Source organism: Ovis canadensis, chromosome 1, assembly GCF_042477335.2.
Source record: "Ovis canadensis isolate MfBH-ARS-UI-01 breed Bighorn chromosome 1, ARS-UI_OviCan_v2, whole genome shotgun sequence".
In the NCBI taxonomy this organism is placed as follows: Eukaryota; Metazoa; Chordata; class Mammalia; order Artiodactyla; family Bovidae; genus Ovis; species Ovis canadensis.
Window position 1 is genome coordinate 15,148,445 of NC_091245.1, and position 144,179 is coordinate 15,292,623.

A 144,179-nucleotide genomic window follows, 5' to 3' on the forward strand; every position below is an offset into this window, starting at 1 on the left:
GTCCCCTTCCCACTGACTGGAACCAGAGATGACCCAACTTTAACCAGGCAGTGCTGACGATGCTCCCCAGACGATGGACAGGCAACATGATACAGATGGAATCAGTGTCCCTGAATGACCGCTTGCAGCGGAGCTGCCCCACTGACCTGGACCGCTCACTTCGGAAATGTTAACTCCCCTCAGAGTTGTTACGTGAGAAGGAAACAAACTTCTTTGTTCTTTAAGCCACTGTATTGTTGAGTCTCTTTGTCACAGCAGCTTAGCCTTTTACCCTAACTAATACAACCATGCAGAGGCCTTTGTATGTATTCAAAACAGCTTTACAAATGACCTGTTAGCCAGCTTTTCAGAAAACAGCCCTAACCACCCAAGTAGGTGATAATCAAATAATGAAATTCCTTTCTGTGGCTACTATCCCAAGATTTCATCCCACTTAAAGGCTATTTAACAATTAAAAAACAGATTAGTTATGTAGAAACCCACTAACTTCGAGGCTTTCACACAATTAATTCAACAAATACTGAACTTTCTAGATGCTGGGGATATACAGACAGGTTGTTGAATTTGTAAAAGCCTTCTTCCTAGTTTTTTCTTTTTTAAATGTCGTGCTAAGTGTTTTAAGCAGAAAAATCTTTGTAGAATGTGGAACTGAGGCTAAGACTATAAATAATTACTGAGAATTGTCAATACAAAGGTTCAAACCACAAACGTAGGCTATAGATGAAATGTTCTCTTGCTAAACTCAAAATATTTTCAAGACTAAAAATCCACCTCTTTCCACAGTCAAAATATTTCCTGTCTACTTAAAACAGCATTGTCTGAACTACAAGAAGTGTCTAAAGTCTCATCAAGATTTCTACTTTATCTGTCAATTCTCTCTCGAAACTGAGAGGCTGATTCAGGTTGATGTATGGCAAAGGCCACCACAATATTGTGAATTATCCTCCCAAAATTAAAAAGAATAAACTGAGAGGAAAGGTTTTTACTAACAGAGGTAGATGGCCCTAAATGGCTTGCTGAGAGTTGGAGTTGCCAAAGCCATTTAGACAGCACTGCCATGGGCTAGACTCTAGGTACCTGCACTGAAAGGCTCTGCTGGTCTAGGGATTAACCGGGGCACTTCTCATCCTCTCTCTAGGCTCTCAACTGAGATCTGGTACGAGGCTGGGCAGTGAGTGAGAGGAGACCTGAGCTTTGTGCTAGCTCTTGTCACAACTTGCTGTGTAACTGTGAGACATCCATGTTTGGGGCCTCAGTTCCCCTACCTGTACAAGAAGGTGCTAAAGACCCTCTCACCTCTACATTTACAACAATCACTAGGCAGAACTGCTTCCTTCCCTGCTGCTGCTGCTGCTGAGTCGCTTCAGTCGTCTCCGACTGTGCGACCACAGAGACGGCAGCCCACCAGGCTCCCCCGTCCCTGGGACTCTCCAGGCAAGAACACTGGAGTGGGTTGCCATTTCCTTCTCCAATTCCTTCCCTACACACAAGAGCAAAGTCATTCACGGGGCAGCAGGCCGAAAGGGGCAGTCGACCTCAAGGCAGTGCCTCAGACCAGGACACCAAGTAGACTCCTAGTGAGGAGAGATTGGCTAGTGAGGATTCTGCCTTCCCCAAGGCCCTCTGCTGCGGGTACAGGAAATTTTATCTTGCTGAATTGACAGTTTCTAAGAACCCGGCAAAGAATCTGCCTGCTAACCCAAGAGACGCAGGTTCAATCCCTGGGTTGGGAAGATCCCTTGGAGAAGGAAATGGCAACCCACTCCAGTATTCTTGCCTGGAGAATGCCATGGATAGAGGAGTCTAGTGGGCTACAGACGATGGGGTCACATAGAGTCGGAGACAACTGAAACAACTTAACAAGAACAGGGATAGTGGGCACAACCACAGTGCTTTAGACTGAAGTGTTTCACAAATACTGGGTGCTTGGATTTTTCTCTTTCAAGAAATCCCTGATTGCCAGCTGCCACAGAGATAGGGATGGTTAGTTCAATGAGAAATTGTAGTTCCAGGTATTTCAGATGAATGGATTAAAGGCTTTTTAAGGAAGGATTATTAAAACTAGTTTTTCCTGCTTCTCCATTTAAATTTTTTTAAGGTTTAAAACATACTTAGCAACTAGAGTGAAGAGCATTTCAGAGACTAAGGTTCCTCTTTAAATTCTGCCAGCTTAACACAGGGCTCAGCAGCTTGAACCCTGAATTCTGTGGCCTTGCTTCAATTCCAGCTTTGCCATGTACTGGCTTAGGTACCTTTGCTGAGCCCATCTCCCCACTGGGGAACATATAAAAAAACAGTCTCTCTCTCCCAGGGTTGTATGAGAAGCTAATGTATATACACTGCGTGGTGCTGCTTGGCTCACAGTAAGGATTCATCTCCACTTCCAGAGGGAAGATGCCACCTCCCACCTCATCAGCTCCTGAAGTAGTTAATACACTGATTGGGAAAACTACACCACATCTAATATAGGGAATAAGATGATGTGGATTCAATGACAACTTCTCCTTTGAACAAAAAATACATTTATTCTTGAGATTTAAATCAGGTAACGTGGGTAAGGATCAATAAAACTCAAGGGATCCAGGACCCCCCACAGACTAGGGGTGAGGGGTGGGGGAAGGCAGTGAAGTTGTGAAATCCGGCTTTCAGGTCACGTGCTACTGTGTGCAGCCTTTGCTCCAGACGTGTGCTGTGCCACACCATGCACCTCAATACACACCTACGCATGCATGCGTGCACACACACAGACACACACACCAAGGAGGGGCAGGGCTGTGGATTACCTGTACTCACAGCTAGGGCCCTTTCTTTACAGCCCTTATCACAGCTGTAATTCTGTAACTATTTGACCAATGTGGGCTTTTTTAATCACTGAACTTCCAGAGTCTAGCACAGCACCTGGCTCAGAGTAAGTTCTAAAATATGTGCTGGTTGAATGAAAAAGCTGGCCACACCCTGAGAATTCCTCAGAGGCTAGTTTTGGCCTAACCCTGGCATCTCAATGAAGTTCAGCAAACATGAGTGAACCCTGCTTAAGGCCTGGTGTCAACTGGGTGACCTTCAGGAGGGTAGTAAAGAAAAGAAACAGGAGACCTGCCTGAGGAGGCAGGAAAAACCCACGCACACTAGGTATTGCCAACAAGTAAGAAAGCAAAGTAGTGTGCACTACTTGTTATCTGTTGGGTAAGGGGAAGAAACAAGAATACACATTTGCATTTGTTCTTATTTACTTAAAAAAACTCATGAGATATACATAAAAAAGTGAGTGATTATCTATAAGAGGAGAAGAGGATGGCAGTAGAAGCCAGATTTCTCAATGAATATCTCTTTTTGTCTATATTAAAAACATCTAAAAAATAAAACTTTTGCATAGCTCATAATACATTCACCAAGAACGGTTTTTAAGGTCTGGTAGAAATGCTCCTTCTTCCATGATCCCTCTTCTTTCTTCCCTCCAAGGGAAATTCTACACAGCCTTTATGGTTTTTGATATTCTCTTACCTAAATTTGTTTGCGTATAGGTAACAATATTTCAAGCTCTATGAAAGCAAGAATCACATTTCATTTTGTCTCTGTATCCCTCTAGCCTACTCAGGGCCTCTCATATATTGTGTATGTGTGCGTGCTAAGTCACTCCGTCATGTCTGACTCTTTGCCACCCCATGGACTGTAGCCTGACAGGCTCCTCTGTCCATGCGGATTCTCCAGCATGAATACTGGCGTGGGTTGCCATGCCCTCCTCCATGGGATCTTCCCAACCCAGGGATCGATTCCAGGTCTCCCGAATTGCAAGTGGATTCTAGATTCTAAACAAATAAAATACTGCTTAAGTGGGTAGTTACTGCTTAATAGGTACAGAGTTTGTTTGGGATGATGAAAAAGTTCTGGTTGCACAACATAAATGCTGCTGAACTGTGAACTTAAAAATGCTTAGTTTTATGTTACATTCATATATGGCTGGTGGGTCAGATCACTCCAGTAAGAGAGCTTTAACTGGAAATAACAAATCGCCAATTAAAAAAGAGTCCTCCTGGGACTTCCCTGGCCGTCCAGTGGTTAAGACTCAACACTTTCACTGCAGCGGGCATGGGACAGATCCCTGTTTGGGGAACTAGGATCCCGCATGCCAAACAAACAAACAAACAAAAAGACCCTTTCCAGATGTTTTCCAGGAATACAATTAAGTGATCAACGAACATCTGCTAAATAAATAGACATATTAAGAATGCTGACTTTGAGAAAAAGTTCTCATGTTGAAAACAAAGCACATGATATAAGTTAGATATCACATATACACCTGTTTAAGCACTAGAGAGGCTCCTGAAAACTTTTCCTTTATTTAACTTTTAATAAAAATAGATTCCTAATTCAATAGGAATATACTAGTGCTTATCACACAGGAGGAGCTCAACAAGTGTCAAAGTCTTCAGATTTTAAGTCCCAACCACCTCAGTCTTGATTCTCTGCTTCTTCACGGAATTCCTGAAACTGGTTTGGTTCACTTGGTTATCTCACTGGGGCTGATCCCTTTCCTGCCATTCACTCCCATCCAGAACTCCGGAACTGTGGCTCACAATAACTCAGTCAGCTATAAAAGTGTCTGGAAATTAGGTATTTACAGCCAGAGTCAAGGACATAAAACATTTTTTAAAGGGATACAGTGAATTCCAGTAGTTATCACCAAGAAGATCAAATGTTAAAAAGTGCAATCTGTGCCTCTTTTAAAAATAGAACCTCTAAAGATTTAAAGAAAAAAAAAAAAAACAAAAACCTCCTTTCCCGAACTCATCATTACCAGACCAGACACATCAGCCACACAAGGAGCTAACAAGACCTACTGTTTCCAGGGCAGAGAACATGAGACTTTAAAGCCACAGCACTGAATGAAAGAACTGGACTCTTGCCACCTTCGCAAAGGTCACTGGACAAGTCCCTTAAATGCTGGCTTTCAGCTCTTTATCATTCTGCCCAAGAGATTCCTTTTCTTTAAGCTCTTTGTCATGGTCTGGGGAAACACTCTGACTTTCTACGGTGGTGATGGCATCTGAGTCCAGCCTTCTTCTTTTCTTCAATTGGTGCAAGTGGGACTTGGATTTCATATGTGCTAAGACAAAACAAACAAACAAATTAGGATTTTCTACAATTAATTAAGTCTGGTAGCATACAAAATTAACCATACAATTCTCGTCTCTAACAGTAACAGAATCAACACATGTATTGGTATAGCTGTTTGGCATTTTTAAAAGAAGAATAAGTCATATGCCCAGCTAGCTAGCAAACTAGAGTGAGCCATAAACCACAAACCACATCTATCTGCTGGGTGCTTTCTATCACTAACCTGCACAACAATCTTGCGGGACAGTATTATTCAGCTCATTTTATACAGGAGACCAAAGTTCATGGAGGTCTTATATCTTGTCCAAGGTCACACAGCAGGTAAGCTCTTTGGCTTAGCTATAGCTCAAAAAGAGATTCAATTTTCCAGAATAGGGCTCTAGACTCGATTTTCCCATATGAGGCTGCCTGTTACGAATACATTTCAACCCATGTGGCTCAAAAGTTAGAAATCCAAATTCTTGTCTGTATTGTACCCTGAGCTGTCTTCTCACTTCTTACCAGCTCGCTCAGGCTGCCCCTCCTGGGGTGACAACCCTCTGCCTGCGTCAGACAAGCCATTTGAATGGCTAACCCAGACACTCATTCTCCAGCACACAATGCACAGAGATCACAGCGAGTATTCTTCCAATGGTCCCTTTCAAGGGGTCACAGAAGCAGTAAAAAGCTACTCTCGGCTGATATCAATATCTGACCTCTCACCCCAAAGGCAGTTCTCAGCTTGTACCTCAAAGAAGTTCCTTTTTACTAGCCTGCTCTTTTTCACGGAAATCTTATTTGGAAATACCTAAAAGGACAGAAAACGAGATTAAACTCTCTTTCACACTTCCTCAAAACATCATTTTTAGGGATTCAGAAGCAAAGTAGGAAAGGAAGAGGTTAGAAGTCAAGGAAAATTTACTTGAGGGAAAAAGTCAGCTTTTGTCTCCAGCTAGAGCCTAAGGCAAAAAATGATCTCTGGACTGACTCCCCACGGCAGCAGGAGATGGGAGCAAGGACTTGACAGATGGCACTATAGAAGGCTCACACAAGCTCCACTCACAAAGGCTCACAAATGTTGCTTCTCTATGGCAATCCCTGAAGGACATTCGACAAATCGAACCACTAAGTTTCCTTTAGAAAAAACAACCAGGCACTCTCTTTCTCTTCCCCTTTCATCATTATGAACCAACGATAATCGAGGCTTCTTGTGCTGCCTGGGCAATCACAGCCATCCCCAGACTCTGACAATGCAGTTCATTTTGCCAGCGTTAACAGTTAACAGAACTCACAGTTCTACTGGTTAGTATGGGGAGAAAAATCTACTTCTGTGAGAATCCCAACCATGCAAAGCAGTCCTCTGAACAGGAGGATTCCAGTCACTGGGTAAAATACAAGTCCTACTTGTGAGTAAAAGGAGTGAGCTTTAAACAAGTTTCTGAATACCACGTAAATCCAAGGCTTGGCAGCCAAGGCGCTTTTGGCCTTTGCTGGGTGACTGTAGAAATCCGAAAGAGAACCGCAATGCAGCTGACTCTGTGGCAAAGACAGACCTAGATTCTGAAACAAGGAACTAGAACCTTGGGGCAGGCCAATCCTGGGTTGTTTGGAAGCACCTTATGAAGAAGAGCACCCTTTCACCACTGTCTTTCTGAGTATCTGACAGTCTTGCTTCCACACAGTTCCCCTTAACACTTTTCATCACAGTTTATGTGACCAACAGCTTTTCAACACATTACCTTAAAAATTACTGGAGATACCACTTTTGAAGAATGTACTCAGGAGGAGTAACTGTACTTCCTGTCCCCCTCCCCCTAGCTGTTTCTACCCCTTTGGTCTCTTGGGTGAGTTGCCTGGCTTCCCTTCAAATCCTACTTCACCCTCACTGAGGTCTAAACATGAGAGGCCATGAAACTCCTCTAAGGGAGGATTACAAAAGTCATAGGAGCTCTAGAAAGTTAACCGCCAACCTCTCAGTATAAAATATCTACTCTAGGCAAAGCTACAGGGCATACGATCTTCCTTTGAAATTCAGAATACAGAGACAACTCTCCCATTTGAGAAGGCCTCCATGAAATCTGAACACAGGCTATTAGAGGAATCTGGCCATCTTTTTTACAAACAAGCAGACTCCAGCATTCAAGCTACCAAAGCCCTTAAATTTCATGAAGTCAGTGTGACCGGCCCTTGCAGATTTTTCTGTGTTCGACCCCACACTCTTACCTGCCCATTCACGGTCCCCAATGATGATTCGATCACAGAGCTCACACATGTGATAACTTCTCTTGTTCTCAGTTTCACTGCTTGGCATCTTTACTGGAGTGGCTGCAGGTTTGTGGCCCTGAAAGAACAAGACAGGGATGGGGAAGAAGCATTTGTTCAAAGAGATCTGGATATCATTCTCTGATATTAAGAGGAGTGAGATTTTCCCAAGATTCCTTTTTTTCATCCCAGAGAGCAGGTGGGCTGTGAACAGATTTTAACAACAACCTTTCTGAATGTGAAAGTAGAAACACAGCCTCCAGGGATCTAAAAGCAGCCAGCCCTTCTGCTCTATTCCATGGAAAAGAATGCTTCATTCCCCAGCATAGCAACAAAGGTGTCAGCTACACAAAGCTCTCTGAAAATCAGACAATAGATGGGACCATGATTAATAATTACCTGGATGAAACTTCTAACAATTTCAAGCGCAGGTTCAAGAACAGACTCCTCCCACTTCGAGACATCAGATACTTCTAAGCCATATACTGGGGGGACACTGGTACCAGGTCCTAATGATGACAAAGAAAAGTCGTGAGAGGTCAGCTTCCAAGACCCAATCTACTCTGCCCCCAGGACTCCAAAATCCTCAAGGGAAAGATATGGGGCCAAAGGAATAAACATTCTGACCATGCCACTTCTTTTAATCACTAACACAAACCAAACAACTACACACAGTCCAAGAAAGACTGAGAAGGTTGATGGGTTTGGAGCCAACATGTCTAGCTGTATAATCTAGAGTCTCAGGTGTGGGATCTTCCAGATCACTCAGGAAAACAGCACACAGTAACACCCCAGTGGCCACTGTATGGGCTGCAATAGAAAAGGCAGCATGTTATACGGGGAAATTAGCAGCTTGAAGTGAACACCTGTTCTAAGGTCCATATCATCTGATGGTGATGTCACTCTGTGGCAAGAGAGTTCACAGCTTTCTTTAGAAACAGACACTAATCTCAGGTTTGTGTATTTCCCTTCAGCAGTCTGGCACTCACAAAACTCATTAATACCATACTGATAATCACGGGCTGGCAACAGCAGAGTATCAGCCAGGGAGCTGCTGAATCTGAAAATCAGAAAAAAGCCTTGGAACTGAAGTAGTTGCGCCCTGTTTCTAAGAAACAGATCCAGAGCAGTATTCAAGAAATACCCTATGGTGAATTACTTCTGAATGGAGGTAGGACCGGAGGTAGCCAAATGTACAGCTACAGGCATTTCATCCAACTGAGCCAACCATGTTTAGTGTCTGCTGCTGGCTTCCTCAGTCTGTGGACACACTAAATTGTCTTCCACATCTAGGTTAAGTCAGTTGCCTAAAGGCAAAGAGCATCACCCCATGGACAAAAACATCAAAGTCCTCGGAATGCCAACGGCTGGCAGGTGCTGGCCTTTTGACTGTGCCAACCACAAATAAGATTCTTCATAAACTGGACTGGGCTGCACCTGCCACCACACGGAAAGGTGAGACTGGGAGGGCGCAGGCAGCATCCCCAGCACACCTGGCTGTGGCTAAGCTCTGCACCTGTTTCCAGGCCACTCTATATTTTCCTTTCCCTTCTGAGTCCTTTGTTGGGCTTCTGTGCCCTGTCTCAGCACCTTTCAACAAGTTCTCGGCTCCCAGCTGCTATTTCTGGCTCAGGTCCAAGGCCAAGCTGGGGTGGGGAAGTCCCTCTGGCTTTCTGCCAGAACCATATCCCAGCAGACCAGCCCCTGGCCAATCACACGCAGTTCCTGATTTACAGGGCAGCTGTGCCTTTCACTCCAGCACCAACGCTGTGTGGGCACACACACGAATGAGGAACGAGCATACGATGCACTGTGCCATCAACCCAGAGTGACTCAGAGATGGGGGGTTATTGTGGCTTTACCAAAGGAAGAAGTTCCAAATCATTACCCCTCAAAACCCCATCTTTTGTTACAGACTAATTGTTAGGTCTGGTAAGAAAAGAGGCTGTGTTAGAAATCTGTAGTAGTGAACTTCAGTTTCGGCTGACAAAAAGACTTCTATCTAGAAGGAGGTGCAGAGAAAGCAAGGTTAAGTAGAACTGCATGGAGAATGCTGACAGAGAATGAGAACTGATACAACGATCCGTCAAACACCACAGACGAAGATGTTTCTGTTTAGAGGCACTGGGGAAGAGGGGAGGCCTCGGCTGTACTTACCTGTAACTAACTGAAAGCAGAAATTCAATGGCAAAGGTGAATAGGAGTTGATTCAAAAGCATGTTAAAAGTGCCCAAAAGATAAAAACAAGGTTTCATTCATGCTTAACCTCCCTTAAATTAATATTTTAGCTCGTGACCACACCATTGCTGACCCAAGGCCCAATACTCATTCTATCCAGCTAAAGGTATAGCTGAAGGAAACAAGTACAGTGGGTGTACAGCTGAGTGTGGACTTTGGAGTCAGGCCTGCAGCCAGTACTCTACTGCTTATTAGCAAGGGGATTTTGAGCATGTTATTTAACTTCTCTAAGCCTCTCTTTACTTATCCTCAGAAAGAAAAGGAAAATGCCCACCTTGAAGTCCCAGTAATAAATATATTGCACCCAATTTAGTGCTAAGGATATAGTACAGGGTCCAGTGAATGAGAATTTCCTTCCCTTTTCCTTAAAAGCACCATTCAACTGAAGAGGTGCAGCAGCTTGAAACACCACGTATCTGAACACAAAAGTAATGCTAGGAGAATTGGTAAAGGCTTTGTCTTTTTATACTACTTATCTGGCCCCAAAACCATTTTAATCAGGAAAGTGTTCCTACAGACATCTAATTGTTCTTCAGCTATAAAATTTGAAGCTAAGATCAACCTCAAACACCAACTCTACTAAGAAAATATTGCTACCTTGCTCTTACTAGCTTACAGACGGTACTCAGGTGTTCAAGGCATAAGGTAGATTCTTCCTCAGGAAGAAGTGTTTTCTGAGGTATCAAAAGAAAATACCCCTGGATAATCACTTATGCAACACCCCCCAGGTCAGATCCAGAAACTAAAGTTTACTTTCTGGGTGAGCTGAGAATGCTGACGTTCCACTGAAAGCAGACCCAGAGTGTAAGGAAAACAAGGAGACTTACTGCTCAAAAAACGGTTTTTAACCCATCGGTTTTGCTTCCGAGCATATCTCTTAGTCACTTGTTTCAGAGCCTCAATGCCTGAAAGACAAAGCAGGTATAAGAACCTCTAAGCACTTCTCACTCTGCCGCAAGGAAGGTCCAGCCAGCCTGGCATTGGAGAAAACTAGCTGCATCAGCACACTGGTGGATCCTTGCTCCGTGAAAATCTCCATTCTGAGCTGAAGGCCATTTGGGACTCTTTCAGCCTCAGTTCTTTCTCAGACCATACCAGCTGGACACTCTATCACCCAAGGATGTCCAAGGCTAGGTTAGATGGAGAATTCACACCTTTCTTTAGGAGCTGGTTTCTAATCTCTGGTGCGCATTTTCCTTCAGTGATCAGGTACTCGTGAAATTCCTTGAAGCCAATTGATTGGAAGATACCATGTTGATAGTCCTGGCTGGGAACAAGAGAGCATCAGCAGATAAGCCATTGCATCTGAGCGCTAGAGGGCCCGGGAAATGAGCTGAACCATTTCATCTCACAGATGGAGAAACTGAGATCCTGAGCAGTCAGCACCTCTCTGAAATCCTTCCTCTAACCCCCCAATCAGCTCCCACGTTATTTCCATTGAAAATTAACTCCTGGGAATGTTGGTGAGATTAGAAAACTGCAACTGTAACAAGTACACCAACCCTGCTTCCCACAAGCGCAGCCAATGCCAAGGACAAAGGCTAATAAACAAGTAGGTCCAAAGCCAGTATTGTGTTTATGGTCTTTCGACCACAAGCAAGGAATGAAGAGTAGGTAAAAGTAACAGCCAAATTCTCACCTATTTTCTGCAACTTTCTTCTCATTATAGCGTTTGTGAAAATCTCTTAGTTCATCCAAGAGACCAGCAGCAAGCATGTTATCCACCCTCTTATCCAAGCGCTCATCTAGAACTTGAATCAAATTAACTCATCAACCAGCAAGCCTGCCGAAGGTGCGTACTATACATGATGAATGCATAAGCTGCCACAAAGAAGAGAATTTGTTCAAATGGAAGAAGAAGTTCAGAGTCCAAAGATTATCTAATAATTCATCATTATATTCAGTCACAAACTCTGCAATTCAATAAAAACAGCAAGAATGAGGCACATCATCTTATCATATAAGGAGAAAGCACTAGCCAGTTCAAAGAGTCAGACCTCCTTCCACAGGAGCCTTCTCTTTCTCCTTTGGATCTTCTCTGGATAGCAGCCCCTTTCCCATCCCATCTTATTTCATCCTTGGTATCATACACTAATGCCAGGAATACCTTTACCTGCTTTCCAGACTGGTACCCAGGGAAATGACACTGTGCCTTTGGTAATAATAATAAAATTAATAGTGAACACTTGCTTAGCACTTATTATGAGCCATTCATATGCCACTAAGAACATGTTTTTTTCAAAACAACATTTTATTGAGGTATAGCTGACTTACTCTAAACATTTATATACAGCAATGTATTACTAAAAGTTTTATCTCAGATGGACTCTGGGATACTAAAGGACTTTTACCTGTCTGTTCCGCATGAAGCCAGAGGATGCACGGGTTAGGGAACTTCAGAGGGCCTCCAAGGGGACCACCGCCTTCCTCCGCACGTTGACGATGAAGAAATTCACTATGAGAGATTCCCGTTTCCTCAAACACTTGCAGGCTCCTAAGTCATTTGAAAGAGTAGCGTAGGCACATCCATAAAAACCATTAGGAAATATTAATTCTCAAGTAAAACAGGAGAGAGGCTATTTATTATAGAATGCCTCATTGTCATTTTCACCGTTTAAGCCCCTGAACACATGAAGGTCTGGTGTTATATGGCAATCCTATAGCTATTCAGAAAAGAGTTATAAAGAAAACTTGAAATAAAACTACCCTTCTAAACATACATAAAATTCTCTGAAATCTTTAGGTTCAGAAACAACGGGTTTCTTCTACACAAACAGAATAGGACATATTCACTTTTAAGAAAGCAGTAAAAGCTTGCTGGGACACCTTGTTATAAGCCAACAAGTCTAGTCTCGCTGGAATGCCTTTCCCACAGTGTAAAAGTATGCTGTATAACCAGCTCATCGATTTTCTTTTTAAATATGTCTAAAATTAATGAAGAATGCTTCAGACGAATTCAGTACTCTACTACACACACAAAGATCACTGAAGAAAGAATTCACATACTTAAGCCACCATCCACTCTGTTAGTATCTACTATGTTATGCAGCACTAAGTAATTTAACTCTCAAATCTATACTCTACCACTCTGGGTGATTGCAACTTACCAGCTTGAAAGTGATCTATCCCTTCCTGATCTAATTCTACTTCCTGAAACCTTAACACAAGAGTAGAAACCCCTCATCTTTCCCCATCACCAGTCTCTCAAAACAGGACTTACGAGGGAAAAAAAGTAGTAATAGATATCCTACTTATCTGGAGGTTAGAATATACAGCCTCAAACAAAAAGAAAGATGAAAAAGGTCCTTGGATCTTCTTTTAGAGACTCTAGAACTCCTGCTCCAAACCTATTGTTCTTACTAAAATATATTCTCAACTCATTACTATTTTAGAAGTAGCAAAACAAAGAGAAATGATAAGAATTGATTAATAAAAGGAACAGATAATCATACCATAAAACAATACAAAAACTCGAATCCCTGAGTTTTCCAAAAAAATTTTGGAAGAATTCTATTAAAATGTTTACAATAAAATGTTTGGATACTTGAAAATACTTCATTTATCTAGAATATGCACTATTAACAGGGTGATACTTACCTCAAGGGGCAAAAAACACTTAGACATCATGATCATGAGCAGCCTTCCAAAGGGTAACCATAACCAAAATCTTCAAGGAGGGGAGGGAGGGAGTTACAACAAGAGAAAAAGTGTTCTAAAAAAGCTTCAAGGGCAGAATAGACAATGGAGAAGGCTTAAGAAACACTGATCCAGAACACTTATTTGAGTGGAATATTTCACAACCCCTATCAATACCAAATGTTGCTACAACATTTAAACTGTATAAACATCCATATAGTAGATCCTCATTAGAGCCTCTGCTCTGCCAGATATGGTGTCACCTCCAGCACTGCATAAAAATACACCTGAGAGGTGATCATACTATATATAATGTATAGAAAAATCAGATCACTATGATATGCACTAGGAATCAACACAGTGTTCCAGATCAATAAAACTTCAAAACAAGAGAAAAAGAAATCAGATGTGTGGTCACCAGAGGCTGGGGTGGGAGAAGGGGGAACTGAATGAAGTTAGCCAAAAGATACCAGCTTCCAGCTACAGATAAATAAGCAGACGGCACACAATGCACCACATGGTAAATAAAACTAACACTGCTGTAAGCTATAAATGAAAGTTGAGAGGCTGGCCTAAGAGTTCTCATAACAAGAAAATTATTCTTCTCTTTTATTTTCTATCTATATAAGTACACTAAACTTATCGTGGTAATAATGTAATGATGTATGTAAAAATAATCATTACACTGTACACTTTAAACTTATACAGTGCTGTATGTCAATTATATATCAAGAAAACTGGAAGGAAAAAAGTAGGTATAATAACTGATAAAATGAAGATGTGGTCAGAAGTGAACAGAATATGGAGCCAATGAAGATGCATATTTATGGAGGAAAAAATAAACCATCTAATACTAGGGAGGGAGGGAGAAAAACACACCCAACACATGAGGTTTCAATTTCAAAATAACCTGAGAAAACATGGTTAATGAACTAAGATCATCTCTCTCTTCCCTTCAAGAAAGCCTCCACGTGTTAAGGTGAGCTGATCAATAAGACAATTTATAAAACTTACCTCCAAAATAAATAAATAAATAAAGTTATGGAAAAAAATAAAATTAAAACCTGCCTCCCAATGGGCAGTGTGCTGGGGCAGAACTCAGCCACTGCTGCGTGCCAGAAAAAATTTATATGAAAACTGTTATACAAGCAAAGGAAGAAAACAAAGCAAGAGTACACAGGCCTTAGGGAACAACTACCTTGTATTACGAATTTTAAATGTAACAACAAAGTAGGGTGCAACTATTCGTTGAGGGAATTGGACTAAGGCAATAATTAGGGCCTCCTAAAAAAGCAAGAGAGTTCCAGAAAAACATCTATTTCTGCTTTATTGACTATGCCAAAGCCTTTGACTGTGTGGATCACAATCAACTGTGGAAAATTCTTCAAGAGATGGGAAACCAGACCACCTGACCTGCCTCTGGAGAAATCTGTATGCAGGTCAGGAAGCAACAGTTAGAACTGGACATGGAACAACAGACTGGTTCCAAATAGGAAAAGGAGTATGTCAAGGCTGTATATATTGTCACCCTGCTTATTTAACTTCTATTCAGAGTACATCATGAGAAACACCGGGCTGGAAGAAACACAAGCTGGAATCAAGATTGCCGGGAGAAATATCAATAACCTCAGATATGCAGATGGCACCACCCTTATGGCAGAAAGTGAAGAAGAACTAAAAAGCCTCTCGATGAAGGTGAAAGAGGAGAGTGAAAAAGTTGGCTTAAAGCTCAACATTCAGAGAACTAAGATCATGGCATCTGGTCCCATCACTTCATGGCAAATAGATGGGGAAGCAGTGGAAACAGTGTCAGACTTTATTTTTGTGGGCTCCAAAATCACTGCAGATGGTGACTGCAGCCATGAAATTAAAAGACGCTTACTCCTTGGAAGAAAAGTTATGACCAACCAAAATAGCATATTTAAAAGCAGAGACATTACTTTGCTGACTAAGGTCCGTCTAGTCCAGGCTATGGTTTTTCCTGTGGTCATGGATGGATGTGAGAGTTGGACTGTGAAGAAGGCTGAGCGCTGAAGAATTGATGCTTTTGAACTGTGGTGCTGGAGAAGACTTGAGAGTCCCTTGGACTGCAAGCAGATCCAACCAGTCCATTCTGAAGGAGATCAACCCTGGGAGTTCTTTCGAAGGAATGATGCTAAAGCTGAAACTCCAGTACTTTGGCCACCTCATGCGAAGAGCTGACTCATTGGAAAAGACTCTGATGCTGGGAGGGATTGGGGGCAGGAGGAGAAGGGGACGACAGAGGATGAGATGGCTGTATGGCATCACGGACTCGATGGACGCGAGTCTGAGTGAACTCCGGGAGTTGGGGATGGACAGGGAGGCCTGGCGTGCTGCGATTCATGGGGTCACAAAGAGTCGGACATGACTGAGCAACTGAACTGAACTGAACTGAACCTGCTGTGCTAGAACACATCAATCTCCTCTAAATGCTATTACCAAACCTGTCTTGCCACCCAGGCACCCTGAAGAATTGACTGCCCTCTATCTCTCAAAGGGCTTTGGGTCAGTGGCTCCAGCTTTCTTACCTGGCCACTTTGCGCTTGTCATGTGGGTGCAGCTTGGCAGCCATTTCCGGGTCAACCTGGCTTAGGCGTTTGTGGAGAACATGGCCATCCTCCTTTTCAAGCTCGCCTTTTCGGTCGATCACTTTTTCAGTGCCCATCTCCTGTGGCTATCAAATGAAGGTTTAGAGGTAAATTTAATTAAACAATTCAACAAACACTGATACACTGTATGTGCCAGGCACTTTGGTTAAGTGTTAGGAACACAACTGAGATCAATCAGAAGGTCTTGCCATATAGTGAGAGATCATAAACAGAAAATTCCAACACACCACGGTAGTGCTATGAGGCCACAGCAAATAAAGAGAAAGAGGATCTACTGTCTAGGGAAGTACTCAGGTACAACGCTTCCTTGTCAGAAGTATGAGCTACCCTGACTAATACATCTATATAAACACATCTAGGAGTCTAGCTTCTCAGTAAGTGTGATCCAACAATGGACCAGAATTTCCAGCACATTATACTGAATAGTTTGCAAATCCCACCCTATGCAATAGCACCTCTGTAAAAAACGCTGATGTCAGGTATCTCCCTGACATACAGATTGTTACAGCCGGGAAATGCTGAATCAGACTAACGTACTGTTAACTTACATGGCGATGCTAATTAATCCACAGAGAAGAATCTTTCCCACATACAGCCCCTGCCCTTAGGCCAGCCTAGAGGAGCACACTTCACATACGGAAATGGCACTTGCTTCAGAATATTAGGTAGGAAAATTAGTACAGTTGCTGAGTATAAAAAATAGGCAAGAGTCAACTTTCCTCCCACTAAAATCAGCTGGCAAGAAAGAAGAACCCATTTCCTCATTGAACTACAAGGGAACTAAACATACCTTAGCATTGACGAGAACTTTCCAGAGCAGAGATTCGATGTAATAATTGGTTCCTCCCACGATAATAGGAATTTTATCTCGGGCAAATATATCTTCAATGTGAACGTTAAGAAAGACATCAAAATATTTAATATCAAGAAGAAAATGCTGACTCACATGGAAGTAGGGGATTAGTAAGAAACCACATTCATTTGTCATATTTTTGATACTAGTCTTCAATGTTTCTCATGAGTTCTCAGAATCATTTCCTATCAGTTCTGGAGGGACTTGCATAAACCAGAGAGAGATGCATGATGGTAATTCCTTAGAAAGTTCTAGAACTTTCTAAGCCTTGCTGCTCAAATTCAAAGCTTGCTTAGTATTCCACATCAGCTTAGCAAGCACAAGCCTAAAGAACTCTCACAGCACCAAGTGCCAGCTGCTCAGGAAGCCATGAAAATGGCATCCATTATTTGGCTTTGCCTTCTAAGGCAAATTATGAGCTGGTTTCTCTGAGCTGTGGTTCTTAGACTCGGTCAGTCTTCACCATTCTGGGGCAGTAGTATATATTTCACGCTTGAAACTCTACCAGATGACCTGGGAAGCACAGATGTAAAGACAAGCAGATTTCAATTACCAGCTCCAACACTCGGCAAGTCATTCAAGCTGTCTAAGCTTCAGCTTTCTCACGTATAAAATTCTCCTGAGTTCTTATGAGCATTACATGTGGCAATGCAAATAAAACCCCTAAGACAATGCCTGAAATACTTTTTTCTACTGAGTAAGCACTCAATTTACTTTAGTCATTATTGTTCTCATACCCCTGCTACTTGGAATTCTTCTCTTTACAATCTCTGTTAAACAGATAATATCTACTTTAAGAGGAACTGTGCTTCTGAGGGTAACTGATAAAGAGACTTTCAACCCAGATAAAGACTCATTTATACACTTCTTCCCCTTGCCAGCCCCTCTGTAGGCACAGAGATAGATGACCTCTTTTCTATCAGAAACCCTCTACAAGAGGTTGGGGTAGGGTGGGCAGAAAGATGTTACCAGTCAAAGATGATAAGAAATATGTCCTTTTTTAAAAAAGAGAAACAAATTGTATGCCCCCCTTTAATTAAGCGTAAGATTCTTCCTCCATAATGCATGGAACTACAACTTCATCACTTTCACTGCTGATATAGTACTTAAAGGAACAAGGCACATTTGATATATTCTTCTCTAAGTAGGAACTTGGGTATTTATATGTTTTTGCTGTTAAGAGCAATAATGTTGTTAAAATGAGATCTATCACTTATCTCCTGGTACACTTGTAGCAAGGTTTCTTTAGGATAGAAACCTAGGAACTGAAGTAGTTGAAATACACTCTTACCAGTGGCTGCTGCTGCTAAGTCGCTTCAGTTGTGTCCGACTCTGTGCGACCCCATAGAGGGCAGCCCACCAGGCTCCCCTGTCCCTGGGACTCTCCAGGCAAGAACACTGGAGTGGGTTGCCATTTCCTTCTCCAATGCGTGAAAGTGAAAAGTGAAAGGGAAGTCGCTCAGTCGTGTCCGACTCTTCGCAACCCCGTGGACTGCAGCCTACCAGGCTCCTCCTTCCATGGGATTTTCCAGGCAAGAGTACTGGAGTGGGGTGCCATCGCCTTCTCCAATGGCTAGTGTAAGTCACCCAGTCACATCCGACTCTTTGTGACCCATGTACTATAGCCCTCCAGGTTCCTCTCTTCATGGAATTCTCTAGGCAAGAATACTGGAGTGGGTTGCCATTTCCTTCTCCAGGGGGATCTTCCCAACCCAGGGATTGATCCTGGGTCTCCTGCATTGCAAGTAGATTCTTTACTGTCTGAGCTACCAGGGAGGCCAGTATTCTTACCAATACAAATTCTTGTATTGGTAATACAAGAATATATCCAAATCTAGCTATTTTCCTTAAAAAAAAAAAAAAAGACTATTATTGGCATAGATGGTAGTGACAGCTGCTCAGTGTGAATATACTTAAGACCACTGAACTGTACACTTATAAATGGTAAATTTTACGTACATTTTAACACAATACAAAAGAAAAAATTGAATTAAAAAAAATTTTTTTTAAAGACTGTATCTACAAAGTCCTTCCCTACTCTAATCTCACATAACTACTCAATTACATGTTATCTCATTTGTTTTAAAGTTTCATTGAAAAAATAAAGGACATTTATTTAACTCTGAAATCCATCTGGAACTTATGTCACATATAATAAGGACCTGATTTCACTTAAAAAAAAAATTAACTGCCCCAGGAAAAATTATTAACTACTGCATTATTTCTTCATTGTTTTGAAACGCCACCTTGATCATAAAATACATACATACATACATACATACATACATACAACTTCAAGTTGTATTTGGCTTTACTTATCTGTGCTATAAATTTGTCTAGTACTATATAATTTTCATGCTATGACAATTATTATGACTTTTCAATATGTTTTAATATATAGTAGTCCATAGAGTAAAGGCAGTTTGGACATTAAAATATAAGGGCAGTCCTCTCATGTTATTCTTTTTTCCAAAATTTCTTTGGTGTTACCCAGAATTATTTTTTCCTACTATAATCCCATTATATTTCTAAATTAATTTCTTATCCCTATTTAAAGGATGGGAAACAAGCTCAGTGGGTAAATGCTTTACCCAATGAAATGACATGTATATAGCCAAAAAGAAGCAATTCTAAAACTAGGACACAGATTTTCTGGTTCCTAAGTCAGTGTTCTCTCCACTAAAACAGCACTTTCCAAATTTTAATACGCCTATGAATCACTTAGGACTCTAGTTAAATGCAGATTCTGATTCAGTAGGTCTAGAATGAGGCCCAAATCCAGCACTTCTATAAGGTCCTAAGTGATGCTGACCCCGCAGTCTGAGGACAAGATTCAGCAGCAAGGACACTGTATCTTTCAATCCAAAGAGTTCTGATGGGGATGCTACTGCTGTCTTGGGTATCTCTGCTCAGGAGAAACTGTTAGCACAAAGAAAAGTTCTTTCTTGGCTTGGGCTGCCATGCAGCCACCAAGCCTAGCTGCTGTCTCCCCGTAGGATATCAGAGCAGTTGCTTTGTTCCTGAAGTCCACCACTGTGTAATTTGTCACGAGAGGATCCACAAAGCTGATCATGTGGTGCTGGCACAGCCTCTGCTCTTGGGCAGAAACCTTATTTGTGATGATGTCGAGACCTTCATAAACCTAGGGGAAAGAAACTTAGCGTGAAAGTCATGTATTCCGTAAGATGCACACCTCATGGGCAGAAATAATGATCTACTGCTCACTGCAGCCAAACATTTGACTGACCCAAATCACCAGAGGAAATGTGTTCTAACCAGAGCACAGCCAGACCCACATAATCCAAGACAAAAGACGCAGAAGAAATCAGAACACCTTTTTAAAAAAAATAAAATAGTGGTTACTAACTCAGACTTAAAGATAAAAAGTACATGTAAATCGGTGCCCAAATAAGAACTAACTCTGCAAGATTTACTGGAGGTTCTTTGGCCTGAACTTCAAGCCTTTAAAAGAGGGCAGGTTGCTTCATTTACTCTGTTTATCACAAGTCTCCAGAAAGGTAACATGTTGTGTGGCACATAGTTCTACTTCAAATGCTTAGATATTTTTTGGATTTAAATGGCTCTGAAAGATTTTCAGAATTTGTGTAAGACTGGCTCCATTTGTGGAGAAGTGGTCTATCTACAAAGATATATATAAAACACACATATACACACTTTGAAGTCAAAACCCCTAATACTGCTGAACTCTTAGCAGAAACGCTGTGCCAAATTACTGCTTCAGGAGGTCAGCAAATACAGTCTAAATACTCAGAGGCAATATCCTGTCTGTAAGCTCTTGATCTGCCAATTCAACTAAAAAGTTCAAGTGTACTTTTTCTAAATGCAAGGTCTCAGATGGAGAACAGATCTGAAAATACTAGTTTGAAAATAGGGATGAATGCTTTAGATTAAATGTTCTCTCTGTAATCACTGATTCTACAGGGAGCACTGAATGAACAAATAATAAGTTCCACAGAGCCCACAAAGATGTTAAGAACGTTTTTTATCTCACATTTCCCTTTACTTAAATGGGTGTCAAGTAAGTACAACAATAAAGTATAATGGTAAGGAGGGAGGACCCTGGCGCCAGGCTGCCTCAGATCAATTCCTAACTCTGCCACTTACTAGTTATTTGTACTTGGAGTAGTCAGTTTACAAATCTCTGTGCCCTAATGCTTCAGCAGTAAAATGAGGATAATAATATCTATCTTATACGGTTGTTGTATAAATTAAATGAGTTAATACCTACTTAGTTTTCGTCTGTGCTTAGTTGCTCAGTCGTGTCTGACGCTTTGCAACGCTATGGACTGTAGCCCGCCAGGCTCCTCTGTCCATGGGGATTCTTGAGGCAAAAATACTGGAGTGGGTGCCATGCCCTCTTCCAGGGGATCATCCCAACCCAGGGATCAAACCCAGGTCTCCCGCATTGCAGGTGGATTCTTTACCATCTGAGCCACCAGGGAAGCCGCAGAATCCTGGAGTGGGTAGCCTATCCCTTCTCCAAGGGAACTTCCTGATCCAGGAATCAAAGTGGGGTCTCCTGCATTGCAGGTGGATTCTTTACCAGCTGAAAATTCCATATAAGGGTCATTATATTACTACCATCTATATACTACTGCAACAACAGGAGAATTGGACAGTACATCAGTGTCACTATCACTCTGAAGCCTCTGTGCTCTTAGCTACTGAGGTTACTTAACAAACAAGGATATAAACTATCTTCAAACAAAAAGAAAACAGTTAATCAGTAAAACAGCACAAGAAAACATATAAACAGAGCCATAGAGAAAGTACTGCTGCTAAGTCGCTTCAGTCATGTCCGACTCTGTGCGACCCCATAGACGGCAGCCCACCAGGGTCCCCCGTCCCTGGGATTCTCCAGGCAAGAGCACTGGAGTGGGTCACCACTGCCTTCTCCAAGAGAAAGTACTAGCTCTGCCTTTAACCCATTTATCTGGGCCTGACAACAGAACTACATTCTGACACCTGAACACTGATGGATCTTAAATTGTAGGGAGCTCTTTTCTTTGTATCTTGAACAAGACTTCCTTCAAAAGTTATAAAGTGCAGTAGCATATACTGGGATCTGCTGTACAAGGTAAGAAAACTATAGGAGGGAAAAAGAATGAATAATTGTGTGTTCCTCTCCTTTTCCCACAGCCTTTAGTTGGCTCTGCTGTAGTTTAGATTTCAGATGGCCCAGTGTTAAAGAATTTATACAACTTGATTTTGCCAGTAGAGGACTTCTGACCTATAAGCAGATTCTCACTTTTAACACTGAGATTAACATTAAGGAAATGCACAGCTGCTAATTATCAGTCCTTACCTCCAAAAAAGCCAAAATGTAAACACAGTCTCTACCAGCACATTCTATCAGATATGTAGATAAATTTGTTGATAGATACATTTTCACCCTATATTCACTTTTAGGTATATTTTCTGGGGCCCCTTCAAATGGCCAATTTTAACAAACACATAAATATAAATCAATCCCAGAATTAAACTCACCTTATTTGCTGAAGGCAGTGGCCACCTATTGTACTATTTATGGTATATACACAAAAGCCAACAAATATCAGGAAGAATGGTTTTAAATAACCAGAGTTAACAAACTAAAAACTGTAACTGAATCTTGGTTAGCAATGTAAATTGTCATCTTTGAGCAACTTGTTAGTAATCCTTTGTCTCCTGTACCAGCAGATTAAAAGAAACTGAGCATAAAGATATGGGTGATACAAACAAGGTATCTGAAAAAAGAATTATTGTTAACTTTTAGGTATAATATGCTTTTATAGTATAAAATATAGAATTTTTATTATATTTTTTTGCTGAATAATACGGTATTTCTACATAGTAGTATGTAATATACTGAGGTATACAGTATATTAGAGTACTGCAAATGAAGGCATATGTCTTAAAAAAAAAAGAGAGAGAAATTGAAGCTGCGTAGATAAAGGATTAGTGGTTGCCAGAGGCAGGGGTATGGGGTGGGCAAAATGGGTGAAGACAGTCAAAACATACAAACTCCCAGTTATAAAATAAGTAAGTCATGAGGATGTAATGTATAACATAGTTAATAATAACTACTACTGCATATTAACAACTTGCTAAGAGTAAATTTTGGCTTCCCTGGTGGCTCAGATGGTAAAGAATCTGCCTGCCAATGCAGGAGACCCAGGGTAGATCCCTGGGTCAGAAAGATCCTCTGGACAAGGAAATGGAAACTCACTCCAATATTCTTGCCTGGAGAATTCCATGGACAGAGGAGCCTGGAGGCTACAGTCCATGGGGTCACAAAGAGTTGGACATGACTGAGTGACTCACACACACACACACAACAGTAAATTTTAAAGGTTCATCCCAAGAAAATTAATCTAACTATGAATGGTGACAGATGTTAACTACATTTGTCATGATGATCATTTCACAATATACACAAACATCAAATCATTATATTATTTATCTGGAACTAATATATATGTTGTATGAGAATATACCAGTTCAGTCGCTCAGTCGTGTCCGACTCTGCAACCCCATGAACTGCAGCATGGCAGGCCTCCCTGTCCATCACCAACTCCCGGAGATTACTCAGACTCATGTCCATTGACTCAGTGATGCCATCCAACCATCTCATCCTCTGTCATCCCCTTTTCCTCCCACCTTTAATCTTTCCCAGCATCAGGGTCTTTTCAAATGAGTCAGTTCTTTGCATCAGGTGGCCAAAGTATTGGAGTTTCAGCTTCAGCATCAGTCCTTCCAATGAATATTCAGGACTGACTTCCTTTAGGATGGACTGGTTGTATCTCTTTGTATGAGAATATATATGCTTCAATAGAAGAATATTAGAAGTGATTCAAGGTAATGTTTAGGGCTTCCCTGGTGGCTCAGCAGTAAAGAATTTGCCTGAAATACAGGAGATGTGGATTTGATCCCTGAGTCGGGAAGATCCCCTGGAGAAAGAAATGGCAACCCATAACAGTATTCCTGCCTGGGAAATCCCATGGACAGAGGAGCATAGCGTGTTACAGTCCATGGGGTTGCAAAAGATTCAGACACAACTCAGCACTAAACAACAGCAAAGTTATGTCTATAATGATGTTGCTTCACTCTTTTCCATTCTAATATGACTTTTGGCAGTTTCTGATATGCTGTTAAAGTTGTGTAACAAATGACTATGCAGCTTGTGATCATAGTAACTGTGTACTGAAAAATTTTACTCATGAATAAAACTGTTAACAAGCAAGAAGTAGATGAAAAGCATAGGTAAAATATATCTATTTCTGCACTGTACAAGAGCAAGAATGATGCTGAGAACATATTTGTTAATAAGACACAAGAGATGGATCACTGAGTCAAATACATGGCTATGACCCAAGTAAAATTCACAAACATTATTTATATTAATAATATTGTTTTATGCTTTGTCTTTCACAGAGAAAAAGAAAGTTTGTATATTATAAATCAACTATACTACTTCAATTTTTAAATTAATTAATTAAAGTTTATGATGACTGGTGTCTGAGTTCCAATAATAGCGGATAAAGAGATTATCACTGGAACAAGACTGGCCAAGTTTTCACAGTTATTGAGCACAGGTGACAGATACATGGGAGTTCAGCTACTACTTGCTCTCCTTTTTTATATCAGGAAATTTCCATAACAAAAAGACTTTAAAAAAACCTGGATGCACTTTATTAGGATGGTTATTATTTTTTAAAAAAAAGGTGGTGAAGATGTAAAGAAATTAGAATCCCTGTACAATGCTGGCGGGACTATAAACTGACGCAGCTATAGAAAACAGTAAGGCAGCTCCTCAAACAGTGAAAAGTAGAAAAATCATAAAAAAGTGAAAGCGACAGCCACTCAGTCATGTCCTACTCTTTGCTACCCCACGGGTGGCAGCCCACCAGGCTCTTCTTCCAGGAACTCTCCAGGCAAGAATATTGGAGTAGGTAGCCATTCCTTTCTCCAGGGGATCTTCCCCACCCAGGGATCGAACTTGGGTCTCCTGCACTGCAAGGGGATTCTTTACTGTCTGAGCCACCAGGGAAATACCTGACTCAGCAATTTCACTTTTAGGTATGTACACAACAGAACTGAAAGCAGGGAGTTGAACAGATATAATGTTTACAGCAGCATTTTTCACAACAGCCAAAAGGTGAAAGCAACCCAAGTGTCCATCACAGATAAATGGATAAACAAGATATGTCCTATATTTACACGAGAAGACTGCTGCTGCTGCTAAGTAGCTTCAGTCGTGTCTGACTCCATGCAACCCCACCAGGCTCCCCCATCCCTGGGACTCTCCAGGCAAGAACACTGGAGTGGGTTGCCATTTCCTTCTCCAATGCGTGAAAGTGAAAAGTGAAAGTGATGTCGCTCAGGACTGCAGCCTACCAGGCTCCTCCATCCATGGGATTTTCCAGGCAAGAGTAGTGAAGTGGGGTGCCCCTGCCTTCTCCGACAAGGGAAGATTAATCAGCCTTAAAAAAAAGGAAACTCTGACACTTGTTATGTGTGCCAAGTCACTTCAGTCATATCTGACTCTTCATAACCTTATGAACTGTAGCCTGCCAGGCTCCTCTGTCCATGGGATTCTCCAGGCAAGAACACTAAAGTGGGTTGCCATGCCCTCCTCCAGGAGATCTTCCCGACCCAGAGACCAAAGTTGCATCTCTTATGTCTCCTGCTGTGGCAAGCAAGTTTTTTTCCACTAGCACCAACATGAGTGAACCCCAAAGACATTATGTCAAGTGAAATAGGCCAGTACAAAAGGACAACTACTATATGATTCCATTTACTATACGACATATATCATATTACTATATGACATATATCATCAAATTCTGAGACAGAAAGTAGAATGGTGGTTGCCAGAATGGTCCCTGTCATTCTGCCAGGGGCCGGGGCAGAGAGAAATGGCAAGTCAACGTATAATAGGTACAAAATTTTAATCTGGGAAGAGGAAAAAAGTCCTGGAGATGATGAATGATGATGGCTGCAGAACAATCCAAATGTGCAGAGGGCCACTGAAATGGTAAAATGGTAACTTCTTTGTTGTGCCTATTTTACCAATAACTTTAAAAAGTCTCGACAGAATTTAGACACAATGAGAAACTAATGAAAATTGGCAATAAGATAAAGTTTTCAAAGATTTGTTAAATTTTTCAATTCTTTTGAATATATAACCCAGAAGTAGAATTGCTGAATCATACAGCATTTTTCAATACTGAGAGGGCTGGTACTGTTCTCATTTCTTGAACTGAGTTCTGGTTACACGGGTATTTTCACTTGTTGATAATTTATTGAACTATGCAGTTATGAATTATGTGTTCTATGGTGTATATTATTTGTCAATTAAAACCATACTGCTAGGCCAAAAAAGTAAAACAGAGCAACAATTTCTATATTTGCATTAAGGATAAACATGTAAACAAACCTGGAAACCAATCAGTTTTTATAAATGTCACGTTTGGTTCACATTATTGTAAATGCCATAACTGGGCTTATAATTTTATTACCTGCCTAGAAAGCATCATTCCACCAGAATAGGTTCGGTTTGCAGCTGATTGCCTCACATTCTGCCTATTTCCCAGCTTTACCTCTAGTTTCAGTGAAACTCTGAAACTACCTACAGCACAGTCAGCTCCAGGTGCCAGAAGAGCTAAAGGCGTCTGTATTCTCTTTTAAAGCCAGCACGTCACTCTGCCCATTTCCCATCCTCCCAGAGGACACCTGTGATCTGTCCTCACAGAAATGACTGAATATAATTCTTTTTTAATTTTTAAATAAAAACAAAAGAAATGATGGGATAAAACGCTTCTCCACACAAATCAGATTTTGACAAGAAACTCTAACCTACCTAACCAATTATCAGCAAAACTGGCTTATCTCAGTAGACATTTACTGAGAGTGTACTATGCGCCAGATCATTTGCAAGATGTTAGGTGTGCAAAGACTTAGAAAAGGTCGTTGTCCTCAATCTCTCCTTGCTATTCTTTGGAATTCTACATTCAAATGGGTATAACTTTCCTTTTCTCCTTTGCTTTTCATTTTCACAGTGGTTTGGAAGGCATCCCCAGACAGCCATTTTGCTCTTTCGCATTTCTTTTTCTTGGGGATGGTCTTGATCCCTGTCTCCAGTACAATGTCTTGAACCTCCGACCACAGTTCATTAGGCACTCTGTCTATCAGATCTAGTCCCTTAAATCTATTTCTCACTTTCACTGTATAATTGTAAGGGATTTGATTTAGGTCACACCTGAATGGTCTAGTGGTTTTCCCCACTTTCTTCAATTTAAGTCTGAATTTGGCAATAACAAGTTCATGATCTGAGCCACAGTCAGCTCCCGGTCTTGTTTTTGCTGACTGTATAGAGCTTCTCCATCTTTGGCTGCAAAGAATATAATCAATCTGATTTCTGTGTTGGCCATCTGATGATGTCCATGTGTAGAGTTTTCTCTTGTGTTGTTGGAAGAGGGTGTTTGCTATGACCAGTGCGTTTTCTTGGCAAAACTCTATTAGCCTTTGCCCTGCTTCATTCTGTACTCCAAGGCCAAATGTGCCTGTTACTCCAGGTGTTTCTTGACTTCCTATTTTTGCATTCCAGTCCCCTATGATGAAAAAGACATCTTTTTTGGATGTTAGTTCTAGAAGGTCTTGTAGGTCTTCATAGAACTGTTCAACTGGGGATGTCTGGCATTGTCTAAAAACATTTTTAGTTGTCACAAATTGGTGTTGGGGGTGCCATCTAGTGGGTAGAGGCCAGGGATGCTGTCAAACACACCCTTCGATACACAAGACAGCCCCTGCCTCCACAACAAAGAGCTACCCAGCCCCCCAAAATGTCAAGAGTCTCAAAGTTGAGAAACCGGATTCAGAGAAATTTCACCTTGGAGATACTCCTCCCAAAATCTGTACAGCCTAAGGTCCTCCTCCTTTAAGCTCCAATCTTTTGGGGCTGTCATGCTGTTGGGTGGTCCCAAGGAGTGTGCTAATCAGAAGAGGCACTGGGCAGATCCTGGACCTCTGTCCGAGGGCCAGTTGGCTATGATGCACCAACACAGTTGTCTACAAGCAAAGGGAAACACTGTCCCCCACCAGTTCGGTTCCATCCTCCAAGTTATCTTCTCCCTTTTGACTTCATTTACTTCTTAAACCAAATTATATCCTGAAATCCTTTCCTCACTTTCTCTGAAGTCACTTTCTTACCTCTAGGGATTATACCTGCCTTGAAAACCACAATCTTGGATTACGGGTCAATCTATAATAACTATCCATCCATCTTCTCTGCTGGCTGATCCCCACTGCTCTGTGTCTATCTCACTCACTCAGATCACTAAGAAACCCTGACTGCCAAATATAACATTTTTTATACTAAGCTCTCAAAACAAATAATGGAAAATACAAAAATCTGATACACCCAAGCTCTCCTTCATAAATCATCTCCTTTGGGACTACAGATGGCACTGTCTCTTCCAGGTTTCCTTCCTATTCACAGGGCCTCCCACCGAGCTATTAGCAATGTCTGTCATGGGAAAAGGGAGCTCCCCCAGTGGCTCAAGGGTAAAGAATCCACCTGCAATACAGGAAATGCAGGTGACTTGGGTTCGATCCCTGGGTTGGGAAGACCCCTTGGAGGAAGAAATGGCAACCCTGCAGTATTCTTGCCAGGAAAATCCCACAGATGAGCCTCGAAGGCTATAGTCCATAGGGTCACAACTGAGCCACTAAGCATGTCATGGGAACAATACTGAGAAATGGCAGTCTTTACAGCATCCATCTGCCATTTCTATACTACACACTTTCTCTGCGTGACCCCCAAGGCCTCTGTAACCATTTGTTGTGTGTGTTTTTAACTCCCAAAATCCTATCTACAATCTAGTTCTCTCTCATGATGTACATTTAACTCCCTCGTAGACATTTCTATCATCAGTGAGAGCTATAAAATACAGTATTGAACTGGTTAACAGTAAGGACTCTAGAGTCTGATTGTCAGGATTTAAATCGTGGCTTCACAGCTTACTAGCTATGTAACCTTGGGCAAGGTATTTAACCTCTCTGTGCCTCACATTCCTTATTTATAAAGTAAGTGAAAGTCACTCAATCGTGTCCAACTCTTTGCAACCCGATGGGCTATACAACCCATGGAATTCTCCAGGTCAGAATACTGGAGTGGGTAGTCATTCCCTTCTCCAGGAGATCTCCCCAACCCTGGGATCAAACCGGGGCCTCCTGCATTGCAGGCAGATTCTTCACCATCTGAGCCACCAGAGTAGCCCAAGAATACTGGAGTGGGTAGCCTATCCCTTCTCCAGCAGATCTTCCTGACCCAGGGATCGAACCAGGGTCTCCTGCATTGCAGGCAGATTCTTTACTAGCTGAGCTATCAGGGAAGCCCCATTTATAAAGTAAGGATAACCTTAAATCTAACCTCAAAGAATTATTGTAAAAATTAAATAAATGATACAGTAAAGCACATGGAACAGGCCTGCCCTATAGGAAGCAGCAATACAAAGCTATCATCATCTTTATCACCACCCCAAGCAGGCGCCTGAAACCTGCTATGTCCAAAACTGACCTCCTTACCTTTCTACCCATACCTGAATGAACCACCCAATCAAAGTAAAAGCTAAATGATCCTAGTATCTCTCTCTCTCACACAATTCTATTCTCCCTCAACTTCTATCCACATGAGTTCCTAAAATTATCTCAAAGCTTACCACCATTACACTGCCCACTGCCATTATCAATTGAAGGCTTCATGATTTCTCAACTGAACTGTTCCATCCACTTCCTCATTGATCTTCCTTCCTTTACGGTATAACCCCTCCAATTTAGTACACACTGTAGTCAGTGATTTTTCTAAAATGAAAATCTGGTCTCATGAATCCCCAAACTCTTTAGCATCACCTCTGATGAAAGCCTGCTTTGAGATCTCTCCCCAATTCTCCCCAATCTGTGCCTGTCCTCCACGCTCCCACATTACCTCTATCACAGAACTTCTTGTACATGAGAAGTATCTCGATCGCCTCCACTGAACTACAAATTCTGAGGGAAGACTATTTTATCTCTAGTTCCAACATCTAGCACAATGTCTAATACATGGAATATATTCAATGGATTCTCTGGGCTGGAGGTATAGAGTGCTAGATTTTATGCTGAGTTTCATTCTCTATCAAGTTATGTTGCCTCATTTCACCAGTGAGGAAATAGAAATGTAGACACATAAGGCAATCTGCCCAAAGTCACCCAACTATTTAGTGGCAGAGACAAACTGTGAATCCATGTCTTCTTACTTCACAGTCAGTGTTCTTTTCCTACTACGTTGCTAATCTCTGCTCCACACAAATCAGCTTTGTGAATTTGCAAAGTCAGTTTTTATTCCTGGAAACTCAAGTTCCTCACATCTAGCAATGCTTCTAGTTATAATAGCCCAAGTTTCAAGAAGTTTTGGCACAGGAGGGTGAAAGGAAAACGGAAGTTTTTTAAGATGTTGACACTCAATAGAAAGCTGATTTTCTTTTTTAATTAAAGTAATTTGAATTTGGTTATTCAGTTGAAGAGATGTTGAAGAGTAGACAAAAGGTCAGTCTCTTGGCTAACTTTTCTTTCTTAATAAAATTATAACTTTAAAAATAATTCACACTTTACTAGATTAGAAACAATGAATTAGCTGCAGGAACATCACGACAGGTAACTACTTCTTTTAGCTTTATTTAGCAGAGATCCAACTGCGAACATGCTGAATAAATCAGACAGATTAAGATGCCTAGAAAGCAGGAGAACCAGCACCTTGGCATGTTTAGTCAGTCTGGTAATAGAAGTGGTTTGGAATTTATAGTGCCAGTGATGGCTTTTCCTTTCCTATAGAGATCTTCTCTCTTCAAAGGAGAAGGGACTAGAATCACATAAGGCTATGATTATCAAATTAAAAGTGCACACATAATATGTATGTGATGTATTCTTTCAGCGAATCTATCTTTGTTGTTGTTATTCAGTCACTAAGACGGGTCTGACTCTTTAAGACCCCATGGACTGCAGCAGGCCAGGCTTCCCTGTCCTTCACTATCTCCCAGAGCTTGCTCAAACTCATGTCCATTGAGTCAGTGATGTCACCCAGCCATCTCATCCTCTGCTGTCCCCTTCTCCTTTTGCCCTTAATCTTTCCCAGCATCAGGTTCTTTTCTAATGAGCCGGCTCTTTGCATCACATGGCCAAAGTATTGAAGCTTCAGCTTCAGCATCAGTCCTTCCAATGATTATTCAGGCTTGATTTCCTTCAGGATTGACTGGTTTGATCTCCTTGCAGTCCAAGGGACTCTCAAGAGTCTTCTCCAACACCACAGTTCAAAAGGACCAATTCTTTGGTGCTCAGCCTTCTTTATGGTCTAATTCTCACATCTATACATGACTACTAGAAACACCATAGCTCTGACTATATAGACCTTTGTCAGCAAAGTGCTATCTCTGCTTTTTCATACAATGTCTAATCAATCTTACTTGGTGGCAACAAGCAGCTGAAACATTTTGACATCTAATAAATACAGAGAGATCAGATCAGAGAATGCAAAATTAGCACATACTTTTAAGTGAAAATGTGAGAAATTTTGCAATGCAGAGCCTTTGCAGTGGGTGCTTGGAAGTCCACCTGCAAACACTGATGATGAAGCATGGATATAAGGAAATTCAGAGATAACATAACCAGTCTAATCACCTGAACTTTTGTATTGAGAATAATGAGGCTCAAAGAGCAACCCTGGCCATATAACTGATGGCAGGGGAGGTAGGACTAAAGCAGGGTGCTTTGCCTATAATCCAAGCAGTTTCTGCTGCCTGTTGGCGGCGGCGGGGGCGGGGGCGGGGGAGGGGCGAGGGGTGCCGGCGGCAGGGATGACACATGGCATGCGCGATCTTAGTTCCTCAACCAGAGATCAAACTGCAGCGGAAGCACAGTCTTAAGCACCAGACTGCCAGGGAAGTCCCCTCTGCTGTCTCTTATCAGTAGAATTTTTATCCTCATTTGACCCTAGTCTGTTTGCTTGCCTGAAGTAATGAATTTCTACTGAGGTGAAACTAAATTTGAGACGCTGAGGAGAAAACAGTTGCCATACACTGAACCCCTTCAAAGTGTTCAAGAGGAAACATGGCAGGGCCTCCCTGGGAGTCCAGCGGTTGCAGTCCACCGAGCAATGCAGGGAACACCCGTTCGATCCCTGATCCGGGAAGATGATCCACAGGCTGTGGAGCAGCTAAGCCTGTGCGCCACGACTACCGAGCCCGAGTTCTAGAGCCTGTGTGCCCCAACCACTGAAGACTGCACGCCTTGAGCCCGTGCTCCGCAACAAGAGAAGCCACCCCAAAGAGAAGCCTGCGCACCGCAACCAGAGAGAGCAGCCCTGCTCACCGCAACTGGAGGAAGCAACAAAGACCCAGCGCAGCCCAAAGTAAAGAAAGAAAGAGTCAGTGCGACAGAAAGCTAGAAATAGACACACGGACAATGCCATATGAACATAATGCTAAGACAGAAACAAAAGGGCTGGTTTAAGAGAAGAAAACAGAGTTAATGATAAAGCTTCTATTCTGTGGTCATCTTTACAGCCTCAAGATTGGCCCACTCCTTTTGGCTTCACTGATACTTTTTCTTAGGATGGAGAATAACAGCTGAGGTGCTCCATTATTTGGAGGTGTGTATCTAAGGCAGGGAGAGGAGCATAGCACACTGGATCCAGAAAATCCAGGTTCAAACCTGGCTCTACTACCCAGTGGTAGCCTTCATTTGGCAGGTTTAGTCTCTAATTTCTCTTTGCCTCAAGTTTGCCTCTGTAAAATGGGGATAAAAACAGCACCTACACTCCTTGCTGGGTTATTCTGAGAAATAGAGTTAATACATGCAAAGTGTTTAGAACTGTGCCAGACAGATGGTAAGCAGTACACAAAACACTTGCTATCTATATTTTCCTTGGCTTTTTGTGGTGAGGTCCCTGACTAGGGTTTGAAAGAAAAGAACTGCAAAACACCAGAGCTGAAAGGGGTTTCAGACACTGTGACAAATAGATACTGTATGGCCCACAAAGCGTAAAATATTTACTATCTGGACTTACACAGTTTGCAGATCCCTGATCTGATCCAATCAGTTTCCCCTCCCTAACACAGCCAAGAGGAAATTAAAGCCTAGAGAGCAGCAGGAACTTTCCAAGGTTATATATACAGTGGTTAGTGACAAAGCTGGGACTAAAACCCAGTTTTCCCAGTAAATAAAATTGCCTACCAGGCTAAATGGGCTTCCCTGATGACTCAGTGGTAAAGAATCTGCCTGCCAACAATGCAGGAGACTGGGGTTCAATCTCTGGTCTGGGAGGATCCCCTGCAGAAGGAAATGGCAACCCACTTCAGTATACTTGCCTGGGAAATCCCAAGGAAACCTGGCAGGCTACATTCCATGGGGTCGCAAAGAGTCACACACGACTTAGCAACTGAACAACAACAACCAGGGTAAAATAAATGAGCTAAATGAAGACCTGAGAGTAAAAACGAGGACTGTAAGTTAGGAGAGAATATTGGCACCTGAAAAGTTAGGCAAATCATGTAATCGGAATCAACAGGTATTTACTGACTACTATAAGCCCATGCATCGGTATTTTTTTAATGCTCTCTGGGTGATTTCAAAGGACAGCTGAAGGTGAGAACCACTGTTGCAAGTACTGCGCTAGGCAGCAAGATGTGGAAAAAAGAGAGAGAGAAAGGAAAGTAGCTAACCAAAGCAAAGGTATGCAGACCTAAGTAAACCTGGACAATGCAGGATCCCACGTTTAATCTTCATCTACATGAGACTCCAAGAGGAGAGTAACATGCAGAGTGAAGGCAAGGAACCCCTGGATGTATCTTCATTTACACTAGAGAATCAGCATATTTTATTCACATCTGCAAATTCCAACAGCTCAATGGATTATCAACTTCAGTCATGAACTCTTTCTAAAAGAATGTTAAAGCTAACTTGTACTCCTAAAAAGTGTACAAGAATATACAAATTAAAAGCCTTTATATGCAAAAAAAAAATCATAAGTGTCAAAAGACAAATGACCAACTGAAACAATATTTCCAATTATAAACACAAAAATGAAAACTGCTATACAGAAGTAAGCACAAGAGATATTGAACAGGAAATTCAAAAAAGAAAAATACAAATGCCCAAGGCACCCTTGAAAAGACAATTTATCTCAAAATGTAATTTAAATAAAATCCATTTGTTGTCCACCAGACTGACAACAATGATAACACACAGAACTGCAAGGCTAAGGGGAAATAGACATACCACAGGTAAACTTTATTGAAAGCAGTCCGGCAATGTGTGTATACTCACAGCTGACTCACACTGTATACGGCAAAAATGTTAAAAGGCAACACAATATTGTAAAGCAATTATCCTCCAATTAAAAACCTTTTTAATTGATAAGCAACAAGAGAAAAAATGTAATGTGTGCAACTGAAACAAAAAACAACAGACCCAATTTAAAAATGAGCAAAGGATCTGAACAGACATTTCTCCAAAGACAATACATGAACAGCCAATGAACACACGAAAAGCTGTCCAACAGTCACTAGGGAAGTGTAAACCCAAACCACAATGAGATACTACTTTCAGATCCACTAGGGTGGCTACAATTTTTTTTAAGGTACGAAAGTGCTGGAGAAGATGTGGAGAAATTGCTGTCTTCATACATTGATAGTGGGAATGCAAAATGATATAGCCACATATAAGCAGTTTGGCAATTCCTCAAAAAGCTACAGAATTACCATATAACCCAGCAATTCTACTCCAATGCTAGGTATATTCCCAAAATAATTTAAAACAGATACTCAAATAACATGTAAACCTATGTTCACAGCAGCACTATTCACAATAGCCTAAAGGTGCTAATGTCCGTCAATAGATGGATAAACTGTGATCTATCCATACACTGGAATATCTATTCAACCATAAACGGAAATGAAGCACCAACACATGCTACAATCAATGTAAGTGAAAGAAGTCAGACATAAAAGGTCATGTGTTATATGATCCCATTTATATGAAATATCCAAAACAGATAAAATCTATCTGTTCCTAAAAGCAGACTGGTGGCTCCCAGGTGCTGGGGGGAAAGGGAAACTCAAAAGTAATGGCTTAATGGTTATGGGGTTTTCTTTCAGGGTGATGGAAATGCTTCAGAACTAGACAGAGGTAAACTGTGAATGTATTAAGTGCCAATAAATTGTTCTTTTTTTTTTTTGGCTGTACCTCAAGGCATGCAGGATCTTAGTTCCCCAACCTGGGATCAAACCAGTGTCCTCTGCAGTGAAAGCGTGGTGTCTTAACCAGTGGACCACCAGGAAAGTCCCTGAATTTTTCATTTTAAAATGGTTAATATTACATTAGTTTAACCTCAATAAGGAAAATTTAAGTACCTCCTCTAATAAAGCTCTTAGAAAACTGGAAGAAAGTAACATGTGCACCCTCTCATCTGGCAATCCCATTCCAGAAATTTGTTGAGAGAGAATTACACAAATAGGAAGAGATGTGTGTGCAAAGATGTTCATCTCAGCATCATTTATTAAGTAAAAGAAAAAAACCCCCAAAATTAAACTTACTAAATGTCCTTCAGAAGAAACATGGTTAAGTAAATTATGATACATCTATGAAATGGAATACTACACAGAAATCAAAAACAATAATGTAGAAAGTTGTACAGCTTACACTATCTAATCTCACAACCTATTATAAAGGTACAGTAACTAAAGACAAAGTGATACTGGCAAAAGAATAGACGAACAGATCAGTGGAACAGAATAGAGGCCCCAGAAGTAGACTCACAAAGATAGTCAACTGGTCTTTGACAAACGCAATTCAACGGAGAAAGAACAGTATCAGATCTGGTTCAACTGGACATCCATATGTATCTCACAACCTTATATAAAAATTCACTCAAAGTAGATCACAGGTCTAAATGTAAAATGAAAAGCTATAAAACTCACGTGTGTTTGTGTGTATATATATATGTGTGTGTGTTGTATATATAAACTTCTTTTTTAAAGAACAGGAGAAAAATCAGCATGTCTATGGACTTGGCAATGAGTTAGTGTCTTGTTTTTTTGTTCTCGCTTTTTTTCTTTTTGGTAGGGTCCCCTGCTTATGTGATCTTAGTTCACAGACCAGGGACTGAACCTGGAGCCATGGCACTGAAAGCACTGAGCCCTAACCACTGGGTTGCCAAGAACTCCCTGCAGTGAGTTTTTAAGATAAGACACCAAAGACACAACCCACAGAAGAAAAAATAGATACATTGGACTTAATGAAGATGTAAAACTTTGTTCTGTGAAAGACACTGAAGAGAATGAAAAAGTAAGATACAGACTAGAATAAAATATTTGCAAATAACATTCTATATAAAGGATTTGTACCCAAAATACAGTTTTTAAAAACCCCCTAAATTTCAACAATAAGACAGCCCCTTCCGAAAAGAGATCAGACAGATATTTCACCAAAGATATACAGAGAGAGCAAATAAACATATGAAAAGATGTTCAACATCATTAACCTTTAGGGGAATTTGAATTAACCACAATGAGAGTCCAGCACACACCTCTTGGAATAGTTAAAATTAAAAGCAACAACAACAATATTAAATGCCAAAAGAAAGAAACAAAAATTTTCATTCACTGCTGGTAGGAATACAAAATGGTACAGTCATTTTGGAAAACAATTTAGTAGTTTCCTAAACTATTTTCAGAAACTATTTTCTTAGTTAACCAGTCCTATAAAGTTAAATCATTACCTATGTTTATAATAGCTTTCTTTAAACTGGAAATTCAGATGGCGTTTCATAGATGAAAGGACACATAATGTACAATGGAATAATACTCAACAATAAAGAGAAACAGACTTATTTAACTACATGGAGGAATTTTAAACGTATTTTGCTAAGTGAAAAAAGTCAGACCGTGGACTTCCCTGGTGGTCCAGTGGTTAAGACTGCACACTTCCACTGCAGAGGGCCTGGGTTTGACCCCTAGTTGGGAAACTGAGATCCCACATGCTACCACATGGCCAGAAAAAAAAAGGTCAGACCCCAAAGGTTGAGTACTGTATGACTCCACATACATGACCTTCTAGAAAAGGCAAAACACAGGGATGGGAAACAGATCAGAGGTTGCCAAAAATTGGTGTAGGTAGAGAAGATGACCACAAAGAGGACCCAGGCAATTTTTAGTGATGAAAGCGGCTCAGTATATCTGATGGCAGACACCCAACTCTCTCTATTTGCAAAACCCAAAGAACTGTACACAAAAATGAATGTTCTCTACCATATGCAAACTTAATACTAACCAGAATGACTGAGGAATCAGGACAGAATGCAGTCTGCAATAAATGAATCTAATTATATTACAGATGTATGACATAATCTCACTGAAGGGGGAGAAGGGGAGTTGACCTAAATAACTTTGAAAAACAATGTTATGGCTAGATACTATATGGCTAAGATGGCAAAATGAATTATATACACACATTATACTCTAGTTGGTAAATTTGTTTCTCACAGGATTAACTAGTTAAACTATTTTACAGGTTGTACAAAAAGAGAAATATTGTAGATAAGGAGAGCCAGGTTTATTACTCTGAGGAAGAAGTCACAAATAGCAAGAAGGAAAGATCAGAATAAAACCTGTGGTGGAATAGAGTCAGAGATATCAGTATAAACTCAAGTTTATTTTAACATCTACATAGATACAGAAATAAACATAGACATTTGGGTATGCATGAATAAGTGTATGTACATATGTTGCCTAGCTCTTCCCATTGAAGGGATTAGAAGCAATGATATCCTAGTAGCAACAAGCACAATTAGCACCCAGTATTTTGTATCTGACTGCCATTCACCAGTAAAAGGAACCAAGGCTCCTTGGAAAAACGGCCGATTCTAGAACTGAAACAGGACAAACTAAGATGAAAGCATCTTGCACTGCCAGAGAGTAAGGAAGTGCTAAACAAACAAATATGGGACATCCCAAAGGATGCAAGTATCAGCATGAAAGAGCACCCAATAATCAAAGCTGAAACAGTCTGATCAATAAAATAAATAACTCAGTATGGGATTATGGCAGAAAGCAAAGAGGAACTAAAGAGCCTGTTGACGAAGGTGAAAGAAGAGAGTTAAAAAGCTGGCTTAAAACCCGACATTCAAAAAACGAAGATCATGACTTCCAGTCCCATCACTTCATGGCAAACAGATGGCAAAACAGCAGAAAGTGACAGACTTTATTTTAGGGGGCTCCAAAATCACTGCAGATGATGGTGACTGCAGCCATGAAATTAAAAGGTGCTTGCTCCTTGGCAGAAAAGCTATGACCAACCTAGACAGCATATTAAAAAGCAGAGACATCACTTTACCAACAAAGGTCCATAGAGTCAAAGGTATGGTTTTTCCAATAGTTACATATGGATGTGAGAGTCGGACCATAAAGAAGGCTGAGCACTGAAGAATTGATGCTTTTGAACTGTGGTGTTAAAGAAGACTCTTGGGAGTCCTTTGGACTGCAAGGAGATTCAACCTGTCAATCCTAAAGGAAATCAAGCCTGAACATTCACTGGAAGGACTAATGCTGAAGCTGAAGCTGAAGCTCCAGTACTTTGGCCATGTGATGCGAAGAGCCAACTCATTAGAAAAGACCCTGATGCTGGGAAAGACTGAAGGCAGGAGGAGAGGGGGATGACGGAGGAGGAGAAGGTTGGATGGCATCACTGGCTCAATGGACATGACTTTGAGCAAGCTCTGGGAGATGGTGAAGGACAGGGAAGCTTGGCGTGCTCCAGTCCATGGGATCTCAAAGAGTTGGACATGGACTATCTTTGACATCCCTGTGTAAATCTATAATTACTTCAAAATTTAAAAGCTAACAACCATGTAGAACAGGGTTTCTCAACCTCAGTACACTATATTGACATTTGGGGCCAGGTAAACCCTTGCTGGGAGGGGCTGTTTTATGTATGGTAGGATATTGCCAGGAACCCACCTTTCCATTTTTTACAACTGAAAATGTCTCCAAGAGATTGTCAAGTGTCCCCTAGGGTGGGGGTGGGAGGGTAAATTACCCCAGATTGAGACCACTGATACCAAGTTATATACATTAACACATAAAGAAAACTGTAACACATTGTTAAGGGGGGCGACAGCATGCTACAGAGCAGCATGAAATGTATGAGTCAACTTATGTTAAAAAGAATCACATGAATGAACCTGAGGACGTTAGGCTAAGTGAAATAAGCAAGTCACAAAACAAATATCATATGATTCCGCTTATATAAGTTATGTAAGAGTAGTCAAAATCAGACACAGAATACAGGATGGTGGTTGCCAAGGCTGGGAGAAAGGAGGACTAGGGAGTTATTACTTAATGAGTACACAGTTTTAGATTTCTTTTTAACTTGAAAAATATCTAATTTTCTTTATTTTTTAATCATTGTTTTTTATTGAAGTATAGTTGATTTACAATTTGCGTTAATTTAAGGGAGAAGGCAATGGCACCCCACTCCAGTACTCTTGCCTGGAAAATCCCATGGATGGTGGAGCCTGCAAGGCTGCAGGCCATGGGGTCGCTGAGGGTCGGACACGACTGAGCGACTTCACTTTCACTTTTCACTTTCCACTTTCATGCACTGGAGAAGGAAACGGCAACCCACTCCAGTGTTCTTGCCTGGAGAATCCCAGGGATGGGGGAGCCTGGTGGGCTGCTGTCTATGAGGTCGCACAGAGTTGGACACAACTGAAGTGACTTAGTAGCAGCAGTAGCAGCAGCAAAGGGATTCAGTTATACATATACACACATTCTTTTTTTACATCTTTTCCATTATGGTTCATAATCGGATACTGAATATAGTTCTCTGTGTTATACAGCAGGGCCTTGTTTACAGAGTTTCAGTTTTGCAAGATGAAAAGAGTTATGGAAATGGAGAGCGGTTATACAACATCATGAATGCATTTAACACCACAGAATTATACAGTTAAAAATGGGTAAGGTGATAAATTTTGTTACATGTATTTTATAATTTTTGTAAATTGGAAAAAACACATATGCATACATGTACGAACACACAAAAAAAAGGTCTAGAAGGATGTGCACCAAAATGTCAAAATGGTGATCTCTGGACGCTAAGATTATGGTGGTATTTCCTTGGAACTTTTGTATATTATTTGGATTTTTTTAAACAAGCATGTTTTCTTTTTTCCAAACACAAAAAGGCTTTGTTCTCCATCTTTTTCCCTTACAATGCTTCCACTTCAGTAACCAAAATCCTATTGATTCTGTCTCCAAAACATCAAAATGATTACCCCTTTTCCCAGCCACAACTCAACTCCAGCCCCTCTTATCCAGGCTAATGTAACAGAATCCTAAACTGTTTATCCCTCTCTAACCCATTCTCCACCCAGGCCTCAGAGTTACCTTCTGAAATATTTACTATCATTCCCACATTTAAAACCCCAAACCTCACGGCATGCCTCTCAAGGGCCTCAGGGTCTGTATTTTTAGTTTCACCTCTGACTGCTTCTAGTGTCTATGCCAATGACAGTTGCTGGTCATATCTTGAAAACATACCATGCATTTTCACCTTTCCTTTACTTTGCTCATGCTGTTCCTTCATCAGGAATATTCTTTTTCCTTCTCTGCCTGATAAAATGTATACAGTGGTATATCGGAAAAGAATGGGATGGCAGATGAATGGATAAACAAATAGGAAGAGACGGAGAAAAAAAACACAGAATAGCAGAGATGAGGGTTCAAGAAGTAATTTTTAGGGGTGAGATAACAATAGTGTCTACCACCTAAGGCTGCGGTGAGCATATTAAATGATATACGACAGACTTTTAAAACACTGCCTGACATATATTTTTGTATTGTTTTCATTTTCGGTATAATTATTATTCACAGCACAGGGGTAAGAGCTTGAACTCTGGCTGCTATGAGGAAGGAGCAGTGGTGAAGTTCCGGCTCAGAAGCTCTGGGTAAACTGAAAAACGGAACCTGGTCTGATTCAAATTATCTAAAGAATCCAACAAACTACACAAGAAACCACAACCAATTCGGTTAAGCCATACTAGAGTACATACAGAGCACACAGGTAAATTCTTGTGTACCCCAAATAACTTACACCCCTCATATAAATACTCCCGTTTCAGCACCCGGCCCCCAGCACTGAAATATCAGAGCAGCACCGCATCCTCACAAATCTGAAACTGCAACCCACATGTGCTCTCTCATGTCTTCCCATTTAGCCAGTAGCCACTTCTCTTTCCTTACAGAACATGGCAGATTTAACTCTAAAGTTCTTCCCACAGCTGCAAAAAAACCTAAATACATGTGTTCAACCCACCCATGCTTCATACAGTAGCCAAAGGAAAATCAAATTCACTCACAATGGAGGTGAACCCAGAGACCTAGAAATGAATATATATATATATATTTTTTTTTTTTTTTAGATATATTTTTTAAATACCCCAAATTTGGGGTATCTCCTCTGGTTCACGCTCATGCTTAGTCCTTTAAAAGACTGCCTCTGTCTGTTGTGGCAAGGAGACTCTGGATAGTCCTCATTCCTCTCAGTTAACAAGTTTTTATAGCTTTCATTTTCCTGTCCTAGTAAGCCACTGTAACCCACTATCCCATCTCTTCTTTCATATCCCTCCCCCATGCAAGCCAGATCTCCCTTGAGCACTATCAGACAAGCAGTCCTTTGGTTTTTTAAAAAAAAAACACTGCTCCTAAATTATGTCCCAAAGCAGACAAAGAACGTAGAACTCCACATTTATTAGATGACACATAGCCTGCTTACTAGTCAGACTGCCAAAAATAACTTGCTTCTCCTCTTGGAGGTTTAGGCAAACACAAGGGAACTGTGCTCCTATGTATGACTACTGCTTCTCCACAGAACTTGAAGAACTAATAAGGCATTAGAGATACTTCCTCTCTATAAACCCAAACAGAACACTCTGTTTATTTTCTCTTGGCATATAGTTGGCAGTCTGTATTTCCAGGCAGCCACTGTACATCTTTTGGCAAGTGCCTTCAAATTTCTCAGTACAATGTTTCATCAGTCACTAAAGGCGAAGCATTGTACCTTAAATTTACACGCCAAGAAAAGACTGAAAAGAAGGCCTTCAGCATCGCCTTCCTGCAATATATCAGACGCTACACGGGTCAGAAGAGCCAGATCCAATCCCCAGGTGTGCGAGTGCCTGGTAGTGTGATCTCTAGTCTGCTCTTTTATCTTTCTGCAACTCAGTGTTTCCATCCTGGAAAACGGGGATTGTATTACCTGTCCTTTGAATTCAGATTTTTACTGCTAGCTGAGAATATGTATGCTTCGACAACTTGTGAAACTGAAGTTTGGAAAACTCAGAAAATTAAGCACAAAGGTTGTTTTTCACTTTTGTCAGACCTACCATGAAAAGTCCACAGTTGAGCCCAGAAGTCCCTAACCAAGTAATTCCTCAGAGAGTTAGTTCTGACTTCCTACTCAACAAACCACTGATGCAAGAATAAGAGGCGAGAGGCAAGGCAGGGCCTCAGGTGTTAACTGGCTATAAAAGCGAGCCATTATCTGCCACAATATTATCACCCTAGACCCACGACCCTCAACACCCCGCGGTTTTATCTCAAAGAAGCTACCTCAGTACTTACAGCACTTACTTCTTCAATGTTTACAAAAACAAGTACTTTCCTTGGATGAAAACTGCCCTGCTGGGATTGCCTTGGGGATGACCCAACAATTAAGGACAAAAGGATGATAGAAGAAGTATGAGGCGCAAGACAATTTAAGATTTAAGACAGTGTTTTACAATCCTTTCTGAGTTACTGGTATACTTCTGAGATTATTAAAATTCAAATGCTGGTTTAGAAAGGTCAATCTGGAAACTTGCAAAAACTTTCTAATTGTCGCACTTTCCACTTGGTCACCCTTCCATCTCTGTGGCTGTTATAACAAGCAAGTTTACTGCTCGTTCTAGGCTCTCTACAAGCCCTTCATTTCTCCTCTGTTCCAGTAAACATTCTTTGCCTTTGGTACTATCAAATTATTCACAGTAAATTATGTCTCAGCTGCAGTAAGTTTTAGCCCCCTAAGCAATGCATCACGTGGCCACCACTTAGTTCAACACTCAACTTGAGATATCATGATGATTTCACACTACAATCCACAATATGAATCCTAAAATACATTTTATATCCTGACCAAAATGTAACATACTCCTGTGAAGGATGCTGCTGCTGCTGCTAAGTCACTTCAGTCACGTCCGACTCTTCGCGACCCCATGGACTGCAGCCCACGAGGCTCCCCTATCCATGGGATTTTCCAGGCAGGAGTACTGGAGTGGGGTGCCATCGCCTTCTCTGTGTGAAGGATGAGTGTCATACAAGTTAAGAAGTACTCTCTAATGACTGACTCCCACAGCTCCTGCCTCATCCAAAAGGGATGACAGTTTCAGATAAGGAACTGAGCGTGGAAAGTAGAGACCTATGTCCAACTCTAGGTCTGCCACGCACTGTAAGACCTGTGAAACGATAATTGTATCTACCTTACAAGGTTATTGTGAGGACAAAAAAGCATATATAGAAGCATTTTATAAAAAGTGCTACACAAATTTAAGTTATGATTCTGCTTGTGGATTTAACTGAAACTGTTCTTTCAAGAAGCTGGTTAATAAAAAATAAAATTAGAAGAGAAGCTGGTTAACTCCAACACTAAGACTATCATTCATTGGGACTTTCCTGGTGGCACAGTGGATGAGAATCTGCCTGCCAATGCAGGGGACACGGGTCCAATCCCTGGTCCAGGAAGATTCCACATGCCCCAGAGCAACTAAGCCTGAGAGCCGCAGCTACCAAGCCCTCGTGCCACAACTAGACTGTGTGCTCTGGGGACCGCGAGCCACAACTACTGAAACTGCATGCTGCAACTACTGTAGCCCAAGTGCCTACCTCTGCTCTGCAACAGGAGAAACCACGGCCATGGGAAGCCAGTGCACCATTACAGAGTAGCCCCTTCTTGCCGCACCTAGAGAAAGGCCTCGGGAGGCAATGAAGACCTAGTACAACTAAAAATAAGTTAACTTTTAAAAAAACAGTATCACTTGTTTACAAGTTTGCCAAAACTTTTTTGAGTCAACCTCAAATCACTGAAAAGCCTTATCTCTTTCTATTGCTTAAAAAGCAAGCAGAGAAAAAAAAAAAAGCAAGCATAGAAGCACTACCCTATCAGGGGCATGGTAAGCAATGGTAGAAATGAAGAACTATGTACACCCACAGAGAAAGGGGCAGAGATACTTCATTTCATTAACTGAACTGAAAAGTAAAAATCAAAGGTCAAAGTTTTCCGACAGGTATGAGAGGAAATGTTATGAATATCCAAGGTATAATCAAAATTAAATACAATCTTCCTTGGTGGCTCATAGTCTGAATGCAGGAGACCTGGGTTCAATCCCTGGGTCAGGAAGATCCCCTGGAGAAGGGGATGGCTACCCTCTCCAGCATTCTTGCCCGGATAATTCCTGGACAGAGCCTGGCGGGCTACAGTTCACGGTGTCACAAAGAATCTTGACTGAGCGACTAACTCTTTCATAGCCAGTTCAGATAGCTCAGTTATCTTCAAAGTGTTTTTCATGCATTAATTAATCCTCACGGCATCCCAAGGATGAAAAGAAATTTAATTCTCATATTCTAGTTACTTACAACCACAGGAAGAATCTAAATGGATCAAGATGTGTAATTTTGATAAGACAGGCCAACAAATATTTCATCAAATGTTAAAGATCTACCATGTCATCAGCACTGTACAAGACACAAAGTATCTAACTGACATGGCCTATTTCACCTTGAGCAAGACCTCTAGCAAGCTCAACCTTGTGGCACACAGATATGAGTAAAGAAACATTTCTGAATAATGGATAACGGCTATTACAGAGCAATCACCAACCCTTATTGCCAGGACCTGCCAACTTACATAAAAACAGATGTAAAATTAAGATGTTCCATTGAGAACACTTTCCTGCCAAGTGTGGTATATGAGGAAGAGGGGGAAACAGGGAGTAACAGTGTGTTGTTTTAAGTAAGATGGTCGGAGAAGGCTTCAATAAGGTGACATCTAAGTAAAGACCTAAATAAAGAGAGTAAAAGACGCACACTTATGGAGGGGAAACAGTTCCACCAAGACGAGGAATCCTGAGCGTAAGATTCCTAATGTGCATCACACCTGCTGCATTCTCCACACACGTGCTAGACTTTCCCCATGGATGTAAGATCTAAAATTTGTAGTCTCTCTCCTCTCCACCTCCCACTCCCGTAACTTGCAAAGCATCATGAAAATCTCAGTTCAAACATGTATTAATTTGCTTTGGTTCATGTTTAGCTGGACTAAAACTCCTTGAGGACAAGGAATGCAGTTTTGTCTCTCCAAAAGGGCCTTGCAGAAAATAGCACCTACTGTATTTTTAGGGATTCCTTGGAAGCTCAGACGGTAAAGCGTCTGCCTACAATTCGGGAAACCCAGGTTCAATCCCTGGGTTGGGAAGATTCCCCTGGAGAAGGAAATGGCAACCCACTCCGGTATTCCTGCCTGGAAAATCCCATGGACTGAGGATCCTGGTAGGCTAGAGTCCATGGGGTCCTAAAGAGTCAGACAGGACTGAGCGACTTCACTTTCACCATATTTTTAGCACTTACTACCTGCCTCCTATTAAGTGTTTTACATATTTAATCTGTTTAACCATTGCAATAATATTGTTACTAATTTTATTCTTCCTATTTTACAAAAGAAACAAAGACATGGAGAGGTCAAGCTAAGGTTGCATATCTTAGAAAAGGCAAGGCTGGGATTTGAGCTAAAGTCTGTCTCTCAAAGTCAGCACAAAGTAGAGGTTGCAAACAAATATTTGTTGAATTATCCCAATCACCTGATATGTGCTGATGGTCATGTCACCCCAAATGAACTAATGAGGGTGGAGACCATGCCGGAGGGATTTATGGGGTACAGTGGGGAGAAGGACTGCCCCTCCTTGCTGAGGTTCAGCAGCAGGCATTTCACACCAAGCATCTCATTTACTCTGTAAAAACTCTTAACTTGTAATTCCTCCATCAGAGATTTGCCCCAAATGTCACCCACCCTCAATTGAAGCACAAATCACGACCTAATTATTTAGGTCACCTTATTTAGGCCGATGGCAGATTAGGGAGGAGAATCCAGGTCTCAAGACTATCCACGGTGATCCACTCCCTCAGCAGACAATCACAGATGGTAAATGATTTATCCTGGTTTCGCTGGAAATTCTCAACAGCAAAAGCTCTGGGATAATTTTCAATCAAAAGCTATGTATTGGACACCTATATGTCAACCTTGTAGGTTCAAATACCATCGCCTCCACATACTCGCTTTGTGACAAGGCGGTGGTCGTTTCGCTTCCCGAGGTGAACTCCCTCATCCGTAAAAGGAAAATAATAGAACCCACACACCAGACAGTGAAGTCGTCAGCAGTAAATGAGATGTTGGCACGGTGTCTGGCGTACGGTGGGCGCCTACTAATTATGGGTGCCCTTCCTCTGCCCCCTCCACCCCACAAGCTTCGGAGTTCACCCACTTCCACCAAGCGACAAGATACCTACTCGGCCAAAGGCCCGCACGCAGCCTCCGGTTCCCCAGGCCGGGGACAGCCGCACTGTCATACCTGCATAGAGTCAGCGCTGACGATCTCTCCACCGAGCCGCTGGCCGAGCTGTAACGCCAGGGTGGATTTGCCGGTGCCCGTGGCCCCGAGAATCACTACGAGAGGTAGTGGCCGCTGCAGGCCCCGGAGCCCAGGGCCCACAGACACAGCTCTCGCAGCCGCCGCCGCCGCCGCCATCTTGGAGACGTCTGCGCTTGCGCCGGATCAGCTGTCCCCATGGCAACCGTCAGTGCGCCTGCGCGGACCTCGGGCTCTAGAGGGAAAGGGCGGAGGGAAGGAGGAGGCAAGGGACTAAGGTCCCCAAGCTCAGAAGCTCCTCTGTGACGGCCATCAACTAGCTAGTGTGAAAACCTCAACTAACTCCTCTCTTAAATGGGAACGTATCAGCCGTATCTAAAATAGATTTATACCTATTATTGTTTTTTAAACTAGCACCCACTTCTTTTTCTTCATAGCCCTAATTATAGTATGAAATTATGTTTTGACCTCTATTGTCTGACTTTGTCTCCACACTGTTAGTTCTGTAAAGGCAAGGAACAGATTCTGCCTGGGACATTACTGTATCTCCAGTACAGTGAGTGCCTGTGTGCGTGCTAAGTCGATTCAGAAGTGTCCGACTCTTTGCAGCCCTAAGAACTGCAGCCCGCCAACCTCCTCTGTCCATGCGATTCTCTAGGCAAGAGTACTGGAGCGGGTTGTCATGCCATCCTCCAAGGGATCATCCTGACCCACCCAGGGATCCAGTATAGTACCCGATACCGAAAAGATACCCAGTGATTTGTTAATGGAGAGAATGGCTTGGCTACCTAGTGCTACAGCCAGTGAGCTCAGAGGTGTGACCTTCTCTAGGATCAGATCTTCCTGGTTCTCAGGAAAAGAGGGCTGCTGTTATGTTTTCGTCCAACAACTCAAACTCAGACACAATCAGAAGACAAAACAAAATTTGTCATCTCTTTGGTGAAAGGATGCAAGAGATGGGGTGAGAACAGAGAGAAAAATAAGCAAGTAAACAACCAACAACATACAAAGAGGAAAAATAAGGAAGGTAGAAGGGATATAGTAACAACCCTCAGATTAAAGTAGGGAAGGGGAAAAATCAGGTCCAGAGAGGACCAAACTTCTGGAGACTCCACAACCTTTAAGAAAGGGCTTTGAGGGGATTCCCTGGTGGTTCAGGCATTAAGATTCCACACTTCCACCCCAGGAGGCAGGGATTGGATCCCTGGTCCAGGCATCTGGATCCTGGGCACCTGGTCAGATGAGCATGGATTTGAATTCCAACTCTGCCGCTTATCAGCTGAGTGACTTCACACAATTAGCTTAGCCTTAGTTTTCTCATCATTAAATACCTCTCAGGGTTGCCATAAGGAGAAAATGAAGTAATGTCTGAAAAGTGTCTGCTACAATGCCCTGGCACATAATAACCACCATTTGTTGAACACTTTGTGTTATTATAATAGTAACACCCCATCTGCCTCACTAAAGAGGTAAGAGCAGCCGCCTAAGGGTAGAGAAATTTCCAGTAATGTGTGAAAGTGCCTAAATACCTATTCTACTCCCCCTTTGTTAGCAAGTTCAAGAGTTCTAATTGCTTTCTCCCTGAGATTACTCCTTGGCTCTGCCTAGCTCTCAGGTCATGTCACCCTTGGGCCAGAGGAATCACCCCTGGATGGTTACAGCATGTGATAGACATTGGCAATGTATTGCCAATAAATACATTTCTCAATCACTTGGATCACGACTGGCATAATGGCTATTCTTGCAAACCCAGCCTCAACCTTGTAGTCACGTGTCCCAGGGTCCCCTGAACCTCCTTTTCTCAATCCAGCCTGCTTTGATCAAAAGCCTTGTTCTCACCAATTTGTGGTACCCGCCTGGGGCTGGTTTTAAAATCGAGATGTGTGGCCACATATTGGCAGACACTCTCACATGATGGTTGTTAACTGTAGAGCCTTTGCCTGGAGATTTTCCGAGGGTACAGTTACCTTGACAACCACCAGAAAGAAGGAAGGCCAGAGAAATGATGCAAATAAAGCAAAAGGGAGGCTAATATCATGATGACAATCTGACCATGACAGAGAGGCCCACTTACAGATGGGAAAGCGCTGTCTGAGTCATGACCAGGTGACTGTTGTGAGAGAGAGAGAGGGAGGAAGGAGGGGGAAGTGGAATTTACTACTGAGAGACCAGAAGAGGGAGAGGCTGGTTACCGAGGCAACAGGGGAGCAAGGAATGAAAAAATGGGGCTTCACCACAGCAGTAGAAAATTGCTTCTAACCAAGCAACACAGGACTGTTGCTATAGAAACAAAGAGAACAGGGATCCTATAGACCGTGGGGAGAATTATCACTGAAATACTGAGCAGGAATTTCATTCTGACTCCTAAATCAGAATGGAGCCTGTAGTCCTAAACAAATGAGGAGAAGGGAGAAGTGAGGAAAAAAAAAAAAATCATACTATTTCCATTCATTGTAATTCTAATTCTGCCAGCCTCACCAAAGGAGAATTGGAACATATTTTTAAATGTCTCTAGGCTATTTTTTTGGACCTAGGTCTCCCTAATGATCTTCTGAACTCTAAACTATACTAAGAATAGTTCCTTAAAGATAACCTGTAACTTGAAATCCTAATTGGAGAGATTAAGTTCAAGTAAAAATTGGGAAATTGAAGTCTATGATCAAGAAGAGTTAGTAAGTGTTTCTAAGAAACAGTGTGCTCAGACATGTCCAACTCTTTGCAACCCCCATGAACTGTGGCCCCCAAGGCTTCTCTGTCCATGGAATCCTGGAGTGGGCTGCCATTTCCTACTGCAGGTGATCTTCCAGACCCGGGGATCGAACCTGTGTCTCTTGTGCCTCCTGCACTGGCAGGCAGATTCTAGCACCACCAAAACCCTCTAATGGGAGCACTGCAGGGAAATAAAGAAACAAAAGGTGACGAAAGTGAGTCAGAAAAGCTATTTGTAGTCATGCCCAGGTATTAGCCCTGACCCCTCTCTGCTTTGTACGAGGCCAGATGGGAAGCAGCTCAACCTATTCAGAAAGACAGCTCAAGAGGAAAGGCAGTCTCTCGCTTAAATATATGTGTATATCTAGAGGTGGAGGATTCAGAAGCCCATCTTCAATATATTCCACTGCTTACAGACTATTCGGAGTAAAAAAAAAAAGTTTAAAAGGCAAATATGCAGGCTTTCCTGGTGGCTCAGTGGTAGAGAATCCACCTGCCAATGCAGGAGACACAGGTTCGATCTCTGATACGGGAAGATCGTACATGCCACGGAGCAACTAAGCCTGTGCACCACAACCACTGAGCCTGTGCCCTAGAGCCCATGGGCCACAGCAGCTGAAGGCCATGCACCTGAGGCCGGCGTTCTGCAACAGGAGAAGTCACCAGAGGGAGAAGCCCCAGAACGGCAACTAGAGAGTAGCCCCTGCTCACCCTTGTTAGAGAAAAGCCCGCACAGCAGCAAAGACTCAGTACAGCCAAAAATCAATAAAATTATTTCTTAGAATGCTGGGATAGGTTCAGTCTGGAAGAGCATGTCTAAAATGCAGGAATGAGATACGAGGGAGACTAATTACTTGGAGGATAATACTTCCTGCCTGCCCTTCTGTAGGTCCGCCGTCTGCCACCTAACTGTCACTGCCTGTATGTGTGTGTTCTATCCTAGGGCAGATATAGCCTGGGCAACATCTACGTTGCCTTACCTTGCCTTTAGGAAACTGAGAGCAGTACGTGGGGTGGGATGGGCATGGAAACATGGCTGAAAAGGAGAAGTGCAGAATCTGGACAATGACCCAATTTAAAAAAAAATTTTTTTTTAAGAAAGAAAGGTAGGGAAAAGCCATTAGAGTGGAATGATCATTCAAAATGGAGCATCCAGAAAGTTTGAACTTGTTGGAATTCTAGAGGATGCTGCGACATTTAGGACAGGATGAGGAATGTGTCATGAAAGGCCTGAAGCATCTGTTTCTAAAGTAAGAGAAGAAAGTTGGTTCAAAGACAAACACTAGATTTTTGATACAATCCAAAGTGCCAGAAATTCCCTGGCGGTTCAGTGTTTGGGACTCCATGCCTCCACTGTCAGGACCCTGGGTTGAATCAGGGAACTGAGATCCTACAAGCCACATGGTGCAGCCATAAAATTTTATTTTAAATCATAAATTAGGGGGACTTCCTTGATGGGCTAGTGGCTAGGAAAATCCACTCCCAATGCAGAGGGCTCAGCTTCATTCCCTGGCCAGGGAACTAGATCCCACATGCCACAACTGAGACCCAGCATAGCCAAATAAACATTCAGGGAAAAAAAAACCATAAATTAGGTATTTCCCCGGTGGTCCAGTGGTTAAGAAACTGCCTTTCAATGCAGGGGACGTGGGTTCAATCCCAGGTCAGGGACTAAGATCCCTCATGCCTCAGGGTAACTAAGCCCATATACCACAACTACTGAGTCCATGTACCACAATCCAACACAGCCAAATAAAAATATATTTTTTTAAATCACAAATTAAAGTGCTTTGCAGCCTGACCCCCATCCTAAATTTAAAAAAATGTTTCCTGCAGGGATGTTTCATGATGAACTTGGTGCCTGTATTTGTTTCCTCAGGCTAGCATAACAAATTACCACAAACTGGCTTAAAAACTGGCTGGCTTAAAACAACAGAAATATATTCTCTCATAGTTCTGGAGTCCAGAAGCCCAAAATCAAGGTATTGGTAGGGTCACACTCCATGCTTCCCTCTAGTGAAGAATCCTTCCCTACCTCTTCTAACTTCTGGTAGTTTTTGGAAATTCTTTATATTCCTTGGTTTTCAGCAGTGTGACTCTAATCCTGCCTGTCTCACGTGGCCATCCTCTCTGTTGTGGGTGTGTCTCTGTCCCCACTTCCCTCTCTTTAGGATCCTAGTCATTGGTTTAGGGACCATCCTAATCCAATATGACCTCACCTTAATTTGATGATATTTGTAAAGACTCTATTTCCAAATAAGGTCACATTCACAGGCTCTGGATAGGCATGAGTTTAGTCAGGGGACAAAATACAACCCAGTACAGTGCCTGTGAGTAATTACAACACCCTCCATTGGTTTGGTGGATGTCCGTTTCCATGACTGTTTCCATTGGCGATTGGCCAGCTCAAATCTGGGAGCATCAGAGTGCTCAGAACAAGTGAGGGGAAGAGAGTGGAGTTCACCATGTTGTAGGATTTATGTTGTGTTATAGAGTCTTCTCCAGAGCACACCAGAAGAAGGAAACTGTTTTTTTTATATATATATAATATTTGTTTTTATTTCTTTGACCATGTTGGGTCTTAGTTGCAGCATGCGGGATCTACTTCCCTGACCAGGGATCGAACCCCTGGCCCCCTGCATTGGGAGCATGGAGCCTTAGCCACTGGACCACCAGGGAAATCCCAGAAGAAGGAAACTTATAGGACTCAGGAAGGTCGAGTGATTTGCCCAAACATCACAAAGGTAGTAACCCCAAGTTTCTGTTCTCAAAAAGAGCTCACTTCCTGCCTTCCCATATCACCAAGGGAGCCTACACATGTGCAGGGATCCCCAAAGGCTGCAAAACCGGAGTAGGGAGGTGCTAAAGGAGAAAAGATGCAGAGCCATCAGAGGTCCTTTCTGTTTCTAATTTCATGGCTTCTTCAAGCCCTCTCCTTTGCTTTTCTGGCCCTTTCTCCTTCCTGTGACTTGGCACTGTGGGCCTTCATCAGCTTTGTATCTTGGTTAAGCCCCTTTCTAAAGTTTTAATGTCACATTTCCAACTTCCTGTTGGGTGCTCTATTTTGAATGATCCCACCACCTCAATCTCAATTGTGTCCCAAACCACAATCGGTTTCTTTTCTCGACTTCCCTATTTTAAAGAATCACAGAGGATGTTTGTGGTAGAAAGATCCTTTTAGAAATCTAGTGTAACTCCTCTTGTTTTACAAAAATAAGACCACTTGGCCTGAAAATCAGACCAGATTTCACATAACTTTCCCAATCCTCTCTTCCCCATAGCTATTCCCTTAGCTTCGAACACCTTCCTCCTCTTCACTTAGCCGAATACCACTGGGACTTGTTCAGTTCAGTTCAGTCGCTCAGTCGTGTCTGACTCTTTGTGAGCCCATGAATCGCAGCACACCAGGCCTCCCTGTCCATCACCAACTCCCGGAGTTCACTCAGACTCACGTCCATCGAGTCAGTGATGCCATCCAGCCATCTCATCCTCTGTCGTCCCCTTCTCCTCCTGCCCCCAATCCCTCCCAGCATCAGAGTCTTTTCCAATAAGTCAACTCTTCGCATGAGGTAGCCAAAGTACTGGAGTTTCAGCTTTGGCATCATTCCTTCCAAAGAACGCCCAGGGCTGATCTCCTTCAGAATGGACTGGTTGGATCTCCTTGCAGTCCAAGGGACTCTCAAGAGTCTTCTCCAACACCACAGTTCAAAAGCATCAATTCTTCGGTGCTCAGCCTTCTTCACAGTTCAATTCTCACATCCATACATGACCACAGGAAAAACCATAGCCTTGACTAGTAGTTCCAGTTAAAGTCACAGTATCTCCAACAAGAACTCTCTTGATGACTCCAAAGTGCTCTCTTCCCCTTCTGAGGCTTGCAGCCCTTGTTTGAGACACATATTGCCTTATTCTGTGATCATGTTTGCATGCTCATAAACTTCCATTAAAAAAAAAAAGCAGAGACAATACTTTGCCAACAAAGGTCCATCTAGTCAAAGCCATGGTTTTTCCAGTGGTCATGTGTGGATGTGAGTTGGATCATAAAGAAAGCTGAGCACTGAAGAATTGATGCTTTTGAATTGTGGTGTTGGAGAAGACTCCTGAGAGTCCCTTGGACCGCAAGGAGATCCAACCAGTCCATCCTAAAGGAAACCAGTCCTGAATATTCATTGGAAGGACTGATGCTAAAGCTGACGCTCCAGTGCTTTGTCCACCTGATGTGAAGAACTGACTCATTGGAAAAGACCCTGATACTCGGAAAGATTGAAGGCAGGAAGAGAAAGGGATGACAGAGGATGGGATGGTTGGATGGCATCACTGACTTGATAGACTTGAGTTTGAGCAAGCTCTGCGAGTTGGTGATGAACAGGGAGGCCTGACATGCTGCAGTCCATGGGGTTGCAAAGAATCAAACATGACTGAGTGACTGAACTGCACTGAAACTTCCATAAGGAACCATCACTTCATATATCATTGTTCTTACTATGTGGCAGGAACTATTCTGAGCACTCACATACAGTAATTTATTTTTAATCTTTTCAACAGTCCTATGAGGTAGGTATTAATATTATATCCATTTTAGAGAAGGAAACTTCTAGGACTTGGAGAGGTTGAATGATTTGCCCAAATATCACATAAGTAGTAACCCCAAGCTCTTATTCTTAACCATTATACTATGCCATCTATAGCAACTTCTGTGAATATTTTTGTTTCGCCACAAGACCTGGCTCTAACCCCTTATTCCAGTGTTTTTCTAAGTGTGACCATAGGATTCCATCTTCTTCCTTGCTTATCAGCAGGGTAGATTCCTGGCCCTGACCTACTACATCAATGTTTTGGGGGTTTGTTTGTTGTTTAGTTGCTAAGTTGTGTTCAACTCTTTTGTAACCTCATAGACCGTACTAGCCCACCAGACACCTCTGTCCATGGGATTTCCCAAGCAAGAATACTGGAGTGGGTAGTCATTTCCATCTCCAGATTCTTAAGACCCACTCAAGTGTGAGGATCACTGCCTGAACAAAAATACACATTAGAGAATTTAATGACTGAATGGAGTCATTGACTCCAGCTCAGTTTGAAGACACTGCAGTGCCCAGTAAGGACAAATGGAGGGCCCATATGTGCAACAGCGTCACAGACTCCCACCTCCTGCCTGCCATGGGGCGTGAGATGCTGTGGACCAGTCAGACTCAGGTCTTTGCCCTTCTTTCCTTCTCTGCTCATCTCAGTCTCCCAAATTCCTGGCTACTCCTTCCCTGATGATTTATTGCCTCTTGAGAAGGCAATGGCAATCCACTCCAGTGTTCTTGCCTGGAGAATCCCAGGGACGGGGGAGCCTGGTGGGCTGCCGTCTATGGGGTCGCACAGAGTCGGACATGACTGAAGCGACTTAGCAGCAGCAGCAGCAGAGGCATTAATACGTCCACCTCAGATTATTTTAAGTACTCCTTCTGGGAAGATTTCTTATTTTACCAATCCCTTCTATCGCCTTGTAAATATGATTAATTGGTGTTCTAGGTGGGGCTTGTTAAATGGCTTAAATAATACTAATCATTTACTAAGCACTTAGTATTGCTCACAACAACCCTAAGAAGCAGGTGCTATGATTTATACTTGTTTTACAAATATGGAAATTGGGACTGGGAGAGGTTAATAATTTGTCCAAGGTCACAAAGCTGGAAAATGGAGAGCTTGATTTGGAACTGAGCTCTGTTGGTTGTGGGAGGTTACCTAACCATACTACTTCCCACAAGTTTAGAGGTGATTCAACAGTTACTTCCTGGGCACCAACTTGACCCCTGGCACTGAGTATTAATTGTTTAATAACTCACCTGATTAGAGACCTTAAGATCATATTTAGGTTTACTCACCAAAAGAATGGCAATCTTAATACAGGTGCGTGCATGCTCAGTTGCTTCAGTCATATCCAACTCTTTTCGACCCTATGCACTATAGCCCACCAGGCTCCTCTGTCTATGGGATTCTCTAGGCAAGAATATTGTGGCAGGTTGCCATCCCCTCCTCCAGGGGATTTTCCCAACCCAAGGATAGAACCCTCATCTCCTGGGTCCTCTGCACTGCAGGCCTGGTGGCTCAGAAGGTAAAGAATCTGCCTACAATGCAGGAGATCCAGATTCGATCTCGATCCCCCAGAGAAGGGACTGGCTACCTACTCTAGTATTCTTGCCTGGAAAATCCCATGGACAGAGGAGCCTGGAGGTCTTCAGTCCTTGGGGTCCCAAAGAGTAGGACACCACTGAGGGACTAACACTTTGACTTTACTTTTTTTACCCACTGAGCCCCCTGGGAAGCCCAATCTTAATATGGTTGATCCCTTTAGCAGCAATTCTAAATAAAGACATTAAGAGCTGTCCACTAAGCTTAAAGCAGAAATGTCCACACCCCCATGGAACTTTAGCTAACATATTTAGAGACCTCCCCTTTGCCCTCCCTAGTCACCCAGTCATCAGTCATCTCCCACTGGTTATCTTATCCTTCGAGTCCTCTTTCACACCCCCTATCACCTTCCAGATCAACAAAACCATCCCCAGCCCCCACCTCCCCTCACCGCCTGCCCCTCTACCCCTGCACCCATCCCTTCTCCTTCTAAAGTGCATATTCTGAAATATTCTGACTCCAGGGGCACTTAAGATAAATTCAGCACTTCTAAGATAGTTCAACCTGTCTCAGTCCCCCTAAAATAGCTACCAATAGGGGCAGGAGTTAAGCACTCCATTTAGCCTTTGATTGTCTAACAGAGCAGATGGTCTTTCTTTCCCATGCCACGTGTGTCTTCTCAGCTGTTCCTTATTATCTACGTTCACATCTCTGGGAGGGGAATGTAGTCCCTTAAGTGTACTGTTCAGAGGCAAACCTAATTTGTAGAAATTTTTCTCCGAAATCCAGGAATAAACTCCTGGCTATTTTCAGACAAAGATAGAGGTAGGAGTCTGCAGAAGTGAGCTAGGAAGGAGCTTAAAATACTTCACATTCCAGAAACACCCTTTCTTCCCCCCAGGAGATGGCTTTATTCCCACTCCTTTCTCAGCAGAGTTTCAGACTCAAAGGAACTGAAGCTTAGAGTCAGGCAAGTCAGGCAGTCTGTGCTAGCTGTCTGGGCTCAGACAAATGACTTCAATGTCTCTGAGCTCCAATTTGCTCACCTGTGAAATGGAGCTGATACCATCCTTTCCTCCAGGTTATTGTGAGAATTAAGCAATGTAAAGCAACATTAGCATCAGCTGTAGGCCCTGTACCTAGGAGTTCTCAGGATTTTACTGAGCACTCATGAATTTTTTCAAGGTCTAGTAATGGGAGAGAAGCCCCTACAAATTTTCTTATTTCTTAACAAATGGCCTCCAAAGCAGAAGAATGGGGACTTCCCTGCTGGTCCAGCGGTTGAGTCCATCTGCCAATGCAGGGCACATGGGGCTGATACCTAGATCCCACATGCCTTGGGGCAACTAAGCCCACGCGCCACTACTACTGAGCCTGCGCTCTGGAGTCCATGCACCGCAACAAGAGAGGCCACCATGATGAGAAGCCCTCGTACTGTAACGAAGAGTAGACCCCGGTCGCCGCAACTAGAGAAAGCCCGAGCACACCGAGAAAGATCCAGCACAGCCCCCCAAAAAAGGATGTTACGCTCAATGGGAACAGAGCGACTAGAGCTAAAAGAGGGATATGGAATTTTAAGGAAAGTATCCCAGTAATCCAAGTCTGTTTTATGAAACAGCTATTTATGCCCTGGCTTTGGGGACCTAGGGGTCATAGGGGTGGAGTGGTAAGTTTACCTGCCAGAAGACTGGTTTGGGGATTTGGATTCTGATCTGTGACCTTGAGCAGGAAACCTGTCTGGGGGACTTCCTGGTGGTCCAGTGGTTAGGACTCCATTCCACTGCAGGGGGCACGGGTTCCATCCTTGCCCAGGGAACTAAGATCCCGCAAGCCACAAGGTGTGGCCAAAAAACCAAAACAAAAAAACTACCTGGGCTCCAGTACCAAGTGGCAGATATTGCTTACTTACCAGGCTGTGATGAGAGTCACTTTGTAAATGTGAGGAATTTATAGTAGCTTTTGGACTCAAGCTTCGTAGGAATGCAGGTGGGTAATATCGACCCAGGTCTCAGCTGTAAGGCAGGATTACATGAGATACAGTGGCCTTCTCTTACCATGATGCGCATGGTTTTTCTGACCTGCATCTGTTTTCCTTTCATAGTCCTAGAAGGGGCTTCTCTGGGGCAAGACGAACCTACTCAACCCACAAATGGGCAGAGTGGCTGGTCACAGGACATTTGCTCCACTTCATCCCAATAAGTGGCAGGCACAGTGGCCCCAAGGAGATAGTTCCAGCAAGCAGTTAAGTGATGAAATTCCCTGTCTACTTCCTCTACACACCCCATGATAACAAAAGAAGCTGATCATTATTATGTGGTGGTTAAGACCTCTGGCTCTAGAGACAGGCAAAGCTGGTTTCACATCCCTTGAACTCATTTACTTACTAGCTGTGCAACGTTGGGCAGTTATGTTTCACCCTTAGAACCTTGGTTCCTTCTTCTGTAGCCCCGGCACATGATTGGTGTGGTCTAACATGTAGGAAGGAGCAAGGTGCTTAGAGATCGGCAGTGCTCCATCAGGAGTGGCTATTATTAAAGTCTCCCCTCTTGCATTTAGAGCAAGTTTCTGAGAACTATGTTCCTGTATTAATCAAAGGAGAAAGGAAAAAAAAATCAGATTATATCACCGATTCTCATAAAATTTTTAAAAAGACATCCTGCAAGGGAACTCCCTGGTTGCCCAGTGGTTAGGACTCTGCGCGTCTATTGCAGGCGGCTTGGGTTTGATCCCTGGTCAAAGAATCAAGATCCTGCAAGGCAGTGAATGCATGCATGCTCAGTTGCTTCAATCATGTCTGACTTTTTGTGACCCTTTGGACTGTAGCCCTCCAGGCTCCTCTGTCCATGTGGATTCTCCATGCAAGAATACTGGAGTGGGATGTCACTCCCTTCTCCAGGGATCTTCCCAACCCAGGAATCAAACCCACATCTCTTACGTCTCCTGAAGCCCACAGGGCGGTAGGCATGGTTAAAAACAAAAAAAAGGTATTAAACTACCTATGGTAAAAGTACCACCTGAAAAGATTTAAGGCTTTACAGTTTAAAAGCAGTTTAAAGTCTATACTCTGGTGGCCCAGTGATTAAGACTCCACACTGTCACTGCCAATGGCCAAGGTTCAATCCCTGGTAGGAGAACTAAGATCCCACAAGCCTTGCAGTTGAAAAAGAAAAAGTCTACATTTAATGCCTGCCAATCCCTGCGATAAGCTTCCCTCGTGGCTCAGTTGTAAAGTGTCTGCCTGCCAATGCAGGAGATGTGAGTTCGATCCCCTGGAGAAGGAAATCGCAACTCACTCCAGTATGCTTGCCTGGGAAATCTCATGGACAGAGGAGCCTGGCAAGCTATACAGCTCATAGGGTTGCAAAAGAGGTAAATGCATCTTAGCGACTAAATAACAACAATCCCTTGGGAAGTAGCATTTATCCCCATTTTACAAGTAGGGAAACTAGGGCTTTCAGGTAAAGGTAAAAGGCACAGGATGAATTAATGGTGGAACACCAGGATTTCAAGCCTTCTAAAATACAAATCCAGCACTCTGGAATTCACAAGACAATTTTGTGTTTACTGAGTACTGAACTTACGTTGTTTAGACATGTTTGAAATGGCATTTCAGGAACCCAGGGTGGAGTGACCAGGTTAGCAACATGGTTAGAGATCGCTTGTGGCTACCCTAAAAAACAGTGTCCCTAGGTTCTGGGAGGCATGGTGGGCATAAGCTCCCCCCACCCCCACCTCTGACACATTTGAGAAATCTTTTATTAGAAGATGTCCCAGAAGGCAACATTTTAAAATCAGGCAATCAGTATTCACAACTAAATACAAAATTTCAGGTAAATCTGCCTTTTAAAATAAATCAGACTTTTGCAGCAGGAGAATTGCCCCAGAGTTCTTTTTTTTTTTTTCTTGTACAAAAACAATTAACACCACTTTGCAAAAGGCATACAAAAATACAGTATTAAAAAGAAGACTGCTCCCAGCATAATACCCAACAGCAGCTTATAAAACCCAAGCTCTTCAGGTGAGACATCAATAACCTACATCCCACCTGTTCTCCAGAGATAGTTCCAGAAGTCAGTTGGCTCCCCAAAACCATGCTCCAGAAGCGGGGGGCTTTTTGCAAGTTCCACTGGGGTTCTCTGAGGCCAGGAAGCAACCTCAGGAACAGACCATCATGCATAACAGGTTTAGAAGTAGCAGCTGGCTTCCCAGAGCCACGTATAGCACTCTAGCTTCCTTCCCTCCCCCATTTTCAAACCCCCATCCAGTAGGCACCTGCTGCCCTGGGCAGAGTGCTGGAAGGGCCGATCTTTCTTCCAGGCTAGACTTAGGGGTTGCCCACGTGACACTTGTTGGGTTAGGTGACTTTCTCAGATTGGAGGCTGTGCCTAGAATCCACCTGGAGAGGCTGAGCCCAGTTGGGTAAAATCCATCATGGTCCACTGAGCAGAGCTCCTGGAAGCTTCTTAAAAACCCACCAGGAAGCTAATCCACCTTCTGGAGCACTGGATGAGTCCCAGCGGCTCTCCCAGTAAGAATTGCAATAAGGCCCAGATTCTGGGAATGGGATTCTGACTCATGTCAGGCTGGCAGAGGGCCCAAGGGTGGCTACAGGGACAGCAAGCTCCTTGGAGTTGCAAGAGAAGCACAGGTTTGTATGGTTCTAGCATCACTGACTCAATGGACATGAGTTTGAATAAACTCGAGAAGTTGGTGATGGACAGGGAGGCCTGGCGTGCTGCAATCCATGGGGTTGCAAAGAGTCAGACACGACTGAGCAACTGAACTGAACTGAGTAGAACTTCAAAGTTATCAGTCAGGGGTTGAGATGAGAGGGAAGTGGGAAAGAGGAAGTGGTACAGCTCTTCCCCCTCAGGTGCCTGACATCTGCTTTGAGAGGATTTCCAAGATGGAAAACACCTGGGCAGGGAACACTTTCGCAGCCAGGACTCCAAACCTTCCCACGGTCACAGGCTGGGACGCTTTGCCCTGTGTCCTGGGGAAGTATTTCTGACCTGTAGGAAAAGGCCTTAGAGCCCATTGCATAACAAAGGTGGAAGGAAACCAAAAAAGCTCCTGGTGGGGATGGGATGGTCTCTGCCCTCAGAGGAAAGGGCCCGGAGGGCCTTGAGACAAAGAATCTAAGAGGCCAAGCGCGTTAAAAGTTCTCAAGATCTCAAGATCGCAGCATGGAGACTGGGAGGAGGGGTGTCAACTAACATGGGAATATATATATGCTAAAGGTTTCTGACTCCTCAGCTACTGTAAAGTGTCTGACAGTGAGGTAATGGTCCCTGTTGATCAAGTCTGCGAGCTCGTCTTCACTTAAGACAGCTCGTATGTCTCTTGGAAAAAGGAGCCTGGGGAGAGCATCCAAGCCCAGCTGTCCTAGCGTCACCCCAGAGACACCAGTGGGAGCATCCTTTCTCAGTCTAAGACTCATCCGCAGTGTGAGATTTCATGCAGGCTGGAGCCCCCTGACAACGTCCACCACCTGTTGCATAGCATCTGTCAGGCTTTTCTTCAGAGCTAGTGAGCTCAACAAACCCAGAGTCTCCTCAGTGCTGCCTGCCTGAGAAGCCAAAGGAGCCAGAGAAGCCACTGCGCTCCCGCAAGTCAGGGCAGAGGGAGAGCCGGGTTGCAAGGTTTCCAAGAATGCAAGCCCTTCTTGTGTGTGCACCGGCTGCAATGCATTCTGGGAATCTATTGTCCAGGCCGCCCCACCTGAACTGAAATGTGCAAATTCCTAAGGGGAAGAGGGAAGGTTAAAAAATAAACTTGGGTCTCTGTGAAGACAGAGCAGTCAGACTTTGGTCAGTTAATAGCCACTGAGGTACGCGATTCTCTTCTGCAGCTGTTGCTGCCGACACCGGAGCTGCCTTTTCTCCGTAGCCATCCTCTTCTCGGCTCCCACTAGGGCCTGCAAGTATTCCAAGGCCTTGCTCAGGATCACAACTTTGGGGGCCTTGGAGCAGGTGGCCAGGGTAGGGACCTGATCCCTCAGGGCCAAGAACCTGGAACGGAGGTCATTCCGCCTTTTGCGCTCCAGGAAGTTATGGTTCTTCCTCTTGGTCACGTCCTCAGTGTCAGAACTGACAGGTTTGGGGTTGCAGGACTGGGAAGGCTCGCTTTCTACAGGTGGGAGACTCACAATTTCTTCATCTGCCTCATCTTCCTTTTCTTCTGGTGCATCTGTCTTCAGACCATCTTCACGGGGCCCTGGCTCTGGAGCCTCTCCTTGGGAGCAGCTTTCTGGAGGAAAACGGGCAGCATAGTTGTGCTGTTGTTGATGGATGGAGATGTGGAAGTGTTTCATGCAGGGGTCCAAAGGGTCTGCTCGCACCGTGATGGTGACCGGCTTCCGGACACCCAGGGACTGCCTCTTCTCCACTGTCACAACGTCAATTTCTTCACCCTCTGTCCGAGAAGAGAGATCAACAGAAGAAACACACCCCATGAGAAACACATACACAGACCCTATGCTGGAGTTTGGGAAAGGAGGTGACATCTTCCCAATTTAGATATAAACAAATTCATGTGGGGAGAAAGACAACTGATTCAATTGTATCAAGGCTAAGGGTGGTGTGAAGGAAAGGAAGGGAAATAAGCAAGAAGGAAAATATTCTCCAATTTCTCTTTGCACAGCAAGGCTTAGATAAGAACAAAAGGCAGACCCAAGCCAACAGCCCCCAGTCTGCACAGGCTCTCCCCTCCCCCACTGATGGGATGGAGAGAAAGAGCTATCGGCCTGGGACAAAGTTTTAACTATAAAGATCTTCCCCAGTCGGGCTCTTTCATACCCCATCAGAATTGTAAATGAGGGGTCTGTGGGCAGAGCTGCCCTTTGTTCCAGCCCAGCACAGCCTGCACTTGGGAATTGTTACTTTTCACAAGTTATAAATCCTATTATTCCCCCACCTCTCTATTCTTCCATCCCTTTCAGCAGAAGAGTCAGAGAAGGGAGGGCTACAACCCATCCCTCCTCACCCACAGAGGGGAGGGAAAGGGTTTCCCTTAGGAGCATTTTGCTCCTGGGTTCAGTGGGTTTCTAAAGTCATCCATCATTTATAGGTCGCCTGCCCCACCCACTTCCCTGGACCAGAAGAGGATTGGATTTGTAATCACAGGTCAGCAGAAGCCGCAGGAACTTCACAGAGGTACAAAAGACCATTTCCCAGCTACTTGTGTTAGGGGGTCAGGAGTTGGGGGGCAGGAATTGAGCGGCAAGGGAATGTCTTGATACAGGGGCCAAAACACTAGCAACACCTGGACATGCCTCTATCATTCCCTTACTCCAAGATCTCTTAGCTTACCCCAACCAGGAGAGGGACAATTAGGGGAGAACGTTACTGCTCCGCACTGTTTTGCAGCCCCCACAGAGAAGGCCACCTTTATGCATTTCAGCCTGACAACAGAAGAGCTCAGTTCTCAGCCTCTTTCGCAAATCACGAAGCTTGAGCCCCTTTGTCAGGAAGGCTTCCATTGTGTGGACAATCGCATTATTTCTCCATTAATAAAACCTGACCATTCAGCCCTCCTGGCCCCGAGACCTGTGATTGGCTGGCTGAGCGGAGTTTGGAATGCGGTCTTACTCAGCCCCGAGCCCCTATTGGCTGAGCTTTGCCGTCAGTCACTCTCCCCACCCCCCTCATTGTTTGCAATCTGTTGCATTTTGTTCTGGGCCATGTGGCCTGTGAGTGAACCAGGAGCTTGCAAACAGGTTCAGGGGAAAGGGCAGGTTAGAAAATGATACAGGAGACTTCCCCACATCCCAAACCTTTAATACTTCAGGGTTAAGCCCCATAGCTGGGGAAGGTTCTGCCTAAGAAAAAAATAATGTGAGACACCATTCTCCTTTTCAGAGAGCATGTCTAACTCTACCCAGACAAGGACATGTCCTCAGCTGGATGATCAGGTCAAACTCGCTAACATGCAAAGGGAGAAACTGAGAGCCAGGTCAGCCAAGTCCACACAGCACCTTTATAACATTCTGGATCTAAAACTAAGATCTCCAGATTCCCGAAACAATGCACTTTCCACTCTACCATATCAGCTTTTGTAGAGATACATCTTTATTGGTTTCTTGATCTCAAAGTTCCCATTCCAGCCATTAAACAAACAGAAGGCCTTGGTGTAAAAAGCAGGCAGGTTAAAAATGACCTTAACATAGTGAACCAGAAAAAAAATTTTTTTGACTTTTCATTGTGTTTCCTTCCTTATGTTCACCCTTAAGTGTATGAGAACCTCCATACCCATTCCCCAGTTCCCTCTAAACGGTCATGTAAATTATTCTTTTTTAAATTATTCTTAAAAGCTACTTGAGTTTTCAGTCCTGATTTATCTGACAGAAGCCTCAGTGTGCAAACTATAAAACACCCTCCCCAGTATTTCTCATGGGCACCTCGAAGAAGAGGTTAGGCTAAGAACGACACAGTCTGGTGGCACAGATGCAGCAGGCTGTGCTCAGTGAGATGTACACTTGCATTCAAGGATGGGGAAGGGGAGCCTGGAGCTCCATATCTGTGACCCCCAGCACTAACCCCAGAGCTTAGCACAAAGTAGAGGCCAGTGAACATTTGTTGAATACAAATGAAGCAGCTGAAAGCCCTCAGATGAACTAGATGAACTGTTCCTAGAGGAACACCTCACCACAGGCCAGAGCAAAATGGCAAGATGTACCACTTCTCAGATAAGATAACCAGTAAGTTCCTCTAAACATCAGAGAAGTGCCTGGTTGGGATGGAGGATTGAGCAAAAGAAGCTGGCTGGATGGCAGGAAGCTGGCGTTCACTTCTGGTGATTTCCTATTTCTAAGCCTCGGTTTTTCCATCTGTTAATGGGGAGCAGTCATTCCTCCATTACTGTCTCAGGGGTGATGTGAGGATGAATACGTGGTAAGAGGTGGGGATGGAGGAGGAGCCATTATTGTCATTTTAAAATAAAGCAGGCAGGAGACCAGGTTTTTTAAAGGATGAAGGCTTTGGCTTTGCACAAAAGGCTTCTCAGCTTCTCTCCCCAGGGGAGTGAGTTTCCCAGAGAAAGAGACAGCAACAAAAAAATTCAAGTCTGGAGTGACCCTTAAGGGACCCTTTCCAGCCTTCGGAGGGCATAAATCCCCTGTGGTCCAATCCCCGTATTGTTCTCCCTAAGTGCCAAGCCTCACCCTGTCTCCCTTGTCCCCTGGGGCTCCAATCATCATCAAAGGGACGCTGGCTCCCACGCCACTTCTTCAAACTGTTTACTAACACTCCCACGTGCCAGACAGACACCGCTGGAGGCTACACCGGCAGCTTCAGCCAGAGGAAGAGGGAGGTGGCGGAAGGGCTTGCGCAGACCCAGTGCCTGACCTCAGCGGCAGAGGTTTGGCCACCCATGGGGTGCCCCCTCTTGGATGACCCGGGGCGGTCCTTACCCGAGTCGCTTGGGCTCTCGGACCCCGAGCAGGCCTGGGTCTTGGGCTCGCCCAGCGGACAGGGGGCAGCGGGCGCCGGGTTGCCGGCTTCGAGGCTGGGAGCGCAGTCCGGGGCGGCGGGCGCCTTGGGCGGGTTCCCCCGGGGCGCGCCAGCGACAAGCCGGTCGCTCACCGCTCTCTCCAGCCGTTCCCGGGCCGAAAAGCCGCTCCACATACAGTCTCGGCGGATGATGGAAGCGTAGTTCCTGCCCCAAGCTTTCGAGTGACCCCGGGATTCTGCATCGTCCCCGGCGCCCCCTCCGGGCCACGGCTCCGGAGGACCAATTCCGGGGCCCGCGTCTCCGTCGCCGGGACCGGAGCTCCAGGGCGGCGACGTGGGGGGCGACGGCACCAGCTCGAATTTCTTCCAGATGTCCTCGCTGGGCGCCGTGGAGCGGTAGAAATCCTCTCCGCAGTCATAGTCGTAGAAATAGTGCTGGTACGAGTCGAAGTCCATGTCCGCTCCCTGCGGGAGGGAAGGGGGATGTGCTGACCCAGGTGCGGGCCCAGGGAGGGAAGCGTCCCCCGGCCCCCCAGTAGAGCTGGCTGCCAGGCTCTCGTACGTCTCCAACCTCACGGCTTGGAGCCCGCGCCCTTCCCTAGCGTCCCGGGCAGCCCGGACCCAGGTCAGCGTGCCTGGGGAAGCTGCTCACAGCGCGCGGACTAGGCTGCAGGGAGCGAGTTCAAAGCAAACTTTGCCAGCGCCGCCCGGAGCGCAGCTCCGAGGGCCCGGCCGGGTCGGGCGGGGGCGCGCTGTGCCCAGAAGGCAGCCTGCAGCCTGTCCCCCAGGACCCGCGCCCGTTCCCAGGCTGCCCGCAGCCTCACCTCGCTCCCGCCACCGGCCACCTGGAGCGGACCGGCTCCCCGCCCGCTCGGGGCAGCGAAGCAGCCCGCACACTTGCACATGCGCGCCACCGAGTGCGAGGCCCGCACACAAGCGCTAGCCTCCCAGCGCGCGCTCCCGCCCTCGCTCGCGCACGGCGGCCCGGACGCTCCCGGGAGCGGCACGGGAGCGCGAGGTGCAGGCGCATTGTTTCCAAGCTGCCTTATATCTCGTCGCGCGCCCGCGGCTCAGGGACAGGGGGCGGGCCCTACGGGACCAGCCCCGCCCACGCCCCGCCTCCTCGGTCGACAGGTGGGGGCTGTGGAGTCCCAGGCCCACCAAATGAACTGCACAGTGCGGAGCGCGGAGCTGGCGGCGGGCTGATGCGGCCCGGCGGTCGATCGGTGGGGTCTTAACTCTTTAGAGAGGCTCGGGAGGTCCTCTGGAGGCTGAGCGAGAACGGAGCTCCTTGCATACTCTGGGTTCAGGAAAACTACTCCCTGCTCCGCGAGCCTACTTCCCCGAGCTCGCCCCGTTTAGTTTTGGTACGTCTGGCCCGCGAGAGGTGAGGTAGTAGGGGGCAGCCGCACCTCGACCGCGCCACCTGGTGGTCCTCAGCCTTAAACCCCAGCCCGGTCCCCGGCACTGTCTTCCTCACCCTTTGGCCCCGCTTCATCAGCTTGGTGTTCCCAAACCTGGACGGACCTCAGCGAAGCAAGGTGGTGAAGATTCCGGAGCCTGAAATTGAAACTTTCTGAGCTTCAGTCTCATCTATAAAATGAAGGGATGGTAATACCTCACAGAACTGTTGTGAGGGATTAAGAAGACAGTATCTAGGGAAGGGAACTAGGCCAGGAGAGGCAAGCAGAACAAATTTAGCTCCTGGTGTGGATGATAAGGAGAATTTTCCCCCAAGAACAGATCAAGGCGATTCCCCTCCCTCCAACCACACACAAAACATTCTGTATCAGCTGTCCTAATACAGGAAAGAATGGGAGTTTGGAGTCTGGAAACTTCATTCAAGCCTTTGTTTTGCTACTTGCTAGCTCTACAGTCAAGTCCTTTTAAGCCTCCATTTACTTATCTGTAAAATGAGAATGTGGATTGTAGCTGTATCTCTGGCCAAGATGATGGACATATAAACCTTGTATCCTCTTCTACGCAGACTTCCTTCAGTAGAAGAGGAAAAGCTAAACTATGGGGTATTCTATTCAGACCAAGGAAAGTAACCTGGGATAGCAGCCAATACATCTAGAATGCTCTAACTGGCCTTCAAGGTCTGGTCTACAAGCAGCAGCCGGATTACTGCTGTCTTTCTCTCCCACCGCTGTGGTCTAAGAACACCAAACTACTCACTGATGAAACCCCAGCAGAGGGATGTGAGATGTGCAAGCAGCTCAGTGTGGCTGGAGCATGAGACACTAAACACGAGTTGATATACAAGTTGGCAGAAAAGGAAAGAAAGACGACAGCCTCTGTTTTGCATATGTTAGCTTGCAGGTGCATGTGGACATCTCTGAAGGCAGCAACTAGTTCTTACTAGCTTTGCAATTTAAGTACATAGAACAGCTTGTGACTGAACTTACTAAGTGACTCAGCCAACCAGATTTTATTGAGAGAGCCTGTGTGTCCTGCTTTGTGCTGAATGGAAGGCACAGATCAGAGAGGTTCCAGGTTGGTTGCAGCCCTGAGGCAGAGGGGTTGGAATTGTCTTTGGGGAACTTGTTCTCTGGTCTACAGATATCTGAAATGGTTGCTATACTAGTCGGAGTTCTTGGTTACAAACGACAGATACATTTAAGCAGAAAATCATTTTACTGGGAAGATTTGGGGCATAGAATCCACGGGAGGCTTGGGAATATGTGCTTGAGAAATGGATCTTCTTTCTCTGTCAAGATGAGATTCATTACTCAACAGCCCCTCCCCATGGTTCATTGTAGTAGGTGATTTCTGGAGACAACCAGGATGTGTCCTCACCTCAAGAACTAGAATAAAGTAAATTAAGTTGTCTTCTGAGAGTTAGACTGCTCCTTCACATTGCATACTTTGTTTTCCTCACCAGACTGTAAGCTCACTGAGGGCTAGGTCAGATGTCAGCCTTGTTGACTGCTGCAACTCCAGAGTTTAGAACAGAGCCTGACACGTCGGAGGTGCTTCGTAAATGTGTTGCCTGTTTGGAGACAAGTCTCTAATGCTTTAATGTAGAAATGTGCCAGTCTACCTACTGGAGACAGAATCACTGTCAGGCTCAGTCTAGACTGTAACCTGAATAAAGGTATTGATACAACTAAAGAGAAGGAGGTGCTAGTAAGAAGGAGTCTGGACAGTCAACAAAACAGAGATCAAGAAGCAATCACCAGAGTGTCATCCTAGCCCTGTCTGGGGACAAAGATGCTGGTCCAGGAACAAGGGAGATGGAAACATCATTCTTTGAAACAGCCCAATTCACCGCCCCCTCCCCACTTCACTTATGCTCTGGATCACCAAGCAACCTGCTGAAAACCACTGTTCCCTATGTAGATCCGCCCACAGGGAGAGAATGCACTCATCAGTGAACAAGAAGATCCAGTCTGCTTCAAAGCCCTGCTTCCCCTTATAACTTAATGAATTGGCATCTGATTTGAAATATTACTCTCCTGAGCCTGGTTAATGTGCGTCTGTTCTGCAGAGATGCTGCTGCTTTTAGGGCTAACAGCTCTGGCTTCTGAGTGATGTCTGGACCTAGGATGATGACGAATTCATGAATTCAAAAACTGAAAAAATTCAGTTTTTCTGCAATTTTAAATTTTATTTCCTTTTTTAGAAACAATTATGTTATGTTATTTAATTATTTGACTGTTTTGGTGCCTGGTTTCAGCGCACAAACTCTCTTGTGGCTCATGGACTTAGTTCCTCTGAGACACCTGAGATCTTAGCTCTCAGGAATTGATCAGGAATTGAACATGCTTCCCCTGCATTGCAAGGCAGATTCTTAACCACTGGACCACCAGGGAAGTTCCTCCTTTGCTTTACTGAAAACATATTTTGAATAAAAAAATACATGTAAATCATTTTTCAAAATCAACTAAATGTTCAGTTCATTTCAGTCACTCAGTCGTGTCTGACTCTTTGTGACCCCATGAACTACAGTATGCCAGGCCTTCCTGTCCATCACCAACTCCCAGAGTTCACCCAAACCGGTGTCCATTGAGTTGGTGACGCCATTCAACCATCTCATCCTCTGTTGTTCCCTTCTCCTCCTGCCCTCAATCTTTCTCAGCATCAGGGTCTTTTCCAATGAGTCAGCTCTTCACATCAGGTAGCGAAAGTATTGGAGTTTCAGCTTTAACATCAGTCCTTCCAAAGAACACCCAGGGCTGATCTCCTTTAGAATGGACTGGTTGGATTTCCTTGCAGTCCAAGGGACTCTCAAGAGTCTTCTCCAACACCACAGTTCAAAAGCATCAATTCTTTGGCGCTCAGCTTTCTTTACAGTCCAACTCTCACATCCATACATGACTACTGGAAAAATCATAGCCTTGACTAGATGGACCTTTGTTGGCAAAAGTAAGGTCTCTGCTTTTTAATATGCTGTCCAGGTTAGTCATAACTTTCCTTCCAAGGAGCAAGTGTCTCTTAATTTCATGGCTGCAATCACCATCTGCAGTGATTTTAGAGCTCCCCAAAAGTCAGTCTGTCACTGTTCCCACTGTTTCCCTATTTATTTGCCATGAAGTGATGGGAGCAGATGCCATGATCTTAGTTTTCTGAATGTTGAGCTTTAAGCCAACTTTTTCACTCTCCTCTTTCACCTTCATCGAGAGGCTTTTTAGTTCTTCTTCACTTTCTGCCATAAGGGTGGTGCCATCTGCATATCTGAGGTTATTGATATTTCTCCTGACAATCTTGATTCCAGCTTGTGCTTCTTCCAGCCCAGCGTTTCTCATGATGTACTCTGCATATAAGTTAAATAAGCAGGGTGACAATATACAGCCCTGACATACTCCTTTCCTGATTTGGAACCAGTCTGTTGTTCCATGTCCAGTTTAACTGTTGCTTCCTGACCTGCATACAGGTTTCTCCAGAGGCAGGTCAGGTGGTCTGGTATTCCCATCTCTTTCAGAATTTTCCACAGTTGATTGTGATCCACACAGTCAAAGGCTTTGGCATAGTCAATAAAGCAGAAATAGATGTTTTTCTGGAACTCTCTTGCTATTTCGATGATCCAGCAGATGTTGGCAATCTGATCTCTGGTTCCTCTGCTTTTTCTAAAACCAGCTTGAACATCTGGAAGTTCGCAGTTCACATATTGCTGAAGCCTGGCTTGGAGAATTTTGAGCATTACTTTACTAGCGTGTGAGATGAGTGCAATTGTGCGGTAGTATGACAAGGTTAAAAAATAAAAGGTAATCTTCTCCTCTCCCCTTACCATCCCTGATTCCCATCCCCCAAAGGCAACTACTGGTTTACCAGGCTTTTTGTTCCTCATATTTCCTTCCATATTTTGACCAATACAGACGATCTAATTTTAAAATTGGGGGAAGGGCATATAAAGAACAGAAATTTATTTCTCACAGCTGTTGGCTGGGAAGGTCAATAGGAATTTTTAAATTCCTATTTATATTTAAAATAGAAGGAGATGGAAAAAAACAGGAGATGTAGGGGTTTCCCTGTTGGCTCAGTGGTAAAGAATATGCCTGCCAATACAGGAGACACAAGTTCGATCCCCGATCTGGGGAGATCCCCTATGCCTTGGAGTAACTAACCCCATGTGCCACAACTGCCGAGCTTGTACTCTAGAGCAAGGAAACCATAACTGTTGAGCCTACATGCTGCAACTTACTGAAGCCCATGTGCCCTAGAGCCCGTGCTCCACAACCAAGAGAAGCCACTGCAATGCAACTAGGAAAAAAAAAAAAAGGTCACCCAACAATGAAGACCCAGCACAGTCAAAAATAAATACATGAAAATAAATAATTATAAAAATAGAATAGAAGGAGATGTAACTCTTATATTTCCTTTTCCATCACACATACTTTGTCTTCCCTTATTCATCCAAATAGAATTACAAATCAATTCCTTGTCCTTGGGTGTGTGCTCAGTGGTGTCCAGCTCATGTGACCCCATGGACTGTAGCCCACTTAGCTCCTCTCTCTGTGGAATTTTCCAGGCACGAATACTGGAGTGGGCTGCCATTTCCTATTTCAGGAGATCTTCCTGACCCAGAGATCAAACCCGCATCTCCTGCATTGGCAGGCAGATTCTTTACCACTGAGCCACCTGGGAAGCATCTTTTACAGATCAATTATGAAATAAATATTCAATATATATAATGTTCTGACTGTAGAGTATGGTTTATGGATTGTAAGTATGGATTACTCTGACTACATTTCCTTTATTGTTTTAGATTTTCTAGTTGGTGCTTGGCGGATCTTCAGCTGCTGCATGTGAACTCTTAGTTGTGGCCTGTGAGATCTAGTTCCCTGACCAAGGATTGAACCTAGGCCCCCTGCATTGGGAGCCTAGGCCCCCAGTCTTAGTCACTGGACTGCCAGGGAAGTCCCTTCATGTTCTCTCTTAAAACATTTATTTTCAGAGTTAAATTGTAGTTTTCTTTTTGGCTTAGATATCAATGTAGATATTCCTTTCTATGGATATTTTTAATCTATGTAAATGAATTTAACCCTTCACATTCCCACAAGAGCTGCAAAGGTTGCTTCATATGGTCAAACATGTCAGGTAATCAATCTATTAGTTCCATTTCTTTCTTGGAAACATCCCTCTAGGAGCCCTTTGTCTTCCTATTACAGTTTGAACTTGATCTCTAGGTCTGTTTCACAACATCATTTTGCAACTTCCCTTCACCATCATCCTGGAAATTCCCCTTGCTTCTCTCCTGTTTTGGCTCCCCCATTTTCTGGAGCTCATGGCTTCTTCTTTCTTTTTTCTTAAAAAAAATATTTATTTATTTGGCTTCACTGGATCTTAGTTGCAGCCTGCAGGATCTTTGTTGCAGCCCATGGACAGTCTAGTTGTGGTGCATGGGCGCCGTAGCTCCATAGCATGTGGGATCTTAGTTCCCTGACCTGGGATTGAACCCACATCCCCTGCATTGCAAGGCAATTCCTAACCACTGTACCACAAGGGAAGTCCCCGCTTCTTCTCTCTTGATTTACTTCCTCACATTGGCAGAGCATATCCTTTAGCAACTGCCTGAGAAAGGCTACTTGGGAAGTAAAAATTTTGATCCTCGCATTTCTGAAATTGACTTTGTTATACCCTCAGAGTTGATTGATAGTTTGGCTGGGCATAGACTATTAGATGAGAAATAATTTTCCCTAAGAAATTTAAATGCACAGGAATAGGCAAACTTAATTCAGATGATCGTTATATCTACTACTGTGGGCAAGAATCCCTTAGAAGAAATGGAGTAGCCCTCATAGTCAACAAAGAGTCCAAAATGCAGTACTTGGGTGCAGTCTCAAAAATGACAGAATGATCTCTGTTCATTTCCAAGGCAAACCATTCAATATCACAGTAATCCAAGTCTATGCCCCAACCACTAATGCTAAAAAGCTGAAGTTGACTACAATGGCACCCCACTCCAGTACTCTTGCCTGAAAAATCCCATGGATGGAGGAGCCTGGTGGGCTGCAGTCCATGGGGTCGCTAAGAGTTGGACACAACTGAGCGACTTCACTTTCACTTTTCACTTTCACGCATTGGAGAAGGAAATGGCAACCCACTCCAGTGTTCTTGCCTGGAGAGTCCCAGGGATGGGGGAGCCTGTTGGGCTGCCGTGTATGGGGTCGCACAGAGTCGGACACAACTGAAGCGACTTAGCAGCAGCAGCAGCAGTGAAGATCTATGAGAACTTCCAGAAACTAACAGCTAAAAAAGAAGTCCTTTTCATCATAGGGAATTGGAATGCAAAAGAAGGAAGTCAAGAGATAGCCTGGAGTAACAGGCAAGTTTGGCACTGGAGAACAAAATGAAGCAGACCAAAAGCTAATGGAGTTGTGCCAAGAGAATGCACTGGTGATAGCAAACACCCTCTTCCAACAACACAAGAGAAGACTCTACACATGAATATAACTAAATAGTCAGTAGTGAAATCAGATTGATTATATTCTTTGCAGCCAAAGATGGAGAAGCTCTACACAATCAGCAAACACAAGACTTGGAGCTGACTGTGGTTCAGATCATGAGCTTCTTGTTGCAAAATTCAGGCTTAAATTGAAGAGAGTAGTTAAAATCACTAGACCATTCAGGTATGACCTAAATCAAATCCCTTATGATTATACAGTGGAGGTAACAAATAGATTCACAGGATTAGATCTGGTAGAGTGCCTGAAGAACTATGGATGAGGTTCATGACATTGTACAGGAGGCAGTGACCAAGATTATCCAAAAGAAAGAAAAATACAAGAAGACAAAGTGGTTATCTGAGGAGGCCTTACAAATAGTTGAGAAAAGAGGAGAAGCAAAATGCAAAGGAGAAAAGGAAAGATATACCCAACTGAATACAGAGTTCCAAAGAATAGCAAGTAGAGGTGAGAAAGCCTCCCTAAGTGAACAATGCAAAGAGACAGAGGAAAACAATAGAATGGGACAAACTAGAGATCTCTTCAAGAAAATTAGAGATACCAAGGGAACATTTTGTGCAAAGATGGGCCAATAAAGGACAGAAACAGTAAGGAGCTAACAGAAGCAGAAGACATTAAGAAGAGGTGGCAAGAATACACAAAAGAACAAGATGAAAAGGACTTAATGACCAGTGTGGTCACTCACCTAGAGCCAGACATCCTAGAGTGTGAAGTCAAGTGGGCCTTAGGAAGCATTAATACAAACAAAGCTAGTAGAGGTGATGGAATTCCAGCTGAGCTAGTTCAAATCCTAAAAGATGATTCTGTTAAAGTACTGTACTCAATGTCAGCAAATTTGGAAAACTTGGCCACTGTACCAGAAAAGGTCAGTTTTCATTCCAATCCCAACAAAGGCGATGCCAAAAAATGTTCAAACTACCGTACAATTGCTTTTATTTCACATGCTAGCAAGGTAATGCTCAAAATCCTCCAAGCTAGGCTTCAGCAGTATATGAACTGAGAACTTCCAGATGTACAAGCTGGATTTAGAAAAGGCAGAGGAACCAGAAATCAAATTGCCAACATCAGTTTGGTCATAGAGAAAACAAAGGAATTCCAGAAAAATATCTACTTCCACTTCATTGACTATGCTAAAGCCTTTGACTGTGTAGATCACAACAAACTGTGAAAAATCCTTTTAGAGATGGAAATACCAGACCACCTTGCAGGTCTCCTAAGAAACCTGCATGCAGGTAAAGAAGTTAACGGTTAGAACCATACATGGAACAATGGACTGGTTCAAAATTGGGAAGGGAGCATGTCAAGGCTGCATATTTGTCATCCTGCTTATTTAGCTTAGATGCAGGTTACATATCATGTAAAATGCCAGGCTGAATGAAGCACAAGCTGGAATCAAGATTGCTGGGAGACATACCAACAACCTCAGTTCTCAAGATGATACCACTCAAATGGTAGAAAGTGAAGGGGAACTAAAAAGTTTCTTGATGAGGGTGAAAGAGCAGAGTGAAAAAGCTGGCTTGAAACTCAACATTCAAAAAACTAAGATTGTGGCATCCAGTCCCATCACTTCCTGGCAAATAGAGGGAAAAAAGTGGAAACAGTGACAGATTTTATTTTCTTGGGCTCCAAAATCACTGTGGATGGTAACTGCAGTCACGAAATTAAAAGATGCTTGCTCCTTGCAAGAAAAGCTATGACAAACCAGGATAGCAGAGATACCACTTTGCCAACAAATGTCAGTATAGACAAAGCTATGGTTTTTTCAGTAGTCATGTATAGATGTGAGAGTTGGACCATAAGGAAGGCTGAGAGCCAAAAAATTGATGCGTTAGAATGGTGATGCTGGAGAAGACTCCTGAGAGTCTTTTGGACAGCGAGGAGATTAAAGCGGTCAATCCTAAAGGAAATGAACCCTGAATATTCACTGGAAGGACTGATGTTGAAGCTGAAGCTCCAATACTTTGGCCACCTGATGTGAAGAGCTGACTCATTGGAAAAGATCCTGTTGCTGGGAAAGATTGAAGGGAGAAGGAGAAATGGGCAACAGAGGATGAGATGACTGGATGACATCACTGACTCAGTGGACATGAATTTGAGCACACTCCAGGAGATGGTGAAGGACAGGGAAACCCAGCATGCTGCAGTTCACGGGGTCACAAAGAGTCGCAAACAACATAGCCACTGAACGACAACAACAATAAGAAATTTAAAGGTATTGTTTCCCATTTCTTAGCAACAAATATTGCTGTTGAGAATATTGATATCAGATGATATACAAACCTTTGTATGTGACCAGTTTCTCCCTCTGGAAGCTCTGACCTTCTGATTTTTTTTTTTTCCATTGCTGTGTTTTGGTGTGGCTCTGCTGTATAATAAAGAATTTGACTGGCCCTTGTTTCCTGTCCCTAGTAAGTAGCCTCTAAATTCTTCAAATTTTCAGAGTGATAGGACTGTCTTTGTTATCAGGGCCCTGATAATTCATTTTCATGCGATTACTCGGGCATCCCCAAATGGCTCAGCAAGTAAATAATCCACCTGTAATGCAGGAGATGTAGAAGATGAGGGTTCAATCACGGGGTCAGGAAGATCCCCCGGAGGAGGAAAATGGCAACCCACTCCAGTATGCTTGCTTGAAAAATCCCGTGGACAGAGGAGCCTTGCAGGCTATAGTCCAAAGGACTGCAAAGAGTCAGACACAGCTGAAGGACTAAGCATGCGCACGAGGTTACTTATGGTGGTCCCCTGGATAAATTAAGATGACTGAGGATAGGGGTTGGTCAAACAAGAAAGACCAGCCTTGTGATTAGGAGGATTGGAGCATCAAGCCATGTGACACTGGTCTGATCTCTAGATAAAGAAAGGGGGCTGGAGATTGAGTTTAATAATGTGGACAGTGATTCAACCCATCATGCCTATGTAATGAAATCTCAATAAAAACTGGAAACTGAGCTCAGGTAAGCTTTCTTGATTAACAATACTCTGTATCCATGTTCTGGGAGGGTGATGTGTTCTGACTTCACAGGGAGAGGACACTGGAGGCTTCACATTTGGGACCCTCAAACCTTGTCCTATGTGTCTTCTTTTGGCTGGTTCTGATTTGTATCTTTTTTTTTTTCCCATAATAAATATGTAACCATAAGAAAAGCATTTTCCTGAGATCTGTGAGTTGTTCTAGTTGTATTATCAAGCTTCAGGGGTTAGTGGGAACCCCCTGACTTTGTAATCAGTTGGTCAGAAGTGTGGGTGGTTTGCAAACCCCTGAGCTTGCAGTGGGGGTCTGAAGGGAGAACAGTCTTTTGGAGGACTGTGAAACTTGACCTACTCTGCAAAACTAGTGTTAGAACTACATTGAAGGATCTTTCTGCATTACGAACCTTCAAGTCTAGAAATCCATGCATGCACTCTGCAATTATTATTTTTTTGGAAACATTTCCCACTCCATTCATTATCTTTTCTTCTCTTTTTCTGAAATTCCTTCTATCCTTTTCTTATCTTTTCTTTAATTTCTACTTCTATGTGTGTGTGTGACTTTACCTTTTTTTCCCTTTCTATTTGGGAGATTTCCTCAACTTCCAACCTATTGACTTAATTTTTGGATTATTATATTAAAAATATTGTTATGAGCTCTTTATTTGTTTGTTTCTCAAATGTTCCCTTTTTGTAACTTCCTATTTATCACCCCCCCACACCCATAGACACAATCGTCCCCCTTCTTTTCCCCCTGAGGCCATTAATAATAGTTTTTATATTCATTATAAATTTTGAAGTTTTCTTCTGCTACCTGTTTTCCCTGTTTCTTTGGGATCTGTTTCCACCTCCCCTTTTGTTTTGTTCTTTTTTTTTTTTTTCTGTTGTTGTTAGAGACTTTCATCAAATGTCTGGTGATCCTTAATGTCAGCTTTTATTTACATGAAAGAGTAAAGTATTAAAAGCTCACTGAAAGCTCTGTGTGTATGTGGTGGGAGGAAGGTCTATCAATTATGGAGTTTCACTTAAGGGTGATTAAGCAGGTATCTGGCATTTTTACTTGGAACTCTTCAATTGTCTATATATGTGGGTTCTTAAATTTCCACAGAGAAGTCTCCTCTAATCTACCAAGGGCAAAGTTTTAAGTTTCCCAGTGTTCTGGGAACCAAGAGGGGGAAGGGGATGGATGAGAGGGTCTTATAGTTTAGCAAGTCCCCCCTGATTACGGTACAGTCCATCACTCCTATTTTCAGCTGTGCCCAGTGTGCCCATATCCATAGCCTCTCAATTCAGTCTCCTGACAAGCTGGAAAAGGGCAGTCATTTGGCTGCAGAGGTTGAAGGAGGAGATTTAGGAGTCTAGCTCCTTACGCTTCCCCGCAGGCCTCCCCTTTTAGCCCATCTGACAACCTGCCTTCAAAAGTATCCAGCACCTCCCATTCCTAAGCTGTTCTTGGGTTCTGAGGCAGGTATAGACTTGTATCTTGTTGATACTTCTCTCTCCTTCTCCCCACTCCCTTGATAAGGAATTATATTTCAGCTTCCTCTGGCCTTTCGCTAAGGCAGCCAGCCCTTATCCATCCAGCTCCCACATCTCTCAATTGTCTCTCTGCTTTCTTTCTTTTTAAAAATTAAAGTAGAGAATTCTTTGGTGGTCCAGTGGTTAGGATCCCTCACGTCCACTGCAGGGGGCACAGGTTTGATCTCTGGTTGATGAACTTAGATCCCACATACTGCACAGCTTTGCCAATAAATAAATAAAAATAAAAGTAAAATTTACATAACATCAAATTCACCATTGTAACCATTTAAAGTGCACAATTCAGTGGTTTCACAAGGTGGTGCAACCATCACCTCTGTCTAATTCCAGAACACCTTCATCACTTCTGCCTGCCAAACGTATAACCATTACATAGTCATTCCCTACCCTCCTGCACCCTGGCAACATTTTATCCACTTTCTGTCTCTGTGGATTTGCCTATTCTGGACATTTCATATAAATGGGATTATATAATAGCCATGGCTCCTTGCATCTGGTGTCTTTCACTAAGTATTGTGTTTTCAAGGTTCACCCATGTTACAGCATATGTCAAGACTTCATTCTTTTTTATAGCCCCTGCAGAGGAAGCTTGGAGTCTAAATAACTGGACTCCCGGTGAAGTTCCCTATGTTTTAACTTTTTGAAGAACTGCCAAACTGTTTTCCACAGTGGCTGCACTATTTTACATTCCCACCAGTGATGTATAAAGGTTCTGATTTTTCCACATTCTTGCCAACACTTATTTTCAATTATTATTATTATTATTGCCATCTTAATGGGTATAAACTGGTAACTCATTGTGGTTTTTTGAGGTGTGGGGTACACCTTGAGGCTTGTGGGATCTTAGTTCCATGACCAAGGATCAAACTTGGGCCACTGCAGTGAAAGTGCCAAGTCTTAACCACTGGTGGTTGTTGTTTAATCTCTCAGTCATGTCCGACTCTTTGCAACCCCATGGACTGCAGCATGCCAGTCTTCCCCGTCCTTCATCATCTCCTGGAGTTTGCTCAAACTCGTCTCCATTGAGTCAGTGATGCTGTCCAGCCATCTCATCCTCTGTAATCCCCTTTTCCTCCTGCCCTCAATCTTTCCCAGCATCAGGGTCTTTTCTAATGAGTCAGCTCTTCGCATCAGGTGGCCAGAGTATTGGAGCTTCAGCTTCAGCATCAGTCCTTCCAATGAATATTCAGGATTGAATAACCACTGAACAACCAAGAAATTCCCTTCATTATGGTTTTGATTCACTTTTCGCTAATAATATTGAGCATCTTTTCATGTTTATTGACTGTTAGTATATTTTCTTTGGAGAATGTCTGTTCAGATCCTTTGTTCATATTTTAACTGAACATTTTGTCTTCTTGCCATTGAATTGTAAGAGGTCTTTATACAGTCTGGATACTAGACCCTTATCAGCTACATGCCCATGCTCAGTCGCTTCATTAGTGTCTGACTCTTCTCGACCCCATGGACTGTAGCTCGCCAAGCTTTTCTGTCCGTGGGATTTCCCAGGCAAGAATACTGAAGTGAGTTGCCATTTCCTTCTCCAGGGGATCTTCCCAGCCCAAGGATCAAACCCACATCTCCGGAGGCTCCTGCATTGCAGGCAGATTCTTTACTACTGGGCCACCAGAAAAGCCCTTATCAGATACACGATTTGAAAGTATTTATCCCCATTCTGTGGATTCTTTTTTCACTTTTTTCCTAGTGTCCTTTAATTCGCAAAAGTTTTTAATTCCAATGCAATTCAATTAATCTACTTTCTCTTTTGTTGCTTGCTCTTTGGGGCATCATATCTAAGAATTCATTGCCAAATCATGTAGACTCATCTCTGTTTTCTTCCAAGAGTTTTACAGTTTTAGCATTTATATTTAGATCTTCGATCCATTTCAGTTAAATTTTGTGCATGGTGTAAGATATGGGTCTGATGTTTCCTCTTTCTTTCTTTCATGCGATCGTCACCACAATTTCAGAACACTTTCAGCACCCCCTAAAGAAACACCACACCCATTAAATAGTCATTTCCTTCTCTTGTAAGTTTATACTTTTCTCCCTAATCCATATACTGTCATTTTAATGGAATTTCAGGAATCAGTGGAGACAAACCCATGTGATCAATCCTCATGTTTAGCCAAAAATCTGCTCCTTTCAAACAGCAACAGTTCTCACTTTCACTAGGCAGATTCCTGAGCCAGGTGGTCTGAGAGGGCTTTCTGGAGGAGGGAAATTTGATATGAGCCTTAAAGATGTTTAGGATTCCAGTGGAAGTTGAAGAGATGAGGTGGGAGAAGATGAGAAAGGAGAGTTAGGGAAGAGAAAGGGGGAAGGAGGGGAGAGGAAGGGCATCAACACCAGAAAATTTAATCAGATTAAAATCTGATTTCTTATCCCAAGTCTGTAGCTCTGCTTGAGTTTCATTGAAAAGCAATCCTTTCCTTAGAACCCTAAGAAATGTGGCCTCACTTTGAGTACAGTGAGAAAGGAGCTCTGGAATCTTTGCACCTGACTCTGCTGCCAACCTGGGGAAGGGGCCAGGTCTAGAGAGGCAAGGGCAGCTTTCAAGAACAAAGACAGGTAGGCCACGTATAAAACTTCTGTTTTCAAACTGTCACACTGAGCCGGCCTGTACTGCCTTTCGGTTTTCTCACCTGTAAAGTGGTTATAGTTATCTAGTAGCATTATTGGAGAATTAAATAATACTGTTAACCAAGTGTTTAGCATAGTACCTGACCCAGAAGAATTTCTTTGGAGATTCAAGGTAAACAATATGCATGGAGTCTTAATCAAGGCCTTGAATGTCTGGTGAAGGAGCTTGAAGTGAAGCTGAAAGCAGTAGAGAATCATAGGAGGTTTGTGAGTGGAGGAGTGACACAGATATATCTGAGCTTTGGGAAGATGGGTTCTGGAAGAAGAGTCTAAGCATAATGCAGGAGAGGGAGCCCTAGCTCTGCACCTAACTGACTCCATTTTCTCAAGTGAAAGTGAAAGTCACTCAGTCACGTCCGACTCTTTGTGACCCCATGGACTATACAGTCCATGGAATTCTCTAGGCCAGAATACAGGAGTGGGTATCCTTTCCCTTCTCCAGGGGATCTTCCCAACCCAGGGATTGAACCCAACCCAGATTCTTTACCAGCTGAGCCACTAGGGAAGCCCAAGAATACTGGAATGGGTAGCCTATCCCTTCTCCAGCGGATCTTCCCCACCCAGGAATTGAACCAGGGTCTCCTGCATTGCAGGCAGATTCTTTACCAACTGAGCTATCAGGAAAGCCTTTCTCATATGTGAATGGTCCTCATTGGTGTTTCACTAGCGGGCTATGAATTATATGAAAACACAAACCCTAATACAATCAGGTGCTGACAAGTTTGCCTTTTTCAGAGATAGACCTGATGGGAGTGAGGGGGAGCTGATGTAGCAAGCCTAAGCGGTCACATGGTGGGTGAGATGGGACTTTGAGATGCTCTGGAGGTTGCGGTCATGGCTGTGGCCCAGGGGCCCTGCAGGCACGGCCCCTCATAGAATTGGACTGCTACATGCCTGGTGCGTGAAGATAATTGTGAAACCATATGAACTCCCCTTAAGAAACTTTTCCCATGAAAAGTGACATCCACACCTGGGTGCTGAGCTCTGAGCACAGGTGGAGCCAGAGAATCACCCGGAATGACTCTTCTGTCCACTAGAGGGAAACACAGACTAGAGAGACAATGACTCCTGTGCGCTGGAGCCCCAAGGCAGCCAAAGGAGTTGCCGCCAGGGGCCTGAGTTACCTAGGCCCAGTGCTGGGCTGGAAAAGCTTGCACTAGCTCAGTGAGAGCTGGTTATTGCCTTTTCAGGAATCATGGAAGCTGGTTGTTGCATGTGGTCATTACAAATTAAATTAAGACTGCCCTGGTGGTCCAGTGGTTAAGAATCCAGCCGCCAGTGCAGGGATACGGGTTCAATCCTTGGTCCAGGAAGATTCCACAAGCTGCAAGGCAAGTAAGCCACAGCTTACTCAGTAGTACCACAACTACTGAGCCTGAACACCCTAGAGCCACAGCTGCTGAGCCTGAACACCCTAGGGCCACAGCTACTGAGCCTGAACGCCCTAGAGCCCGTGCTCTGCAACAAGAGGTCACTGCAGTGAGAAGCCTACACACCACAACTAGAGAGTAGCCCCCACTTGCAGCAACAAAGACCCTCCGCAGCCATAAAAAATAAAATTATATAAATTTTATACATTTATATATTTACCAGGGATTCCCTGGTGGCTCAAATGGTAAAAGGATCGCCTGCAATGCGGGAGACCTGGGTTTGATCCCTGGGTTGGGAAGATCCCCTGGAGAAGGGGATGGCTATCCACTCCAGTATTCTGGCCTGGAGAATCCTATGGACAGAGAAGCCTGGCGGGCTACAGTCCGTAGGGTCACAAAGAGTTGGACATGACTGAGTGACTTTCACTTTATATAAATTTACATATAAATAAATATTAAAAACAAAGATCGTAGAGACTCCAAACTCATCATTCCCCACTTGTTTTTACTGTATTTTACTATTATCTATTGTACCTGTTATGATGGAAGTATTATAGAATGGTGTGCTACTGTACAACTCCAACTTTGATAGCTTCACATTGCCCACGGTGGAGTGTTTACTCTGTGGAAGCCTGCAAATGCTACAAATCAGGTTGTCCCCTATCCCATTCCAGTTGTTAGATATTTACCAGGACATCACTGCCTAGGCCTTTCCTACATCATGTCTTGTGGGGAAGAGATGAGCTTTTGCCAAACACACACTCAGAGATATCCCCATAGATGGAGCATCCAATCTCAGCAGGCAGAGGCTACAGGAAGGTGAGTTGAGGGGAAAGGCAGTGGTTATTGCTGTGTTGTTGCAGGAGTTTGGCCTGGAGGCCCTCTCTCAATCTCAGGCTTTGTGCAATGTACTTGCTCCATCTGAAATCTCTTTGAACTTGAGTGCTCAGGCGTGCCTTTCTGTGAGTTCTGAGATCACCCAGCACTAGGAAGTCTTCCCCCACCAGAAGGGATGCTTCCTGAGACCAGGGAAGCACCCTTCCAGATCTGTCTTCCCAGGCCTGGCTCCAGTCCCTGGGCCAAAACGCTGGATGGGCTACACAGAACACTGGGCAGGAACAAGCAAGACACTGGTATCAGACAGATCGGGCTCCTCCACCCCCTCACTGCTGCTCTGAGAAGGGCACTTCACAATCTGGTTTTCAGTATCCAACTTGTCAGATAAGGATAGGCATGGCCGTCCTGAAGATTAAACGAGATTATCCATGGGGAGCTCTCCCTTGGGCCTTCCCATCACCTAGAAGGTGTTCCATGACATAGAAACTATTTTTGTTATACTTGTGGGATGGTTGGGTGGGTGCTGAATTTAAACTGCCTCTGAGTCCCAGACCGCCCTGACACTCGATGTGTCAACGAAGGGGCTCGGGACAGGAAGGACCAGGGGGCAACAAATCCGTGGTGGCACCGCTGGCAGACCTCCCCAGTACACAGCCAGGAAGTGAACCCTCCCCCGACTCCAAGGTTGGGACTTACGGGGTGGAGGGCGGGCAGCCGGACGTCGCAGACCGGGGGTGTGTGTGCAGGAAGCGGCGGCCGGGCCTGTCCAGGAGCCTCAAAGTGGCGGAAGGGAGGCAACACCGGCACCTGCATTGTGCGAGGACCGCTCCCGCTGAGCCGCCGCAGACCCCCTGGCGCGCGTTCTTGGCGTTCGCTGCTGGGGCGGGGCCCGCTGCTTTCAGGCAGGTGGTTACTAGGCAGACAAGACTCCATCCACCTTCAGGCCTTCAGTCATTCAGGCATTGATCTGTGATAGAGCTGCGAGGCGCTGGTCCATAATCCCGAGGACCTTCCCAGCTGTTGGCTCAGTGGTCAGATGGCTGAGTTGGAATCTCGGCTCCTCCACTCTGTAGCTGTGTAACTTGGGTAAATGACAACCTCTCTGGACTGTCCTCGGATGGAATGTTGGATTAAATGAGTGAATAGTAACTCCACTACTCTGTTGAGTGTTGGATTAAATGAATTCCATGTGAAGCACTTGGAATCATGGCAGCAACCAGTCAGTATTAAGTGTAGGATCTTTTCAAAAAATAATTTTTATTATTGCAAAAGACTGTTTCAAGCGTGGAGGCTTGGAGGATGCTCTAGAGGCTCCCCAAACAGTTGCACACTGGGGGGTCTGAACAGTGGTTTTAAAGATATTGAAAACTGATTGCCAACCTTTGAGAACTGTGAAATTTCATCTCAAGCTCAGATTTTGACTTCTTTTTAAAAGATTGATGGTCTGGGAAGCTTGTGTTTCATAACATGCTATTGAGTATTGTGCTGGCGGCACTCTTTATTTATAGCGGCAGTCTCTATTTATATCGTATTTTCATAAGTCTATTGCAAAGTGGTGTTAATTGTTGTACTAGGAAAAAAAACTCTTGGGCAATTCCCTTGTTGCAAGGGTCTGCAAGGAAAATTTATTTTGAAAGGCAGATATTATATTTAAGTTGTGGTTATTGATTGCCTTGGTTTTAAAATGTTGCCTTCTGGGACATCTAAAGAAAGATTTCTTTAACATGTCAGAATGGGGCAATTTATGCCATTTGTATAATAGGACAGTTTATGCCCTGAGCCAAAGAAAGAAGCTGAAGTCCTTCGGGATTTCACAGTTGGGGTAGAGGCCAGAAGTTAGTGATTAGGTGGAAGGTGTTGGAGACCTTACCAGGAAGTGGAGTGGAGTTGGAGGGAAGGAGCAGGCAGCTGACAGGTATTTCAAAACATTGTATGGAAAAAACCGAATGAACTTTTTGGGCAACCCAATAGAATTGAGGGACTTCTGAGGTGGCTCAAGGGTAAAGAATCCTCCTGCTAATGCAGGAGATGCAGGTTTCATCCCTGGGTTGAGAAGATCCCCTGGGGGAGGAAATGACACCCACTCCAGTATTCTTGCCTGGAGAATTCCACAGACAGAGGAGCCTGGGGGGCTGCAGGCCATGGGGTTGAGCATGCATGTACATACATAGAGTTGCACATAGAATTGAAAGTCTGTGAGGAATGGGGGAAAGAGAGGAGACAGGTTGACTTTTGGGTTTCCGGCCTGAGGGAATGGATGGGAGATAGACCCATTCATTGACCTGAGGGTCCAGAGGAGAACAATGAGTTTGCCTTTAGCCATGTGGGGTCTGAGACTTTGTATCAGTCATGAGATCAGTGAGATAAGTGGATCTGGTGCTCAAAAGAGAGAGGTGAGACCGGAGGCCTGGCAAAATCACCCCAGGGGTGTGTGGGAAGATCGGAAGGACCCCAGGACCTGTTTCCATTAAGGGATTAAGGCATTGAAGGAATTGGAAAAGGTAAAAGGAGGCGGAGAGGAGCCTGCACGTTAGGTCCAGAATCTCTTCCTTTTACACTGCCTGCCTCCCCTGGGAGCCTTATCCTCCTTCTGCAGCTTCAGATTCCCTGGACTGAGGAATAGGTAGGGAGGAGGGGCTCTGACCAGAGCCTGATGTTGCCTGAAGGGGAAGGTGGAGGCAAGACCCCAGTCAAGTTTGGAACACCTACCTAAGTGCCCTTCAGAAACTCTCTCTTGCAGCCCCTCCCCTCCCCTGGGTCACTTGTTGGGCTTCTGGGACACTATTGGGAAGGGGAGCTCAGAGGAAGAGCCCAGCTGGGCCCCTGGGCCTCTGGACAACAGAGTGAGCAAAAGGAAAACCAGGACATTCTCAGCTGTGGGAAAGTTACAAGTCCAGAGGCACAAGAGCTGCCACGTGGTAGGATAACTACAGGTCAGGCAAACCCCAACCCTTGTAACCAGGAGGTATTGCAATTGTCATCCTTAGAGGCCGACGATCTTTCTTGGGAGCCAGAGATCTGGGCTGAGCTTTGATATGTGCCAGACACCATCATGCATGTTTTATCTAATTGTCATCAAATTTCCTATGGAGGAAATACAATTTTTTGTATTCTTCTTTTAAAACACACATTTATTTATTTGGCTGCCTTGGGTCTTAGTGGCATCATACAAGATCTTTTGTTGTAGAGCATGGATTATGTACTGTGACACTCACACTTCAGTAGTTACGGCAAGCTTGGGTTTACCTGCCCTGCAGCATGTAGGATCTTCGAAACCTGACCAGGGATGGAACCTGAGTCCCCTGCATTGGAAGGAGAATTCTTAACCACTGGTCCACCAGGGAAGTCCTGCAATATTCTGCATTTTACAGGAGAGGAAACTGAGGTGCAGAGAACATAAGTAATATGCCAAGGACATGCTGCTGATGAGAAGCAGAGTTGGGAGGTCAAGGGTGGAACTCAGGCTCCATCACTGTGGTTTATCCAGGGATGGCCCCCCTTCTGTGATGGCTCCTCAGTCTCCTTGACACTTGGCTGTACCCTGGACTTCATCTTCACCTTCACAGTCAATCAAAAAGCAGTTACCAAATCCTGTCGATCCTACCCCCTTTACAGATCTTGCATCTGTCCCCTTTCCTCCACTCCTGGAGTCACCACCCAAGCTTGGACCTCGTGGTCTCTTGCGTTCGCCTTTCCATCAGCTTCCTCCTTGGTCTCCCTGCCTTCCAGTTCTCCCACCTCTACCTCCATCCATCTTCCACATGAACTTCCAAAGGTCTCTCTTAAAACCCAAGTCTGGCCATGTCATTGTCCTTAGCACCTGCCAACAATATCCTGCTGCCCTGCAGACAAAGTGCAAATGCCCCAGCAGGCCCCCTGCTCCAGTGGTGACCTCACTGCTCCCCTGACCTGCTCCAGCCAAACAGAATCTGCTTCACCCTCCTCTAAATGGGCCCTGGGCTGGGCTTTCTTGACTCTGGACCTTTGTACCCGCTGCTGACTTGGCCGGCCACAATCTCTGCCGACTAAAGTTCTGGCCACCCTCAAAGGCCCAGCTTCATGGAAGGCTGTTTTGCCAGAGCCAAGTGTATGTTGGATGAAAGTTCTTGGTTTTCCTGACTCTCTCTCCCCTAGTGGGCAGCATGAGCTCCGTGTGTCTCTCCCCCTGTGCCCAGCACAGTGCCTGACATACTGGAGAGGTTCTGTAAGCGAGTCCCTTAGCCTCCATACACCAACCCCTCTATCCTGGCTCTGACTCCAGGTTCAGGCCTGGATTCACTCCAGCAACAGCTCCAGCTCCAACTCAAGCTCCTGGCTCATCCCCAGCTCTGATTCTAGCTCTGACCTGCTTCAAGCTATAGCTCCAGCTCCTGGCCTAGCACCAGCTTTGGCTCAATATCCAGGACAGGCTTAGCATTTGTCCAAAATCCATCCCACCATTTCCTACCCTCCCAATCTCCAGATCCACTTTCCTGGACTGAGGTTTCCTGCCTCAGCACTCCCCAGTTGGAAGGAGGGAGAGAGCATGGGAGGAGACTAAACCGAGCCCCACACAGCTTGCTCTCTTCTGGGATCACCCCTGCCATCAAGTCACATCACTGTGTTAGGGGAAGCACACTGACTGAACCCGCCCACCCTGGCCAGGCACCATAGTAACCATTTGCATGAGCTGTTTTATGACAGGAGATCCTGATAAGGAATACGGAACTAATAAGCCACCACCAACGGGAAGAGTTCTGGAAAGGTAGAAAAGAGACACCACGTGTCCGTCCACTTCACAGAATCCCTCTCACTAGCATTCATCTTGGCTGAGCGATGCGTGCGCCACCAGGAAAGACTCTGAATTAGAATGATTGGCCAAAGACCACCCGGAAACTAATCTCATCACCATAAAACCTGAGACTGCAAGCCATGCGGCAGAGCTGTTCTCCTGGGTTCCGTTACCCTACTGCTCTCCACCCGGGTGCCCTTTCCCAATAAAATCTCTTGCTTCGTCAGCACGTGTCTCCTCAGACAATTATTTTCCGAGTGTTAGACAAGAGCCCAGTTTCGGGCCCTGGAAGGGGTCCGTTTTCCTGCAACAACTTTCCAGCCCAACATCCTGGCCCTGACCAGTACTATGGGGACAAACAGACCCAGGGTCCAAGCAAGAGCTTGTCATTTACTGGATGTGATCCTTGAGGCCCAGTCCTTTTGTCTGCAAAATGGGACGACAGTCAACGTAAGAATAGCTGGAGACAGGCCGTGGAGTTCCCACAGGCGTGGTGCCTGGCACAGAGTAGATGTCAATAACCATGAGGGCTTTTCCTGCAGATGACCTTCACATTCCAACGCACATTGCATAAGGGCTCTCCTGTCACTGTGACACTGGTGGGGCTGGCACAGCCTTGTTTCTAGGCTTCTGGCTGGGACTGTTGTCCCTAGAGCCTGTTGGGCAGTGGGGACAGAGCCAAGGTACCCTACTGGAATAGTGGAATCCCTGCCCAGAACTCCATGTCCCTGACGTCAGGTGCAAACATGAATCCACCAGGTACTGGGGAAAGGCCATTCTTCCTTCTTTGTTGTGGGCTGACTATGTATGTTTTGGTATCTTTTTCTCCCCTCTGATTGCCTCATTGAGTTTCTATCTCATCAAAGCTCAGAAAGCAAGGGTTGCTATGAATAAGGGAACCTGAGGATCCTATCTATCCCTCAAACCCAGGGACCACCATCAGTGGGGGTCTGGCTGTGATGTACAGGTGTATGCGTGTGTAAGTATGGATGTATGTGTGGCATGGTGTGTGGTGGGTGTAGGCATGCTAAAATATCATGTGTAGTGTGTATTTGTAGGCAATGTGTGGTCTATAAATGACAAAGGGTAATTGGAGGGCTGCACCTATAGGTATGTGTATGGCATGTACATGTGACTTTCGTGTATGGAAAACTGTAATGTGGAGACAGAAGTGGACCTGGGTATGGGGTCTAAGCAATATGTGTATGCGGTGTATCTGCACGTGGTGTGGGTCAAGGGGAGAATGTGAGCTGGTGAGTTTTGTTAGGCGGCAGGCAGTGGGGAGGTGTTAGCATATCTGGGATTCCTGCTGAATTCTCCGAGGTGACACAGGCCAAGGTCATTGTCCACTTGCTGAAAGAACACAGAAGGGCAGTAGGGGACAAGTCAAAACAGTTGGGTCTGTATTCAGAGAAGACTGACGCTCCATGTCCAGCTGACTGCCCTGACTCTGCACACAGCCTGGGAAAATAAACACAACCTTTGGAAGGCCTGGTGATGTGTCTGCAGAAGATACCACAGCTGGTAGCTCATGTGAGCACTGCCCTGCCTTTGACCAGGAGTCGCAATTGGCTGAGGCCAATGGCTTTGCTGCCTCTCACTGGTCCTAGATGTTTACTTCAAAGCTGCAGCCCTGCTCCAGAGCTTCCAGACCCTCCTTGCTAAGCTGGGTTAGCCCAAGTGCAAATTGGCATCTCGTGGAACTCCAGGCTGGAGAAGGAAAGTTTCCTAACTTCTAAGGCCATGCCACATTCAGGCAGCTGATCTCTAGAGGAATATAACTTTTACTTGGGTTGGTTCCTCCCTGGCCCACCTCTCGGTGTGCCTCTCTACTCAGAATGGGCCATATGTCCCTCCCACCTTCAGAATCACCCCGAGATAATGTGATCCCATCTATGTCTTCCCTCACTCCATGCTGAAGACACCCTGATTCACTTGCATTTCCAACAACGCATTCTGCAGCCCACTGCCTAAAACACCTTACTCTGCCTGGCTAACTGATTTCATCCCTCAGAAGTCAGGTTTAGCATCAGCTCATCAGGTTGCTTTCTGAAGCTGAAAATCCTAGTTGTCCCCTCAGTTCAGTTCAGTTCATTTCAGTCGCTCAGTCATGTCCAACTCTTTGCGACCCCATGAATTGCAGCACGCCAAGCCTCCCTGTCCATCACCTATTACCCTGCTTGTCTTCAGCTGTAGAACACTGCTTTTTGGCTGGGCAAGATATTGGCCTGGAGTAAAAGCTCTGTTTCCCAGAATTCCTTGCAGCTAGGTGTGGCTCTGTGACTAAGTGCTAGTCAGCAGCTTGTGAGCAAAGGGATTTTGTGCAACCTCCAGGAACTGTTTCTATGATTTTATTATTTTTATTTTTGGCCACACCATGCAGCATGTGGGATCTTAGTTTCCTGTTGTTGTTGTTCAGTCGTGTCCAACTCTCTGTGACCCTATAGACTGCAACATGCCAGGCTTTCGTGTCCCTTTGCAGATCACTGCCTTGTCGTGGTGAAGGAGCTTGTGTAACTCAATGAAGCTATGGGCCACCCAAGACAAACAGGTCATAGCAAAAAGTTCTGACAAAACGTGATTCACTGGAGAAGGGAATGACAAACCACCCCAGTATACTTGCCAGGAGAACCTCATGAACTGAATAAAAGGACTTAGTCCCCCGGCCGGAGATCAAACCTGTGCCCCCTCCATTGGAAGCTCAGAGTCTGAACCACTGGACAGCCAGAGAAATCCCCAAGAACTGTTTTTAAAGGCAGAGTGTGCTGCTTTCACACCTTCCTCCTTGGGATTGACTGGAATGCAACCATCAAGGCCAGAGCTTGCACAGCCACCCTGGACAATGAGATAGGAGCATTGTGTCAAGAGTGGCAGAAGATGGCACAACAATGAAACAGAAAGCACATGGTCTCTGATGGTCACGAGTCCACCATGTTAGCTCTGGACTACTTACTTCCAGACTTCTAACTGGTTGCAATGACTGTGATTTGGGGGTTTTTGACCTACAGCCAAATCCAAGCTTAACTGGTACACTTTCCTTGGATCGGCTGACTCTCCCCTTGTTCCCTCAGCTCTGCTGGCCAACACCCTCTGTTCTAATTGCCTGGTTCTCTTTGTTCAGCAGATTGTGAGCTCTTGAGGGCAGGGTCCACGTTTGTTACCAAGCATGGTGTCTAACAAATCCAAAAAAGTTAGTTATTATTAACAACCATGTGAAATATACATTCAGGCATCCAGATTTGGGTGGAACTGTGATCGAGGAGTTATTCATATATTAATATAGAATGCAGTATAGTTACTAGTATAAAAATGGTCACTGAAGTGGTGGAAGGGGATTGGGTAAAGAGAAAATAGGGTTAAAAAAAGAGGTCCTTTAAGGTCATGTTGAGGGGGAGACACCCTAGAAAGAGGCTGAGGAAAAAAGCCTGTGAGCTGGCAAGTATCAAGCAAAGGACTGCGGAGCAGGTGAGCTCCAAGACCTCATGTGATTCCAGAGTTTCCTCAGCAGCTCGCAGTTGCCAGATGTAGTAGCAGAGAAAGAAATCAGTTGGTTTGACCCAGGATGAAGACAGGAGAAGGCGTCTACAAAAGAAATGCCAGCCCTATGGGAGGAAAGACAATGTAAAACTAGGAAGGGCTGCAAGGCTGACAGAGGATGGGGGCTGTGTTGAGGAATGGGAGGTCCTGATGGGGTTGAAAAATAGGTGATGTGAATGTGCATACCTGAGACAGCTGGAAAGAATTTGACATTTTTTTTCATGATGTAACCAGGCCACACGATGCCTAGGATAAACACAAGGTCATCAAATTGTGGGTTTTTATTTTTTACTGGTTCTGCAGCACTGCAACCCCTACTCAAAGTCTTTCTGAAGGCTCTGGGAATCCCAGGGTCTTTTCATACATGCCCAGAGAATTCATTCATGAGGCTTCCTCTTCCTTTCCCTCTTCTGCTCAGGACTTCGGTGGAACCATTGATTCTTGTCAGTGCTATGGCCAAAGAAAACGCCACTGCTGGTGAAGCTCAAAGGGGGGCTGATGTGACTGCTGGTGCCCACCTGACTCTGTGCTGAGGTCCCCCTACCCAAAGTCAAGGGCCCTGCTGCAGAGAGAAGCAGTGGTCAAGGGCTCAGGGATGTAGAGTCTAGGACACCTGAGCTTCCATCCTGGCTCTGGCACTAGCTCTGTGACCTTGAGCAAGTTGACTAACTCAGTTGACTAACTTCTCTGAGGAGAGGATATTGGAGAACCGATGTCATGGGAATGTGGTGATGTTAAAATGAGGAGATTCACTGAAATCACTTAGTACAGTACCTGGCATAGATGAGTGGTTACCAAATGTTGATGATCGTGATTCTCGTTGTCATAGTCCTTCTTGCATTCATTAACTCATTTAACAAGAAGCTGCACGTTTTCCCGTAGTTGCTCAGTGCTTCAGCCAAAATGGATTTTCTAATGCCTCCCAGCATTTCACATCTTGTTTCACCCCTCTATCACTTTATACATGCTGATTGCTCTGTCTGAATTGTCCTTCACTCCTCATCTGCCTGGCAAACTTGCCCTTCCCGCCTCAGCCCGTACCTGGTGGACTTTCCAGACTGGACCAGATGTGTTCTCTGGGCTCACACGTGGCCAGGGTAATCTTGTTGCGCAACTCCAGGGGGAACAGTCATATAGGCCTCAGCATTGCACAACATGCCCATATCTCTCTTCTGTTTCCCTCTGTCATAATTTCTTTCTTTCTTTTTTTTTTTTATTTTTTATCAGATCCTTATGGTAATGATTTATTTACCTATTGGTCTCTCCCTCTAGACTCTGAACTCCTTGAAGCCTCTGTCTGACACAGAGTCTAGGCTCAGTGAATGCTCATCTGAATGAAGGGATCTTGGTCTCATCCCTGCATCTCAGGGCTGCTAGGAGGCTGAGAAGACAGAATGAACAAACATGAAGCATGTTAAGAACTAAGCATGTCCAGGAAGTTCGCTGCCTTATGTGTTTCAGGTCAAGGCATTTCTGCAACAAATAGAGCTGTAAAGGAGGATGCTGTGGTCACAGTAGGGGACTGGAGTTGAGATGTAAAAAATGAGTATATACTTGGAAAACCCAACATCCCACACTTCTGGATTGCTCTGTTTGGGGGTGGGAAGAATTCAAGCACACCATTTCCCATGATTTTCCTCTGGTCCAAAGTGAAGGAAGTAATCATTTTGAAAGCTGTTACAAGGACATTATATATCCTAGAGGGACTATCATAGATTGATGCCTCTTTATAGGCCTGTTTTTATGCATGGTAGGCTAGGGCATAGCCTGAAACAAGAGGGTGTGCTCAGAGGATCTGCCATAGTTTTAAAAGATAGTTTGAGTTATTTCCACAATGGGCTGGGACCAGATTATAAGACTTTTAGGAAAGTGTTTTTCTTCCTCAGTATGGATTGGGTCAGAGGGGATGAGTTAGGGCTTTGCTGCAGCAGTCCAAGGGAGATGAGATGAGGGTCTGAGGATGGCCCGTGACAGTGTCACCTTTATAAAGTACAGATGTGATCATTTTGCTCCTCTGCTCGGAATATTTTTTTAATATTTTAATTAATTAATTAATTTGCCACGGGTCTTAGCTGCAGATATAAGGTCTTTCCTTGGGACTCACGGGCTCTCTAGTTGTGGTGCGTGGGCTCTGGAGCGTGTGGCCTCAGTAGTTGTGGCACACAAGCTTAGTTACTCTACATGTGGGATCTTAGTTCTCCAACCAGGGTTCGAACCTGCATCCCCTGCATTGCAAGGGGACTGTCAACCACTGGACCACCAGGGAACTCCCTAAGGCTCTTTTTAATGGTTCCTCACAGTCTTTGGGATGAGGATACAAGGCTTCTTTTCATCTTCTCAGCCTCAGGGCTTACTAGTTCCCCAGCCAGCAAATACTCAGCAAGCCCAAGCTGCTCAGTGTTTCTGCTCCTGCCATCCTCCACCACACTTCCATGTCTGTGGTGTTCCCTTTGCCTGGCATGTCCTTCCCTGTCTCAGGAACTCTTACTCATCTTGAAGGGTTTGGCTCCATTGCCACCTCCTCTGTGAAGCCTTCTCAGACTCCCCCCCCCCCCCAAAAAACCTAGTGTTTTCAAATGTGTATTCAGATCTCTTTTAGGCCTTTGCCATATCATTTCATAAGTTAATCTGCTTATATTTGTCTCCATGGTTAGACATTACTTCCTCAAAGGATGAGATTATCCATGCTTTATTCACCACTGTGTTGCTGAGTGGTCACCAAATAGTCTCAGTGAAGATACTGACAAGTCCACTGCTACAGCTTTCCCAAGTATCTGTTTTTGTTTTTTTTTTTTTTTTAATTTAAGGGCCTCAACTTTTATGTTTTAAACCCAGATCAGAAAGTGTTTTTCCATTGTCTATTAATCAAAGACATCCTGACAATCAGAGGGATCAAAAGAAAGAAATGAACATTTGTTGAGAGCCAACTCTGAGGTTTGTTTTGTACACATACATTGTCTCACCTGATCCTATAACACTATGATCAGATAAATTACAGATCAGATGAATGAGGCTTGGAAAACTTAACTGACCTCAAAGTCACAGAGTTGGCTAGAGACAGAACTATTCAATAGACTCAAACCCTGATGATCCTGCCTCCAGGCCACCCTTTAAGGGCCTCAGCTAAGCTTATCTCTTGCTCCTCACCACTATTTGATCACAAGAGATCACAGGGTTACCATTGTGTCTGAAGGTAGCCAACCAAAGCTAGAGGTCTCTGCATGCCACAGTGGAAATGGAAGCAGCCGTTACATGGTGTTGGGCTGTCCAGAACACTTTTTGTGCACATGGGTAAAAGGAGGCCCAGATGGGAGGCAGAACTTCAGAGGTGCCCAAGGCAGGTTCTGCTTCTGCCTCGTTGGTCTGAGTCCAACAAGTTACTTACTTTGAAAACTTCCAGCTCTAAGAGGGTCAAGGCCAGCAGAACAAGGTACAACTGTCATGCAGGAATATGGTATGAGCATAAGGAGAAGGAGGGCAGAGGCCTGGCTAGCCAGTAAAAGAGTAGTGTTGCTTAAGCTTCAGTCTCCACTTCCTCTTCTGAGATTAGGCTCTGGACTCTTGCCCAGAGAGCACCTCACCTGATCTTGGACCCCTGAGGGTTACCTGGTAGGTTGGTCCAACCACTGGGGCTCCCTCAGAGCTGTGACATGACCTCAGGTGGTGTGGCTTTCTGACCCAAGGATGACCTACCCAGTTTCTTCCTCTCCATCATTCTTACATCATCACCTCAGGAGTCAATCTTCCCAGGGAGTAGGGCTGTCTTTCTTTTCTGGAGAGGACCTTGAACTAGGGAGAGTTGAGGGTGAGAAGACGCAGAGGTGAAGAAGGGTGTACCAGGTATCTCTAGAAACCCCTCAACCCCAGCAGAGGCTCAGAACTTAGGCCCATCACCCAGCCAAATGCTGAATCTCAGGATAGGAAGCCTCCCTGTGGAATGATCTATAGCCTTTGAAATCAGCCCTGAGTTGGAGGATCAGCCTTGAAGCCTCTCCTGTTCCTCAGTTGCTTAACCAACATCCAGTTGTCCAGTCAACAGGAATATTGTTGACTAAAAAATACAGTCACAACCTGAAAGCAGGGTTTTTTATTCAGTGGGAATGTTAGGACCTCAAGCCTGGGAGACCGCATTTCCAGTAGCCCTGAGAAACTGCTCAGAGGTGCTGGAGGAAGCAGTCAGGATATATAGAAGTTTGTAACAAAGGAGGGCAGGCAGTCTGAACACCAAAGATTACTGTTAATTAAGGAAAACCAGATATCTCAAGGAATTCAGCACTCTTCAATGTTTGGGAAGATGCAAGAGTCTAGGATTATTGAAGTCATTCGTTTCATGTACATCTCCGCTATCTGGGGCCACCATCCTGTTTTTATGGTTTCTCACTATCCACCCTCCTCCACCCAACTTCTCAGCAATCACCATGGGTGGGCGTTGGGGTGGCATCTGCTGTATCTCAAGCTTTGTTTTCCCTTTCAGGAGCCCTGATTCACATTTGGAGGCGCCAAATCACTGACAACTGTTACATCCTTGTTTATAGATATGGAAGGAGATAGTCTATTTCACAGTCTCTCACCATGGTCATAAAGTCGACCATATTTGGGAGATGTTTCATGACCATTTTTTTTTTTGTCCAATGGCATTAGGAAGCTCATCCCAGATCAGGCGAAAGTTCTTGTTGATATATCACTCCAGGTGTTAATTTCCAGATTCAGTTCAGTTCAGTTGCTCAGTAGTGTCCGACTCTTGCGACCCCATGGACTGCAGCATGCCAGGCCTCCCTGTCTATCACCAACTCCCGGAGTTTACTCAAACTCATGTCCATTGGGTCTGTGACGCCATCCAACCATCTCATCCTCTGTCGTTACCTTTCTTCTCCCGCCTTCAATCTTTCCCAACATCAGGGTCTTTTCAAATGAATCAGCTCTTCACATCAGGTGGCCAAAGTATTGGAGCTTCAGCCTCAACATCAGTCCTTCCAATGAATATTCAGGACTGATCTCCTTCATAATGGACTGGTTGGATCTCCTTGCAGTCCAAGGGGCTCTCAGGAGTCTCCTCCAACACCACAGTTCAAAAGCATCAACTCTTCAGCGCTCAGCTTTCTTTATAGTTCAGCTCTCACATCCATACACGACCACTGGAAAAACCATAGACTAGACGGACCTTTGTTGGCAAAGTAACGTCTCTGCTTTTTTAATATGCTGTCTAGGTTGGTCATAACTTTCCTTCCAAGGAGTAAGAGTCTTTTAATTTCATGGCTGCAGTCACCACCTGCAGTGATTTTGGAGCCCAAAAAAAGTAAAGTCAGCCACTGTTTCCACTGTTTCCCCATCTATTTGCCGTGAAGTGATGGGACCTGATGCCATGATCTTCGTTTTCTGAATGTTGAGCTTTAGGACAACTGTTTCACTCTCCTCTTTCACTTTCTTCAAAAGACTCTTTAGTTCCTCTTCACTTTCTGCCATAAGGGTGGTGTCATCTGCATATCTGAGGTTATTGATATTTTTCCTGGCAGTCTTGATTTCAGCTTATGCTTCTTCCAGCCCAGCGTTTCTCATGATGTACTTTGCATAGAAGTTAAATAAGCAGGGTGACAATATACAGCCTTGACGTACTCCTTTTTCTATTTGGAACCAGTCTGTTGTTCCATGTCCAGTTCTAACTGTTGCTTCCTGACCTGCATATAGGTTTCTCAAGAGGCAGGTCAGGTGGTCTGGTATTACCATCTCTTTAAGAATTTTCCAGTTTATGATGATCCACACAATCAAAGGCTTTGGCATAGTCAATTAAGCAGAAAGAGATGTTTTTCTGGAGCTCTCTTGTTTTTTCGTTGATCCAGTGGATGTTGGCAATTTGATCTCTGGTTTCTCTGCATTTTCTAAAACCAGCTTGAACATCTGGAATTTCATGGTTCATGTACTGTTGAAGCCTGGCTTGGAGAATTTTGAGCATTACTTTGGTAGTGTGTGAGATGAGTGCAATTGTGCAGTAGTTTGAGCATTCTTTGGCATATCCAGATTAGGCTCTTTGATAAATAATAAAATATTCTCTGGGCCCTCTATCTTCTAATCTATTAGGATCAAGGCTTTAACCTATTAGGATTTCCTTTGTTGCTTCTTCCCACACCTAGAATTACACTATTACAATTATTGATGGCATACAGAACAATATTTTTTTGATCAATTGCTTTGTCACCTAGGCACCATTGCATTTGTTGGAGGCCTGGCTGCACGCTGTGAGACAACAATCTTTTAAAATAGACATAAGTAATGTAGTTCGTAACCTTGACGAAGTCATAGTGTAACAGACAAAAGCGCAAACAGTTTGGAAATAAGGAACAAATTAAAGCTGGAGGCTGACAAGCTTAGTTAGATTTTGATATTTGGGGAGTTTGTTAGATATACCAAAAAGGTTTTAAAATACAGGATCATAGATCACTTGTAATCCAGTTGCAATTACCATCAGGTTTATAGGAAGCCAGGTGGAAAGCCAAATCTTGGCAGGATCAGGCAGAGAGAAAAAGACAAATCTCTCATCCCCATTTACAAGGCATTTTTTATCAACCTGTTGTAGATCACAGTATAAGAGGAAAAAAGGTTACCTGGGAAACAGATTTAAGTTAGCATATTTTGTAAAGTCAAGGTTATAAATCATATTTGTCAGTTCATTCAGTCTCATGTAACTGATTCCTGTTGATCTGCCTGAAGTAATCAGATTTCCATTAGAGCCTGTCATTTTGTTATCCAGTTAAATGGCATTAAGGCTATTGGAAACACCATGGTTTAAAAGTTCTTTTTATGAGTCTTCTTGAAAATCTTCATTTTGTAAAAGCAGTATAAAATTATGATAATCTACAAAGGACAAAACTTAAAATAGCATGGTATAAGATTTGAGTACAATGCAATTAAGAAGCTTGGATATTTCTGCAACATATGACACTTGTATAATCTCTAGGATTATGACTGATAACATTATATCAGGACATATCAGATGTTAGGGATTTCACATAAATTAGGGATTTCACATAAATTTTGTAATATCTGTATTAATGATATTTATCCATACATTATAATCTAAAGTTCACTTTTAGTCACTTGACAATATTTTTCAATTAGAAATACCAAATAAACTTAGTTTCACATTTATCTCTGAGGTGTCTCTGACTTGTCTTACAGATTTTTTTTCCCCCAAAGCATCCATCCCAGAGTCAGCTGGAGGCTGACAAGCTTAGTTATATTTTGATATTTGGGGAGTTTGTTAGATATACCAAAAAGGTTTTAAAATACAGGATCATAGGTCACTGAAAGAACACTTATTCAACCAAAATAATAAAACAATTAAAGGAAAACAAATATAGATCACTGAAGGGCACAGAAACTCACACAATTTGTAGTCAAAAAGAAGCACTTTTAACAGAGAGAAATCAAATCCCCGTCCTACACTAACTCACTTAACAAAGTCCATTCATTCATTTAGTTAACTTCAATTCAAACTCAGTCAATCCTGACTGTGTACAAAACTTTTCCCTCAGGATTTCTTTCCACAGTCATCACTTCTGTATCCAGTCTCTCATTTTCCATCTAAATAAAATCAACCAGCTCGCTCTTTCTTTTTCCTCCCCAAAGTGTAATTCCATTTCTCATGCCTTTTATTAATTGAAAACATACATTCTATTTCTTACTGTATATTGAAAACTTTGTATTATTGTAGTACTGTATTGTTCCTAATAGCTTTAATTACATGCTTAAATCAGAACCCTCAAATTTTGTGCTGTGCTGTGCTAAGTCGCTTTGTTCCTGTCTGACTCTTTGTGACCCTATGGACTGTAGCCTGCAAGGCTCTTCTGTCCATGGGATTCTCCAGGCAAGAATATTGAAGTGGGCTGCCACGCCTTTCTCCAAGGGATCTTCCGGACCCAGGGATCGAACCGAGTCTGTTATGTCTCTTGCACTGGTTGGGAGGTTCTTTACCACTAGCACCACCTGGGAAGGCCCAGGTGGGTTAGGGTTAGGGTTAGGGTTAGGGTTAAGGTTAGGAATAGGGTTACGGTTAGGCAAGGCCCAGGTGGTTCAGTTCAGTTCAGTCGCTCAGTCGTGTCCGACTCTTTGCGACCCCATGAATTGCCGCACGCCAGGCCTCCCTGTCCATCACCATCTCCCGAAGTTCACTCAGACTCACGTCCATCGAGTCCATGATGCCATCCAGCCATCTCATACTCTGTCGTCCCCTTCTCCTCCTGCCCACAATCCCTCCCAGCATCAGTCTTTTCCAATGCGTCAACTCTTCACATGAGGCAGCCAAAGTACTGGAGCTTCAGCTTTAGCATCATTCCTTCCAAAGAAATCCCAGGGTTGATCTCCTTCAGAATGGACTGGTTGGATCTCCTTGCAGTCCAAGGGACTCTCAAGAGTCTTCTCCAGCACCACAGTTCAAACGCATCAATTCTTTGCTGCTCAGCCTTCTTCACAGTCCGGCTCTCACATCCATACATGACCACTGGAAAAACCATAGCCTTGACTAGATGGACCTTAGTCGGCAAAGTAATGTCTCTGCTTTTGAATATACTATCTAGGTTGGTCATAACTTTTCTTCCAAGGAGTAAGCATCTTTTAATTTCATGGCTGCAGTCACCATCTGCAGTGATTTTGGAGCCCAGATAAATAAAGTCTGACACTGTTTCCATTGTTTCCCCATCTATTTCCCATGAAGTGATGGGACCAGATGCCATGATCTTCGTTTTCTGAATGTTGAGCTTTAAGCCAACTTTTCCACTCTCCTCTTTTACTTTCATCGAGAGGCTTTTTAGCTCCTCTTCACTTTCTGCCATAAGGGTGGTGTCATCTGTATATCTGAGGATATTGATATTTCTCCCGACAATCTTGATTCCAGCTTGTGTTTCTTCCAGCCCAGCATTTCTCATGATGTACTCTGCGTATAAGTTAAATAAGCAGGGTGACAATATACAGCCTTGACGTACTCCTTTTCCTATTTGGAACCAGTCTGTTGTTCCATGTCCTGTTCTAACTGTTGCTTCCTGATCTGCATACAGATTTCTCAAGAGGCAGATTAGGTGGTCTGGTATTCCCATCTTTCAGAATTTTCCACAGTTGATTGTGATCCACACAGTCAAAGGCTTTGGCATAGTCAATAAAGCAGAAATAGATGTTTTTATGGAACTCTCTTGCTTTTTCCATGATCCAGCAGATGTTGGCAATTTGATCTGTGGTTCGTCTGCCTTTTCTAAAACCAGCTTGAACATCAGGGAGTTCACGGTTCACATATTGCTGAAGCCTGGCTTGGAGAATTTTGAGCATTACTTCACTAGCATGTGGGATGAGTGCAATTGTGTGGTAGTTTGAGCAATCTTTTGCATTGCCTTTCTTTGGAATTGGAATGAAAACTGACCTTTTCCAGTCCTGTGGCCACTGATGAGTTTTCCAAATTTGCTGACACACTGAGTGCAGCACTTTCACAACATCATCTTTCAGGATTTGAAACAGCTCAATTGGAATTCCATCACCTCCACTAGCTTTGTTCGTAGTGATGCTTTCTAAGGCCCACTTGACTTCACATTCCAAGATGTCTGGCTCTAGATTAGTGATCACATCATCATGAATTTCTGGGTCGTGAAGATCTTTTTTGTACAGTTAAGTGTATTCTTGACACCTCTTCTTAATATCTTCTGCTTCTGTTAGGTCCATACCATTTCTGTCCTTTATCAAGCCCATCTTTGCATGAAATGTTCCCTTGTTATCTCTCATTTTCTTGAAGAAATCTCTAGTCTTTCCATTCTGTTGTTTTCCTCTATTTCTTTGCGTTGATCGCTGAAGAAGGCTTTCTTATCTTTTCTTGCTATTCTTTGGAACTCTGCATTCAGATGCTTATATCTTTCCTTTTCTCCTTTGCTTTTCACCTCTCTTCTTTTCACAGCTATTTGTAAGGCCTCCCCAGACAGCCATTTTGCTTTTTTGTGTTTCTTTTCCATGGGGATGGTCTTGATCTCTGTCTCCTGTACAATGTCACGAACCTCATTCCATAGTTCATCAGGCACTGTATCTATCAGATCTAGGCCCTTAAATCTATTTCTCACTTCCACTGTATAATCATAAGGGATTTGATTTAGGTCATACCTGAATGGTCTAGCGGTTTTCCCTACTTTCTTCAATTTGAGTCTGAATTTGGCAATAAGGAGTTCATGATCTGAGCCACAATCAGCTCCTGGTCTTGTTTTTGTTGACTGTATAGAGCTTCTCCATCTTTGGCTGCAAAGAATATAATCAATCTGATTTCGGTGTTGACCATCTGGTGATGTCCCTGTGCAGAGTCTTCTCTTGTGTTGCTAGTGGTAAATTAGAATCCTTGACTTTTTTTTAATTAATTCATTTATTTTAATTGGAGGCTAATTACTTTACAATATTGTAGTGGGTTTTGCCATACATTGACATGAATCAGCCATGGGCATACATGTGTTCCCCATCCTGAACCCCCGTCCCACCTCCCTCCCCATCCCATCCCTCAGGGTCATCCCAGTGCACTGGCCCTGAGCAACCTGTCTCATGCATCAGACCTAGACTGGTGATCTATTTCACATATGATAACATACATGTTTCAATGCTATTCTCTCAAATCACCCCACCCTCGCCTTCTCCCACAGAGTCCAAAAGTCTGTTCTTTACATATGTGTCTCTTTTGCTGTCTCACATGTAGGGTCTTCGTCACTATCTTTCTAAATTCCATATTCATTCAGTTCAATTCATTTCAGTTCAGTTGCTCAGTTGTGTCCGACTCTTTGCGACCCCATGAATCTCAGCATGCCAGGCCTCCTTGTCCATCATCAACTCCCGGAGTTCACTCAAACTCACGTCCATCAAGTCTGTGATGCCATCCAGCCATCTCATGCTCTGTCATCCTCTTTTCCTCCTGCCCCCAATCCCTCCCAGCATCAGAATCTTTTAGCATCTTTTAATTTCACGGCTGTAATCACCATCTGCAGTGATTTTGCAGCCCCCCCAAAAAAAAGTCTGACACTGTTTCCACTGTTTCCCCATCTATTTCCCATGAAGTGATGGGACCAGATGCCATGATCTTCATTTTCTGAATGTTAAGCTTTAAGCCAACGTTTTCACTCTCCTCTTTCACGTTCATCAAGAGGCTTTTTAGTTCCTCTTCACTTTCTGCCATAAGGGTGGTGAAATCTGCATATCTGAGGTTATTGACATTTCTCCCGGCAATCTTGATTCCAGCTTGTGCTTCTTCCCTGGTGGCTCAGACGGTAAAACGTCTGTCTGCAGTGCAGGAGACCCGGGTTCAATCCCTGGGTTGGGAAGATCCCCTGGAGAAGGAAATGGCAACCCACTCCAGTATTCTTGCCTGGAGAATCCCATGGGCAGAGGAGCCTGGTGGGCTACAGTCCACAGGGTCACAAAGAGTCAGATACGACTCAGCAACTTCATTTTCACTTTCACTCTGCATATACGTTAAATAAGCAGGGTAACAATATACAGGCTTATATTGTATTGGTGTTTTTCTTTCTGACTTACTTCCCTCTGTATAATAGGCTCCAGTTTCATCCATCTCATTAGAACTGAGAACCCTTGACTTTTAAAACCTTAATTTTAGTAAAACTAAGAAGTAAGTAAGTATGAACTGTCTTACCTTGGCATTCTGTAGATTGGTGAGCATAAACACTGGTGAAAATTTCTAAAAACATTTGTGTTCTTACAGAGAACAACTGATATCTCAGGATCTTTTATCTATTCAATAAATTTTCATCACTTAGCTTAAACTGGCATAGCTCTAGAATTCTAAGTTACCTAGTATCTGGAAAGATCATTTTTTTTGTTTGTTTTTTCTTTTATTTTTGTTGGAAAGATCATTTTTGAATAGTTTTAAAATATAAAAAGAATTTACCCTAGAGTCCTTATCTCATTTAGATTTATCTTAAAGTTACATCATTTCAAGTTATTTTTCTTTCAAGAGATCTAGTAAGGTCTTATTTATTAAACATAGGTATGATACAGTATTATACTCAATTTCAATGACTGTTAATGACATATCTATATTAACTAGATCAACAAACTTAAACATTAATATCAGGTGTCAACTTACTATTGAATATTTCCTAGTTAACATGAACCTGAAAGTCATCTTGGTCAGTTTCTTTTAAATGCAAGTTCTTTTTATTAAAATTAAATAGAGCTCTTTATAAATCCAATTCTAATAATACTTTTAAAAAGTAGAGATATCTTATATGTATAATGTGTACACAGACAGGCAAACCAGGAATCGCATGGCTTCATTTAAAAGCTTAGCTAAGAATCAGGAATACAATATAAACATACTAGTTAACAAACATTTGGAATACACAAAAGTTGCTTGCTCAAATGATAAAGGCTTACTATCTGTAAGGTTTGGCTGAGGGAATGGTCTCAATGGTTTGAATTTAAAATTGCCGCTTTTTTCCTTTGGTTTCAGTTCTTGCCCGCTTAACTGGCCTCGGTGTCAGGTCTCTCTGGCCTGTACTCATATTCTGGTTTTTAGACAGTTGCTTAGTTTTCCAACTTTAGAGTTCAATTTTTCATGTCTTCAAAGGTTTGTATAAGGCATTCAGCAAAATACCTTTCTGTGTTTATGAATTAAACCAAAGCAAAATCACTATTTTTATTTTTATTAGCCCTTGCATGTTAGTTCCCACTTTTACTTATTTTGTAACTCTATTGGTTTCCTCAGTATATTTAGTTAACACTTCTTTAGTGGCAATCTATATGCCTTCTCTATCCCACAATAAAAATAAATAAGAGCTATGACCATCATATACAAAGTAAGTGAAAGTGAAAGTCACTCAGTCGTGTCCAACTCTTCGCGATCCCATGGACTATACAGCCCACAGAATTTTGCAGGCCAGGTTACTGGAGTGGGTAGCCTTTTCCTTCTGCAGGGGATCTTTCCAACCCGGGGATTGAACCCAGGTCTGCCGCATTGCAGGTGGATTCTTTACCAGCTGAGCCACAAGGGAAGCCTTCATATATAAATGCCATCTAAATATACCAATTTTATATACCTTTATCTAAATTCTGCCACCAATTTCTATACCTTTAACTTTAGTTTTCATTACATCAAGGCTGTATATTGTCACTCTGCTTATTTAACTTCTATGCAGAGTACACCATGGAAAATGCCAGGATGGATGAAGTTCAAGCTGGAATGAAGGTTTCCAGGAGAAATATCAGTAATCTCAGATATGCAGATGACACCACCCTACTGACAAAAAGTGAAGAGGAACTAAAGAGCCTCTTGATGTAGGTGAAAGAAGAGAGTGAAAAAGTTGGCTTAAAACTCAACATTCAAAAACTAAGATCATGCCGTCTGGCCTTATCACTTCATGGCAAATAGAAGGGGAAACAATGGAAACAGTAACAGACTTTATTTCCTTGGGCTACAAAAGTCACTGCTGATGGTGACTGCAGTTGTGAAATTAAAAGACACTTGCTTCTTAAGCTTTGACAAACCTAGACAGCATATTAAAAAGCAGAGACAAATGTCCGTCTAGTCAAAGCTATGGTTTTTCCCAGTAGTCATGTATGGATGTGAGAGTTGGATCATAAAGAAGGCTGAGCACCAAAGAATTAATGCTTTTGAACTGTGATGCTGGAGAAGATTCTTGAGAGTTCCTTGGACTGCCAGATCAAACCAGTCAATCCTACATGAAATCAATCCTGAATATTCACTGGAAGGACTGATGCTGAAGCTGAAGCTCCAATACTTTGGTCACCTGATGTGAAGAGCCAATTCATTTGAAAAGACCCTGGTGCTGGGAAGAATTGAAGGCAGGAGAAGGGAATGACAGGGGATGAAATGGTTGGATGGCATCATCGATTTAATGGACATGAGTTTGAGCAAACTCCTGGAGATAGTGAAGGACAGGGAAACCTGGTGTGCTATGGCCCATGGGATCGCAAAGAGTCAGACATGACTGAGTGACTGAACAAGAAATAGGGCAAACACAAATTAACCCAGGAACACAGAACAACCTAGGAATATTAGGCAGAAACATTTACAACTCGAAGACACAGAGAAATGTGAGTTTCCCTTTGTTTAAAGTTTTGCTAAGCCAGTTTTTAACTTTGCATACAAATAAGGACCCCCTCAATTTTTAGGGTAAGATTTCCTTCAGTATAATTTCTCCAATTAAAGTATAATTTCTCCAATTAACTAGGTATTTGCAAGTATGAGCTCCTTATGAATCTGGCTAGGGTGTTAGTCAGAGGTTGACTTTCTGATGCCCTTTGTTTTCCTTTTGAGAAATTCTATTTCCCATTTTAACTTGAATTTGTCAGGGATAAAAATTTCCTAGTGAAGTCATGTGGTGGGCCTGTGTGCTGCTTGTGAGTGTAACTCCTCCCAGATTCAGCCCAGAATTGTTTTAGCTCATCTTATGTGTCTCAGAGTCTATCTCTGCTAGTTAAGGACCACTGAGTTTTTGAGAGCTTGAGTCACTGAACGTCCAGTTCTTATTTGTTTCCCCAGGTGAGCAGTTTTTTAATTAATGAGAGGATTTCTCTATGGGACCACTGCTCAGCATGAGGACTCAGCCTCTACTACTCCTATAAATTTCTCAGGCACCTGAGAAGACTGTAACTGGCTGGGAGCTATGTTCCTTTTCCTCAGACTAAAGCTTTCATGGAATATCTTCACTTTTATCCCAACAAATTCTATTAAGGCAGCCAAACTGAGGAAAAGAGTCAGATCAGGCTCTTAACCTAACTACTCAGCACAGACTGCTCAACCTCCTACAACGTAGCAACCTCGGTGTCTTTCAACAAAGATCCGGGGATTCCTCGGTGGGTATTTCAAGGTATCTTCTAACTGGATGGGTATTTCCCTGGTTATCTGTTAACCAACCCCTTTCAGCGTCTTACAACTGGGAGGGGGTATTCCTCGGTATTTTGCAACCGAGTCCCACTCAGTGTCTAGACTGTGGGTGGGCCCCAGTGTTTTTCAACTGAGTGCCCCCGCTAGGAACTTTCAAGTGAGAGGGGGCAAGGACCTGCTACACCCCACGAAATAAAACTCAGGATCATCAACCAATATGAGAGATCCTAGAACCAGAAGAGACGCAATCAAATCTGTCTGAACTCCCAAGGAGATGGATGGGCACAAGGGGCCTCTGCTGGTACCAAGGCTCCAGATTCCTGTAGAGCTCAGGCAGAGGAGAAGGAATCTGCTCTGGGTCCCTTTGTGTTGGTTGCCAAAACTGTCTACTAAAAACTATAGTCACAACCTGAAAGCAGAACGTATTTTATTTGGTGAGAATGTTATGACTTCAAGCCTGGAAGGCAGCGTCTCTAGTAGTTCTGAGAAACTGCTCCAAGGAGCTAGGGGGAAGGAGTCAGGATATACAGAAGTTTGTAACAAAGCAGGGCAGGCAGTCTGAACATCAAAGATTACTGTTAATTAAGGAAAACCAGATATCTAAAGTTAAGGAAATTAGCACTCTTCTATGTATGGGAAGATGCGAGTCTGGGATTATTAAAGTCATTTCATTCATACACATCTCAAGTATCTGGGACATGCATCCTGTTTTTTTAATTTCTTACTCCCCACCCCATCCCCTAGCTCCTCAGCAATCACAGGGAGGGGGTAAGGGGGAATGCGTGGCAGCATCTGCTGGATCTCAGGCTTTGTTTTCCCTTTGGGAGCCCTTATTCACATCTGGAGGCCCCAAATCGCTGATGGCTATTACATCCTTATTTATTGATATGGCAAGAGATACTCTACTTCACAACTGGTAGCCTCAGATGACTTGAAAAGCTCTTAGCTACTTTCTACATGAAGAGTTTCTCTTGGGACCCTCAAGAGTCTCTCCTTTCTACTTTCTGCCCTTCCATCTCCCCCCAGGGCAAACAAAAGGACTGGGTACAGAATAGCTTCAGGCTACTCCAATGCTTGCCCAGCCCTAAGCTCTTCAGCCTGGCCATTTCCTGTCCTCAGGCCTCAGACCACCACTATCCAGTTCAGCTCAGCTCTGTCCGACTCTTTGCAACCCCATGAACTGCAGCACACCAGGCTTCTTGTCTATCACCAACTCCCGGCGCTTCCTCTGTCGTCCCCTTCTCCTCCTGCCTTCAGTCTTTTCCAACATCAGGGTCTTTTCAAATGAGTCAGCCCTTCGAAACAGCTGGCCAAAGTATTGGAGTTTCAGCTTGAGCATCAGTCCTTCCAATTATTTTCAGGACTGATTTCCTTTAGGATTGACTGGTTTGATCTTGCTGTCCAAGGGACTCTCTAGAGTCTTCTTCAACACCACAGTTCAAAAGCATCAGTTCTTCAGCACTCAGCCTTCTTTATGGTCCAATTCTCGCATCCATACATGACTATTGGAAAAACCATGGCTCAGATTGTAAAGTGTCTGCCTGCAATGCGGGGGACCTGAGTTTGGTCCCTGGGTCGGGAAGATCCCCTGAAGAAGGAAATGGCAACCCACTCCAGTACTCTTGCTTGGAAAATTCCATGGATGGAGGAGCCTGGTGGGCTACAGTCCATGGGGTCATAGAGTCAGACACGACTAAGCGACTTCACTTTTCTTTCTTTCACTTTTCTTCTTTTGACTAGATGAAACTTTGTTGGGAAAGTATTGTCTGCTTTTTAATATGCTGTCTAGGTTTGTCATAGCTTTTCTTCCAAGGAGGAAGCATCTTTTAATTTCATGGCTGCAGTCATCATCTGCAGTGATTTTGAAGCCCAAGAAAATAAAGTCTCTCACTGTTTCCATTGTTTCCCGATCTATTTGCCATGAAGTGATGGGACTGGAGGTCATGATCTTCATTTTTTTAATGTTGAGTTTTAAGCCAGCTTTTTCACTCTCCTCTTTCACTTTCATCAAGAGGCTCTTTAGTTCCTCTTCGCTTTCTGCCATAAGCACCAACCAAGGTATAAACTTACCAGTGGCTCTTGAGATAAGTATGCGCTTCCCTAGTGGCTCAGACATTAAAGAATCTGCCTGCAATGCAGAAGACCCGAGTTCAATGCCTGGGTTAGGAAGATCCCCTGGAGGAAGGAATGGCTACCCATTCCAATATTCTTGCCTGGAGATCCCATAAACAGAAGAGCCTGGTCAGCTACAGTTCATGGGGTTGCAAGAGTAGGACATGCATGACTGAGTGACTAAACAGGAACTCATAAGTTGAGATAAGTATGTTTTAAAGCATGGGCTGGGCTCCTTTTTTCCAGAAGTCAGGGTGGTAGATCTGCCATTTAAGGACTAAAGAGATCTTACCACAGGATAACAGATTGTTGTTCTACTTGACAACCCTGGCACCTGACAACACCTTCACTTAGCAACAATCTTTTAGCCTGTCCTGGCAGCACCCCACTGGGTTAGAAAAACCATCTTGAACCACCAGATATAAATCTAGCCCCTAGCCATTTAAATCAAATTTTCTCCCCTCTGACTTAAATGATGTTATTTGGTGTGGTTTCACCACTCTAATCAATACTACTGATGATAGTGACTGTGGTGATGCTAATAATGATAACAAATATTTTTTAAAGGCAACCCACACTCTTTGTTTTTATTTATTTATTTTTTTGAACGGAGTTAATAAGCCCTCTGGGGCACTTACATTTTTTTAAAATTTTATTTATGTATTTTTTGGCCACGCTGGGCCTTTGTTGCTGCACACGGGCTTTCTCTAGTTGTAGGGAGAGGGCTTCTCATTGCAGTGGCTTCTCTTGCTGTGGAGCATGCACTTGAGGGCATGTCGACTTCAGTAGTTGCAGCGTGTGGCTCAGTAGTTGCGGCACACGGGTTCAGTTGCTCCACAGCAAGTGGAATCTTCCCGGATCAGGGATTGAACCCATGTCCCCTACTTTAGCAGGTGGATTCTTAACCGCTGAACCACCAGGGATTTCTGTTTAAGTTCTTACTAAAGGCCAAACGCTGTTCTACGGACCCTACTTAATCCTCATGACTACACTGTGAGATATACAGAATTATTATCCTCATTTGACAGGTGAGAAAAGTGAGGCTCAAAGAGATTTTGTAATTTGCCCAGGAGTAAACTGTATGGTCAGAAAGATCCCCTGGAGAAGGAAACGGCAACCCACTGCAGTATATTTGCCTGGAAAATCTCACAGAGACGCCCAGTGGGTTAGTCTATGGGGGTGCAAGAGTCCAGGACAACTGAACGACTGAGCTCATACACACGCACAAACTGTATGGTAGAGATAGTCTATGAAGCCAGTGACCTGTCCTTCGAATCTTTGCATTTAACTCGGCTCCTCTGTCTCCAGAGAAGCTCAGGGGACCCAGCAGCGCTCCCCAAAGGCCCTCAGGGGAGTACAGTAGGGTGTGAAGAAGCCCTTCAGGCTGGGCATGGTGCACTGTGAGGGCACAGACAAGTGGAAAGCAACAAGGGGAGCTCCGAAATGTATTTGCCCTTGGCTGTGAGACTAGGCTACATCTAGAAAAGGTCAAGGATGGCCACAAGGGTAGTTTCATCACTGAGTGGGCAGCTGCCTTTCTGCTCTTCAGGGAGAAGCCCTTGTTCTCACTACTATCCTAGATGAAAAGAATGTTGCTGTGAAGAAAGGGTCCAGGTCTCTGCTCCAGGTTCCTGAGGCTAATGGAGCTGATAAAGTTGCCTTTTGCCCATCTTGGACTGGAGCCTCAGCAAAGCCCCTTGGGCTCCAGGCCTGGTGGTGAGGGGGAAAGAGGGGAGGAATGAAGCAGCCAAGACGGCCATGCAGGCACGTGGTCAGGACTGTGTGTAGCTGGAGGACAACATTTCTAAGCGACAAATTTACAGCCAAGCACGTGGTCAGAAAAAGGGGCTTGACTCTGGGCGTGTAAAACCGGTCCCTGCTTTCCCTCTCTTAGCCTCAGATTCATCAACTACTCACTGATGTTGTGCGGAAATGAGATGGTATATACATAAAGCACTTAGCACCATGCTTGCCCAGCAATAATTGGGAGCTGTTGTAATTAGCTGGGCCCTAATTCAGTCAGTGGTGAAGAGTGTCTCTAGTGGAGCGTTGTGGGACTCTGTCCTGATCAACAGACCAGATGGTATAGTTGATGTGGAGAGGAGCAGCCTGTATCTAAAATTAGTGAGGGAGTAGGACTTCCTCCATTGGTCCAGTAGCTGGGATTCTACCTTCCAATGTAGGGGGCGCAGGCTCGATTCCTGACAGGGGAACTAGGGTCCCGCATGCCACATGCTGCAGCGAAAATTTAAAAAACAAAACAAAAACAGAAAAATAAACCGAAAGGGGGAGGAAACAGGAGGCAGTAGAACCAGCACTGAAAACAATTTCAACAAGCGGAAATAAGCAAGAAGACACTGTTGTCCTGTGAGCTTCATGAAGGGGGAGACACTACACAAAGCAGAGGGTCGGGGAGAGACCTGACTTGACCCCAGTTCCAGTGAAAAGGATCTGAATAATTTAATTGACCACAACCTGATGGGAAATAGTCATGGGAGAGAAAGACTCCGAAGCCCAGCAGTCTTAGGCTGCATTAACAATGTGTCGTGTCCAGACTGCGGGAAATAATAGGCCTATTGTTCTCACTTGGTCAGGCCATATCTGGAATCTTACACTGCTACACTTTCAGACTGGAATCGGGCCAAGAGAGGGGAGGGGACCAGCCCAGCCTCGGCTCCCAGGCATTTGTGCTAAGCACTTCCCCTTCATTTTCTGGTTTCATACTCAAAACAGGTAGTCATTTAATATCTCTACCTTATAAATGTAGGACAGTTAACTGGGTTGCCCAGGATCAATCACACAGCTGGTAAATGAAGGAGCCTGGGGCTTTTCTGAATGGGCTCCCCTTGTGCTGTCCCTCAGGGAGACTGAGCAGGCATCATTGAATACATATTTAAGTTCCTACTATGAATCAGGCCCCCAGCTAGTCAGTGGGGATACAGGAGTGAAAAAGATGTGATTTTCACCTTCTGAGAGCTCACGGTTTGACTGGGGTCTAATCACGTCTGATGCAGTGTAATCCCCTAGCGCTGAGGATGTTAGGGCTGTGGACTCAAGCCCAGAGAGGGGCAGAGATACAAGAGCGTCACACAGCTCACGGCAGAGCCATGGGGGCCAGTCCAGGCCCTTTGCACCAATTCAGCTGCCTCACCTTGGCTCTCAGCAGTGGCCAAGAGGGGGATTTTCTAGGGCAGGTGTGGCCATCACAGGGCCGCGAGACCTTATCTCTCCTGCTGGCAATAAGATTTTATGAAAGAAAAAAGAAGCCTGACACAGCAACCACAGGCACAGGACTGAGCGGCCTTTGAGTAATCACTTCACTGGTCAGTGCCAACTGGCACCCTCCTGGCCTCTTGAGTGTCTGGGAAGCCAGGAGTGATGGTGACACAAGGGACACACTGGTGGTAAAAGACTGTTTTCTGACATCTGTCTGGCCTCCCATCTTCTTTCTTTCTTTTTCTTTTGGCCAGACCCCGAGGCTTTGCAGGATCTTAATTCTCCACCAGTGATGGAGCGCCCTCAGAGTCCTAACCTCTGAACCGCCAGGGAATTCCCCTCCCACCTTCTTTCAAGGAGCAGATTATTCAGCACTCTTTCAAATCTTTCCTTGACTGTTTCAACTCAGGGCTTTCTATATCCCAGGGCTTCTTGTTGGGGAGACAGGTTCAGCCTTCTCATTTTTGCTGAGAGGGATAGCGCGGTGCTATGAGGAGGGAAGGCTTTGAAATGGGGCAAAACCTAGCCCTGGCTCTGCCACATCACAGCTATTTCACTTCTCTGAGTTTTCCTCCCCGTAGTTGCAAAACGGAGATAATAATAGTACCACCCTCACAGGGTGGTTAAAGGGCTGAAGGAGGTCATGTCAAGCCTGGAGGAAGTTCTCCATAAAACGCTGCTGTTACTATCATTGTGTGCTAATGGCTGTGGTCTCCATTCCTTTCCATAAAGTGGGGGTTTCTGCCAGAGGCGACGCGTTGCCTCTGTTGCCTGGTTACCTCAGCTTGTCTTTCTCCCCTCTCAAGAGGACCCCAAAGATGCCACTGTCCGTAAGAAGAAATAGTCCATCTTGGGGAAAGAGAGGGGCGTCGGTTAGGAAAGTGCCAGCGCTACATACTCCAGGTTTAGAGCAGAAGGAGACTCGACTTGACTCCAGACGTTAAAGGGGGGCAGTGGGCTTTGGAGCCCCTACTTTTCCTGGACCTGCGGGTCCGAAGTCATGAGATGTAGATCTCGCTCTGGGAGAACTCACTCTGGGCGTCCGTGGGCAGGTCACTTTTAGCCTTGGGCTTCAGTTTCCTCGTGCGTGTCAGGTGGGTCTCCAGGCCTTCCCCCGAGGTTCCGCGGAGCAAGCGCAGCCGGATACGGGTTCCGGACTAGAGAACGTGGCTGGATGGCACCAGCTAGCTGGCCGGGTGGTTTGGGCAGGCGGGAGGACCGGCGGGCTCCAGGATTGGCTGGAGGCGGGGTAGCAAAGCTCCGGGATTGGCCAGATCAGAGAGGGCTGGACGAAGCTTTAAGAGGCGCGGGGGGCGTGCAGGGGAGTGAGTGCTTCGCCCAGCCGCCTGCCGGCTTAACTTCTGTACGGCGACCGAAGTGGCGGCGGCGGCTACAACTACAACGCGAGCCCGGGCGGAGCGGAGGCCCGCGGAGCAGAGGAGCATCCCGGCCTCCCGGTCCCCGGGCGGCGTGGCCCGCGGGTCATGGCCAAAGGAGAGGGCGCCGAGAGCGGCTCCGCCGCGGGACTTCTGCCCACCGGCATCCTCCAAGCCGGTGAACGCCCGGTCCAGGTGAAGGTGAGGTCCCCGCAACCCTAGGTGGAGGGTCTGGGATGGGGGGCCAGGATGAGATGGGGGCGTCGCGGGATAAGCCTGGTTCTGGGACACACTGGCCTAAGCCGGGGACAGAGGAACTCAGAGGTAGGAGAGAGCTCTGGGGGTGTCCTGGAGGCGGGGAGTGATGGAAAAGGTTTGTAGGCGATAGGCCCCCCTTTTGCCCACCCCAGCTCTGGGCATTTCTGGAGAGCAGCCTTACAGGCAGCTCCACGTGGTACCCGGCTCTGACTAGCAAGTTTCCGTTCCTGTGTGATCAGCCGCTAAAGTTTGCTGCCCCAAACGGCAGAGAGACCCCAGAAATCTGGGAAACCCACCTTGGTCCCCCGACTCTCATCTGCCTACGCCCCACCCCCACATCCTACGCTAGCTTCTCAACTCTTCGGCGAGGGCGGATCAAGTTCATTCATAAAACAAGAGCTCTGCTCTTAAAGGAGCCGCGTCCGGTAGGCTCTGTGTGAGTGTAGGTATCGGCCCGCGCGTACACTTTGCGCTTTGCCTGTCTTGACTTTCGGCCCCATTCCCAGCTCTCTGGACGAAATGAAGGACCCAGTGACATCAGGCGGCCCCAGAGAGGGATCCCAGGCAATATATCTGCCTGGGAGGAAACTGCCTTTTCATTTTAATTTTATTAACCGATCTTTGGAAGGAGCCTGGGTAAGCAATTAATGCTGCTGCAATGTATGAGTAATCTACTTTCCCTGGGCAACCTTAACCTCCCTAGTGCCCCACCCAGAGAGGGCCCAACCCAGCACCTAGAGGCCTTCCTACCCTACTATTCCCCAGTCCTCACAACAAGATCCCCTGGGCACTGGGGGAGGGGGACAGGGAGAGGGAGGGTAGGACATCTCCTGGGTTTGCCTGAAGTTCTGGCTGCCTCCAGGGGCCAGGGAGGCTCTGGGACAGATGGAAGGAACAGCTGTGCCTACAGCCAACTGGGCTGGGTCCTTAAAGATCTCTAGAGCTCTCACCCAGTAGGCAGGTGGGTTCTACCCTCTGAACCATGGCGGGAGCCGGGCCTGGGCTTATGCAGCTTTTGGCAGCAAGAGGATTTTCAGGTTGTGGCAGTTGGTGCCAGGTGGGGACAGGTTCACTGCTGGAGCATACTCCCCCTTCAACTTGGAAAGAAACATGACTGAGGCCTTGGGGGGAGTCATTAAGGGATGGTGCACTGATTAAGGCTCTGGCGTTGGGGTGAGGTGGCTTAGGGGCTACTTCTTCAATATGAATTCACCTTTTCCAGATTTTTAAAAACAGAAGACCTCTCTTTTCTTGTGAGAAGTGAGCTCTCCCTGGGTGGTAACAGGGCAAGGCAAACTTATCCTTCCTGGCAGAGTTGGTTAGAGGGATGGTCCTGGCTCTGGAAAGTTCTAGAATGTGGGCCAGTCTCGTGGGTCTCTTCATTCTTTCCTCTTATTCCCAGAAGGAACCAAAGAAGAAAAAACAGTTGTCCATTTGCAACAAACTTTGCTATGCAGTTGGGGGAGCCCCATACCAGGTGACGGGATGTGCCCTGGGGTTCTTCCTGCAGATCTACCTGTTGGATGTAGCTCAGGTGAGTGAGCTGAACTCCCTAGGGTTCCTCCATCATCCCAAGGTGGGAGAGACAATGGACTCTAGGCTAGGGTTTTTTTCCTCGACTGGGAAATGGGACTAGGCACCCCTACACTTCTGCCTCTCAGGGTCACAGTGGATTAGAAATAAGGCTTTGGAGAGTATCCAGAAGGGGAGTCTCTCAGCCCCAGGAGTCTTACTTAGCTGGCAAGGTCAGGCAACTCCTCCTTGCCTGGCAAGAGCAACAGAGCCTGGAGGGGTAGGCAATGGTGTGAGAGAATAAAGCCCGCTGTGACGTTCTTAGAAGAGACTGGCACACCATGTCCCCAGCTGGACGGCAGTCAGCTGGCTTTGCTCAGGGGTTGGTGGATGTTGTCAGGCCTGTGGACGAGGTGCATCCCACCTTCACCTAAGGAGCAGAGGCATGCCAAGTGGACAGAGGGGGCCTCACAGGGTACTTAGGGTGTCACAGGGCTCCTCGGCCAGCAGCCTGGCATCCTGAGAATTCACCTTGTCTGGTGCGAGAGTAGGAGGCCAGACTGCCAAGGCTTTCAGGGTGCACACACTGGCTGCCTTTTGCATGTTAACTTATGACTTTGCAAACAAGGCATCTTAGTGGTGTTTACTTACAGATGGCGAACCCTGAGCCCCAGAAAGGACAAATTACTCCCTTTAAGTGGCTAGTTTTCAAGCAACTCCCATGCTCTGGGTCCTAAGTTGGGTGCAAATATGACTAACCCCCTGTCAAAACGTAAAAAGTTAGAAAAGTCAGATGAGGAAAGTCCTCTCCATCTTCTTGGAGTGATAGTAATAGTGATAGTTATAGCAGAGCCTTGATGAATGAAGAAGAGTCCAGAAAAATTGTAAGCCGAGAAGTTCTGGAGGCAGAGGTATAACTTTACTGGGTAGTGATAGTGACAGCCTACTTTCTTGACATTTTTTCTATTTAATCCTTTTTCCACATCCAAAATAGAGCTCGACCCTGTAAGACAGGGATCATAACACCATTATACAGATGGGAAAACTGAGGGCCACTGTGGTGACCCAGCAAGTGCTATCTCTGCACTGGGTCTTCGTTACACTTAGCTGCAGCATGTGGGATCTTATTCTCCCTCCAGGAATCAAACCTGGGCCCCCTGCATTGTGAGCATGGAGTGTTAGCCACTAGACCACTAGGGAAGTCCCTCAGATGCTTGTTCTGGCATCAGGTGGTTAGGGGCTTGTGAGAGGGAGACAAAGAAATGCAATCTGGATTCATTCTAATTGATGAGTTTTCAAGGGCAGTGGAGGGGAGGACAGAAGGGGGCGGATCTGGCAAAGTTTCTCAGGAGACACACAGTACCACTGCTAATGGGGAACTGTTGTTGTCATTATTAATAAGGCAAGTGATGATGCTTGAGGCCTGGGTGGGAGCAGTACAGGGTCCTAATGGCCTGGCTGAAGTGAGGAGGGAGCCCTGCTTTTGCCTATCAGTGAGGGTTGAGGTTGCCTGTCAGATGAAGGAAGAGGGAGTCATCTTTTTCCTGTTACTCATCCCAGGTGGATCCTTTCTCTGCTTCCATCATCCTGTTCGTGGGCCGAGCTTGGGATGCCATCACAGACCCCCTGGTGGGCTTCTGCATTAGCAAATCTCCCTGGACCCCTCTGGGCCGCCTCATGCCCTGGTGAGTAGAAGATGCTCCTTCAGGGTGGTAGAAGGTGGGGCCTCTGGTTTGTCATAGACTGGGAGGTGAGAAGAAGGGATGATGGCAAAAGCCTCAGCAGGGCTTTAGCTGGCCCAGTCATGGGCATTGGAACTCTTGCCAGTTCAGGCTGGTCTAGCTGTTAGACTGAGCAGATTCCCCTGTCTCAGGCCCCATTCCTCCCCAAGGTCCTTTCCCTTCCATGAAACTGGAATTCTAACCTCTTCCACTCCATCACTTCCTATAGTGGTTGAAAGGTTACACTCTGGAGCCAGCCTGCCTCAGTTTTAATACCAACTTGACCACTTATAGCTGTACCACCTTGGCCAAGACATTTAACACCTCAGCCTCAAGTTCCTTCATCTGCACAGTGGAGATAATAATTATGTCTTCCTCACTGGGTTGTGGTGAAAATTAAATTTTATAATATATAATGTACTTGGCTTCCCTGGTGGCTCAGACAGTAAAGAATCTGCCTGCAGTGCAGGAGATATGGGTTCGATCCCTGGGTTGGAAAGAGCCTCTGGAGAAGGGAATGGCAACCCACTCCAGTATTCTTGCCTCGGGAATTCCATGGACAGAGGAACCTGGTGAGCTACTGTCCATATGCAAAGAGTCGGACATGGCTGAGTGACTAATACACCCGCAGAGCATATAATGTACTTAGAACAGTGCCTGACACATATTAAGTAATATATAACTGGGCACTCCTGCAGAGTGGCTCCTGGAGGTGGGGTACGGGTGGATGATAAAACCGAGATTGGGAGTGCATAACCTCTGGCTTCTTGGACCCTGAGAACAACCTTTTCCTTTGATACAAAGCCTATACTCCTCAGCTTCAGACTGTGAGGCAGGGTTGGGGGAGGTGGTGCCACAGATCAGACGGCAAAGGCAGGCACAAGGGACAGGCGAACAGGCCGGAGCTCTGGTTCCCTCCAGGACATCCTGCTTGGTGGTTGGGGGGGAGGAGGACATACCCCTTTCATCTCTGGCCCATCCAGGCTCAAGTGGGCGCCTTCCTGCCCCAGGGGCGCGCATACCTGGTCTCCGGCCTTCAAGGCCTTCAAAGCTCTTCCCACAGTCCCTGCTCCCCCACCACAGCTTCCTTTCCCACGAGGCCCCCCTCCCTCCGAAATCCCGCCAGCCCCTGGCGAAGGCCCAGGTTGAGGCCTTTGATCCAGGCTTCGGGGCCAGGGGACAGGAGAGCCTGCCTTACCTGCGCAGGATGCTGGGGCTCCCAGGGAGCCGGCCCCAGGGGCCCTGTACCCGCAGCCCCTTGTGCCCGCCTCCCTGGCAGCCGGTGGGGGCGGGGCCCTGCTGCCACATCTCCTCATGAGGCACAGCCAATGGCAGGCAGCCACTCGGCCAGCCCGAGGCAGCAGTAACCCGGGTTACTTTCAGTCACATTTGGTTCCTCAGCTTCCTCAGCGGCCGATGGGAGTATTTTGGCGAGGGCTGCCAGAGGAGCCCTTGTTCTGGGAGGATTGGGGAGGGGAGGGGAGGGGTGGGGTGGGGCGAGGCAGGGGGGGAGGGGAGGAAGCCCTCCCTGTGGGAGGTAGGATCTGAGGCCACCTTGCCTGCCTGGGCAGGCAGCCGGCTTGGTGAAGTAGCTGAGGGCCCTTCGGGCTGGTTTCTGATTTGATGCATGTCTCTGGACGTGTCCTCAGCTGTCTGGGTGGGACCTCCTGGCAGTATCTCTCCGAGTGGTCCCCCACCCCCGTCTGAGTGCGTCCCGAAGGCTGCCATGAATACACGTGACCCAACTCTCCATCCATACCTGTTAGGACCTGGGAGCCCTTCTCCTTCCAGGGGTTCCTGAGCCCTGGGACGCCCCTCTCCTCCTAGGCCTCAGATCAGCCCCTGCCCTCAGTCATTTACGTCTTCCTTTTCATACCAGGAAGACTTTGGCAAACACTTTCCTGGAGTTCCCAAGGCCGTCCAGTGAGGGGCAGGGTGTCGGCAGGGCCACGTGGGAAATGCGGCAGGGCTGGACCTGAGGTCGGAGTCCCAGCCCAGGGCTTTGCAGCTCCTGAAGTCTCCTGCTGGGCTTTCCTGGCGTCATAATCACAGCATGCACTGTGTCCCAAGCTCTGTTCTACATTTTAATATTAACTACTTCAACCCAGTGACGCAGAGCCCAAGTCCTTACCATGGCCTGTTGAGCCCTGGTATCCCATTTCCTCTCCAAGCTCATCTCCTAATTCCATTTTCCATACTCCGGCCCCCTGACCTCCTTGCTACTCCCCAGACCTGCTGGGGCACATTTCCGGCCTGAGCACCCTTGCCTCGCAAGCTCTGCAAGGCCAACTCCCTCTCATCTTGGCACAGAGGTCACCTTCTCTATGAGGGCAACTTTGGCCACTTGGCTATGGATTGTATCCCTATACTCTTAATCCCCTTCAGCCTGTTTTCTATTTTCTACAGCACTTAATTACTATCTAATACGTTATGTAGCTTTTGTGTATGTGTGGATAAAATACACTATTTAAAAATTTGCAAATTGACCATTTTAGCCATTTTTGAGTGTACAATCCAGTGGCATTAAGTATGGTCACACTGTTGCACGACCATCTCCAGAACTTTTTCCAAACTGAAACTCTGTACCCATTAAACGTTAGCTCTTCATTCCTTCTTCCCCTCTAGCCCCTGGCAACCAACTGTCTTCTGTCTGGGAATCTGACTCATACCAGATTTGTCTTTCTGTGTTACTTCTGGGTTTATATTGTAGCATGTCTCAGAATTTCATCCCTTTTTAAGGCTGGATAGTACCTATCTTATGTTTATTTTTTTGTTTGCCAACGAGCGTGGAATGTCATGAGGGCAGTGACTTGTCTGTTTTGTTTCCTGATACATTAGAATAGCGCTCAGCTCAGTGTTAGCACTTGAATATTTCTTGAGTAAATGTTGAAGGTGAGGTAGGTGTTCTTACTACTCTCATTTTACAGATGAGAAAATGAGTCTCAGAGAAGTTAAATAACTTGCCCAAGACCAAGGTATTAATCGTTCGTAGTAGAGCCAGAACTGGATCCCTGAATTGCGGTCCCTTCTTCTAACCACGGGTCTTGGTTCTCAGCTGCCTTTCTTTTTTTTTTTTTAAGATTTTATTTATTTTATGTTTGGCAGCACTGGGTCTTGGGTGCTGCACACAGGCGTTCTCCAGCTGCAGTGAACAGGGACCTCTGTCTAGCTGCAGTTCCTGGGCTTCTCACGGTGGTGGGCTTGCTTCTCTTGTTGCGGAGCACAGGCTCAGTAGTGGGCCATGGGTTCTGTTGCTGTGCGGCATGTGGGATCTTTCTGGACCATGGGATTCACATGTGGGGAGGCGGACCTTTGCCACCCCCAACCCCGCTTATGGTTATTTCACGGGGCCCAGTCCTCCCTTGTGGCCGCCCCAGAAGGAAATCTTCCCCTGGGGTTGGCCTCCCTTCACCCTGTGTGTACACACAATGGTGAGAACCCCAGCATTGGGGCTGCTCCTTCTCCCCAAAGTCTCAGCCTCCATTCTCATCCCCCAGCCCATAGAAAACCCCTGTCTCTAGAGCCTTAACCCCTGGGGAGAGGCAGTCAAGACTCAGGAGGGTCTGACCTGCTGCTCCATGCTCGGGACTGTAGGCCAGAGCCTTGTCTCAGTCTGCCCTTCCAGGGTTGGCCATCAGTACCTTCCAGAGACCCTGGGGTGGGTGGATCCAGAGGGAGGAATTTCCTTCCCACCGGACACCTTGTGGGGCTGCTGAAGAGTCCAGGCCAGGCCCGAATCCTGGGGTTTTGGCATCCAGCCCCCACTCAGACTCTCCCCTTCCTCAGGATCACCTTCTCCACACCCCTGGCCATCATCGCCTACTTCCTCATCTGGTTCGTGCCCGACTTCCACCAGGGCCAGACCCTGTGGTACTTGCTTTTCTACTGCCTCTTTGAAACGCTGGTCACGGTGAGTGTGGGCAGCGGGAAGGAAGTCCCTGGGGCCTCCGGGGTTGGTGCCCAAAGCCACATCTGTCTGTCCATCGTCTGACTGGCCGAGGGCCTCTCTTCCATGCCAGTGTTTCCACGTTCCCTACTCAGCTCTCACCATGTTCATCAGCACGGAGCAGAGTGAGCGCGATTCTGCCACTGCCTATCGTAAGTTTCCCCAGCCCACTGATCCCACCCACCAGGGACCCAGGGTCCGCCACTCCTTGACTCTCCTCCCATGTTTCTTCCCTTATGGGCTCAGCTCTCTGCTCTTGGGAGAAGGTGTGAAACCATACTAAAAAATAACTGATTGTTCTCTTGAGACCAGAGAGGTACAAGGACCAGGCAGAGGTCACACAGCAAGGCCACAAGTTTAAGCCAAGATGCCATCTATCCTACCACCCTATAACCATTCCATCTGGAGCTGTTTCCATCTCTTGGGGCTAGAGCTTCTGGGTCTTCTATCCATCTGACCTTCCTCCATGGGGGCCCACAAGCCTTGCGGCCCTTCCAAAGGACTTCTTTTTTTCTGCTCAGGGATGACCGTGGAGGTATTAGGTACAGTGCTGGGCACAGCAATCCAGGGACAGATCGTGGGCCAAGCAGATTCGCCTTGTATCCCAGATGGCAATGCTTCTACAGTCAATCGCACGCAGAGCTCCACTTCAATCAAAGAAACAGTGAGTCCTTGGCAGGGCAAGGATGGGGGAAGATGAGGATTGATGGGGTGGTTTGCAGTTATCCTCAGAATAGTAATAATGGCTAGTGTTGGTAATTTGTTGGGCATTTGTTACATACAGTTTTAATATGCCCACTTTGCAAATAAGGCAACTGATGCACTGAGAGGCTAAATAATTTGTCCAATGTAATATAGCTAGTGAGTTGCAGAAACTAGCTTTTGGAAGATTTGAACTGTGGGCTTTCAGACTCCACATCCTGGCCTCCTTAGAGTTTTGTTCATCTGGGCTTGTTCCAGCCTTGGGAAGCAGCAGTAGGCCCAGGATAACTTTCCCATTTCACAGGTGGAGACAGAGAGGCCCCCAGAGAAGGGACTGATCCAAGGTCATTGAGTAGAGCTGCTGGGCACTGGGATGAAATGAGACTGACTGTGTCCCTATGTGATCTTTACCTGCTTTGACAGCAAAATGCATACCTGCTGGCGGCAGGAGTCATCGCCTCCATCTATGTCATCTGTGCGGTCATCCTGACCCTGGGTGTGCGGGAACAGAGAGGTGAGGGGTCCCAGGGAGGGGTGCAGGCCCCACTGTGGGGCAGTTTTTGTCCCTCTGCCTGGGCTTCAGACTCTGGGAGGGGCCTCTGCTCCTGCTCACTGTCCCCTCTGGCCCCCAGAATCCTACGAGACTCAGCAGACCAAGCAGATGCCCTTCTTTCGGGGCCTCCGGCTGGTCATGAGCCATGGGCCGTACATCAAGCTCATCGCCGGCTTCCTCTTCACCTCCTTGGCTTTCATGGTGAGTGGGGCTCTGATACGCTTAGCCTAATGGGGGAGTGCAATAGGGGATGGGATAGGCCTTAGAATGGGACAGGGCCTGAGGGACAGGTGGAATGGGGGTGGGGTGAGCAGAGGTCCCCTGAGCACGCAGAGTCTTCGAGGCTCAGCTCCATCATCACCTGTTTCTTCGTCTTTTTTCCTGCTACGCCGTTCTGGACCCCAGCTGGTAGAAGGGAACTTTGCCTTGTTTTGTACCTATACCTTGGGCTTTCGGAACGAATTCCAGAATCTGCTCCTGGCAATCATGGTGCGTGTGGGGCCCCGAGGGTGGCTGAAGGTGCTTAGGCTGTGAGATGGTTCTTTGAATAGCCAGAGGATGTTTCCCAGACTGGCCCAAGATCATGAGCGATGAGGGAGGCTTCTCAGAACGTTTGGATCTGACCTACAATGGCTTAGGTAGGACTATGAAAGAAAGAGTTTGGGTACATATATCAAATCTTTATTGGGATTTCCCTGGTGGTCCAGTGGCTAAAACTCCACATTCCCAATGCAGGGGGCCTGGGTTCAATCCCTGGCCAGGGAACTAGCTCCCACATCCTGCCACTGAAGATCCTGTAACTAAGAGTTTGCATGCTGCAACTGTGGGGGGGGGGAAAAAAGATCCCACATGCTGCAACTAAGACCTGGTACAGCCAAATAAATATTTTAAAAATATCTTTATGTTGTACACCTTGAACTAGTAACTAGTACAATGTTCTTGTCAATTATCTCAGTAACACTGGGGAAAAAAGAAAGGATTGAGGTTAGATGTTCAAGTAGAAAGCATAGTGAAAGCAAAGATGAGGAGGCCAGAACTCAGAGTTCTGCGCTCAGAGGGCAGCAGATAAGATCAGGACTTTGTCCCAGCTCCTTGAAGAGCCATCAGCTGCCGTGGAGCAATCCAGGTGATGGCATCTGGCTGCTCCTGGTCAGGGCTAGCAGCACCTTTGGAGTCCTAGGAAGGGCAAGAGGGATTCCAGGGCTCTAACCCACTTCCTTCACCCCTTTGCCCCTCCATAGTTCTCAGCCACAGTCACCATCCCCATCTGGCAGTGGTTCCTAACCCGGTTTGGCAAAAAGACAGCTGTATACATTGGAATCTCGGTGAGTGGAACTGAAGGGGTAGGGCCTGGGCTGGCCTGGGAATTACTGCTGGGAGCCTCCCAGCTGACTCATCTTCCTACACCCACTCTCCTAGTCAGCAGTGCCATTTCTCATCTTGGTGGCCCTCATGGAGAGTAACCTGATTGTCACATACGTGGTGGCTGTGGCAGCTGGCATCAGTGTTGCCGCTGCCTTCTTACTACCGTGGTAAGTGTGTATATATATATATGCCCACCTTGGTATGTTCCCCAGCCTCCCAGCTCCCCAGTTCAGAAACTCCTGAGGGAGAATCTGCGGGGACTTGTCTTTCTGCAGGTCCAGGTTGGGAGTGGGGCAGGTCCTCCCAGTACAGCTGTACAGATTGTGAACTGCTTGAGCACACCTAGTCAGGATGGGAAATGGGGGTTCAAACCCTGTACTTGACTTGCCCAGCTGAGCAGCTACATGTGTGGCTACTTCATCTCAGAGGAAGAGGCCTTCTCTTTTGATTCACATGAAGTTGCCATGTCGTCACTGAACTGTGTGTGTGTACTATAGAACCGCCAGCTCCCAGAGGAGCACTCTTATTGACCTGGACCACATGGGCTAGTGGAGGCCTGGGCTTGCTAGGTGGGAGGGTGCTCACGGCTGCCCCCACTGTGTGCAGGTCCATGCTGCCCGACGTCATTGATGACTTCCACTTGAAGCAGCCCCACATCCATGGGACCGAGCCCATCTTCTTCTCCTTCTACGTCTTCTTCACCAAGTTTGCCTCTGGAGTCTCTCTGGGCATCTCTACCCTCAGTCTGGAGTGAGTGGGGTGGGGGTCTGGGTAATGCTGGGCAGGGGTCGGCTGCAGGTGCCCCCTCCTCACCACTCCCCTAACCACTGGGCCTCACAGCTTCACTGGGTACCAGACCCGTGGCTGCTCCCAGCCGGCACGTGTCAAGTTCACGCTGAAGATGCTGGTGACCGTGGCTCCCATAGTCCTCATCCTTATGGGCCTGCTGCTCTTCAAGCTGTACCCCATTGACGAGGAGAGGCGGCGGCAGAACAAGAAGGCCCTGCAGGCTCTGAGGTGAGTGGGCAAGGGATGGTTGGCGGACAGAAGGGCAGCCTGCAGTCTAAGCCCTTGAAAAGCGCCTCCTGGAGAAGCCAAGCTCGGGTCTGCCTCCCACACATCTTCCCCTCCACCGCTTCTCCTCTACCCTTCCCTTCTGCCAATGCATCACAATGGCAGTTGATATATCTTTTTTTTTTTTTTACTATTTTATTTTATTTTTAATATTTGTTTATTTGGCTGCATTGAGTCTCTGTTGCAGCACCCAGAATCTTGGCTGCAGCATGTAGGCTGCTCTAGTCATGGCATGCGGCCTTTGTAGCTGCAGTGTGCGGGCTTAGTTGCCCCTCAGTATGTGGGATCTTAGCTCCTCAACTAGGGATCGAACTGATGAGTCTCCAGATGCCGGGAAGGGAGCTAAAGACCACATTCCCTTCCATTGGAGGGTGGATTCTTAACCACTGGACCACTGGGGAAGTCTCCTAGTTAATGTTTCTTGAGCCCTTTGCTGTCTGCTTATGCTGAGTGGTTTTACGTTCATTCATTCAACAAGTACGTATATGGGAAGCCTGTGTGTCAGGCCTTGGTCTAGTGAATGATACAAACAAAAGTCCCTGTCACCTAAGGGGGTTTACATTTTAAAGAGTGTACCCATGATCTCCTGTAGTCATCTTAATAGCCTTGGGCTTCGGAGATTCCTGTGATTCTCACTCAGCAGATGAAGAAACTGAGGGTGATAAGGGGCAGACCTGGGGTTTGAGCCCCTGTATTCTAACTCCAGAGCCCACACTCTTCACAGCTCTCCTGGCATGCAGGACCTCGGTGTGAAGACCAGAGAGCTGGGTGGAGTGAGTTATGCCAGCTCATCAACCTGCCCAGGCCAGGATGTAGTACCAGAGTTTGGGGTGCCTTGAGGGCAGCAGGAACAGTGAACAAACCTAGCAGTAGTTTCTGGGCTGAGAGTGGGAGTGAACACTGTCCTGTGATTTAGACTAACCTGGCAGTCAGCTAAGCCTGCAGAGCCAAGATCCCTCAGGGAACAAGCAGGTGAGTAAGGATGCTTCCTCCAACCAGTCTCCTCTGGTTCTTGCAGGGAAGAGGCCAGCAGCTCAGGCTGCTCTGACACAGACTCTACAGAACTGGCCAGCATCCTCTAGTGCCTACTGGATGGCCCGATGCCGCTATATACAGGGCCTGGGTCACCAGGCCACACGAGGAATCGAGGCCTGCTTGCCTGCTCCCTGAATAGCTGGTCTCCAGATGCCAGGAAGGGAGCTAAAGACTTCATAGTAAGCGACCCAGGACACCTCCTGTGCCTATCATGGGGCAGGCATCATCTGCTGGCCTCCCTGTGACCACCCTGGGGGCCAAAACCAGGGACTGCTACTGTGAATATGCCAAGGACTGATTGGGCCTAGCCTGGAACACTAATGTAGAAACGTTGTATACAGAGACTAATTAATAACTTAATGACCATGTAAATAGCAGTGTGTATGTATGTATATGTCTGAGCTATTAATGTTATTAATTTTCATAAAAGCTGGAAAACTGAGCTGCCTGTTTCTGCCTTTGTTCTCAGCAACTCACTGAGCCTTTCTGTTCCGGGATGCAGAGAGTGAGAGGGAGCCAGAATGTTGTGGAGGCGTAACAACAGCATTGGCTAACATTTACTAAATACCTGTCTGTACCAGGCCCAGGTGTGGAAGTGTTCCTCTCACCTTGATGGTGTTCTCAGTTAATCCTGGAAATCATTGTGCTGGGTCAGGACTGTCCTCATTTTATTTTATTAGTATTTTTAAATGTTTTGGCTATGTGGCATATGGGATCTTAGTTCCCCAACCAGGGTTAGAATCCATGCCCTCTGCAGTGGGAGCACAGTTTTAACTACTGGACCACCAGGGAAGTCCCCTGTCCCCATTTTACAGATGAGGAAACTGAGCCCCACTATTGAGAGAAACTTGGCTAAACTCACACAGCCAATAGAGATCTAACTGGAATAACATCCCAGGTGTGTGAGACTCCAGTATCTTAACCACTACCCACTGTACCCTGAGTCTGAGAACAACCAGCTTGCTCTGCTCAGGCCTGTGTGCCCTGTTTCCCACCCTGTGCGCTCTGCTTCCCGCCCTGTGCATGCCTGAGCATGCAGGGCTGGCTGTGCAGGGGCAGATTCTGTGATTAGGACCCTGGGGGCCCGAGAGACCTGTGATTCTCTATCACTGATGACAGTATTGGAAGGCAAGTCTATGTGTTGGTTGAGGGGAAGGATCTTACCACTGGTGTCGGGGAGGAGGGTAGTGGGATAGGCCTAGTTTGTAGCATTTGCCTATTTCCAGAGTGTAAATATTCCCACTGTAGCCAATTTCAAGTTACCAGCGGTGGTTCTATCCTGAAAATTTCCTAAAATTTTAATGATTGGCCGTCACAAGTTGGTAGGAGCTTGTCTTAACAAGTCGTTGCGTGTAACACACTCAGGCCAAGCTCCTCCTGCCAAAAAAAAAAAAATCAAGAAAACAGCACTTGCAGGATTAGAGGCTGAGAGTCTAGCCTCTAATTTATTGTTATTCATTTTTAAAAATTTTGTTTTCTTTTTTCATTTAGCCCTTTATTTTACGTAGATGGATAAATGAGGCCCAGAGAAGAGACATGGTTAAACTGTTTAAGCTTGGTTTCTACTTCAGGTTTGGGGCTCCATTTTTTTTTTTTTTTAATTGGAGCTCCATTTACTGGATGAAGCTCTATACAACCACTTTTACAGGCACTGTTGCACACGCCTAATAAATATAAATTTCATTAGTCCTCATAACTTTCCCATATTACAGATCAGGAAACTGAGGTGCAGAAAAATTAGCAAGTGGAGAATCTGATACTTGAACCCAGGCTATCTCACTATAGATGTGATGTGAAGTTGCTCAGCCGTATCTGACTGTTTGCAATCCCATGAACTAGCCTACCAGGCTCCTCCGTCCATGGGATTTTCTAGGCAAGAGTACTGGAGTGAGTTGCCATTGCCTTCTCCAGAGGATCTTCCTGACCCAGGGATCGAACCCCGGTCTCCTGCATTGCAGGCAGATGCTTTACCATCTGAACCGTCAGGGAAGTCATCTCACTCTAGGGCCTGTGTTCTTGAACCACTGCTTTAGGCTATTATGTGAACCAATAGTTCTGCCACCACAAAGCCAGGTCCCACTGCTGCCTTTGGAGCTGCTCTCAGGGTCAGAGGCTGCTCTGGTCCAGTCTCTACAGCTGGAGCATTCAAGGACTCCGGCTGCAAAGAGTTGCACACGACTGAGCTACTTCACTTCACTGACACCTCCCTCTCCCTCCACTCTAATCAATAAGCACGAAATCCCATCTTTAAAACAAATTCCCTAAACCACCCAAGTTTGCTTCTTCCCCCCTCCCTGCAGTAGCTTCCCAGGTTTTATCTTCTCTCACCTGGATGATTGTACCTGTGTCTTCACTGGCCTCGATTTGATCTCCTCAAACCATATCTAATTTCTTCTGCAAGCTATTTAAGATAACCAAGTAGCTCTCCAGGTTAGAAACTTCTTGAGTCCCCATTATCAGGTGGAAATGTTCTACCTGATCTTTTCAGGAACCCTTATCTCTAGCATCTTTTTAAAATGCAAATTTTAAAAAAGAGGGTTAAGTCATTTAGAACTTGACACTTGCTTGGTGGTTCAGATGATAAAGAATCTATCTGCAGTGCGGAGACCCAGGTTCCATTCCTAGGTTGGGAAGATCCCCTGGAAAGGGGACTGGCAACCCACTCCAGTGTTCTTGCCTGAAGAATTCCAGGGACAGAGGAGGCTGGCCAACTACAGTCCGTGGGATTGCAAAGAGTTGGACACGACTGAGTGACTAACGCATCTTCAGGAGAAAATCCAAGACCCCTGCCAACTTGCCAGCTCTAGGTTATATGCAGGCCACCTGCCTGGCCCTGGAACATACCTCTGACCTCTGGTACTCCAGCATGTCTTGGCTCCAGCGTGCCTCTCATAAGCTGTTCCTGCCTCCTGCATCTTTAGGGCAACTCTGGGAATCAATGCCCTCATCATGGCACCAGGCAAGGAGGGAAGGGGTGGGCTGTGTGGAGCCAAATTAATGAGCTAAGACTGTAATGAATTAATGAGCGAGGGCTTTGTCAGCTACACCCAACTCCCACTCACCGACTTCCCTGGTCTCAGTTTCCCCCAACTATACAATGAGGATTTGGAATTGAAAACCCTTGCCTCTCCAGTTTCATGTTCACAGAAAATTGCTCTCCTCAAAAACCCCTTCTGACTTTTGAGGGCATGATTTAGGAGGCGGGACAGGTGGGGGAAGTGGGAAAGCAATCTGGGATCTCAGAGACGGCTTGGATCACTGGGCTGCTCCACGTCTCTTCTGGACAGCTCCCACCTTGACTTCCTTCAGGCTTGGATCCAGCATCACAGTAAACCCTGCCTCTCCCTCCCTCTTCTCTATCAGCCAGGCCAACCACAGACCCCTGCAAAGGACCAGGTGTGGCTTTGGCTCCACCTGCTGGAAGAAAGGGGAAATACCTTTTAACATAGCAAAGAAGGATTTCCAGAGCTATCACTGACTGGCTCTAGGACTCTGTTCTTTAGTCGCTAAGTCGTGTCCAGCTCTTTGCGACCCCATGGACTGCAGCACATCAGGCCTCCCTGTCCTTCACTATCTCCCAGAGTTTGCTCAAACTCATGTCCATTGAGTCAGTGGTGTTATCAAACCATCTTATCCGCCATTGCCCCCTTCTGCCCTCAGTCTTTCCCAGCATCAGGGTCTATTCCAATGAGTCGGCTCTTTGTATCAGGTGACCAAAATATTAGAGCTTCAGTTTCCGCATCAGCCCTTCCAGTGAATATTCCGGGCTGATTTCCTTTAGGATTGATTGGTTTGATCTCCTTGCTGTCCAAGGGGCTCTCAAGAGTCTTCTCTAGCACCACAGTTTGAAAGCATCCTTTCTGTGGTGCTCAGCTTTCATTATGGTCCAACTCTCACATGCATACATGACTACTGGAAAAACCATAGCTTTGACTATATGGACCTTTGTTGGCAAAGTGATGTCTCTGCTTTTTAATACACTGTCTAGGTTTGTCACGGCTTTTCTTCTCTCTCAGTCGTGTCCGACTCTTTGCGACCCTGTGGACTGTAGCCTACCAGGCTTCTCTGTCCATGGGATTCTCCAGGCAAGAATACTGAAGTGGGTTGCCATTTCCTTTTCCAGGGGATCTTCCTGACCCAGGGATCGAACCTAGGTTTCCCGCATTGCAGGGAGACGCTTTAGCCTCTGAACCACCAGGAAGCCCTTCCAAACAGCAAGAGTCTTATAATTTCATGACTGTAGTCACTGTCCACAGTGATTCTAGGACCCTGGCTATCCATTTACACAGCAAGTATTTATAATGAGTCTACTATGTGTAATACATCGACTAGGCCCTAAGGATAGAGTGGTGAACAAAACAGAGCTTACATTCTTGGTGGGGCCAATGACAAACAAATGAATGTGCAAATAAAATAACTTCGGATGGCAGTAAGTGCCATGAAAGAAATAAGCAGGTTGTGCTAATAGAGGGCACTGATACAGAGGTCATTTTATTTTAAGATTTTTGAAGTGGACCATTTTAAAAGTCTTTATTGAATTTATTACAATATTGCTTCTGTTTTATGTTTTGGTTTTTTTGGCCACAAGGCATGTGGGACCTTAACTCCCAGACCAGAGATCAAACCTGCACCCCCTGGATTAGAAGGAGAAATCTTAACCACTGGACTGATAGGGAAGTCTCTATTTTATTTTAAGTTTATTTTAAACAGGTGTTCAGGAAAGAATGTTCTGAGGGAGTGATGTTTGAATTGAATCACAAAGGAGGAGAATGAGCCAGATATTTGAAGAGCTTGGGGGAAAGCTTTGCAGGTAGAGGAGACAGCTAACATAAAAACCCTGGGGTAGGAAAGAGCCTGGCATATGGGAAAGACTGGAAGAGAACAGTACAGCCAGAAGGTCGTGAAGGAGAGGATAGGTGGTGTGAGCTGGGTTTGGAGAGGCATGCGGGGCCCTGCAGCCTACAGAGTTTCAATTTTATTTTTAAGAGCAGCCAAAAGTCATTGAAGAGGTTTAATCAGAAAATTGATTTACATTTTTAAAAAAGCGAAGGCAGACGCAGGTGGCACCAGGCTTTGTGAGCCATGTGAAGTGTTTTGGTCTTGATTCTAAGAGCAGACAGAAGCCACTGATGAGTCTTTTCAGTGGGGGAACCATGTGATAGATCAGGAGTTTAGACGGAAGCATCATCTGCTTTGTGGAGAGAAGACTGAAGGCAGTGAAAGTGGAACAAGATGACTCATGAAGAGGCTGCTCTTGTGATGCTCCTGGGTAATGAAGAGCGCCAGAGTGCCACTGGAGATAGAAGAAATAGTGGCACTGGTGGCAGTGGAGATAGAAGGCAGATTCGGCAGCTGATTGGCCTGGGAAGTTGGCAGAGGAATGGTGAGGGGGGAAGGGAGAGAGAAATGAAGGCAATGCCTAGATTTCTAACTTAGGAAGCAGATGGCACTTCTGCTGCGTAATAGAGGGAACACTGGAGATGGAGCAAACTTGGGGCAAAACAAATAATTTGTCACCTGTTTGTATCATTTTCATATAAAAAGAAATAATGTTACTTTATATTAATAATATTACTTAGAAATTCCACTAAATCAGGAAAAGGATACACACGATCACCACTATTAATATCTAACGTTTCATTGGAGATATGAGCCGATGCAATTCGATAAAAAAAGAAATAAAAATTGGAAAGGAGTAGGTCAAGTTATCTTTATTTGTTGATGGTAGTTTTGTATTCCAGGAGAACCCAAGTGAATCAACTGAAAACCTAAACAAAAAAAGTCAGCAAGGAAATGTGTTATAAAATTAATATCTGAAAATCAATACCCTTTACATATACAAACTGAAACAGTTAAAACTGCATCCTTTGACATGATGACCACTACCATGTGTAGCTATTTGAATTTAAAAGAAAAAAAATGGAATAAAAACAAAATTCAGTTTCTCAGTCCAACTGGTCACATTTTAAGTTCTCAGTAGCCACATGTGCTTAGTGGCTACTGTATTCATATAATTATAGAACATACCCAGCATGGCAGAAAGTTCTGTTGACCAGTGTTGAGTTGGAAGATATAATGAAAGAGAAGATCACACTCATGAGAGCGACAGAATACCTAGAAATAGGAAAGAAATAGCTCTATATCAAACCGCATGACGTGGGCACAGCCCCTCTGTCTAGACTTCTCTGTATTCCAGGTCACAGCCAAAGTCCCCTTTCTTTGAGAATTTTCCCAGACTCTATCTAACAGGCTGAGTCAGAGGTTCCTCTAGGATCCCCTAGTTAAACATACAGTTGATCCTCATTATTTGCCAATTCCGTGTGTGTGAATTTCCTTACTTGCTAAAATTTATTAGCAACCCTGAGAAGGGAGGCAGGAGAGGGAAGAAGAAAGAAGCAGCAATGAGAGAAGTGGTGGGGAGCCAGGGCAGGGTTAGGACTGGGTGTTTTGGATGAGATCCAGGGCCTCCCTCTTTTTCTCCAGGGAAGCTGTGCATCGCAGGGTGGGGCTCACAGCTCCAGGGCAATCAAGGAAGGGAACAATTGCTATGGCCTAAAACATTGTTCGTTTTCCGGGGTGAGGCCCAAACCCTAAAGTGGCCCAGCCTTGAGTGAGCTCTGATTGCTCACTCATCCAGGAAATTACCTTCTGTCTGACAGAGATCCTGTTGAAAATGACCTGGGGTTGGTACACTAGGTCCCCGCTCCAAGCTGATCCAATATGGCCTGGATAGCTTGGAGGGAGTATGGGATATGCTGGAGTGATCTAGGTCAGAGAAGCAAGGAGGGCACAGGACTGCCTGCCCTTAGAGTGGTTCATCAGAGACAAGGGAAGAGGCCTGAAGTCTCTCTGTCTCCCACTGGAGTCACGGCAGTCACTCATCCCAGTACCTTCACCGTGCAGCCCATGCAGCCTCAAAGGATATCTATACTGAAGAGAGCAGGGAACCACCCAGGGTAGCCCCCAGGCTCAGAGAGGACGGTGGAGTCACACAAGGTCACCCAGCCAACCAAAACAGAAGCAGAGTGGAATCTAGTCCTCATTTCCCCACTTAGTATCATTTTTCTTTTCCCACCAAATGGTCACTTTCTTAAGGACCCAGACTCTTGTCCTGTATCAGTCCCTTCCCCTTTATTTCTACCAGGGCCAGATTCCTGAGCTAGTTTTCCAGCAGATGGGTTTGGTCTTTTCTGGTAACACCCAGGTGCTATGCAGTTCCACTCCCTGCTATTCCTTAAAGGGACCCAGACACAGGAGCCACAAAGGAAGAGACCCAGGTTGTCGAACCCAACTTCCACCTGTTGCTTGGATGCCCCTACAACATTCCTGCCTTATGGTTGGCTGGTTGCAGTTTGCTCACACGTGCCATTGGCAGACAATTTATGATGGTTCAAGTTGGTCTGTTTTATTTGTAAAGAAAGAAAGTGAAAGTTGCTCAGTCGTGTCCAACACTTTGCGACCCCATGGACTATACAGTCCATGGAATTCTCCAGGCCAGAATACTGGAGTGGGTAGCCTTTCCCTTCTCCAGGGGATCTTCCCAATCCAGGGATCGAATCCAGGTCTCTGGCATTGCACGTGAATTCTGTACCAGCTGAGCCACAAGGGAACCCCAAGAATACTGGAGTGGGTAGCCTATCCCTTCTCCAGCAGATCTTCCCGACTCAGGAATTGAACCAGGGTCTCCTGCATTGCAGGCAGATTCTTTAGCAACTGCGCTCTCAGGGAAGCCCATTTTATTTGTAAAGAAAGGTGTTAAAAAAAGAGATTCCTCATCCTAATTGGAACTAGATCCTTGTGGTTCGTCCCCATAAATCCACAAAACACAACCTCCCTCCATCCATTTCGTACTTAAGAGTCCATTTCTAGACTCTTTATTCTGTTTCAGTGATCATATTTGTCTATTGTTGCTCCAAAGTCTCCCTGTATTAATTATTATAGCTTTATAAATCTCAAAATCTTCCAACTTTTTGGAAGTTGATGGAAGTCTTCCAACTTTTTTTCAAGAGTTCTTGGATATTCTAGGTCCTTTAATTAGCATATAAATTTTGCTCTCACTTTGTCAATTTATACACAATCACACACACACACACATACTATACATATGGAATTTTAATTGAATTGCACTGAACCTATAGACCAATTTGGAAAAAACTGATAACAATATTGAGTCTTCCAATTCATGAACATGGAACATCTGTCCATTTACTGAGGTTGTGTTTAATTTTTCTCTAGATAAGTCTTCTTTTTCGTGGAACATCTGTCCATTTACTGAGGTTGTGTTTAATTTTTCTCTAGATAAGTCTTCTTTTTCGTTCTTGGCCATGCAGCTTGTGAGAGCTTAGTTCCCCGACCAGGGCTTGAACTTGGGTCCTAGACAGGAAGACCACAAACTCCTAACCACTGGACCACCAGGGAATTTCCTCTTGAGATAAGTTTTATAGTTTTCAGTGTTGAGGTCTTGCACAACTTTGATAGATTTATTCCTAGGTATTTAATATTTTTCATGCAGTTAAAAATGGTATAGTTTTTAAGTTTCGTTTTTCCAGTTGTTTATTGCTAGTTTGTAGAAATACATTTAAGTATATTGATCTTGTATCCAGTAGTCTTTTAAATTCACTTATTAATTCTAAGAAACCTTCACATATTTAATTAAAAATTTTTTTTCATCCATCTAATGTTCTAGCTGGTATTTTCATTATTTTAAAGCCCATGTTTTGACCATCATGCTTATATTTCTGGCTCTCTTAAATATCCTGAATCCATTAACTTTCTAAGCTCTTTAGGACCTCCAGCCTATTGACCCTACCACATTTTTATTGCCCTTCACCTTGCCTACTTACCTCTTGGGGTCCATGGTCTCATCATTACTGTTATTTTCTTGCCCCTTTCCCCTCTATAGAGGGGAATCTGTAGATCTTGCCTGGATACATTTCTGTTTCAGTCCAAACCCCAGGCTCAAGGTGGTTGAGAAAAAGACACAATGATGTTGACTAACTTCACAATAAATGGGCCTGTAATGCTACTCATTTCCCCAGTCCCTTTGCTTCTTTACTCTCAACTGACCATCTCACACCTTCTGTCTTCTCAAACCTCCAAAGCCTTCTTTCCATCTTTAATCTCAACTCATGACCTTGCTTCTTATTTCACTGGAAGAACAATCAAAAGATGACTTCTGCATTCTACAACCACATCAACCTACCCACCAACACATGCACTCTCCTATTCAAGCACATTCCTCCTACAATAGCTTTATCTTTCTCTCTCACATCTTCCTCTTCTCCTTATCTAATGATTCCTTCTTCAGTTCAGTTCAGTTCAGTCGCTCAGTCGTGTCCAACTCTTTGCGACCCCATGAATCGCAGCACACCAGGCCTCCCTGTCCATCATCAACTCCCGGAGTTCACTCAGACTCACATCCATCGAGTCAGTGATGCCATCCAGCCATCTCATCCTCTGTCGTCCCCTTCTCCTCCTGTCCCCAATACCCCCCAGCATCAGAGTCTTTTCCAATGAGTCAACTCTTCGCATGAGGTGGCCAAAGTACGGGAGTTGCAGCTTTAGCATCATTCCTTCCAAAGAAATCCCAGGGCTGATCCCCTTCAGAATGGACTGGTTGGATCTTCTTGCAGTCCAAGGGACTCTCAAGAGTCTTCTCCAACACCACAGTTCAAACGCATCAATTCTTCGGCGCTCAGCCTTCTTCACAGTCCAACTCTCACATCCATACATGACCACAGGAAAAACCATAGCCTTGACTAGACGGACCTTAGTCGGCAAAGTAATGTTTCTGCTTTTGAATATGCTATCTAGGTTGGTCATAACTTTTCTTCCAAGGAGTAAGCGTCTTTTAATTTCATGGCTGCAGTCACCATCTGCAGTGATTTTGGAGCCCCCAAAAATAAAGTCTGACACTGTTTCCACATGAAATGATGGGACCGGATGCCATGATCTTCGTTTTCTGAATGTTGAGCTTTAAGCCAACTTTTTCACTCTCCTCTTTCACTTTCATCAAGAGGCTCTTTAGTTCCTCTTCACTTTCTGCCATAAGGGTGGTGAAATCTGCATATCTGAGGTTATTGATATTTCTCCCGGCAATCTTGATTCCAGCTTGTGTTTCTTCCAGTCCAGCGTTTCTCATGATGTACTCTGCACATAAGTTAAATAAGCAGGGTGACAATATACAGCCTTGTTGTACTCCTTTTCCTATTTGGAACCAGTCTGTTGTTCCATGTCCAGTTCTAACTGTTGCTTCCTGACCTGCATACAGATTTCTCCAGAGGCAGGTCAGGTGGTCTGGTATTCCCATCTCTTTCAGAATTCTCCACAGTTGATTATGATCCAAACAGTCAAAGGCTTTGGCATAGTCAATAAAGCAGAAATAGATGTTTTTCTGGAACTCTCTTGCTTTTTCCATGATCCAGCAGATATTGGCAATTTGATCTCTGGTTCCTCTGCCTTTTCTAAAACCAGCTTGAACATCAGGAAGTTCATCGTTCACGTATTGCTGAAGCCTGGCTTGGAGAATTTTGAGCATTACTTTACTAGCATGTGAGATGAGTGCAGTTGTTCGGTAGTTTGAGCATTCTTTGGCATTGCCTTTCTTCCTTCTTAGCAGCTTACAAGCACATCATGTTATCTCCTATCTTAAAAACCAGATCAAACCAAATCCCTCCTCTGACAGCACACTTTTTTTTCTAGGTACCAGCTCACTTCTCTAATCCACTTTACAGCAAAACATCTCAAAAGACTGACTTTACCCCCTCTACTTTGTCTACTCTTACTCTCTCTTTGTCTAATCTTAGGGTGAGTCTACTTACCCTAAGCTGCAGGGAGTGCTGTACAGGGAGCAGAGAAAAGAGCAGTATTGAAAGACGGGGACGACTGGACTCTAATCCATTCAGGCTTTGCCCCACCATTCCACCAAAACTGTACTTATCAGGTCACCAAATGACCTCCGTGTTAAGTCCAGTGCTCAGTTGCCCTTATATTTGCTCATCTACAGCCCAGATGTTCATTTCCTCCTTGAAGCTCCTTTGACTTCACAGGGACATCTTTCTCTCTTCTCTTCTTCCCTGCCTCACTTTCCTTCCATCTTCCCAACCTCTATCTGAAGTGCTCAGGACCCAGTCTCAGACCTCTTTACACTACCTGCTTTGGTCGATGGTTCTCAACCCTAATGATCAAATGACCCTTTGAATTTAATTTACTTTTTAACTGTTTTATCATAAAGAATGTCAAACATACAAACAAAAACAGAGAGAATAGTACAGTGTATTCCTATATATCTATTGGTTATGGTGGTATAGGTGCTAAGTCATGTCTGATTCTTGTGACCCCCTGGACTGTAGCCTGCCAGGCTCTTCTGTCCATGGGATTTCCTGGGCAGAATACTGGACTGGGTAGCCATTCCTTCTCTATCATGTTGTCTATTATCTGGGTTCAATACTTAATAATACTTCTCTCCATTTGCTTTATCTATCCCTTTTTTTTCTTTTTCTATTTTCTTTGCAAATCCCAGGCATCATGTCATTTTACTCTTACTTACTTCATTGTGAATCTCTTTTTTCTTTTTCTCTCTTTCTTTCTTTCTTTTTTTTTTTTTTGGTAATTCAAGCAAAATTAGTATGCATTTCTTAAAGACATGGGCCATTGTCTTGCAAAACCACAATGCCATAACCAAACCTAACACATTTAAAATAGTTCTTTGGTATCATTTAATATCAGGTCCATAATTTACACTTTCCCTAACGTCTCAGATATATCTTGTTACCTTGAATTTGTTTAAATTTGGATACAAACAGGTCTCCACATTACATTTTGTTACTGTATCCTTTCAACATTATTCACTACCAGCAAGCAGTCCTTCCCCTCCCTTTATTTTTCACACGATTGACTTATTGCAGAAACCAGCTCAAATGCCCTGTAGAATGTTCCACATTCTGGATCTACTTCCTTTTTATAACAAATCTTTTGTAATTTGCCCTTTACTGTCCTGAAATAAAATTCAGAAATAATGTAGCTACTGTATCAGTTAGGGTCTGGCAGGAAACAGATGGCACACTCAAGCCGAGTCCAGTTGAGTTCAGTTTTATGAAGGGATTATTGACAAAGATGTGGGCAAAGTTAAGGGAACCAACAAGAAATGAGGAAGCACTGGAGGGCGTGTCTCATCCCTGGGCCTGAAGGACCAAGATGAGGGAGTGGTAGCTCCCTTTGGTTGAACACAAGTGGAAGCCACTGGGCAAGGAAGCCGGTTGATGTCATGTATGAAAGTCTGCTTTCTGGGGCAGAGAGCAGGGTGCAGAACAGAGATCTGGAAGGGACAAATGGAGAAAACTCATAGCAATCTATACACACAATTTCAGAATAATGAATTGAATTTCCTGTTACCAGGAGAAACAAGAGGAAAACTAATGCATAAAGTTTATATATTTGAATATGCAAAAATTTTGCACAACTTCACCAGAAGTCCTAATGGAACCATCAGATGCTTGCTTCCCAGAATCACTGTGTCTGCTGAAGCTGCACGTGCAGACGGATCCAGCAGAACTGGAGTGGCATCTCAAATACAGAGAAAAGCTGCGTGGTTGATTTCCTGAACAAGGCAAAACACCTTCTTCCATCAATTACGTGGAAATGGTGTTCCTGGGAAACTTGATGTATATTAAAAGCATATGTTGAATACTCTGTTTATGTGGAGAATCAATTTAGGCTCTATGTTGAGATAAATAATAAGCATATTTTTCATCAAATGAATATCTGATAGGACATTTGAAAGTCGTGTGGAACATGAGACAATTTCTGTTGTGCAGAACTGTCCCGTCCATTGCAGGATGCTGAGGAGCTCTGGCTCCACCCACTAAAGCCTCATAGTGCTCCCCACCTAATCACCATGACATTACCTAACCCCCAGTTAGGTAAAAAAAAATTCTGGCAATTTTCCAAAATTTTCTTTAGTGAGTGGATTATCTTGTTGGAGAATCACTGGCTTACATGATCTTCTCCAGTCTCATGGGTTTAGGTGCACTGACAGCTTCTGATTTATTCATTTAGGTTCATCTTCTCTCCTGAGTTCACACTTGTAGATTCAATTTCTACTTCGTGTCTCTCTTTACATCACTAACTGGTATCTCAAAATTTATCTCTAAAACTAAGACCTTGAATCTACTTCTCAGCTCGGACACCCCCACCCTTTTCCTCTCCCAGATTTATTTTAGTTTAGCGACAGTTTAATTCTCCTAATTGTTCAGGCCAAAAACATCTGAATCATTCCTGACGCCTCCCTTTTTCTCACGCTCCACTTGGGATTCATCAGCCAGTTCTGTTGGCTCCACCTTCAAGTGTTAGTTGCTCAGTTGTCTGACTCTTTGGACTGTAGCCCGCCAGGTTCCTCTGTCCATGGGGTTTTCCAGGCAAGAACACTGGAGTGGGCTGCCATTTCCTTCTCCGGGAGAATCTTTCAACCCAGGGGTTGAACTTACATCTTCTGTGCTTCCTGCATTGCAGGTGGATTCTTTACTCACTGAGCCTTTGCAGAAGCCCCCATCATATGAATTTGGGGGGAACACAGTTCAGCCTATAACAATTGCATTGTATCAAGGAGAACATTACTATTGTTTGAAAGTTAAATATAGACAGCAAATGTGTATGAATTTCACTGACTAGCCAAAGGGATAGACCATACCAGGTTGTTGGCATCTCAGTACCATTCTAACTTCCATCTAAGATTCATCCTCACTTTCCTTATATTTTGGAGGCTGGAAGACTTAGGATTACATTTCCCAGATTCCTTTGACAGCATGGTTCTAGACTGGGTCTTGCAAATGAGAGGTGTGCATGTGAGATTTGCAAGGCAGAGGCAAGGAGAAGTTATTGTTACTCTATCAGTGGTGACCAGCTATAGCTTCCGCAGGCAGCAGGTGATTTGGGGTGTAGCTTCAGATATCCTCCTGTGAATCACCCACTTTTGTGTCTCTGGTAGCTAAGATCCTTGGTGTTGGTTCCTTATGATTTCTGTACTTCTTGATTTCCTAAACATTAGCAGACATATTTTTGGCTGCAGGATTCTTTGCAGGGTACTTCCCCAAATTTCATATTATTCATTACGAAGCCCTCTTCTTCCTCAATTGTACAGCCACGGAGACCAAACTGGGCAGGACAGTGTGCGGTAGCCTGGTTCTCCAACCAGGAGCAGAGGCAGGGAGTTTCGTAACACCCTAAGGACTTGGAGTCTGACATTTTTCCCAAGGGAACTCTGCACCTGGTGGTTGGTTGCAGGACATTTAGGGAGATGAATTAAATACTGCGCTAGGATCAGAAGTCCTTAGTTCTAGGCCCAGCCTAGGTGATTGCTACATGGCCTTGAGCAAAATCTTTGTCTTTTGGGATCTCCCTTTCCCCATATATAAAATGGGAGAAAGAAGAAGAAAACACATTTGAATAATAGCTAATATTTACATACTACTTTCTATGTTCCAGTCATTATTCTGAGGACTTTTTGTACATCCACTCATTGAATCATCACAAAAATCATATGAGAAAGGTAGTATTTCTATCTTACATTTGGGGAAACAGATATTAAGAAACTTACTCAAGGGAATTCCCTGGTGGTCCAATGGCTAAGATTCCAAGCTCCCAATGCAGGAGGCCTGGCTTCAGTCCCTGGTCAAGGAACTAGATCCTACATGCCACAGCTAAGACTGAAGATCCTTTGTGACACAATTAAGACCCAGCACAGCCAAACAAACCAATAAAATAAGTAAATATTGAAGAAAAACAAAACAAATCTAAATTGTTTTTTAAAATACACTTCTTTTTAAAAAAAAGAGAGAAAAGAAAGAAACTTACCCCAAGTCACCCAGGAAGTCACAGTGTCACTGACGGGTTTTAGCCAGTAAGCTATTTGGCCCCTTGTTACATGAAAATGTGTGACAGATGGCAACTGAGGGCTTCCTGGGTGGCTCAGTGGTAAAGAATCTGCCTGCCAATGCAGGAGACATGGGTCCAATCCCTGATCCAGGAAGATCCCACACGCTGAGGTGTAACTAAGACCCTGAGCCCCAACTAATGAGACTGTGATCTAGAGCTCAGGAGCTGCAACTGTTGAGCCCACACGCTGCAATTACTGAAGTCCATAGGCCTAGAGCCCCGTGCTCTGAAACAGGAGAAGCCACCACAATGAGAAGCCTGCGCACTGCAATAGAGAGCAGCTCCTGCTCACCGCAGATAGAGAAAACCCCACACAGCAACGAAGACTTAGCACATCCAAAACAAATAAATACAGAAATAAAATTGTGAAACAGCAACCTATCTACAGCTTGGAAATGGCTCGTTTGAGATGTAGTGACCTTTGTCCCAAGTTCTTTGACCTCCCCAGACAAAGCAGGAATTCACTGGATCCAGAAACTGAAGATGTCAGGAACTATTCTGTTTCTTTTTCTTATATGTCTGTCTGCACATCTTTGCTCAGCTTTTTTCACCCACTAACAGGTAGAAGACGGCCAACTCATAGCTCTGAAACATACTTCTCTGTTCAAGTGACCTCCCACATTTGAGTTGGCCACTCTTGATTCTAATTATTGATTTCCCTGAGAGAGACCCTATCAGCCTAGCTAGAATCTGGAAGTGATTGCTCTCCAGTCACTTGGAGGTGACGCATTCGCTCTCTTGACTATAAAGATATTTAGGTCCTTTCTCACTGTCGTAGCCACGTGTTACGGGAAACAAATTCACTCCAAAGGATAATGCAGATAGTGGGGTGCAATTTATTACAACGGTGGGCCCAAGGCAGTCTCCTCTTAGCCAAGGACCTTGACTAGTTTTTATGAAAACCTTATATACCCTAAGTGTACATGCTCAAACCCACCTCCCAAAATTCCCTGAAACTGGTCTGAACAAAGGGAAAGAAAGAAACAATTAAAGTTAACCTGTGATGCATTTGCCTTAAACCTGTGAATTGGTGTGCCTCCAGAAAAACATCTATTTCTGCTTTATTGACTATGCCAAAGCCTTTGACTGTGTGGATCACAATAAACTGTGGAAAATTCTGAAAGAAATGGGAATACCAGATCACCTGACCTGCCTCTTGAGAAACTGCCAGTGTGAGGAGCTCCGCCTTTGGCAAAGGTCATGAGGAAGGAGGCTCGGCATTACCCAAAGGCGAGATCGAGCCTCAGGAGACCCCCTGTTCCCGAGCATCTACCCCCAAAACCAGAGTGCCTACTTTACTGTTTTATGCTCTCACCTTGTTATGCCCAGAGTCCGAGTCCCCAAAACTGAGAGAATAAGATGTCCACAGCAATGCAAAAGCATAAAGGGCTTTATTGCTAGCTCGAGTTAGGGCCCAGGTCTCATCCAGCACAGTGGAATCCGACAAGAGCCCCGAGCTCTGAATCACATCTACTTTTATACAGACGGTTCTTTGTTCCTGTAACAGAATAGCTGATTGGCTAAACCATACGCGTGCGCGGGACTTTCAACCTTGCATCCCTATCCGGATTGGCTCAGGTCTGGCGCGGGCGGGGGACTACGAGGATTTTTTCTGATTGGTCAAGCTACACTGCCTGTGGGAGTTCCCAGTGCCTCAGCTTTCCTAGAAACTAAACCTCAGGCCTAGCCTGCCCCTTAGAGCCTGTCCTGGCTCCAGTTTGGTCCTAACATTCCCCCCTGTCTTCAGCTACATATAGGAATCTTCTTTATTTTGGGGCAGGGCCTGATACTGTTGCCTCAGTACTAGTACCTGGACTGTATTGATGTGCTCCTTAACTAATGTGATAAGTCTATTTAGGATGCAGGGGCTAAGAGTGAGAATCAGTAGTAGCACTATGAGAGGGCCCACCAGGGTGGAAATCAGCATTGTTAACCATGGGGACTGTTGGAACCAGGACTCAACCCATCTCTGTTGGGCCTCTCGCTCTCTTTTCCGTTGGGCTAGCCCTTTTCTTACTTTGGCCATAGATTTTTTATTACCCCTGAGTGATCTACATAAAAACAATGTTTTTCTCCTAAAGCAGTATATAAGCCCCCTGAGAGACTTCATACTCAAGATACTTTTTGGGAATTGGGGCGGAGGTCTCTTTTTTTTTGTAACTTCTTCGTGCTGTGCATGGGCGTAGGCCTGCCTAATAGAGCAGAAGTCTCTCTCTACCTCATCTAAGTTGGGGTTTTTCACATCTGAAACCAGCTTCTACCTTTGTAGTAATTTAGTTGGCCCCTCTCAGAGATGAAATAGATAAGGGCCAAACAAGAGACCTAACAGGATGGTCATCTCTGGTCCCCAGAAACAGAAGGCAACATTTGGGGTGAGGGGTACAGGGTTTGTGACCCCTTCTGATTGGTTGGTGGTGAGGCAACAGAGCAGTGCTCCAAGAATCTTGTGTTTAGTCTGAAGTTACCATCTTCTACCTGGGTGGGGGCTCAAAGACATTGTTATGCATATTTTTTTGAGTAGGAACCAGGACTCTGTCTGGAGGCTGTACCAACCTTTGATTGTTTCTGTTTTCGTATCCCCTCCCTTCCCTGATTAGCAACTGTTTGAATCCATGCTTTGGAATTCAGGCAAGGCCAAGGAGGCTGAACAAAGTCTATATCCTACAGATAAGAATTGGAGAACACAGAGCAGATCTGTACTCCAGAGCCCCACAGAGTCCCGCTCAGTTTTAATTTTAGGGAACTAGGCAACAATGACTATGATAACTTTCTGTCAAAATGGGGCATAGGACTGCCCCAGCTTGGAGCAATACAAGCTCTAATCTGAAAGTACACCCATAGCATCACCTAGTTATTTTCCAGGATATCTGAACCGTAGCTACTCTATTTTGACTTTTAATTGTAAACTATTTTTTAATAGCCAAAGCAGATTTTACCGTTAATGATGTCAGTGTTTTTTTAGATATGAGAAGATGCAAGAATTGGGACTCATAAAATCTTTTCCTGAAAAGATCTAACTATCTGATGGCCTGTTCTGCCGGTTTTTCCCAGAGCACAGAGTGCCTCATTTCTGATTCTTACCCTGAACTCTTTTCAGGGGCGTTGAAAGTCAGCGGTTGCAGCGGCCATGATTTAATCTTTGTAGATGCAGATAGCGAGTGTCAGTCTTCAGTTGGCAGAGCCCCATTTTGCTCATAAACTTAACCATGATTATGAGGGGGGCACTTCATGACTATTTTATCCCGTGGTGCTGAGAGTGTCCATTTTCAGGTAACCAGGCCACTCAATGTGCTGTTACTGGACTAGGCCATAAAAGAGTATTTAAAATTTTCTGGACCACCTGTCTTACTAGCTTTTTGGTCCAGGAAAATATTTTCTCTTGTTGCTTCTTGCCATATCTAGAGTTACACTGTTACCATCATTGATCTCATACGGGACTATATATTATTTTATTAGAGGCCTCACACACACATTTGACAGTGTAAGAAACAGCAATTTTGTACGACAGGGGAAATACAAATAACATAGCCAGCAGTATTAGTAAAGTCACAAGTAAGACTTATGTTAAGAACTTCCATTGGATGTAGCCCAGTATATCTTCAGGTCATCTGACTTAGTCTGTCCTGTAGAATCTTTATCTTTTAGGGAAATTATATATTGGCACCATCTATAAGGCACATAGCCCAGTTTTTTAGTGTTACTAGACTGATTATCTTTAGTATGATTTATTTATTTATTTATTTTTTCTAACAGAGGAGACTTTAAACCTAAATTATTGTAGCCTGGTATTACCTATATAAATCTATCCCATAATTGTGGGAGATTTTTCCCTTCTTTGTGGAAACTCTTTTTGTTTTGATTGAGCCTGGGTAGTAGAAAAAAGCTCAAATTTATAGCCAGAGTCAGAGCAGGCATTATTAATTGGCCTGTTGAGGGGATCCTATCTAGTAATACCATAGTGACCTGAATATGACTATAATTTTTAAGTAAATTTTCTCAGGGCCAACCAGTTAGAGTCTGGTAGTAGAGAAATTTACCAAGGTAACCCAGAACTAGACACAGGTAATTGGCCACAAACCCAACAATTGGATTGATTTTTAAAACTAGTATAGGATCAGGTCTATGATAGAAAAGCATTTGACTTATATGCAAAGGTCTAAGAAGTCAAGAAAACATAAATGATCATACGAATCAGGGCCCACATGTCGGGGAAGCTGTCTCCCTCTGATGTCATCGTCTTCTCATCCTGGTGTAGTGTAGTTTCTCCTGATAAAAAAAGTCCTTTCATCCATGTTGGAGACGACAGTCCCTTAAATTATGTCTTTTTCCAGTCCTGGTTGCAGGTCATGAGGCATCTGATCTTCATCCAAAGATAGATTACTGAGATAAGCTTCAGAAACAAACTTAGAGTGTTTTTTTTTTTAAGAATTTAATTAAATTTTACATTAACATCACATAACATCAAAGAACTATCTAAGAGATGAGTCTTACTAGATGCAGACCTCCATTAACAAACTGGTATTTAACATTTTGAAATATCTTTTTTTTTCCTTAAAGTTACCCTTATTTTTATTAAATATACCCAAATTAAGGCTAGTTTGTTTGCAAAATAGGTCTGTTCTCACTGATTTTGGTCTGATGATTTTTATAACCATAATTGATCATAGGATTTTTATTTTGCTGAAACATTTATAGAGTCTCAGACTGAACTTTTAAAATAAAACAGGGCTGGGAATCTCACACCAAAGTCTTATCACAGATTTTGCCTAACAAATCTGGGTGAGTTTTTCCCTTTTAAAAGTCTCAAAAATTTCTTGAGATTTTTGTATCCGTGAGATAAACTTCCTAACTCATTTGATAAACTTACTGGAAACCTAAGAACTTTCAATTTTTAGAGGAGTCAGAAAATATAATTGTTTTGTTTATAACGTTTAATTTTACCAAAGTATTGTCATAATTAGTTTGAGAGGAAGATTTTTCTTACTCCCTGAAAACATAAGATTTAAACCCATAATTTTTCAGATAGAAACCATAAAAGTTATAAGCATATTCGCTGGTTCATTCAGTCCTTTTGCTAACTTTTGTGAAGTCATCAGGTTTTCCATTAAAATACCAGGACATATCAGAATGTTAAAAATTCCATATAATTTTTAGGATATCTGTATTAGTTATTTTACCATACATTA

General features: G+C 44.6%; 3 protein-coding genes across 4 annotated transcripts; 1 reads left to right on the forward strand and 2 right to left on the reverse strand.

Annotated features, from left to right (window-relative positions):
* Nucleotides 1–2,499: 2,499 nt before the first annotated feature.
* On the reverse strand, nucleotides 2,500–46,712 carry TRIT1 (tRNA isopentenyltransferase 1). 2 transcript variants are annotated; one of them, XM_069587001.1, is made up of 11 exons: nucleotides 46,460–46,712; nucleotides 19,715–19,855; nucleotides 16,651–16,749; nucleotides 15,780–15,925; nucleotides 11,946–12,088; nucleotides 11,234–11,345; nucleotides 10,749–10,861; nucleotides 10,422–10,499; nucleotides 7,756–7,865; nucleotides 7,318–7,435; nucleotides 2,500–5,104 (listed from the first exon to the last, which is right to left on the reverse strand). In XM_069587001.1, the coding sequence occupies exons 1-11, from the start codon at nucleotides 46,634–46,636 to the stop codon at nucleotides 4,935–4,937; spliced, it is 1,407 nt and encodes a 468-aa protein (XP_069443102.1). In that variant the 5' UTR covers nucleotides 46,637–46,712; the 3' UTR covers nucleotides 2,500–4,934. The 2 variants fall into 2 exon arrangements, with proteins under 2 accessions (XP_069443102.1, XP_069443111.1); XM_069587010.1 differs by lacking the exon at nucleotides 19,715–19,855 and having other exon boundaries at nucleotides 16,651–16,742; nucleotides 46,394–46,462.
* A 12,132-nt stretch (nucleotides 46,713–58,844) lies between these two features.
* On the reverse strand, nucleotides 58,845–65,818 carry MYCL (MYCL proto-oncogene, bHLH transcription factor). The gene is made up of 3 exons (XM_069587024.1): nucleotides 65,577–65,818; nucleotides 64,713–65,217; nucleotides 58,845–61,717 (listed from the first exon to the last, which is right to left on the reverse strand). The coding sequence occupies exons 1-3, from the start codon at nucleotides 65,655–65,657 to the stop codon at nucleotides 61,119–61,121; spliced, it is 1,185 nt and encodes a 394-aa protein (XP_069443125.1). The 5' UTR covers nucleotides 65,658–65,818; the 3' UTR covers nucleotides 58,845–61,118.
* Nucleotides 65,819–111,792: 45,974 nt separating this feature from the next.
* On the forward strand, nucleotides 111,793–124,504 carry MFSD2A (MFSD2 lysolipid transporter A, lysophospholipid). Its single transcript, XM_069569834.1, has 14 exons — nucleotides 111,793–112,097; nucleotides 113,557–113,688; nucleotides 115,227–115,351; nucleotides 119,174–119,297; nucleotides 119,407–119,485; nucleotides 119,855–119,997; nucleotides 120,459–120,549; nucleotides 120,668–120,789; nucleotides 120,994–121,077; nucleotides 121,830–121,913; nucleotides 122,008–122,120; nucleotides 122,560–122,703; nucleotides 122,794–122,970; nucleotides 124,046–124,504. Exons 1-14 carry the CDS (start codon nucleotides 112,005–112,007, stop codon nucleotides 124,107–124,109), a joined length of 1,575 nt encoding a protein of 524 aa, XP_069425935.1. The 5' UTR covers nucleotides 111,793–112,004; the 3' UTR covers nucleotides 124,110–124,504.
* Nucleotides 124,505–144,179: the final 19,675 nt, after the last annotated feature.

Coding starts and splice junctions, on each gene's coding strand:
- TRIT1 (XM_069587001.1), bottom strand. CDS start 46,636: ATGGCGGCGGCGGCGGCGGCTGCGAGAGCTGTGTCTGTGGGCCCTGGG. Junction 16,750..19,714: donor GGAACAAAGCAACTGCTCTG/ATATCCTACGGG, acceptor CTTAACGTTCAC/ATTGAAGATATATTTGCCCG. Junction 7,866..10,421: donor TAAAAACCGTTTTTTGAGCA/GTAAGTCTCCTT, acceptor TGTCATCATTAG/GACCTGGTACCAGTGTCCCC.
- MYCL (XM_069587024.1), bottom strand. CDS start 65,657: ATGTGCAAGTGTGCGGGCTGCTTCGCTGCCCCGAGCGGGCGGGGAGCC. Junction 65,218..65,576: donor TGGCCGGTGGCGGGAGCGAG/GTGAGGCTGCGG, acceptor TCCCTCCCGCAG/GGAGCGGACATGGACTTCGA. Junction 61,718..64,712: donor CGAGAGCCCAAGCGACTCGG/GTAAGGACCGCC, acceptor CTTCTCGGACAG/AGGGTGAAGAAATTGACGTT.
- MFSD2A (XM_069569834.1), top strand. CDS start 112,005: ATGGCCAAAGGAGAGGGCGCCGAGAGCGGCTCCGCCGCGGGACTTCTG. Junction 122,704..122,793: donor ATCTCTACCCTCAGTCTGGA/GTGAGTGGGGTG, acceptor TGGGCCTCACAG/CTTCACTGGGTACCAGACCC. Junction 122,971..124,045: donor AAGGCCCTGCAGGCTCTGAG/GTGAGTGGGCAA, acceptor TGGTTCTTGCAG/GGAAGAGGCCAGCAGCTCAG.